Source organism: Ixodes scapularis, unplaced genomic scaffold, assembly GCF_016920785.2.
Source record: "Ixodes scapularis isolate PalLabHiFi unplaced genomic scaffold, ASM1692078v2 PGA_scaffold2__306_contigs__length_199485367, whole genome shotgun sequence".
NCBI lineage: Eukaryota > Metazoa > Arthropoda > Arachnida > Ixodida > Ixodidae > Ixodes > Ixodes scapularis.
In genome coordinates, this window is record NW_024609857.1 from 7,885,832 (window position 1) to 8,029,134 (window position 143,303).

General features: G+C 46.3%; 5 protein-coding genes across 15 annotated transcripts in view; 2 read left to right on the top strand and 3 right to left on the bottom strand.

The window, feature by feature from the left end:
- Positions 1 to 35: 35 nt before the first annotated feature.
- LOC8042165 (glycine-rich cell wall structural protein 1.8-like) lies at positions 36 to 1,668 on the bottom strand. Its single transcript, XM_002415284.4, has one exon. It carries the CDS (start codon positions 1,569 to 1,571, stop codon positions 36 to 38), a length of 1,536 nt encoding a protein of 511 aa, XP_002415329.4. The 5' UTR covers positions 1,572 to 1,668.
- A 13,002-nt stretch (positions 1,669 to 14,670) lies between these two features.
- LOC8042164 (tyrosyl-DNA phosphodiesterase 2) lies at positions 14,671 to 22,738 on the bottom strand. 2 transcript variants are annotated; one of them, XM_042291684.1, is made up of 5 exons: positions 22,459 to 22,738; positions 21,782 to 21,843; positions 21,511 to 21,696; positions 19,682 to 19,892; positions 14,671 to 17,150 (listed from the first exon to the last, which is right to left on the bottom strand). In XM_042291684.1, exons 1-5 carry the CDS (start codon positions 22,606 to 22,608, stop codon positions 16,803 to 16,805), a joined length of 957 nt encoding a protein of 318 aa, XP_042147618.1. In that variant the 5' UTR covers positions 22,609 to 22,738; the 3' UTR covers positions 14,671 to 16,802. The 2 variants fall into 2 exon arrangements, with proteins under 2 accessions (XP_042147618.1, XP_042147619.1); XM_042291685.1 differs by lacking the exon at positions 19,682 to 19,892 and having other exon boundaries at positions 15,860 to 17,150.
- A 233-nt stretch (positions 22,739 to 22,971) lies between these two features.
- On the top strand, positions 22,972 to 32,066 carry LOC8042163 (peroxiredoxin-4). The gene is made up of 6 exons (XM_029987270.4): positions 22,972 to 23,175; positions 25,635 to 25,752; positions 26,456 to 26,572; positions 26,711 to 26,833; positions 28,915 to 29,080; positions 31,767 to 32,066. Exons 1-6 carry the CDS (start codon positions 23,001 to 23,003, stop codon positions 31,821 to 31,823), a joined length of 756 nt encoding a protein of 251 aa, XP_029843130.3. The 5' UTR covers positions 22,972 to 23,000; the 3' UTR covers positions 31,824 to 32,066.
- Positions 32,067 to 37,616: 5,550 nt separating this feature from the next.
- On the bottom strand, positions 37,617 to 91,054 carry LOC8042168 (lysine-specific demethylase 5A). 9 transcript variants are annotated; one of them, XM_040499071.2, is made up of 35 exons: positions 90,796 to 91,054; positions 89,544 to 89,621; positions 89,170 to 89,229; positions 88,834 to 88,896; positions 87,162 to 87,338; positions 82,081 to 82,233; positions 80,943 to 81,033; positions 78,131 to 78,204; positions 77,093 to 77,251; positions 75,320 to 75,439; positions 74,560 to 74,715; positions 71,311 to 71,403; positions 71,072 to 71,160; positions 70,486 to 70,648; positions 68,428 to 68,547; positions 68,145 to 68,339; positions 67,344 to 67,458; positions 65,881 to 65,947; positions 65,632 to 65,756; positions 64,772 to 64,922; positions 64,176 to 64,293; positions 62,919 to 63,113; positions 61,885 to 62,045; positions 61,482 to 61,620; positions 58,120 to 58,299; positions 56,706 to 56,855; positions 55,352 to 55,523; positions 51,832 to 52,130; positions 48,770 to 48,986; positions 48,263 to 48,360; positions 48,023 to 48,140; positions 47,015 to 47,250; positions 46,059 to 46,133; positions 43,388 to 43,736; positions 37,617 to 39,796 (listed from the first exon to the last, which is right to left on the bottom strand). In XM_040499071.2, exons 1-35 carry the CDS (start codon positions 90,943 to 90,945, stop codon positions 39,456 to 39,458), a joined length of 5,247 nt encoding a protein of 1,748 aa, XP_040355005.2. In that variant the 5' UTR covers positions 90,946 to 91,054; the 3' UTR covers positions 37,617 to 39,455. The 9 variants fall into 9 exon arrangements, with proteins under 9 accessions (XP_040355005.2, XP_029843135.3, XP_029843134.3 ...); XM_029987275.4 differs by having other exon boundaries at positions 46,005 to 46,133; XM_029987274.4 differs by having other exon boundaries at positions 46,005 to 46,133; positions 77,093 to 77,254; positions 90,796 to 91,045.
- Positions 91,055 to 128,268: 37,214 nt separating this feature from the next.
- Positions 128,269 to 143,303, top strand: part of LOC8037438 (endosome/lysosome-associated apoptosis and autophagy regulator family member 2) — a 55,630-nt gene continuing 40,595 nt past the window's right edge. Inside the window, exon 1 of one of the 2 annotated variants that reach the window (XM_042291686.1) lies at positions 128,269 to 128,656. In XM_042291686.1, coding sequence (XP_042147620.1) covers positions 128,558 to 128,656 — 99 coding nt within the window. In that variant the 5' untranslated portion in view covers positions 128,269 to 128,557. The remainder of the gene's footprint in view (positions 128,657 to 143,303) is intronic. The other variant, XM_042291687.1, reaches the window with a different exon arrangement.

Here is a 143,303-nt window from a genome sequence, read left to right on the forward strand (position 1 = left end):
AGGGACTTCTTTCTTTCTAAAATGACAACCGCCCTCTACCGACGAAGATGATGCTGGAAGCCGCCCGCCATAGGAAAGCCTCCACCTGTAGCATAATGGTAGCCTGAAAGCGACGAACTCAGGGGAGACCCATGGAAGGGATGATGAGAACCCAGCAATCCTGAACCGTATGAAAACGCGCCATGAGACGACAGACCGTTTCCGTACCCGAAGTTACCGTGAGATAAGGAACCTCCGTACCCAAGGCCACCATGAGACAACGCGCCTCCGTACCCAAATCCGCCATGATGCAGAGCAGCGCCTCCGTACCCAAATCCGCCATTATGCAGAGCAGCGCCTCCGTACCCGAAGCCATTGTGCATTAATCCCCCCGAACCATAGAGACCGCCGGAACCATAAAGAAGATGGTCGTGATTCAGAAGTCCCCCTCCGTACCCCAAGCCGTGATGTACTAACCCTGATCCGTATCCTAGGTGGCCATGGTGCAGGCCACCTGATAGCAGCGGCCCGCCAATGTGCGATGGGAACGTGCCAGAGCCAAATGCTAAGTGATCATGTTCTAGGCCTCCATATCCAAACCCGCCGTACCCTCCGCCTAACCCAAGGCCGGAATTTAGGCCAAACGAACTTCCGTACAAGCCCTGCCCACCATGAAGGTTGTCCAAGTAGTGGATCGACGTGCAGTGTTTAAGCTTCCTTATCACGCTCTGCAGATGCGTTTCCGGATATTGAACCGCGACTCCGCCAAGTCCTGTGCCGTAGCCGAAGCCACCTTCATGCAGCATCGAGAGACCATGACCGCCTTGCTGCCACGGATAAGAAGATTGGATGTAGTTCGTGTGAAACGAAGGGCCTCCGGTGGCGTACGAGTGGGATTGCAAACCGCCACCGAAAAACCCAGGATGCAGCCCTCCACCATACATGCCGTTCAGACCATGACCGCTGTGGTACACAGAAGATATTGCAGCGTGGGCAGCCGACTCGTGGAGTAGTCGCTGGTGCGCCGTGTTGGCCGCTTCCTGGGCTCTTTGGGCGTAGGTCTGGTGTGACATCGCCTTGTGTAAAAGTTGCTTGTGGTAAAGGGATGCCTGAAGCTGAGCATTATGGGCCGCGTCCGCCTCGGCCAGGGCTTGCGATGCTAACTGGGTATGAACCTGCGCAGCGTTGGATAGGTGCTGGTGTTCCGCGGCAGCTTGGTGCAGGTTTCCGCTTGAGTAGGAGACATGATGAGTCAGCGAAGAGAGACCACCTGACAGAGGGCCTTGCATCAAGTCTCCGTATGCTCCACCGTGAAAGTTCCCGGTTGAATAGCCCGATATGTGGTGCCCCAAGCCGCCGAAGCCGCCGCCTCCCAGTAGCAGGTGACCCGTGGCCGTCATCGGGGCGTGGAAGCCGTTCATGCCGCCTAGGTATCCACCGTGCAGACCTCCGGAGCTGAAAGACGTGTGGTGGCCCAGAGGAGAGTGGAAGCCTGAGTAGCCGCCAAAGAGTCCGCTGCCGTGCAGGCCCCCCGTAGAAAAAGACGTTTGGTGGAGGCCTCCGCCGAAGAGGTTGGAAGAGGAGCCCAGCATGCTTGAAAGGTGGCCGGAGTGGCCGTGGTATCCCCCCGATGACAGGAACGGGGACGCGTGCACAGTACCCGTGTAACCTCCTGGCGAGAGAGCAGAAGACGAGGAGTATACTTTCTCGCTCTTTTTGGTCTTCACGTGGGTGATTTGGTGGCCCCCGCCGAAACCGCCACCATTTCCAGGGAAGAACAAACCTGCGCCGATCTGCCGGGCGCGTCTGGGGGCTCCCTGGGCTGCATGGCCGCTTAGCAGGAATCCGCACAGGAGAGGTGCGGCTAGAAACAGCGCCCGCAGCATTTTGAACGCAAGCTGAAAGAAAAAGCGTTCTGGTAGTTTATATGCTGCAAACGTCATTATGATGTGTAACATTTAAAACGATGCCACGTGTGTGCTTGTAAACAGACTCGGTAAACGATATATATAAAGGTAATTAAAACTCACAGCAGTGGGCCCGATTCGGAATAAACAACATGTTTACGTTTCATCCAGGGATGATTACATATGAAGCGCAGGCAGACGCCGTCAAACTTATCAACCCTTGCCAAGATGGACACCGTCAAAGTCACTGGCAGGAGGAGAAAGGGCAGGGCGTATCTTTCGGATGTCCTACATTCCAGCATATGCACTCGTTGCCTTGTAGCGTGCTATAGCTGCGCGTGCATGGCTGAAGCTCACGACATGTCGAAGCGTTATCGAGCTCGCGCTGGAGGCCGGACAACGGAAAGAATATCCTGTCGCTTTCATCCATCATCCTGCGTGTTCTTTGCCCAAGGGATTGCGAGCAAGGCACGTTCTATGCGCACGGACTCTCAACATGGAGCGTGCCAGATGCTCTTTGACGGAACGGTCTCTGAGGCGCGAAATTCTAGCTGATATAATCACTCCATTAAACAATACTATAGAAAATTTCTCCGCAGCGTTGTGACACGACAGTCGACAGAGCTCGAGGGCAATGCTCCAGATGCGGGAGCATCGGGGCAGCTGAGGGCATATACATTCCTGGGCTATGAGCTGGCGCCTACGTTCTTCACTGCGGTCTACAACAGATACGGCTCTAGTCTACATTAAAACCAACTGCACGAGTCTGAGCATTTTGACGCGGAGAAATAAAGAGACTCACTTTCAGAAGCGATTCAGGCCACGTCTGAAGACCGGAGATTGGCTTGCGCCTTTTAAAGCCACATGGTTCCCGCTCAATTTCGGCACGTCACGCTGTGGATGTTCATCCGGCACTGCGGTGGGCCGTCAAGCGTTTCGGCCGCTGATGTATGATGACCAGACCGATCACGGCAACCGACCCGCCAGACAGCTGTACCTGACACGACTGCTCTGCTTTGGCCAAGGCAATTAGCAGCCCCATTCTAAGGTAGCACGCAGGTACGCTACTGGCTTCTTGCAAGACGACAGCCTATTCCGAGACTGAACGTGGGAGGCGTGATGAACAGTTCACGAGAATATTTAATTAGGAACACGACAGTGACGGCGGAACGTACACTTGTAGAAAGTGCGAGGTTGTGAACTCTGGAAGCAACTGTTTGTCGTGGGAGTTGCAGTGACGGCCGAGTTCTCTCAGTGTCCAAGGGATGATTTCTAGGTGATGACGAGCAACATTTCTCACTCGCTTTGACATGTAGTATACTTCTAGACCAACGATCCAGACTACTTTATTTGACCGGAATAATTTGTACCCAGTAAAGAAATCGAGGAACACGCTCGCTATGTCGCGAGAGTCGAGCACGGGATGTATCCCGGAGCGCCACACCTCAAATTCCTTTGTTAAATTGTCGTTCGAAAAATTTCCGACAGAAGAAATCTGCAAGTACGAGACTCTTACATGTGGACGTCACGATACACACATCACTGGCCTCTACTTGGATTGCTTGACCACCATGTACCCCACCCACGGGCCCAGGCCACCAGTCAAGCTCAAAACATGCAAAATTAATGTCTCGCGCCAGCTCACTGCTGTATTAGCGAAGTGCGTGACAAAAAGCGTCGTTGTGGTTGACCTTTTGCGATTAACCAAACAAACACTCACTATGACGTCTTGCGTGTAATAAATTCCACGTTTAGTAATCGAGTTTAGAGCAATGTCAGACTGTCTACCTTGACGGTGATAACTCCACGTTTCCACCGTGCTTTTTACACACCTCCAAAATTGTCGCTGGAAATTGATAAGTCTTGTCGAGACGTACAAAGAGTGAAACCAAAAAAGGAGCCACCGAAACATCCAGTCGCCAATATCATAGACCAAGCAGTGAGTGGATGATCGTCCAGTTCTTCGCATAAAACTTGGTATCAGGGCAAGGCTGTTATTGTGTTTTAGAACCAAAATGAACTATCTATAACAAGTATAGTAAAAAAAAAAAAAAACTATTTGGAACACGAACACCGAAGTATGTCGAAAGAGGAAATACGGGAGAAATACGACGGTTGCAGCTTTTATTTGTTGCATGGTAAATAGTGTGAGCAAGGCGCGTGAATATCGACAAAAAGCATTAAAATTATGTGTCCCTTGGCCTGATGACTAATGCAAAACGGAAACACAAACGCTTCCCGACTTCAGCTTACCAAGTTTTGCGTTATTTTATTGTGCAATGTCCCAACATTGCTTATTTCATCTCCTTCTTTTAAATTTATCTTAGTAACTAGAACAGCTCGTCCGAATTCCTATTTCTGTGACATTTCTTCCTTCTTGCCTAACGGGCTGCATTCCACCAAACTAGGCGCAGTTTTGATTAATTGGAAAAACTTTTTTATGACCCCAGTATAATGTCCAATCCATTGAAGCTGTCCCATCGCGAGTGCGGCGGCTAGAAAAGTGCATACTATCTAATTCGCGTGGTGGTGCCAGTCAGTAGCACAGAACACTGTGTGGTGCTTCGCAGGTGAAAGGTCGGCGGGCCAACACTACCCAGAGGACGAGGATTCCACGTCAAAATGTCCAACGAGACGAAATGTCCAGTATTGGACATTGCGTCTCGATGGACACTTAGTCTCGGTGGACATTTTGACGTGATTTGACATTAAGTCTCATTAAAAATTTTGATTCGTTGGACATTTTGACCCGATTTGACATTTCGACTCGGTGGACGTTGTGAACCGATGGACATTTTATTCCGTTGAACGTCTTGTATCGTTGACCCAGATTCTGACACTGAATGGTGCTGAGACGGACGTCTTATATTCAGAATACTTCACGCGCCCCGGGTTTTCGCTGAAAAGGTAGTAATATGTGTCCACTTGCGGAAATCTGACTAACTTTTATTTTGGAAAGAACAAAATATTTTCTATCCACTAAAATGTAACCCTAGCGGTTGGCAGAACGGACGCTATTCATCTTCATGTATTCGCGGGCTCTGTTCGCTACCATTTCAGCACTGAAAATTCCCGAGCACTGCTTAAAATGAATCGGATTACGCTATGTTCTGAAAACTTGGGTTCCTCACTTCAGCCGCTGAGTTATATCCTGGTAGGGTTGAGGCTCACCGTAATATGAAGCTTATCTTTGCAATGCTTAAAACAGGATCTCCTTCTTTAAGACCCTGCAAATCAGGTAACACGTGAGGCAGTATAATTAAATGTAATGAACGACAGCAAATGCAATAATACATTTTGTAATTAGGATAACGCGATTGAAGCAAAGACAAAATAGCGCTAACTGAAACTTTGAATAACCATTTGGTTCATGACCAAAAGAAATGAAAATCTCAAAAAGACACGACGGAAAAAAAAAAAAAGTTTTGTTCTACTTATTGCACGCGCATTAGCCATCACCTTAGTGTTTTAGTCGGCCACCCCAAATCTTTACCCCGGAGAGGGCGAGTACATGCAGTGTGTACGAAGAAATCCAGCATGCTTCAGATTCGGCATCGCATACTTTGTTCGCTGCCAACCTACCTTCCTTCCCTCGATAAACGGACAGATGATTGCACCGTCACGCACTGCTAGCGACATTAGTCAGAAGGCCTGGGACAGGGGTCACAGCATTTTGTGCCCTCCCGCAGTTTTTCGCGCGTTGCCATTCATACCTTGCAAGAGCTCTCATAATAAGTATTATTAAAGTAAACAGCACACCATACTGCCTGTATACACCGTGGAACGAATTAAAAATGAAAAATGTTTACAAATCTCTGTAACGCGAATTTAGAGCGCAGCTCTTGAGGAGGAGAGGAGGGTACGGAGTGGAGGGCATTCCCCCCTTCCTCCTCCGTACCCTCTTTTCCTCCTCCTCCTGCTCCCAGTTTCCTCGCTAAATTTAGCTGAAAAAATGTCGCCACGCGACCTGAACACCCTATTCAGTTTCCCTGCTAAACTTGGTGGGGAAAATGACGTCGCATGACTTGGTATCACGTCACTTAAGAACAAATTCAGTTTCTCCGCTAGATTTAGAGGGGAAATTGACGTCAAGTGACCTCAACACCAATTCAATGCCCCACTAAATTTAGTGGAAAATTGAATTGGTGTTGAGGTCACGTCAATTTTCCCGCTAAATTTAGCGCGGTTACGCCGACGCCGACACCGACGCCGCAGAACACGGAAACGGGCGCCTAAGAGCTGCGCTCTGAAATGACACGTGGTTCAAGACAAGTCTTTATTCCACGTATGCAAAAATAGTATTGCCTTTTCAAGCGCCGTTAGTCAGCTCGATGGGAGACTGGGAGCGCACCAATGCTGGTAACTCTGTCGATGTAATTCCGGACATCAACGAACGTGGCAGACCGTGCGCAAACCAGGTCGAATATTGTCGCACCAAGCGCCTGTTTTGTGTTAAGCAAGGTCACTGCCCTTGGAACTTTTGTTTCAATGGTGAAATCCTTGGAACAAAATTGTGCCTCCACTGACCTTGGCCGACGAAAGAGAAAACGAAAGAATTTAGCGCCTTTTGTGTTAAACTGGGCGCCCTAAGGCACTACAGAGGGACTGGTCAGTCATTCAACCAGGATTGAGCACTTTGACGTGGCCATTTCGTCTCGTTGGATATTTTGTCTTGTTGGACATTTTGACCTGATTGGACATTTAGTGTCGATGGACGTTTTGACACGGATGTCACCTGGCCTACTGGACATTTTGACTCGATGGACATTTCAACTCGTTGGACAGTTTGTCCAGAAACCGAAGACAAGGCCTGCAGATGACGTCATTGTGAGTAGGTTCCTGACTCGGCCGCCGTAAGCGGCATCAAGCATTCGAGCGTAGCCGCTTCGTGGGTTCTGCTTTCCTGCAATGCGTTCGTGTCACGTGGGAAGCGCACTAAACGGAGCTAAAAATGCTCAAACGGACTTCGCATTATGCGAAATGATTCCAAATCGTAATATATTACACGAAGTGATATTCGATAATTTCACATGTGGATATTTATTACAATGTTATCTTACGATGTTATGGGGCACAATCTTTTAGGTTTGGTTGTGCAAAAGAGGGAAAGCTATTTGTAGAGATAAATTAACGGTAAAAGTTTATCTACAAATCAGACTCAAATTTTTAGAGTCAATGCCAGTAGATTATAAACGGTTATTAAATTTGATTTAAATCAAATAGATTGACCCGATGTTCGAGTTAAACACTTATCGACGCGCAAAATTATAGTTCAAAAATTGCATTTCCCTTTTTACTCAACACGTTTTGCTTTAAAAAAATTTACATTTGCGATAATTTTTTTTTTTCGTGTTGTGAAACATGACCTTTACACGGATATTGCAAGGACAATGGAAACTGTAATTACTGCCATGCTTCTTGTGAATTTTGTAAATTAATATTATGTGTTCTTTAAGAAAATGAAACACAAAAAGAAAATGACAATCATGTAGGTTCTTGCCTTCTTTCCTGGTCCACAATTTCACTCGCTCTCCATCTGCTGCCTCTCCTCCATACCTCCTAGATAACAAGGCGGTATAGAGCCGAATGAAATGGCGTCATCGGAGAAGGCCAACGCTGAGCACCGATTGGACACGACGATGGCGTCAACGTTCGGCTCAAACTTGATTCGAAGCCGAGCGCTAACGCAGCACTCGCTTCCAATCTGTGTCCAGCGTTTGCCGTCTCTGGTGACGCAAAAATGTAAGCACTACAGTCTTGTTTTCTAGATAGTGTTGCTCTCTTCCCCTTGCACGACCAAGGTTTGCTGGAGCTGAGTTCTGCTGGCATAAAATAAATGCTGAAGACTGGAAGCCTGTGCACGACTGTTGCCGTCCTCTTTGTCTTTTGCTTTTTCTCCTTAGAGAGAAACTGAAACGATTCTCTAATTGAGGAAAAACACTTACATCGTCTTTATTTGGCCTTCAGGATCACAACTATCGAGATTATTTTTTTAACTTGGTGCATGGAGACTGCAGAAAAACATTTTCAAAGTACCGCTGAAGCCCCTCCTTCCGGGAGCATTACGTCATAAAAGGAACTTTCGAAATCTCCGCTCTCGCGCATCTTCAGCGCCTATGCACGCGCACTCTTGCTATTTTCAGAGAGGTCAGAGGACATCATGACAGATGTCAGTTTCGGGGAATATACCTGGCAAGCTTGCAATTGCTCGCGCTGCTTACACGAGTGACACGCACTTCGCGGTCGAAAGATCTGGGTATGCCGTAACGACTGCCTGGAGGTTTTCCGTTTGGTTTCATCTTCGGGGAAACTACATACAACATTCCGATTCACGGAATATAAATACTCTAAAATTCACCTCTAACTCGTTTTTTTTTTCTTTTTTAATCTGTTCAGTTTTTAAAGTATGCAGTGGTAAAACTGACAAGTGGTGATTTGGAGCAGCTCTTTTAGCAGAGAACAACACATTTTGGAACAGAGATTTCCACTTTTGGAGAGGAATATTTTGAGCTTTTATGCCAGAAAATTGTAAGCAATCTCTTTGAAAGTTTGCCTGTGGAAATAGCTGCAGTTGTTGGAGTGTTGGGAGACTATTTAAAGTGTCATACCTAGAGGGGACCTGGCCACTACAGATATTTATCTATTTATTGAAGAATCATTCACCAGTAATTTTGCAGGTGTCTTAATTAACCTATTAGGAGTATCGATGGCGTCTTCCGTCTGTGTTTGACGTAAAAAGAGGTTTTCGGCTACTTTGTAACGTTTGTATCACGGTGACATAATTGTTGCCAATTCGACATCAAACGGACACTTTTGTTTTGAATGTGTCTTACGCTGCCCTCGCTCGTATTCAACCTGCTAAAGTTCTTAGTGCAAGCTAAGCGGAGCACGTAGCTACTCTAACCGATCACAAGTAGCGCTAGCTATTCATTGCGATCGATGTCAGCACGGCTCGCACGAAAACCGATAGATCTTCATTAGGCCTGTGCAAATAATGTATTTCGGGTTCGAGGCAAATTCAAGGTGAATAAGGGCTTTGGCCAAATATTTTATAATCAAATATTGAATAGTTGCTGCGCCTTTCTCCACGCCTTTCATTACTGTTACACCATGCTTAAAGGCAAATTCAGCTGAACTCGCAAAGGTTGTTCCCAAGCTTCTATTTGCCCATCTACGAGATCTGTTCAATTTTATCTACATAAATTTAGAGACTGTGACTTCACAAAGTCTAATATTTACATTGGGATGGCAAGTAAATGACCGATATGACATAAAATTAAACCTACAAAGGAGCCCAACCACACCTAATTGAGGGGATTCATAAATCTTCTAGCTATATGAAAGATAATATTCAATTCTGAATTAATAAAAAAAATATTAATGAACACAGGTTGTTAGAACACTGCTGGCTAACATATACCCTCGCATAATAGCCTCAGTCATATTTTGAGGATTTTACTGCATTGTAAATATCAACAATCAGAACGTTTCCTTTTATTTTTTTATTTTAGAGCGCAGCTAGGCGCCCGTTTCCGGCTTGAGCGGCGTCGCCGTCATCGTCGCCGTAACCGCGCGGTACATTATGGGCAAATTTACCGCTAAATTTAGCGGAAAATTTTCCTGCTAAATTTAGCGGGAAAATTTTCCCGCTAAATTTAGGAAAACAATTGACTTGCTAAATTTAGTGAAAAAAATTCCCCGCTAAATTTAGCGCAAAAATTTCACCGCTATATTTAGCGGAAAATTTTTGCCCACTAAATTTAGCGAAAAAATTTCTCCGCCAAATTTAGCGGAAAATATTCCCCGCCATATTGAGCCCAAAATATTCCTCGCCAAATTTAGCGGAAAAAATTCCTCAGCTAAGTTTAGCGGAAAACTCCTCCCCTAAATTTATCAAAAAAAATTCCCCACCAAATTTAGCAAAAATATTTCCCGCTAAAATTAGTGGAAAAAATTTCCCCACCAAATTTACCAGAAAATTTTCCCCCCCAAATTTAGCAGAAAAAATTCCCCGCTAAATTTAGCGAAAAAATTTCCCCGTTAAATTCAGCGGGAAAAAATTTTCTCGCTAAATTTAGCGGAAAATAGGGAGTTTTCGTAGATCGTTTTCGCCGTCCCGCAAGGCCCTCCGCAACCCGCTACGATAGCGGGAACTCCACAGTCAAGGCTATCGGCGCGCAGGCGCAGTAGCAACTTCTTCGCTGCGTAACGCTTAGCGGAGGGGGCAACGCGGTCTACGAAAACTCCCTAATATTCCTCGCTAAATTTAGCGGAAGTATCTCTCCGCTAAATTTAGCGGAAAAGTTTCCCCGCTAAATTTAGCGGGAAAAACTCTCTGCCAAATTTAGCTAACTTTTCCCCTAAATGGGAGGCGAGCACGAGAGGAGGGGCATAGCCTCCTCTCCGTACTTTCCCCTCCTCCTCCTCAAGAGCTGCGCTCTAATTCGGCGTTACAGGGAAATGTAAACGTCTTTCTTTTTTTTAATACATCAGGCGCGCGCGTGCACCATACCATATTAAAGGTGTTTTTCGCCTCAGTGCGCGGCTGCGCTGCGGCGAAGCAAATCGCAAGATCGCGGTGCCATCTCTGCGGGTAATGCTTCTCCGCAGTGCACTGGTGCTTCAGGTGAAGCGCACCCAAAAGGTTTAACCCGCCGCTATAATTTAGAGCGCAGCTCTTAGCGCCCGTCTCCGGCTTGAGCGGCGTCGCCGTGTGCGTAACCGCACGTTGCATTATGGTACGCTTCCCATAATGCCGTTGCACGTGACGTCACGAGGGCAAAATTGTTTTGTCAAATTTAGCAAAAACATTCCCCGCTAAACTTGCTAAACAAATCCGGTGAAAAAAAATGTTACGTGTGACGTGACGAGGGTAATATTTTACCGCTAAATAGTGGGAAAATTCTCCCGCTAAATTTAGCGGGAAAATTTTAACCTTGTGACGTTACACGTGACGCCACTTAACCCGGAAAACTTTTTTTGCTAAATTTAACACAAAAAATTCCTCACTATAGACCGTTCCATTAGGGCCATAGCAGAGAGGGAATTTGAAAAAAATGCCCTCCCCCTCTCACCTGTATGTCGTCTACTGCACCGAGTGGACTGTACCTAGCATCTGGCTGGCGTACAAACTGTTTAAAATCGCGTCATTTTGGAAATTTCAAGCGCAGATGCGCAGATTTTGGTATACCAGTTATCATGTAGTACTATGCTAAATAAAAGGACTAATAGGGTCCAATTGCGCTGTTACTGCGTGCAAATAAAAAAGGGAAAACTGTGTCAGATTGGGCGGTCTCTCCGGTGAAAACTAAATCTGGGTATACCTTTTTTACTATACAAAGTTCGTACTGGTGTAGGCCTTTAGCGACCATGAGTGGAAGTCTTAAATAATAAAAAAACGTGCCCTCCTGCCGCAATACACGCAGTAGTTCAGGCTAGTACTGCCGGCTGACTCAACTGCTACTTAAGTAACGGGAAAAAAAATACGCTAGTTGATCATTTACCGAAATAGAACAACAGAGAGCTATAGGCTGATTTTTGGAGTAGCCATAACTATTCTAAGGACGCGAACCACTTCACAACGGCAGCCACGAGCGAGAGTTCGATGTGTTCCGTAGAGCCCGCCGGTACAGCCCAAAGATGGAGAATGGCAACCTCCTGGTTTGTCGTCTGCTAGTGGAGTCGGGCGCGTGCCCTCTCTCGTTTTACCACGCAGAACCTGCGGAATTTCCCGGATGTATGGAGAGGGCGCTGCTGTCGAACAAAATGGTGCCACCCAGGCAGCGCTAAATGGAATGGTCTATATTTAGTGATAAAATATTACCCTCGTGACGTCACACGTGACCCTCCCCTCCTCCTCAAGAGCTGCGCTCTAATTCGGCATTACAGAGAATTGTAATCGCCCCATTTTTTTAAGTATGAATATGGCAGTACATTTTGAAGTGAATAACAATTAGCATATAATTTTAAACCACTATTCGACAATTCGAATATTCGTGCAGCCCAACTCTTCGCACATATAGCACTTAGGCATCTGAGAAAAATTGTACTTTCTTCATTTTCAGTTGCATTACCAAGAATGCCACGTGCCAGACACTTTCAATTTCCTTTTCGAGAACAGCTCGCTTTTAGCGCAGACATGGCACAAATTGTACACAAATACAGCCTCTGGAGCAGCGTGTAGCAGGTTATTCGTTCTGGCCCAGCTTGGTGCAAATGGCACAGCGGTTACACTACTAAGTATGTCAACATGCTCGTCAAAATATTTATACTGTTCTAAAGTGCTAATATTTTGAAGGAAAAATGTTGAATATTGAAGAATCTATTCGAATACGCTGTGCCATTTGATTCGCATTTAGACTTTCCCTAATAAGTTAGCAAAACATAAAGAATGTAGCAATGCATTTTGGTGAAAACATACAGCAATATAAACTTGGTAAGAGTGCAGTGGTCATTGGGTAGACTACCCCCGGATTGTTTGTGGGTTTTAAGGTGCTACAACTATGAGAGTCATTACGAGTTACATATCAATAGATAATTTTGAAATCAGAAAATGCAGTTAGAAATGCCACAACCCCATTTGTACAACTAGTATATGTTTGCTCTAGTAACATGTTGTGGTTTAGCTCGTACTTAGCCGTCAGGCCTTCGTGGCTGCAGCCAAAGTGGTGTCGAAAGCAATAAGGAGTGGCAAAAAAAAAAAAAGCCAAAGGGGAGGGGGAGTGCAGATGTATTGCACGGCTGAAATCCCCTTTGTGCATTTGTCCATGGTGAGAGACCACTCCTTAAAAACTTTGAGGGGCATGATAATGCACACTGGATACAGAAGCAACCAAAACTGCACAAAAGTTCATGGAGAAGCCACAAAGTTAAATTGCCCACCTACAGCCATTGGGAAAGGAATGAAATCCTCTTTCCTCCTCTCCATACGCCTCTTGACCGTTGGTATAAAGGGCTTAACCACAGGTCAATGAGAATGGCAGGGCGGTCTTTTATTTGCCTCGCTCCTGGCGCAAGCTTCCTACCTTCGATGACACTTTGGGCATTTTGCGAGCTTCGAAGCTGCCTACGTTTTTGTTACCAACGAAGGCTATTAAAGGGCAGCTGACCCAAACATTTCACGGTCCATAATAAGTGGCGCACAACCTTTCCACGAGCCAGCAGCTGCCGGTGTGCACAAATGCACGCAACGAAATGGACGTCATTGTCCTTCATTTACGCTTAAGATGAGAGTGAAATGAGTGGGCTCCAGGGAAAAGGAGAATAAAAACAGGCATTTCATCTCCACAGTGGGGTCTGGTGTAAAAGGAAGGCAACTAATTGGTCTAATAAGCACATAGCTTTCACTTCTGGAGATGAAAAGACTGTCGTCATTCTCCTTTTGCCCGGAGCCCATACATTTCGCTGTCATCTTAAGTGTGAATGAAGGACTATGGCGTCAATTCGTTTGCACGTACTCGCACACATCGGCGGCTGCTGGCTCGTGTAAAGATTGTGCACCACCTATTATGGATGCTGAAATGTTTGGTTTAATATCCCAATAAGGCAATGTCGTAATGCATGCAATGCAACAGTATGACCATGCCAACATAACCTAAACCAGAATTAAAAGCTCTCCAGAAATGTTTGCGAATTAGAATAATTTTTAATGGCAAAATACAAGAGATAATTGACTGTATCCAAAAATCCAACAGCCATACTTAGCTTGAGACTTGGTTATGCAACTGCTTCAACGATGAACACAGAACCTTTTCCTTGCTCCAAAAAGACGACTCGAATATACAAAACAAATATTATATGCACATGTTGAGGCCTTCTTTTACACCCCACTGCTTTCAGTCTCATGCTTTGGATGCCAGGCTGAGATACAAAGCTGTGTCCACTGCAGAAGGTCTATGTTTTGTGGCGACCTATTTTTAAATTATTTTGGAAGCTAAAGACATTGAAAAAGTTTTGAGTATGAAACCCTCACTACTTAAGCCCGAACCAAATAGGGCGTATTTGCGACGTATTTGCGGGCGTTTTGGCGGGCGTAATCCCGACGTACAGCGGGCGTCGTGACGAGCGCTTCCTCGGTCGGCGTAAATACGCGCGTATTCGGCGATCCGACCGAGACAGATCTCGGCGCATCGGCGTATTTCGGCGCGGCGTATCCGGAAGCGTACGGCGCGGTGCCGGCCAATCAGCTTCCGAGTAGAGAGCCGGAAGTTGCTCGAGAATCGGCTTGCCTAGCTATGCGGCCGGCTGCCTGGCTTGACTCGGCCGCCGAAATGGGAGCTCGCTTGTCGCGTTCGCCGATTTATCGGCGAACTGTACGAAATCGCTATATCTCTTTGGAACGAGCGATGAACGACTGAGACAGAAGAAAATACCATCGATGTTGCGGGCGATGTGAAAAGAATTACAAAAGGAAGGGTTTTGGGTTTTGAGCAGAGGTAGCGGCCGTCCTCCTGCCGGAAGTTTTTGGCAACTTGATTGTTGCAACGAACATTTATGAAACAGGTGTTAGCAAATCAGGCTTTGGTTGCTTATTAACATTGTCATTTCTGTCCCCTTGCGGAACGTAATAATATAGCAGCCGATCTGCATTTTGCCTCCTTTCATGAAAGGCGCAAGTCGGGCTACACTGAACCGAACGCCGAGGAGACGTTGACGAAAAGCGTCGTGTGTGGTTTGGCGACCCTTCCCCTCTTCCCTTCTGTGAGAAAAGCGCCCGCCAAATCCCGTGATTACGCCCGCTGATACGCGCGTAAATTCGTCGAGAATACGCCCTATGTGGGTCGGCCTTTAAATATAAAAGGTCTAGGACCAGCTTACTTCCAATAGCAGTATTTCATTTCCTAAAAACAGGGCAAAAATTGGCAGCTTGGCAAATTTGCAACACAATAAAGACCCACAAATACGGCATTGTGCCAAGTATCTTAACAGCTTTATACCCATCATTTTGCGCTTCACAGCTTTGTGCCACATCCCGAAGTTGTAAGTTAGTGTCTCCATTTAATTAGGGAATATATCCAAATTCACAGCAGCTGGCAACCAAAACATAAAATTGTGAAGGCAGAAGATATGGTCAAACTTAAGCCACCGATAATATACAATACCAGGATTACTAAGTATTACATATTAAAGACTCCTTGTAACTACGACCTTCGTTTCAGGAGAACATCAAAGAATATTTACAAACTGCCAGTAGTGAACAGAAGAGTGTGTCTCCCACATAGCAATATCTTCAATAAAAAAAAATAAAAAACTGCTCGAGCACCTTAAAACTTTATCTAGGCTCTGGCTAAAGAAAGCTATCCGGACATAATTTGCTTCACTGCAACTCCTACATTGCTTCTTTTTTAATAAATTTTCGGCAGGCTCATATTTTCTCACATGAAAGCATACAAAGGCACTTTGTTCGAAATAGTCCCATGACCGCAGACCTTTTCACCCCAACATTTTAAAGGCGACGCTCATATTACCGAATCGGATTCCCGTAAATACTGGCTTCCCGACCCTAAGGACACGACTCTGTTTTCGAGACGGAGAACCAATCCGGTTACTGAGACGAGAGTAGACATTTCAGGATCGATCCTGTCCTTGGCTACACTGACTATTCACTTAGTACCAGTTAAGAAACAGACACTGCTGAAGCTCACAACCTCAGCTGTGGCTGAAGCAGCACACGAGTCCCCAGTGGTCGCTGGGGAAACAGCCTTCGGGCCGGAGCCTCTCTTTCCCGGTCAGAAGAAAAGATGCCGGGACCAGGCCGGGAGGCTGGGAGGGCCTGACGTACACGCGGTCAAAGCGGCACTTTGGCTTCGCCTGTTCGCCTCCAAAGTCCAGGTTGTCATTGACGCTCATGTCCCAGGTGTGGCGAGTTGCAGGGCTGCTCCCACAGGCCTCCCACACGTCAAACATGCCGTCTGGAACGCCGCCGACAGAGGCAACCTGAAAGGCAGAGCGGACGACCTTTTTATGAGTGAACCACGCACTAAAAGGGGATTCCACCGGTAATTGCTTTGACCCTGGAAAAGTCAGTAATAATAATGAGAGAAATTAATATGAGGTTTTAAGGCCTTCAAACGCTGATGTCTTTCTGCACTGCAAAAAGCTTTAAAGGAATAAAAATACCATCACCGGCTAAGGCAAACCTTGATTTTCGTGTTTGATAGGGTGAAATTACCCGAACACTTAGGATTTCCGTTTATTTCCTATTCATTTTGTGCATCACTTTTTCTTTATTGGCACGAGAAAACTTTTGAAAATGTTAAAAACAATCACTTCCGATAGCTTTCACAAATGCTGCAAAGCCTTCGCTCTATTGAAAAGCAGTTCCAGGGCGACCTCACAGTTGACGCCAGCGTGTCCTCTCGTTGTAAGAGATCGCAACTCGGTCGTAAACAAACGCCAAGTGTCTGAACCAGCCTTTAGCGGATTATTGAGATAAGAGACCTATCCATCGCAACCTGAAGCAGAGTTTGGTCCAAAGAACAGGAGCTTGCAAACTAACAACATACTGTCATTCAATGTGCAAACCTTGAAGATTGCATTCAACCTGCGTTCATGACTCACCAAATCTGCATCCTATCTGCCATCCGAAAAAAATTTTTGGGTAATGTTTAGCCACATTTTCAAGAATTACAGATACCCACAGATAATCTATGGGACCGTGGAGATTCACCTACAATATTAGAGTGTGTTAAACGCGGCAGCCCCTGATGGGGATATGAAAACATTATTTGCAGTCTAGTTGGGATTGTAATAACAAACTAGAGCCACCAAATAATCTGGGTATGCGTCAACCCCTGGTCGGTATTTTAGGATCGTTGGCAAGCATCTGTTACCCCAGCCATTCTCCTATTGAAGTAACAGTTCATGGAAGTGAGGTGACTGTGGCACGGTTTAACTTGGCCAAATGAAAAGCACAGATCAACCTCCGAAGAATGAACATGCTAAAAGGTGCATAAGCAAACAAAATGAGAATATTTTGCCATAAAAAAGGTATGTATGGTACAAACACCTTGTGGCAACCCTTAGATAACGGGGAAAAACAAAAAAATGCAACGAAAGTCTTAGTTCAGAAACCTTCAAAAGCTGCACCCTTACCTCGGAGTCTCGGAGGTTGAGATCCCCGCCAAAAATGACGGTCCTGTCCGAGGGTTCCTTTATGCACCTCCGGAAGCATTTCCTCAGCTGAATGCTTCTTACCTGGGATGAGTATGCCATGCTCTCCAAATGAGTGTTCATTAACACCAGTGGAAAACCATTAAATGTCGCCTGAAAAAAAAAAAAGAGAAACACAAAGCTTTTGGTAAAAGATCAATGAAATGCCGAAAGCGGACTGCAAAAATTGACAGAGACAGGATACCACGTTAAACAGACTTTCAAATCTGGGGATTATGAAGCACATTAGACCTATCCCTTTTTGCGGACTGTTTCTCCCGCTCTGAAAACTATACCCCATGCCGCACAGGCACCATTTAGTATAAATTGTGTTAGAACAGATTTTTAGGAAAAGCATACTTCTTATGGCAGGAATGCCAAGCTATATGCACGACAATATCGAAAAGATGGCGTGATTTATAGCTCCTCCTTTACAGAGCCGACGCCAGTCGCCGAAAGGATAAGAATGGCAAACAGGTTATTCAGTTGTCCTGTTTCCAGTGTGAGGTAGTTTCCTTCCTTCGATAAAGGTGCCTTGTAAGCCCCAAACACACGTGCACTGTCAAAACACAACGAAAGGCAAAGAGTGCGTGCTGGAAACCGGTCATCCAAAGGGGACGCCCTCTCCTGTCAGTAGACGAATTTAGACGGCAGTGATTCTGGTAAAACTTTATGCAAAAGAATTTTCAGTAGCAGAATTTTATGATACTGAATACGCGTTTCCTTTCGGGCCAGCAAATTGGTCCCTGTCACCAACTTGCGAGCAATTGTTGGCTTATTTTATCAGTGTGTGAAGTTGTACACATGCTCGTCACGTGGCATGGCAATGTGACATCGGTCACAATGTCATGCACTAAATGTCACTGTTGTCGACGAGATGAGGCAATGAACCTGAGCTTCGCTACACTGCCAGATTGGTCCTCACGAGGAAAGGATGCATCTACTTTCGCAGCCATTCCTAATGTTCCCTCTGCCTATCGAGAAATCCTCACAAAGAAATACTAGAAAAACAAATAGGTGGTCGATGTGTTGAGCTGAAGGCAACCTATCCTAAAAAGGTATAAAACACTTTCAATGCTGCAAAGGGTCAACAAACCAAAAAAAACAGAAAAGGGAAATGGTCAGGATGGTTATCAGTGAAGCTACCATGCTGTAGTGAAGCCAGCAGCATGTATTCATGCTAAGAGAGCAACTAATGCACAGACACAATGGGACATAAGAATGCAAGAGCTAGAAAAAGTGCACAAGTGAGTGGGTGTTGGAGTTAGTGACAATGTGAGCAAGTGGTATGATGGAAACAAGGTGTTTGCTCATTCATCAATGTGCTCCTGTCATGCCATTCTTGCTTTTATAGAAGTCTATGTAAGTTTAGAAATTCAAAAGGCAACATTTATCATAGCTTATGAGTAAATAATAGAAGCACATTCATCACCAAGCTTGACCTCAGTTTAAGAACACAAATGCACATCAGTTTTTCTGAGTCTGAACCAGAAAGAATGGCACGACTTAAATATTATCCACATAAAACATAAGTGTGGGCCCCGCTGGAGGTCAGCACGGGTACAAGCCAGCCCACGAGCCAGGCACGGGCCTTGCCTTCAAGTCTACAAGGTGGGCCAAAGCAAACCAAGCCGGCCATTAATTTTTTTTTTTTTTCTTTTTTTAGCAGCAATGTTTTTGGACGTTTGTCGGGGGGATTACGGGAGGGACCACAGTGGAGGAGGTCCAAGTGCTGAAAGCATGTTTATGTTTGTACGGCTCAGTGTCTATGCACGGAATGCTCTCCCAGGCACCAGCACCGCGGCGTTAATTTTCGTTGTCTGCAGCGCCGTCATCGTACAGTCGCTTCTCCCCATCAACACGCACACATAGGCGCCAACACAATGCCCATCTCGCAGGCGTATACCATCTGTATGTACGAGTGCGTACATCTATCCACAATTCGGGTGAAAAAGTTCCCCTCAGCGGTGCTTTTCCTAAGCAATTTCTTACAAACCACAGCAAAAAACAGCAACTTTTTTTTTCTTTTGCGGCTCTACTCAGCGGGAGTGGGCCATTTAGAATGTTGTCAGTCGTTTAGCCAAACCCGTTGCGACATTTCCCTTTCTTTTTAACTTTGGCATGATTTTGTTTTTGCTTGCCATTTTGATTTTTCAGTCTTTCCAATATGTTTGCTCGCTCACCAAAAAAAAAAAAGATGGGACGATATTTTTTTTTTTTCTGACGAGCTGCATAGGCTTGCAGATTGGTCCAACTAATAATAGGAGCAAAAAAAAAAAGGAGATGCTTATTTTAGTGAATATAGGGTACCGTAGTCAACATGTGTAACTGTGGCAAGCGAGCTGCCATGCCGCGCAATTTGTGAGCTATTCGTACTGGGCAAAAATAAAGCGGGCTTCAGCAAGCCCGTGGAAATTAGCCTCCGGCCGGAAAGGGCCGGCTCTCTAAAATAGATAGAGGGCCACAGGTGGGCCCAGGGCCAAGAGACAGTGGGCCAGGCTGGGCTGGACTCTTTAATATCGGCCCGTGCAGACCTCTAGTCCCCGCATCCTAAAACCACAAGAGAAAAATCACCCCAACTCAAACTGCCTTTGGAAGTGCCATAGAAGCGGGACTTGGAAAACAACAAGAGATAGTCCATTCACCTCAACACAAACAATATGCCTGTCCATTTGCGTTGATGTAAAAGGAACAACGGAATGGCTGATGTATTTCACGGAGTTCTTGTTGATGAGTGTCACAGCAAAGTAGCCCTTGTCGTCGCCCGGAATGTATCTGTATCTGGAGAGATGCTTTTTCACTACTCCCACGATAGAAGGGACGACTTCTTGGAGGAACACTACATCGGGTTCCAGTCTGAAAATTAAAACAGAGCCAGTGTTCTAAGTTGGCTCTAAGCTGGACACTTGGCGAGAAAGTTGACGAGATTGCCAACTGGCACAATTGACCAGCGCCACGCTTGACCTTGGCGCTGGCCAATCGCAGTAGTCGGTGATCATGTCAACTTTCTTGTCGTTTGTCCAGCTTACAGTCTCTGAAGAAAAGACCACAGTAAATGATCAACTAAAGCCATGGTCACTCTACTAATACATCATACGAAAGATACTCTGCAGATACTGCCCGAGGCATGTTTCTTCGTTGTATTGTCATGTCTTGTCAATATGGATGCCTCCGTTCCCCAGAAGAATTGTCCATAGCACGAGTCACGTATAATAACGAAACGGGGCCGAAACACACATGTTAACAAGTGTAGCAACAGCAAGAGATACATGATTTATCTAGCTAAAAAAGGAGAAGACGTTGGTTTGTACCGACACTTTCGAGCCTACTTTTGCGACCAAAAAGCACAACACGTCCGCTAGTTTAAGTGCGCTTTCTTCCCGTCCTTTCTGCTCAAGGCAAGCGAGAACTGTTTCCAAGCCACGGCGAGCTGCACGTTGAGTTACGATTGGTCTCTCGGCTTCTTTATTATCTACTGTTGTCGGCGCAGAGTATTCTTCCAAGTTTCTTTTTTTCTCTCTTTTCTGCTCAACTGAATTTTTTTTTTTTTTCAGTTAAAAAGGAAGTTTTGTTTGTTTATGTTTGACATTTGCCATGTTCTCCGACCGCTTCCGCTTCTCACTTGACATTGTCTACTCTGCTTTCCAAGTGACCAAAGAAGCATCTGGCCTTGCATTTTATGCCAATGACAGGCTTATAATCTAAGGGGGCTTTTGCTGCGATCCTCTTTGAGGACAAGAATTCCCCCCTCCCATCATTGCCTTATCTAGAAATTAACTTTGTGGGTTCCGAGCTTCTCTCCCATTCCCCAAACAGTGAGGTGGGCTACAGTGAGGGGGCCTAGCTGCTTTAGGTTTCATTGTTCTTTGTTCGCTGTTGTAGGCCATACACCATCTGATGCAACAAGAGACTGCAAGCGGTAATGACCCATTTTACGCAAAAAGAGAAAAATTCAGCTTCTGGTGCGCGCCGCTTATCACAAGGCCGGCAACAAACATCCGGGTGCATGCTGCGACCTATTGGGTTCACTAATATCGAGGGGCGTCTTGGACCTTTTAGTGTTTAAACTTGGGTACTGGCATCCATAATAACCAGACAAAATTCCCGTATTTACGCAATTCGCCCTCGAAATAGCTGTCCGTAGTCAGGACTGCGGGTTTCCGCATTATTGGTGCGGAATTCCATGGCGAAAGATTGGTCGCCGATAATTTCGGCCATAATGCGAGGTGTCCATATTAACGAGACACGACTATACGACGGCGCTGTCATATTGGTCATACAAAAAACAATCTGCTGACATGTTCCAAGCATACGTATGTATTGAACAAAGAGGCTTCGAATATGCACGAAGCAAGTTCACAAATAATTCTTAGTCATCGTGCCTGCAGTAAACACTGTGTCTTTTCTATGATGTGTATGATTGGTGTGACTGCGGCATTAAAGATTAGTCTGGTGGACAAAACAGATGGATTACCCGTTGAGGGCGTTACAAATGGAGAGTGTGCGGGCTTGGATTTCTTTGTCGTTTAGACCATCGATGTTCCAGGACACAAGCTTCAAGGCAGTGACGCTGCCCGGATGAGCGCACCCCGCTTCCTTTGACGCGTCGCCGGCCACGTGACATTCGGCTAGTGACTTCAAGAGCGGTCTCTGCTGCATTCTGAAACAAAGGTTGGTTTCAAAACGCCAGCATAAAAGGGTCGATCGGTGGTGGATGGCTAGAAGGATGTTAGCGGAACGCGTACCTTGAATCGTACACCACCTTGAGCTTATTTGCGTCATTTTCTGTCAGTGGACGTGGTGCGGTCTGAAATTCAAACGCAGGTTTATGTGCAAACACCGAACGAATACAACTGCAAAGAATCACTCTTCTACGAGCGGTGCTGCCATAAGATCACCTGCTCTTTCTAGGGTAGGAATCACCCCAGTGTTGTCAGACATAACACCTTTGTGAATCGATAGAAAGAAAACGCACAAAGCTCAACATCAGCAAATTCGACTGTGAAAATGATACCCCACCTTCCTGTTTTCGGCTCCCCAGTTCATTTAATACACTCTCATAACGTTTTCATAAATCTGGCTAAACAAATTTGCGCAAACGAAAAAGTCCTCTGAACAAGATGATCAAAACAAGCCTTATGAACCGTGAACCGAAAGTTAGCCCAATTTTTCGTTGTCATTCGATTCGCTTTTCAAAGGTAGTGGTTTATCGTTTGGGAAACTACGATACGTGCTCCAACGTTATTTCTTGCGCACGCAGAAACCTTTATTGGCGCATGAAGAGGCATCGTCGCAACGTAACAAAGGCGCCATATTCAAAAAATGCGAACAAATTACTGTAACATTTCGCACGTTTTTGGAGAAGAATCAAGCTTTGGAAGTTAATCAGTCGAGTTACACAGTGACCACCCAGTCTAGTTACCCTGTGAAGTTCAACAATGCAGTCGTCGCTCGACTCGTCTGAAGAGCTCTCGCTGTCATCGCTGTCGAGCACCTCATACACTCTCGACGGCGGGGGCTCCCTCCTGTACGCCAAGACCTCGATGAGGTCAGGTGCGTTTTCTGAGCTCATGGTTTACCTATGATGAGAGATTACAACTTTGTGCCGCGTGAACGAGCTGGGAAAGTAGTAGTAACGGTCAGCTTGTGCGTGCACGAATACAAACTTGTACGGGCACGAGCAGTACAAGAAAGAAATCTGCTCGGCGTTGGATTGGATATAGTCAATGCACAATCCACGCTCAATTGGCTCCGTATTTCACTAATTTTGTATTTTCTAAACTCCTTAAATTCTAGCCAAAACTAAACAGCATTAAAAAATTAAAAAAATGAGATCGAGTAAATATTAAATAAAAAACCTTCTGTCTGTGTTGTGTTTTTTTCTTTTATTGGTTTGGTGTCCGGTATCTGGCGCCCTCCGGTGCCGTTTGTGCGCTTTGTGTTATTTGTCAAAGCGTTGCTGGTATGGCGTCCCTAAGGAGTGCGGCAGTCTGTTTTCTAGCGATTCTTTTCACTGTAATTAACTTATTTAGTACAGTCAGTTTGGAGGAAGCATGCCATTCGTTTGGGGGAGGTCAGGTCTACCCACAAGAATTTACGAAAGCTTCAGGGCACAACATTCACTGGAGCAAGGCTCAGAGTAAGCTATCGTGACGTGGACCGCCGGCGTCAACGTTTGAATTCGATGTCGTGGTGAAAAGTGTTTCTTTGCAAATGATACTGTGAAATTCCGTAGATTTTGGCGCTTCAGACCCGCGCGATTTGGCGAGGCTTTGTCGTAAATTGAGGGACCTTGCCAAAATTGGTTTTCATAACGTTTTGCCACATGTTCCAAGTTTATATCGCGCTGGGATGTGATTTCGCGCCGAGTTATCTTTTAAGAAACGTCGTGTCTAGAGTTAGCGAAGCGTTCGAGTACCGTCCGACGGTACTGCACGCGCGCATTGAAGCACCGTTCAAATTTAGAAGGTGCTAAACTCTGGTTACACTGTATTATGACGTGTGCTCCTTCAGCCGCTCGCCACCGATACGCGTTATCGTAAAGCGCGAGCGTGGCAAACGCCACAGGTGTGAGCAGCATGCTTTCCTGCCCATGCTTGCGCCTGGACCGTGCGTGCGTGCGGTCTTTGTGCATGCCGACGCGGCGGGTGCGACAGCCTATACAATAGCCAGAGCAACTTCAACAAACAAAAGCAGAAAACAATTTCTTCCACGTGTACGGAGAACAAAAATTATTAGCCAAACGTGTTAACATTGCGCCATCAGAGTGAGCTCTAAGTATTTTAGGAAATGATATCGGGAGTATAGGTTGTTTGCACATGACGTCAATCCTCCATTTTGTCGTTAGTGTGTCTTTTCAAACAAATAATTATTTATTTCAAAATACTGCGACCTCGGTGAGGTCATATCGCAGGAGTGGAAAGAAAACATACATATACATTCAAAAAGTCCAACGATTAAAGATGTACACACCGTACAAAACAAAATTTAGAAAACCGTGAAAAATGCAGTATAGTACAAAAACAATCACACACACTTCAATAGCAGACTCCAGGCACCATACCAGAACACCTACTGTATTTCTAATACAAACCTATCAAAATCGAGATAACGAACTGATCCATTTATGTTATTCCAGTTTTCTATCGTTCGAGGAAAAAACAAATATTTAAAACAGTGGAGGTGGGCTTTGTACGGTGCAAGATTTAAAGGATGGAAGCTTTGAGTGCGTGATTCAGTAACAAAACCAACATATTTTTCCCGATTAAGTGCACAGTTATTCACTATCTTGTGTAGGAGCTTAAGCCATTCTACAGCGCGTCTAGAATCAAGAGGCGTAAGTCCTATGTCAGTCATGGTAGATATAGTCCTATTTTGAAGGATTACATCACAACCAGTTGAGATGATGTCAGCGTGGTAAGACATAAGTAGGGCTCCATGTTTTCGAAGTTTATTTTTCGTGAAATTCGGAGGGTGTTTTTCGGAGTTTATTTTTTAGCGAAAATTCGGTGTTTATCTGAGTTTATTTTTCGTGAATCCCCAATTCTCTGAAATTTTGAGATTAATTTCACAGTGTTTCCTATTAAAAAATAATGAAAAATAACCGGATGCAAACGTATGCCAGATAAAAAAATAAAACGTGCTTGTATCAATAAAGATTTCTTCAGTTGAATTTGGCGTTATCATTGGCAATTCTAATTTGTCCCACGACAAAAGTCGCACACAAGTGTGGCTTCGATAAACGTTGATACCTTAAAATCAACAAACTGCCGGAGGTAGCCGCAAGGAAACTGGTAGTCATCCCATCAATCTATCCCACGGCTGTGCGAGGTGCAGTGGTTAAGGATGTAATAGAGAAGTTTCAAGTGCCTCTTTTCTCTATTTTATGCAATCTCTATGGTTCATAGCTTTTATGTTACCTCCAGAAACATACCCTCTCCTTTCTCTAAATCCCAAATCCCATGGCCCAAACTGAAAACCAAAAGAGTTACTTTTGTCGTGACACGAATGGTACGATGACCTGTTTCCCTGAACCAACCTTGACGAGACAAGCCGCAAGGCCCCTTTTGACAACGGTCCGAGGCTTGAAAGATAATTATGGTGTCATTTTCCCACGACCATTGATCCTGCGCTGCTCAAATTTTATAAAAAAAAAAAAAAAAAAAAAAAAAAATATTTTTTTTTGCTGGGGGGGGGGGGGGGGGGGGGGGGCGGTTATGGGCACATAACAATTCAGAGTTTGTCGGATAAATCCGAATTGAGAACAATTTTACCGGCGGGTGTTTTTCGGAGTTTTTCGGATTTGTCTGAAAACACGGAGCCCTAGACATAAGCTTCTGTGCTCTACACACATAAGGGGTCATGTACATTTTTGGAATGCTCGATTTTGGCACACGCCACTATACTAGAAAAAAGCTAACTTGGCACTAAACAAAATTATAGAGGAAGTAGGCATACTAATATCGGCTGCATTATGTTAGTAGTATGCTTTCTTTTGAATGCTTGGTTGGGTGGTTATCGTTGGACGGCACTTGAACAAGGGTTTGAAGTGCCGTCGGATGGTGACAAAACCCTGCATTGTCTTTCACTTGTTTTCAGTCTCTAAACCTGCTCCCGACTTCACGGGCACTGCCGTGGTGGATGGAGAGTTCAAAGAGTTCAAGCTATCTGATTTTAAAGGAAAATACCTGGTGTTTTTCTTCTATCCATTGGACTTGTGAGTGCATTCTATACTTGATTTAAATTAGTATTAACCAGATTCTACAAAGTAACTATGCTAGGTAAACGAGCCCATTAGATGCTCCGCCTTGAGCGCTGGCTTTCTATCTTTGGTAATGCTTTGTCACACGCACGACCCCGGTAAAAGGCAACGGCATCTACTGAGTTCTTAACCTGTCACCGACTATAGACGTTTGCAACTATGGCCTCCGGGCATCACCATGTTGCTGCTGGTCTCGGTAGATCGTCTGATAGTCAAGCATTGCTGAGGCGTATTCACGGCTTCAGCAATGCTTGACTATCATACAATCTACCCATACCAGCAGCAAGAGGGCAGCGCACAGAAGCCGTACTTGCAAACGTCTATAGGCTGTTGAAAGCTTAGCCATCTGCCCTGTTGATGAGTTCCCTCTTGTTCGGACAAATTTTCTATTGTCGGTGTCAGGTCAAGAACGAAGTGGGAGCTCCTCCCATCTCTTTCCACTTTGGTAGGGCGAACGCTGGAAAGGAGGCGACCTCTTCTCCACCATTCGCTCCGCTAAAGTGGAAAGAGGGGGGAGGAGCTTCCACTTCGTTCTTGACCTGTCCCCGACTATAGACAGGTCCTAACCAACACCCACCCTTGCCATTGACTGCCATATAGGAAACTGACAAGTTTTGAATGAGCACTGGAGGGTGATTAATTTCTTTGTCTCTTTCAGCACATTTGTTTGTCCAACTGAGATCATAGCCTTCAGCGACCGTGTGAAGGAGTTCAAGGCACTCAACGCTGAAGTGATTGCGTGCTCAGTCGATTCCCCATTTACGCACCTTGCATGGTATGTAGTAGCTCGTGGACATCACCATCTTGGGAAGACGAAGGCTTGCGAGCGATCAGCTCGGAGTAAAGCTGGTGGCTTGCCTCAGATTGGTGCGAACAGCATGGAGGTTGAATCGAGATTCCTTTCTGCTTCTAGGATTAACACCCCGAGGAAGCAAGGAGGTCTGGGTCCAATCAAGATCCCTCTGTTGTCTGACCTTACACACCAGATCTCAAAGGATTACGGTGTCTACCTCGAAGATTTGGGACATTCACTCAGGTAATTATAATTAACCCAGAACTTGCTTGAGGGTGGGAATCCCCGAGAAAAGTGTGAAGGAATTCCACGGAAACCGTTACGAAACGTGTAGCTCATTCTTTAGAGGGCAATCTGTACAAAAGAACACATAATTCAGTGATGGAAGTGCTGTGCCATAAACAAAAGTCTGTTCTATCTTGCGCCAAAATGCCAATTTTGCTAAGAATTGTGACAAACCTGCGCTAAAAAAGCTTAAGCCAAGCAAAAAAAATAAAAATATTTTATTATTGGCCGACTAATTTTGAGAGAAGTAGGGGGAAAGTAAAATTGTACAAATAACTATTTTGCAGCGTGTCAACTCACCTACTCACCGCATAGTAGTTTGTTTCGTCTTGCTTAGGTCAGAGCACTGTCTAAGGCTCTGACACATACAACCATGAACACACACACAAAAAGTGCAAGTCACGGGCCATTTGCTGTACTGAATTGATATAGTTGACAAAAGAACATTCACAGGAAGATGGACGGATGCCATGATGTCGCGCTTTGACGCTGTTTGGTTGGTTCCATTGGCTAGTAGCGTTGGCTGCACTTTGAATTAAGGTGAAACAAGGTTTAGAGACCGCTTGCCAACCGCGCTGGCCGCTTGATGCACTGGCGAGTTGATCCCCGACGTCGTCTAATTTCCAGACGGCGTCGTCGATGTCAGGAGCTAAACGTCGCAAGAAAACATTACAAAATAGTAGGATGGCGGCTACCCTCATAAGACAGAACCAGGGTCTTGTACTCCTGGTGAGACCATCAGTTATCATGTCTGCTGCATGCCTCCGCGCCACCTTTCACCAGTGCATGCGTGTCAAGCTTCACCGCTTTACACCAGAGTGCTAGGAGCAGCGACTGACATGGGTGAGCGCCTGGGTCAGTGCGGTAGGCTCGGAAGTTATGCTCAGAACTGTTTCAGGTCTACCTTCTTTAATGTCGATTTTAGGTTGATTTCTAAGTTTAAAAAGCTGCTACGAGAACAGAAAAACAAATAAAATGTGGGTCTGTCTTTGAGTAAATGAGGTATTCAAGGTAGTTCACGCACAAATGTCGATCGAAAGAGCAGCAAACTTTGACTTCACTCTGGTTCCAACGCCACTAAAGAGCACTGTCACTTTTAAATCACAAGTGTAGGTTTTGATAATATTTGTGTGTGGTTGTTTTTGCAGTTTGTAATATTAGTCTTGAGTTGGGAAGGTTCTTAAAACTAGTGTGTGTAAGGCGGGGGGGGGGGAGGGGGGGGGGGGGACGTTTCAGTTGATAGACATACCATAGCAGGTATGCTGGCTTTTGCAGTAATTTTACAGGAATTATATTTACAGGCTGAAAAAACTACCAGGTGTGAAATTGGGAGGAGAGAGATACTACTAGTTTCATTCAGGATTGATCTAGGGTAATACATCGTACAGAAAGTTTTTTGTTTTTTTTGGGTACCCATTGTAAACAAAACCTACTCTGATCCAAACTTTATTTCTAAAAATAAGGCTCTTTGTTCCTTTCGCACCCTATCTATTTTCATTAGAAAAAATAATAAGTAATATTGTCCAGTACCAAAGAGAAATCCTCAATCATTATCATAGATCAACTTATTTAGCGATACAATAACTTTTTCATTTTTGAGTGATGTGCTAAAAAATGTTGGCATCTGCTCCAAAAGCATCAGTGGCTGCTCTAAACCGGTATTTTGCCCACTACAGAACCTGCTACAAAAGGTCAAATGCTGCTTCATCACTGATGATTAAGAAGAAATAGTAATTAATTGAGAATAGAGAACTAAATCCTACGAGTCTCGACAGGATTTGAACCCACACAAACACTGAATGGGGACAAAGGCATCTAGCTTTGAGCCCACCTACTAATCATTCCAACCAGAGCGTGGTGCTCCGACGTATCATTGCAGCTGGTCAATTCGAGTAGAAACTAACGAATAGGTGACAATAGGCCAGCATCTTTATAAAAGTTATTGGCCATTACACGAGGGCCACCATCGCGCAAGCATATCGACGGCCGTTCGGCCCGCATTTGGATGGTCTCCTTAGTGTGAGCCTGGCGCATTTCAGGGGACTGTTCATCATCGACGACAAGGGCAAGCTGCGTCAGATCACCATGAACGACCTGCCCGTGGGCCGCTCAGTGGACGAGACCCTCCGCCTGGTCCAGGCATTCCAGTACACGGACAAGCACGGCGAAGTGTGTCCGGCCGGCTGGAAGCCAGGGGGCGACACGGTACGTCCATCCGCTTGTTTTTAATGTAGAATGTGTTTTATGGGTCATTTTTTATGAGAAAAGTATTGTGAACGAGCGTCATGAACGATCGACATGGACAAGCGTCATGAACAAGTGACATGCTGGGAGCATTGCACGACATTAGGGTTATATATAAAGCTTAATTATAAAGTTCACGCCCCAGCTGGGCTTCATCCTGGGTCGGTGCGGTGGCAAGCCACTTAGCTGCGTAGAACAGCTGCGTAGAAGGGATTGGGCTCCCGCAAAATGTTCCTGCAGGAGTGGTGCGAAGTCGCTGCAGGAGTGGTGCGAAGTCGTACTGTGTGTCTGCTCCCTCTTCGACGTCACATATCGCGCAAAAGTCATATAAGGTAGCACCCGTGCGACGCACTCATTTGCTCGGCATCACCCTGGCCAACATCTTGGTGCGCAGCGAAGAGAGTATAGCACAAACCACGCACACGGTGCAGTCTGCTCTAATGTCTCGACTGTCCACATTCTGCGCCTCCCGGTCTTTGTTGGCAGGATCGAGCGAGCGAGAATTTTTTTGAACTCTGTCTAGTCGCTTTTCCTGTGGAGGTGTAAGGGCCAGTTCACATGCTTGCATCTGCTTAGGATCGAGTTCTCGCAATCGCTTACGGCGAGAGAAACCGTTGTCGCCGTATATGAGGTGACCTTGGAACCAAATTTCGCTGGAGCAAAAGTTTTGCAAAATTAGCAAGGTCAGATGTACATGCTTCCTACGAGAAATGGTAATTTATAACGGAAGTTTTTCGAGCCAAACAAGAAAGAATATTGCGCAAAAAAAAAAAAGAAAATGTACGAAAACTGCGAGTCTTTCATGACTACCCGATAGGTGGCGCTGGTGCCTTCTTGTGTCTTAAGAGGTTTTAAGGCACACGGTCGTAAATGGTTGCAAATGTGTGAACCGGCCTCGAGTCTGCGCAGATCTGTTCTTTTTTATCCGATGCTTTATTGTTGTCCGCATAACTGACACGCTTGTTTATGCAGGGCTCTGGAGGCCCATTTGATTACGGTTAACTACCGAATTGCCGTTTTCCTGCATTCATGGACACAAAAATTTCTCCAATTCGTAAACTGATTTTTTGGCGTCCTTTTTCTGCCACATTAGGCGTGGCAAATGATCTCATTTATGCGGCATTGTCGCTCCGGACTGCCGTCGTGTGGGATTGGGGAAAAGAACCGAGCGGCCGTTTACAAAAGGGGTGTGCAGCGGCAAGGGAAGGTATATTCCCTTGCCGCTGCACACGTTATAAGACTTTGATAGTCGTAAAGATATTTGTCTGTTATAAAAAAGTATGCAGATACTCTTTCTACAGACTTTGATATGGATTGTGACTGGTGTCTGTTCTAACCAGTGAGACAGACAAAATGGGAATAGATACTGGAGATTTTTTTTTTCTTGAGCTGTACCAACGATTGTCATCACTCTGCACTTTGGGTCGCATGAGGCTTGCAATGTACCGAGTGCGATGACAGCTGTTCGCAAAACAAAACCGAACCAAAGCCGTGTAATGTCAGAAATGGTGATTGATGTTGAGCCTGCTATAATTGAACGGTGTACTTACAAACTCCCTCACATAGTCCTTTATATCCAAATGTATGTTATAACGGGATCTGTAGTAAGCGAAGTTTGCTCAGGGGCATAGATAGGAAGACCAATCAAACTTTACAAATTGACATGTTGCAACTGAACGTCTGTTGTAACCAGATCTGTTGTAACGAGGCTATACTGTATTACAAGTACTCCGACGGGTGAACTTTATCACGAGCAAAGCGCACAATTATATCAACTGCAGTATTTTCCTTAGTGTTGCCTGAAATTAATGCATTGTATAGGCTTTCATTGTGATACTAGCCTGAAAATGACTTCTTGCAAGGATGAGCATACCCAGCCCTGTGTGCACACTTTTTTCACTTTCTTTGAGTGTTGCGATTTGATTGATGGCAGACTTTGATCAGGGCACGTGTTGTGTAATTAAATCTTAAAAGTACTTTAATTAAGTAATTTAAAAAGTAACAGAGCTTCCTTTAGTCAATTAAAAAGGAAATTAGAGCAGGTACAGAACACACATTCATCACAGCTACTAACTAGAAAATAGTATTTGAAGACAGGGCCTCAGATCTCTTTCATACTGCTTTAAGTACAATCTTCTTTGAGTATTTCCCAACTCAGATAGGGATGCCATAATCCTACTGGTATGCATTTTTGCAACTGGCACCAACTAGCGTGCGGCTATTTATGCATGGCCAAATGAGGTGTGACGGAGGCCATGCATCTTTCAGTTAAAAGTTAGCTGCCAAACTCGTAATGGTGATTTATTGGGAAAAACACCGCAAAAGGGTATGTAGGACGAAGGATGAGGACCGGCAAGACCAGCGCTTGCTCTTGTCACCTCACTTCTCATCCTTCGTATCTTTTTGCACTGTTTTTCGCAATGAATTTGTCCCAATTAGTCCAACATTTCATTCTTTTTTCCTGCTAGTGGGCTGCAACGGCTCAGGGCAATTTTCTTTTTTCCCATGCATCTCTTTTTTCTATCTGTGGCAATTTTGTGTAATGATCTGTAAATAAAAAGGCAGAATTCTGATTAACTGCCTTTTTTTTACGGCACGGCAATGTATCGCGGCAAATTTCCTCACTCGTAGATGAAAAATTTTGCAGATCATCCCGAATCCAGAGGACAAGCTCAAGTACTTCAGCAAGGTGGACGAGCTCTAGTGTGTTGGTGCAAGTTTCTGAGCTGCTCTCCAGCGAACTCTGGATGTGTGGAGAAGAATCTGCAGTTCTGTTTATATTTCTGCTTCTTATGGGCTGTATTTGTGCTTTATGAATGTCTTTCTTGTTACTATCAAGGAAGCTGCCTAGTCTTTTCTTGCATTCAAGCAAGACTCAACTCGACAGCCGCGTACCTGCATTCCCTGTATGACAGTTTGGATGATATATTAAAAGTTTTTGAGCCAACTTCTCTTTTTTTATCTGTTAGAGTACCTCAATTCTTAACATACACAGTTAACATAGGCACAATGCGTTATGTGTCCTAGCCTCTTTGACATTTGGGATACTTTTACTGCTGATTCACACTGGAAGCGGATCCGCGTTCCCAAAGCGGTTGCGAACATGGTTGTATCAAGATCCAGTACAATTGCACGCGCACTCGAAGACATCAAGTGTGCGAGCAATTGTACTGGATCTTTATACAACCGCTTTGCGAACGCTGATCCGCTTCATGTGAATGGGCGGTTAGACACGCGTTTGTCTCCAACTTTTTAGTTTTAGTCACCTTGGACCACTTCGTGCGTATATTGGTCTCCAACGTTTTGGGGCTTTTAGTAGACTTGTTCAAAAGGCTCAGAACCATGGAATGCATTCTGTATTTAACTTTACACGTTTTTGTTACTGTTGAATTCTAAACAGCAAAACCTGCTTACAAATGCAGTTGGCACAATCGTAGTGCCCTGGCGCTCCGGCCCGCATGCCAGGAAGGAGCGTGCTCGGCCACAGCTCTCATGTTGGACGTTGCCGGAAGGGGGGGGTGGCAGCTGCGGCTGCTTTTCGTCGCCAAGGAGCACGATGGCGCCTGAGGCATCTATTTCGTCGGCGGCCGCAACCTTAGCAGTAGCGAAACGTGGCCGTCCACACGAGTACACCACAGACAAACTAATTGAGCGGAAGAACGACATTCATGCTTTCACATTCACAACTCGCAAGTGCTTAGGTGTCGAATTTTTTTTTTTCTGCAACACCAAGTCGTAGAGAAAAACAAGTGGACCTTCTGCTTATTGCTTACACTGAGCATTCATACTAAACAGCAAAAGTCAGAAAAGAGGCCTTTCAAGTAACCCTAAAGCTACAGAAAAAAAAAATGGCAGTGCCAAGTTTTTGGAAGTAACCTTCATATGTTCAATCTTCCATTTTTACCTAGGTGGTGTGGTTCTGTTCAGAACATGCTGCGTTGTCCCTGTATCCTCCACTGCAAACAGGTGTATAAGCAGGGTGGAGGCTATAATGACGGCTCTGTTCAATTTGCCCTTATCTATGCCCAATTTTTACATTAGCGGCTCGTCATCTGTGGAAGGAAATTCTTTTGATATACCACGGTGACAACCACATTAATTTTTTTGTGGAGGATAAAGTTCTTAGAAAAGATTCTTGTTTGCACCATTGTCGCCCAAAAATACAGTATGGCTTTCTTGATGCACTGCAGAGCTAGGCCCATCTGTAGACTTGTTCCATGCCAATTACCCACATGTTCAACATGGCCGGTGTCATTCCGAGCTCTCGTGCACGTGGCTGGTGTACGCTTTACCGCGACAAACATGTGCATACATGCCGTGTTGTCAGTTTCTAAATATAGGCCGTGAAAGTTATCAATAGTATATGCATTCACTATTGGATGTATGACGGGACACTATCATCATATTACATCAGGGTCTCAAACTTATTTAAGTATGGGGGCCAGATCGCCCACATCGGAAAGGTCCAGGGCCAACGTAAGAGGCCGAGGGGGGGGGGGGGGGGGGGGGGGGGGTAGTCTAAGGTTTTTAGAGAGGAGACTGCTTATGCTATGCTTTTTGTGACCTTGTAGTGACATCTTGAGATTTTATTTGTCTATATGACTACTTTGGGCCCTGACCTGATGCAATAACAATTAAAATGACACCGCGCCGCCAACATGTTGTCATTTTTAATAGAACAAGAGAGCAAGAAACATTGTCGTTCCCGTTGCTCAATTCACTCAGATTAACCAAGCTCAACGTGCATCTCGAAAACAAACAGTTAATTTGACAGTTCTTTGCTTTTCTGGCGATTTTTATGACAACACTCTGAACAAATACTTGTCTTTTAATGTCAATATTTTTCCAGCTCGGTATTCTCGCCGAGAATACCGAGCTGGTAGCTTTTATCTTAGGCAATTGCTCCTGCTGATCGAGAGTTTGCGGAATTGTTGTACATTACAAAGAACTGGGAAGCAAAAGATAGAGCGAAACAAAGGGTAAATAAACGCAGATAAGAATAAACTATGTGAATGCGTCAAAAGAGCAGAGCTACATTTCGAGCAAAAATGAATGGCGAGAAGAGACCACTATGGCGCACATTATTTCTAGCGCTCAAGACATGAACGGGGACTCGTAGCTGGTTGCTTGCAGGCCACGTCCCAGCAAGTCTCAGGCAGAGTGTTTGAAACCCCTGTATTGCACGGTCTCCAAAGAGGAAATGTTCGAAAATATGCTGCCAAAGGTTTTGTCTTTCGGCAGTTTCATTTGATCAAGTATGGTTCATTCCTCTGCATGCTTTCAATATGGTAGTGGTGGGAACTGCTTTTTAAGATGGTGGTGCTTAGCCTGGTATTGTTCCAAAGAAGTAGAACCAATAAGAAGAATATATGGGTAAGTAACAAGTTTTTTGTAGATGGTGGCAATCAAGCCAGCTTTGTCAATTCTAGTACTGTAGACCCTGGATTTATCTTCACTGGGCATGTAGAGAATAAAGTCTCTTCATGTTTTAAAAAGTAGCGCAAGGTGCGTTGGTGCAAGAGGCACGTGCAGCCCTTGGGAAGATCATGGCGGCACAGCAGAGCACTGAGCTAGGCGCCATGTTCTTCCCAGAAGTGGTGCACAGCATGTGTTTCGAGCATTTCCACAACTACAAATGGCACCACTTTTCCCAGGATAGAGGGGCTTTAGGAGAGAATAGAGTTCCTGTATAGGATCCCTATGGGAGCCAGAGTTGCACGTTCATCCCCATAGCGCCGTCTTTCCTGCATAGCATGTTGATCCTGCTCCTCGCGCGACTAAATTCGGCGAATAGCGGCAGCGCACTCAAAAGCAGGGGAACGTACTGTCGGGGCGCATGCAACGTCTACTTTCCTGCACAGCATTTGATCCGGATCCTCACGAGATCAGATTTCGGCGAATAGCGGCGCTGCGGCACGTGGAAAACAGACTCGCAACTTGGCTTTCCTCCGTCCCTCTATTTACATTTCCTCCTCCGCCTCCTTCCCCTCTCTTCGTTGAAATCTTCTCCCTTTCCTTCATACACCCGCCGCAGTAGCGGTAGACTGGCAACTATGGTCAGCGGGCAACATTGGTTGGCGAATTTGGGTACGCCAGACGGAGGAAAGCCCGCAACTTTGGCTCCCGTAGGGAGCCTGTACAGGAACTCTAAGGGAGAATGGCTTTTGCTGTCCTCTGGTGGCAAGCCGGAGTTTCAGCTTCTCCACAAAGACTGCCCGAGACCACAAAATGAAACTTTTGCAAGGTGTGGTCCTGATGACTTAGAATGGTGAATATTTTGTGGCATCAGCCAGATGTCCAAGCAGTTTATCCTACCTGATGACATAGCAGGCAGTTGGACATGTACAGTTCAAAGACTGTACAATGTTTCAGTCAAACCACATATGCCACTATGACTAACTTTTCAAAAGCGTTAAAAATGGTGTTTTTTGCTTCATAACTATTCACACAAAGCACTATGATACAACCAGTGGCATAGCAAGTGCGGGGGGGGGGGGGGGCGGCGGTCGGGGGGCCTAGGCCCTGGGTACCAGGCGTCCTAGTCACGTAGGGGGTGCCTCCTCTGGCAGTACCCCCCTCCTCTACTCCTCTACCTGTTGGTTGCAACCTCGAGGAGTGAAACGGGGGGGGGGGGGGGGGGGGGGGGGGGGGGGGGGCAATACGCAAGACACAAGGGTTCCAGGTGCCGGATGGCCTTGCTACACCACTGGATACAACAATAGTCTTGATTCAACTACAGACAGAGTCCTAATCCAATTTACCCAGTCTCAAGCTACAGGACCAAACAAGCTTCGCACTTTACGAGGGCCTTGCGTACCCATGCAATGGAAGTGTTGACATGCCCGCACTCAAGAGTGCAGTATGACGACACCTTGCAAACATTGCTACCTTTGAACCTCTGGTTACCTGCAGCCCTACCAGATGCACCAATAAGGCATATTTTCAAGAAAGTACCTATGCTACATCAAGTAATTGCATTTGAACAGCAAATTTACGGTTTAGAGACCCACCAGCACTGAGTGCGCCAGTGGCGTAGCCAGGAATCTTTTTAGGAGGGGGGGGGAGCATGTCACTTCCATGGCTACGCCACTGGAGTGACATGCTAAAACTGATCTAGTATAAACATGTCTATATATGAGCATGTTTTGCACTCAGAATTTTTATAATCGCAGTACTTGTAAAACAATCCTGTGGATATTTGGACAATGGTGCTGTACTGCCAAGTTCTTTCCAAACACTGCATTGTTAGCAGGGGTCCACTTAAATGACACTGGACAAGAAATTCTGATGTATAGTAGATACAAAGTGAAAACAAAGCAGTTTTCTTGCTTCAGCAGGGTTCGACTCCTTCAAAACACTATTGGTCACGAAACTTCTGCCAAAGCTTGGTACAGGGCCAAAAAGTGCCGCTAGGTGCACTACTGTCCTAAAGGGGGCATTTTCGTTTGGCCACTCGTGAGTCGCCCCAAACTCGTGACTACAAGTAGTTTTAGAAGAATAATTTCTTGCACACCGACATTTTGTTATGCCTGTAATTAATCACTGTATGCAGCAACACTGGTTATTCTTCATTAATCTCTAATGAGACAACTTAAAAGTAAGCTTCTTTCGTTTGCTTTCAAATAATGTCTTTGCAAGCAAAAAAAGAGCCAGTTAATTGAGCGTATGGGTTTGCAGTGCCTCTAACTAGACGGCACCAGTCGCGACACTAAATTTTGACAATGAGGGGTTTATAAAAAATAATTTTGAGAAAATAAAAATTGGACAATATTTTTGGCGGTTGCAAATATGCTAGATTGAGCAGTTTAATGAGAATACAGAAAGACAAAGACGCTTGCATTAATGAGAAGCGCTGTCGGTGCAATGACTAGTTTTTGCGATTTATTGGTGGCTCATTCAGAGGGGGTTTGAGATTCCAACACCTCCTGGTTACCCGACTCCCAGCAGTGCTGGTTAGACTGGCGGTTCCTAGCCTTGTCGACGCCGGCGCCGCACATGGTTACGCACCAAGTTCCAACGTAGCGTTACGGAGAAGCTTCGTGACCAGTAGCATATTCAAGGACTCTGGAAGAGTTTAGGATAAGCTTGGAACATGCTTCATCGTGCGAGCCCATCTGGCAGGAGCAAAAACTTGCGTGTGTGTACAAGAGGATTACTATACTTCGCAGCACACCTGTCCTTTCGAGCAAATGACTGTTTTAAAGACAAGTGCGCATACTTCTAGATCTCAAAATCTAGTTTGCCACCTCCAAGTGTGTTGTAATCAACTTTATAGCATCTGGGGAAAAAAAAAAAACTCTTATATACACACTTTCTTTTCTGCAGACCATTTCATAATAATGATTGTAGTCACTTAGTACTCTAGTAGTTAAAAATTTAGGACAGAAACTAGTAGTTTAAAATTTAAGACAAAAAATAGGAGTTTAAAATTTAGGACAAAGTGTCTGCATAGAATACTAGAGTATGCCTCGGACACAGAAATAATGTTACGAAAAAGTATTCATCGACCAGATGTATTCTCAACTGTTACAATTGCCTGGGCAATAGAATCTACAGGGAAACAAGTCAAGACAGCCCACACTCACGTTCAATTTCCATGTATTTACAAGCAATATCAATTTTATCGAATGTTTTTGGACAGAAGTATCATCTCGTCTATATGTCGTAGCGTGCCTGTTAAATAAACATCGGGAACACAGAATCTGGCTGCTCAAGTGTTTCTGCACGCTTGGCAGAATGAATCTCCTTGGATGGGGAGGGGGGTACATTCTAAATGCACGTGCTTCTACTAAATTATCACTCTCCAAGAAAGGTGGGGGTGCAAAATAATGTGCAACAATACTAATCACTATCTATAATCCAAGAGCCACACACTGCCTCAGAGAATGGGTGAGAAAGACGAGTAAATACCTCTCTAAACCTGGAAAATAACAATTAAAAAAAATAATTGCACAAAAGAGGAAGCACAAGAAAAAAACAGCACATTGTTCATACTCTTTTCACAGCCACAGGAAGAAGAAAAAAAAAAGTCTTACAATGTAAATAAATATGGGGTGGTAACCACCCGCTACGCCTGCCCGTACCCGAAATGCGCTACACAGTTGCGCGTGGACAAAGCTTTGACCTGTTTAACTGAAGTTGCAGACAGTGATTGTATGTAATGAAAATGTGAATGGTACGTCGGCGACAGGAAGCACAAATTTGCAAAGCACAGAGACGGATGAGACACAGAACAGTGTGTGCACCTTTTCGCCTTCATTCAGAGGTCAATGTTATCTTTGTTCTTTCCTCTCAAGAGAAACTCTTTGGGGAGGGAGGGAGAGAGAGAGGGAGGGGGGGGGGAGGGGGAAGGGGGGGGGTGGCACACAGACGAGCATTCCACCACACAACTAATGAAGACTCCCCAATACCAGCCTTCTACCCTCGTGCCGGGTGCGTTTCATTCTCAGCAGTGAACAGCAACGAAAGGGCCCGTTTCCGAGACTAGGAACGGGACAAGCACGGCGTGGGTGGACAGCCTAGCGGAGCCAATGCAATGTTACGACTCGAGAACCCAATGGCTTAAATAGAATACAGTGAGATGAGAGGGAGTGAGGTCTCGGACTACTTTACCAGAACTGCAAGGATTCCTTCGAACCGGAAATTCACGTCGACGGAAAGGGACGGGGAACACATGAAACGAGTCAAACTCGACCCTCATAGTTTTTTTAGGCTTTTCGTATAGTATCTTTATGTATATATAATATATACACGACCATCTCCCGGCTACGCACTTAGACACCGAGGGCAGCTTTTCTCCCCGCGTCGATGCCCAAGGTGGGAAAGGGCACAGTTGTCATAGCGAGGAGGCGTCCCGGCCGGGCCTAAAGGCTGCAGCCGCAAGGGCCTCGTGCATGCGTGCACGGAGAAAGGACACACCGAAAAACAGTACAGGAGGAAAGAGCCTTCAAACGAGTCACAAGAGAAGAGTACACGCACACATGCAGACGAGACAGCATTGTAAGGAAACGCGACGCACGACACCATCACCGCCAGTCCCTCGCAGTTCCAGAAAAAAAAAAAAAAAAGAAATGATTCTTTGATAAGAAGGGGGACAAAATGATATACAAAAATACCATAAAAAAACTGCACAAGCCATCCAACGCAGGCCGTCGTTCCCTCGGCTCGAAGAAAACGACACACTTTTTCCACGGTTCGAGCCAAAGCTCCGACGACGGAGACGATGATCCTACAAAAACCAAAACACTTTCCTTCCCTCCTTCGTTCTTCCGAGTCTCTGGCCTCCTCCTCTCTCAGGAAACAAACGAAAACCGTGGGTGGTGGCCTAAAAGTAAAGTCAGACGGCGGCTTCGACCAGCTGGCAGCAGCTTTCTTCGAGGACAACCGCCGTCTCCGCCGGGCACTCCGCAACTTCGTGGCCGACCGCGTCGTCCACTTCCTCGCACTGTGGCACCTCCTCGTCCTGGTGCTCTTCCTCCCCCTCCTGTTTGACCTTGAAGACGTCTTGAAGCGCAGTGCCGTCCTCCTCGGTGTCCGAGGCCTTGCCCTTGGCCGGGATGCACTGGGGGCAGTAGTAGTCCTCACTGTCCTTCACCTCGTTCATGCTCAGCCCGACACACAGCAGGTGGAACCACTGCTCGCAGCCACCGTCACACTGCACCCAGTTGACGGCTTCACCTAGAAGAGGAGGTGGCACGTTTCACTTTCCGCAGCCTCCCCCGCAGGCTGAGACAGAGCTGGTGCAAACCACTTTTCTTTATTAAAACCCACACCATAAACACAGGGTATTTATGCTCGTTAAGGTTTTTATTTGTATGTGACATACGAGAGCCCAGCTACCCAAAGCCCAATTTGCAGATCGAGATTCCGTCTTTTTTTTTTACTCCTGAAAACTGCCGATCGGAGAATAAAAAAATGATGCTGAAATTGCCGCTGTTGCTACGTTGATTATCGACGTAATGCCTTAGCAATACATGGCCTGCACTGATGTCCCATTGAATACTTTTGGCTACCATGAAAGAGAGAGGGGAAAGCTGCTTTTGTGTTAATCTTCTATAATCATCTGGGAGCAAAATAGCGATGTCTGGGCAAATCTTGGAGATGCAAAAGAGGGCCCTGGTAAGAGGGGAGCTCCTTCTTCCTCTCTGGTAGCTATAGGAGCGCTCTTTGGGTCACTGTATTGGCGCGGGGGTTACGACTCGGCGAAGGATGAAAATTCCAACCTCGCGACGGTCCGCATACTTTTGCATTCAAAGATCCAATCTTTCCTCCCGGGTATCGGAGGTTTCGCGCAAATGGTGTCGTCGCTACGCCTCGGTTTTACGTTGTCGCGTACGTCGCGCCACGGCCTTTCGATCCCCTCCTCTACCAATCCTGTGGCGCAACATTGGAAGTGTGCAAGAACTCTTTTCGTCTAGTAAGAGGGCAAGTGGACGTAACGGGCGATCGAACGGAGCGGAAGAGCACGACGGGACCTGCACCACGGCCTCACGAAACCGGTCTCATACAAACCACAACCGTCCAAACAAAAGGCGGCTGGGTGCACCAAAGCAATAAATGCCAACACTTTTTGAAAAATGTGAGCGTCGTAAACGTCCTTTTTGCAAAGCCCAATTCTCGTTCCATGCCTCACAAGGCGCCTTTCACGAGCATCGGTTAGCGAAAGTGAAAACAGTTCCACAGTCCCTCCAAAGCCCGAACTATGGCGCCTGGAATGCGTCTCAGACTGTTGTGTTTAGCGTTCGACCATACATCCAAAGTGGTACCGAAGTGACAACAAATGACCTAACAAAAGACAGAGTGTAGGCATGAAGCGTACAAGTTCTAAAAAAAAAAAAACTATACTCGGCGACAACTTTTCTTGGCAATGCAGTGGAAGGTACGTCCCCCGTCCCCTCTCCCATTCTGAGTGTACGCAGGCTCTCCTCCTCTCCCCGGAAATGGGGGAGGAGGAAAGCCTGCATACACTAGAAATAGGAGAGGGGACGGGGGACGTACCTTCCACTGCATTGCCAAGAAAAGTTGTCGCCAAGTACAGTAATGCGCGAGGCACAGTGAAAACTCCGAGGACAAATGCGAAAGCATAAATGTCGTTCTTCCTCTGCCTTAGTTTGTCTGCGGCGTACTGGCATGGACGGCCACGTTTCGCTACTGCCGAAGTTGCAGCCGCTGACGATATAGATGCCTCAGGCACCGCCATGTTCCTGGCACCGAGAGGAGCAGAAGCTGCTGCAGCCCCCCCCCCCCTCCTCCCCTCCCCACCCCTCCTGCCCCCTCCGGCAATGCCTGCCACAAGAGCGGCGACCAAGAGCGTGCTCTCGTGAAGCGGCCGCCAATGGCTGGCTATCTAGGAGCTGTTTTGCTCAGCCAATGGGAGAATGGGCACTTCTTTCACGTTTTTTTGTGGTTAAAGATGCCGCCGGCTCCGCTCCAGGGGATAGTTAAGGGGAGGCACGGCCTAGGAATCGTGATTTTTTCGAAAAAGTCACATTTTTGGAAAATAGGCTGACCAGCTTTTACAACTTATAAAGAATGCTGTCCAAAAATTTTATTCCTGTAAGTAAAGTATTTACTCCAAAATAAATTATTTTTGAAGTGCTGGCGGCCGCACGTGCGCGCCAACGACGCGGCCGATTACGAAAATGTGCCATTTTCAAAGCGCGCTCCCTCCGCGTTTCTTAGGACTAGCTTGGACAGGCCCCCCTTGTTGGAATGAGCGTCTCGCCCTCTTTCGTCCTGTTTGCAGCATTGTTCGCGATATCGTGCTCACAGACCGTAAAACCCCGTAGAAAACATAGCTGTGCACGCTCTTATTGGTCAAGCTGGCGAAACAAGAGCTCTGATTCGCTACGACGAGCCACGTCACGTGGCTCGTCCTAGCGAATCGGGAAGCTCTGTTGGAAATGGGCATACAGCCAGGGAGCTACCAAGCGTCATACGCAGAGAGGGCCACCAAGATGAAGGTTGCGAAGGCCCAAGTGAAAGCGCTTGAGTCCTCAAAGATGTCCCACAAAAAAAAGGAAGATGGAAGCTCTGGCCAAGGCACAGAGGGACCGTGCAGAGGAAGGAGTGACATATGCCCCTGGAGCATTTTAGATGAAATGGCAAGCCCCATCTAAACTAAGACAGTGTTCGAACTTTCAACCCCGTTTTTCTCAGCTTCATGTTTTCACCATTTTTTCACAGCTCTAAAACTATCGTTTGACGAGTTAAGCGCCCCCAACAGGGCCGTAACCAGGGGGGGGGGTTAGGGGGTTCTGACCCCCCCCCCGAAATTGTTTTCTGGGTACGGCCCTGGTCGGTGCACTTGCAGCCAGCCGATTTTAATCTCTACCTCTGCGCACGCGCAGTGGCGCCGGTCGGCTACCGGGTACCGAACCGGGACCGGTTCTCCGGTTTGCTGTAACTCTCCATTATATGCCACCAATGCACATGATTCATAGGCGAAAATAAGACAATAGACACTTTCAAAATGGTCGCCGTTGTTCCCGAAAACCCCCCCCCCCCCCCCCCCCCCCGAAATTTTTTTCTGGGTACGGCCCTGGCCCCCAAGTCTAATGTATGGCTTTTTTGGCATAAAATTTACTGGAGAACTCGGCTATGGGCTTACTTTTTGCAAATTGTTATTTCTTCACACAGAAATGTTGACGTTTGTGAAACAAGAAAAAAATTAAAAATTCATACCATTATTGAAAGTTCATTTTTACGAGAAATATGGCCTTAAAAATTATTTCAAGCCTACTACCGATTAGTTTAGTCATTCAGCGTTATATCCCAACAAAGAAATTGTGCCTTTTTATTCATATTTTGAAACAATAGTTTTTTTCCTTTGGCACTGTTACATGTACATTTTTTTTCAACGAATAAGGCTGCAACTTGTCAAAAAATAAACCTTTTCGGTTGAAAGTTGGTGTAGCCTCCCAAGTTTTGACGTTTAACATACCATAAAAATTTCATTGACCTGGCACAAATGCTTAAAAAGTAGACCCTCCAAGGGAGTGCCTCCCCTTAATGCTTTCACACTAAAAAGCTCAAGAGACTCTGAGTGTTGCCGTCGTCACGGTGTCCAGACTCCCGGCTGCCAAAGCTTCCATGGACCGTCAAACTGGAGCGCGACCTGCAGCAGGACAGGCATCTGCCACATCCACCACCGCTGTTGCGACACTGCTGGGATCGAGGGACCACTTTTTCGGACGCGGCGAACATACCAGACAAAGACGCGTTCCAGGCGCCGTACCACAACGCCCGCAGACGCAGTGTCGGACGTACCTTGGGGCTTGACGCAGTCCGGCGCCGAGCACAGGTCCTCGGACGCGGCGCCCCCGACTGCGTCGTCCTGCTCCTGCGTCTCGGCGCCGCCGCTGTGGGACGGCGCCACCCTGCGTCGCTTGACCACCCTCTCCGCTCCGGTCTGGGCGCCTCCCTCCTCCTTGGGGCGCACCTTCTTCGGGGGCCGCACTTTGCGCTCGGGCTCCCGCCGGCCCGGCTCCTTGGCCGGCCTCTTGCCCGCGGGCTTCGCCGTCTCAGGGCCCGAGGCTGATCCCGCGCCGGGCGACGGACTGCCGGCCTCCTCCTTCGAGGCCCTCTTTTGCAGCTTAGGCTTGGGCCGGGGCTGCGGCTGTTGGGGAGCGACAATGGTGAGCTGATAACTTCCCAAGTTTATGTTGCTTCAATAAACAGTCGGCTGAAAGTAGCGCTCTGTATTGTGCCCATTACTTTCTGTCCCTGTCTCGCAGCACTTATTGTTGAAAGGAACTATGCACCAACTAGCCCACCAGTCAGTACTGTCACTATTAACTTCTGAATGTTTTGTGGCGCCCCCTGCTTTTGTGGCTCGTAGAGAGCCAATAGACCATTCCGGAAATTAGTCTATAACGCTCTATGGTGATCCGACGTACGGCGAGTGAAGGGGTAGCCGTAAATAGAAGGAGAGGCTCATGTTTGTTTAGCATTTCGCAATTTCAGAACGTAAAGAAAGAGGGACAACAATGAAACAGGGTTTGTATCGGCTTTCTGATGTGTTAGATTCATTTTCTTTGTGGTTTGAACTTGCAGCGCTAGGAGAGGAAAAATCGAGACACCTCCAGGATGTACACTTAAACGGCCCCGCAATTCCGTGTGCCACGCAATGCATCGTGGGGTTAATGAGGTGCTTTGTATTATTTTCCGGAAAGCTCTATTAGAAAAGGGAACGCTCCCTGGTCATGAAAAGAAAAGCCACACATAAAGAAAAACACAACAAGCTTGGGAGTAACGAAATACTGGATGTGACGTACTGAAGCTTGTTGCACACTCCTGCTGGTGTACTTTTAATTGTAATCTTAGCCCACAATTATCGAGCAAACTAGAAGCAATGCCGCAGATATACCAAAAAGAAAGTTGCAAAATCTAAAATTGTTAGCGCAAAAATGACCAGAAATTGACCCATTAGAATTTCGGCAGAAAATATAACCTTAGTCTCGTACAAACGGTGGCGTATTTTGGCATTAGGGGGCCTTCTCCGGGAAACTTCACGCTGCTCTGCACTCTATGGGTTAGGCACTGCCGCATCACGTACAATGGGCGCGCTCCGACTTGTTGCGGGCAACTTTGGCGACATCAACGTCGCGGCTAAACGGTGGAAAGGGGGGAGTGTGGAACGCCACTTCTCCCTGCACTGTCGAGATGCAGGGCTATTACGTAAGCTCGTGCTGCACGCCGGATGACCGCTACATGTCGTGAGCATTTTTTGCCAAATCCCAGATATAGGTTATTTCATAAAATCATGAGCCATTCCACTCTGTGGAGGTGGATGACTAACAAAGCTGTTTAGCACACGACATAGACCTACCCCAAAGAGCTGAAGGAGTCTAGACAAGAGACAAACGCGACCGCACCGCCACCCCGGGAGAGCGAAAGGAAAGGAAACTGGACACGCAAGCGCTTGGGAGCAACGACGGAGAAAGGGCGGTGCAAGCATAGACATGGCCGACGCGGGTAGCACAGCGGCAAATCTTTGAGAAACCTTTATTGTCTACCTGAGAGTTTACTATCTTGAAAATGGTGCCTATTGATAACTAATCTACTGAACAGACGTATTGCTAAATTACCCAAGCATCAAGGAGAACGCAGGGAATGGTGTTCCACGCACCGCACGTGCCGGCGTCTGCAGCAGTAAATGTTCTAGAGCAAAAGCCTAACACAAATGGCATCTTACACGTGCGTTCGTCAACGCTTCATTTTGGTTTGGTTATTTACTTAGAATCTTTTATGCAAGGAAGGCGTGCGTGTGTGGCGCCGGCATGTGCAGCAGTAACTGTTCTAAAGCAAAACCCTAATACAAATGGCACCTTGCACGTGCGTTTGTCAACACTTTATTTTGGTTCTTTACTTCGCATCTTATACGGGGAAGGGTGCACGCCCGGCAGTGCGAGCATAGTTTTTAGTCATTGCACACGAAAAATCCACCAAACCCTAGCCATAAACAGCTTCGCTGTAAAATATCCCTGTTTGACCGTATAGTCACAAGCTGACAAACGCCACAAAAATGATTTTGTTAGAGAATCTACGCAGAAACGAGCTATGCAGTCTCTTTAATGCTGACATTTTCGACAAATTTTTACTTCTTTTTAAGGGGCGTCCATTACTTATACAATACCGAGGTATTTGCGTACAAATGTTGCTACAAAGGAGCGGACTAGTCCAAAAGATTGCGCCTTTTTTGGGGTGCATTTGCCACGCTCGGTCAAATGCCACACTACATATTTCCAACAGACATTACCAAAACAACACCCACGGAAAACGTTTTTGTCGAAGGCACCCAAAAGCGCGCGGAGGCCCGCAAATTAGTGTCGCATCGACAAGCGTTGTTAGCGCAATCCCAAACAAAAACTCTATGTTGGCGTACGTGGATTCGACGAAAAGACGTCGACCCCGGACGAGGTCGGTGCTCTGGTCTCACCCTGGCTCCCTCCGGCTGCTCGACCTTGCGCTTCTTGATCCTCTTCTCGGGCTTCTTCGCAAACTCCGCGTAGTCCTGGGAGCGAGAAAAAGAAGCATTGAACAAATCAAGCACCACAAGCCGGCAGTCGGTCGTCACAATGATGCCAATAAAAGGCGGGTGGACGCGAAAGTCACCGTCCTTGCGACGCCGCTTGTCGCAGTTGCCAGACAAGTCGTCTCTTTGCCTCGGTTGCGAGCGGCGCCACCGGACCTTTGTAGCGTGAGCTACACTGAAAGAGCCGTGCTGCGCAAGCGCGAGGGGCAGTGACGTCACACGGTGCACAGCTGGCGCGCCGGAGCCGCCGCTGCAGCGCGCTCTGCCGCCATCGCGCGCGCCTCGCCATTCTGCGCATTCCAGAGGAGTGACGTCATAGCCGCGACAGATGCACTGGCGCTGCCACGTGCCCAGCTGTGCGCCTCCGTTGTGCAGTAGCCAAGTCTGAAGCTGCACCGGAGCCGCTTGATAGCGCCTCTCATTTTGTGTGCGTAAGCTCACGCTACGTATATCCTAACATAGCCGAGCTAAGCCACCGCAATTTTTTTTTATATATGACTAGCGGTAGCCTGTTGCGGGCCCGGTTTCCCCACGCCTCTTGTTAAAGTCCTTCTCCGGATACGTTGCATCACGTAGACCTCGGCACTAGTGCCACGCGTGTTGTTTAGATGCAGCTTCGTCATTTACCTTAGTTTCATGTCTCAACGACGGCAAGAACACGTCGAGCCAGCATCCGTCGAAGTCGCAGCGGACGCACAGAGCCGAAAATGCATGCGCAAAGGTGCACCGTCTGGCTGGCGGCAACTCCGTCGCAATAGGGGGCATGTGTCAGTCATCTCGTCGATCGCGTCGCAACAATCGCCATGTCCAGAACATTGTACCTCTTACACCAGGACCGAGAGAAAGGGGGTGGGGCCCACCTCGAACTCCGGGAAGGCCTCGAAGGGAGAGAAAGGGTCGCCGGGGGGCTTGGTGGCCTGCAGGATGCGCCAGATGTGCTGGGTCTCGTCCAGGGACACCTCGAGCAGGTCCCCCTCCATCATCAGGGCCTCCAGCTGGGCCTTGGCCAGGTGCGACAGCTCCAGCACGGGTGACTCCACCTTGCGCGGCACCAGCGGAGACTTGCGGGCGTGCTTGCGCGGGGACGGGCTCGCCGCTGCACCCAGACAGACCAGATTGGGGCACATTTGGATGGCCTTCACGTGCTCGCATTCGCTCGGGGCCGAGCTCTTCGGATCATTCGTGACCCGAGAACACACATGCACAAGCCATCAGCTAACCCTGGAATTCCGTTTTGCTAGAGGAAAGGTTTTGCGCTATTTGCGATATTAAATGTACATACTATCTATGAGAAATTGTCGTTTGTAACACTATCAAAAGATTTACAAGCCAAGAATGAATGACGAGCGGAAAAAATAGGACCAAGGCGCATGCTCGTACAATGCTTGTTCAAGCTAAACTGGGAGGGGGAAGGCTGAAATATTTCTTCTGCCCCAGTGCAAAAAAATAGAGAGAGAGAATAGCAAGGTTGGAGGAAAGAGCAATCACACCCAACTAGTGGTAGTAAAATGGCCTCAATTTCAGGGGGAATAACTTAGCATAGTACTTGCGAACGAAGCACGGGAAAACCGTGGGTCACTGCACGTAGTTGTGTGTTCTGCTGGATACATAATTAAGCTAGAAACTATGCTGTGCTTCATATACACAATAAAACAGCACATCTGACTTCATGCAAATGATCTGGGCAAGAGTGCATGCTCGTTTTTTGCTACTAGTACACTTTTTTTTTCAAATGGAGTTACGTGCAACAAATTTAACCAGAACTCAAGTGCACGTATTGAAAACATTGCCTAAAAATTCTTTGCGCAAGTGGTTGCTAGTAATCTTTAGAGTCGCTTCCAAGATATGAATATGCAATCTGCTCATACCAGTGGTGTTCTTGGAGGCTGTGGAATAGGCATGCTCCATGCTATTGTAGCTGTCACAGGGAGGCTTTCCCTTTTCCTCCTCAAGCACAGGCTTGCTCTCGTCGACTCCCTCGCCAGACTGCAAACATAAGCATACTTTTATTTAGTAACTGTCGGTTGCCGACAGCATAGTGACAAGAGCTAGCATCATTGCAAGAGGGCCAAAGTGTGAAAATAGGAGCACTCGAAAGCAGAACAAACCAAGGACACTTCTTGTTCGGCCGCCACAGCGGGAATCACATCTTCAGGTATGCTGGCATTGCTGTCCAGCTCTGTAGGCCCACAGGAAGACTCGTCAACTGCATTCAAAATTTCAAGATTAAAAAAACTAAAAACCTGAGCAGAAGCTAGACAATGCAGGCATAAGACCTAAAATGTAAATACTACAGTCGATTTTGTTGGGCCTTCTTCAATACCTCCATACACAAGCCAACAGCTGAGGGAGATCAGAGAGTGAGCAGAGAGAATTTGCCATGGAATTCCAGCAGATTTTCAAAGTTTGGTGTTTTCTCTCCAGTTTTATTCCATAAAGCCATAATAAAATGACTGTCAATGCTAATATTGTTTGGCTATGTTGACCTTTACTTCACGAGTTATCTCATACACCTCAAGCATAATGACTATGTGATTTCCAGTTCCTGTTTTTACCGTAAACTAAAATGAGAGTCCTTCCCGCTTAGAGTACGGCCCGTGAAAACTGTGGCAAACCTTTGTCCTGAACCTTGAGACCACTGAATGCAGACTGAGCGACACTCTGCAGGTGAGGCTGAAGCTCTGGCTTGCTGGCCGCCCTCAGTAGTTCGGCACTGATGATCTTCTCAGTCTTCTCTCGAGCTGCCTGCTCCACCATCTTCTGGGACAAGACGGACAGCTTGGCCAGTGCTGCGGCCAGCTCCTCCGTAGCCAAAGCTTGTCTCGCACGGTCCTGAGTAACCATGTGGGAGAGAGCATGCTTATCCCATCTGCTTGTAACAACAAAACATGATGCTACATACAAGTCCAAGTAAATTCAGAGAGTTTACATGGAGGGCAAAGAACATGAAATCCACTGCTAAGTAACTAGTGTTGCGCGAATATTTGCCTCGAGATGAACTGCAATATTCGTATTCTTAGAAGATTTGATCACAGCAGGTTAGCCCTGTTGAGCGCGCTTCTTGCGGAGCACTGGTACACTGCGGAGAAGCGGCATCTGCAGGTGTTGCTTCGGCACAGTATACAGGTGCTCAGTAAGAAGCGCACTCAACAGAGTAATTTGTGGCGATCAACACTTGGAGAAGTATAGAAGCGTGCTTGGAAGAAAAGCACACTTGCAAACCAGGATGATGCACGCACGTGCCTGGTGTAATAAAAAAAAGAAACAAACTTCATGATGTTGATGTCTACTTTGCAGTAAAATTTTCAAAATTAAACTGTGGCTGTTATGCAAGAGTATATGTTAAGGCCCGTCCAAACAGGCTGCTTCAGAAATCATGAGGCAACACAACTCCGTCATGTGAAATGCAGCGGTCCGCTTCCCTCAGTTTCTTCCTTTTGTATTTTGTAGGGGGGAATCATTCTCTATGTCAAAGTTTGTGTCTGTCCTAGAGCATGCTCATCACGTGGGTCTGGACAGCCACACTCAAGCACTACAAGTAACTAATTCAGTTACTTCACTGTTCTCTCCCATTACTCCAAAAACCTTCTTAAAATTGCTCTTAACTCATTCATAAACTACTACGAATGTGCAAACGTTTTTTTTTTCCTATTAGCCCCGAGAAGTTCGCCTGGCGCCCCCTTACGGCGAACCGGGGTGACGTCACGGCGAGGAGAGAATTTTTCCCCGACTCGCCCCGCTCGCCCTGTGGAGGCTGTGACGACGCTAGCTGTCGGCGCGCTTGTTTCTATTTAATTTTTTTCGGCGTGTTTTTCGTAGGAAGTGTAAATTTTTATATATGCCTTTATTGAGGTATGGCCTGTAGCTACAGGCGAAACTTCAACGAACATTTTAAGCATGGCTGACAGGCCAGGCAACGCATGAACCACAGCTGGTATGTGAAAATAAAGAAATATGGCCACAATTGCAGGGGCATCACTACAGATTCACATCTCGCACAATAAACGCTGCTGATGGTCCGAATGGATTGGCAGGTTATGTATACTATTTTTTTTTTGTATCTCTGTCTTTGAACAAGATCGCCGAAGCAGAAAAGCTGCATGCTGCTCGAGCAACGTGCCAAATACAGTCTCGGCCATGGGGAGAGAATCACAAGTAAGACAGCCCAAGTGCAGGGGCAAAGTAAAAAAACAAACAAGGAACATTTATTCTATACATTGCTCGCACTTGACCTTTGCTGGATTCGGATAGTATTTCAATGGACTACACGGGTGGTATCTGTGGAATTGTTTATATCAATCCTCAAGTAATATATAACAAACGTAAGTTAAGGTGTCTAGCTCGTTATTAGTCCATTAAGCCCTAAAATTGAGATTTTACTTAAATCGAATTGTCCTGAAGCTAAAGTACAGAAGCTTTTCTCACGCAGACTGTCGCCCTTCACAGGTTCCACATTTTCTGCTACCAGTGCTGCATCTTTCACTGGACAGACGTTTGAATGCTTGCTTTTACTCCTGTTTTCCTCTTGTCAGAGAGTCCAGTTGCAGGGAGTTTGGAGGCTGAGAAAGCTTTTGGGGATCTGCGGCAGTGACTCTTATATGGAAATGACAATTCAGACTAAACGGTGTATTTTCCGAATACCAAAGGCTGGAATAAAGAATGTCAGGAAAAAGTATAAATATTCCAAATTACGGCACTATTGCTGTGCATATTTTGGGCAGTTTACTACATATCATAGAGGCAACTGGGAGAAATTCGGCCGTTTTTGCTGCTACCATACAAACTAATTTCCAGTAATTGTGAATCCTCTAAGAAATATGCCTGCATACGCGTATAAACTATATATTTAATTCAGGAAGAAGCTACATTTATGTAAAACAACCCTGTTCCATGAGTACTTCAAAGATCATCAGACGCAGGGCCTTTAAAACATCTGCAAACCAGCGCATGCAGAGTGGCAGCGCAGAGTCGGGGTCGCGAGCTAATTTGCCGACCACCGAAAGGCCCATAATATAAAGGCCTTCAGATGCCTTGAAGGCGGGATGTAATATCGTCCTAAATCATGAACATGCAAGGAACAGAATTCCAGCGTCTAAAACACTTGCGTCACCGCTTCACTGACCCCTCTCAAGATTGCCTTGCGTCGTGTGGACGGACGGGGAGGTTCATCGGCGTAATTGCCTCCGCCGATAGTTTTCGGGATTTGTAACCCAATTTTAAAGGTAAAAGGGACAAGCAGGCTTATAAAATGTACGGAAGCACGTTAATATCGGCCTAACTCAACGTCTTGTACACCGGGTAAACGAAGTCCGGCTCCTCGAAGAGCTTGCGGCACACAACGCCAAACCAGGAAACCGGTGCTGGGAAGCGACCCGATGCGAGATCGCGGAGCGGGGTACTCGCCCTGACGTCACGGTACACCTCACCCAATCAGGGCGCGGCGACCGCAGCGACGCTTGTGTTCGCTCTCGGGGCTAATAGGCTGCACTCGTAAATCGAAAACGGCACTGTGCAGGGAGCGCAGCTGGTGCAGGTAAATCGAACAAGCCCACCGTCACAGCAAGAACGGTGTCTCTTTCCAACGCCTGGTTTCCAGGACACGTTTATGGCTAGGGACGGCAACGCAATTCCCCAAAGAGGTTCCCGCAAGGAGCTGTACGGAAGGACGTCTCCCCACCTGCCAGGACATGGCCCTCTCGGTGAGGCACTGGAGGGCCTCCCCCTCGGGCAGCCGCACGGGTAGCTTCTGGAGGGAGACGAGCAGCGACAGGATCGTCTCCAGACGGGGACGCCGGGAACGCAGGCAGGCCGGGCACAGGAACTTGCTCTCGCGCTGGCCCAGGGACGACGTGCCCAGGCCGGCCGCAGTGGCCCCGGCGACCGCCGGGCTGGGGGAGGAAGCCGACGCCGGGCCGACCCCAACCGCGGGGCCGGGCTTGGGAGCGCCGCGGGACTTTGGGGTCGGCACACAGCTGGCTGCGGTGCCGGGAGGAAGGAATGCTCAGTGTTAGATGCGCCGCGGTGGGAGTATGAACGGCACTCGTGCCGTATGTTGCCCGCCGATTGTCAGGAGGTCTTTGGCCGCCGATTTGAGACCGGACTGGCTCGGGACGCAGAGAAACAGATCTTTTTCAAAACTTCTTTGGGCGACATAGGCAGTTGCCATTTCTTGGGCACAAAGCCTGCAACTGGATCTAAGTCCTTGTCGAACAGCGACGCAGAATTCGTTCTCTAACTCAATAAGAGCAGGGTTCCCGTCAAACTCTGACACGGCCCTCTCGTTCGACAGATTTCCTGCGTGCCCAAACAATGGCGGACTACGATAACTGGCGCCGTAACGACTACGGCAACATTTGTAGTTGGGCACGTTAGTAGATCGTGCATATAATATAAAATAGTGCAAAAAAGTCAGAGGACACCTAAGCATTTTTTACGAGTTGTGAATGCGAAAGCACGAATGTCATTCTTCTGCTCCTTTAGTTCGTCTGCGGCGTAGTGGCGTAGACGGTCACGTTTCCCCGGCAGACGACCGAGCGCGCGCTCTTGTGAAGTGGCCACGCCCCACTGAGCTCAAGTGTGCACCCTCCCTGGAGTTTGGCCGAGCAAGCTCTGCTGCCGGGCCCACACCGCTCTTACCGGTGGCTGGGCCGTTGCATGCGCTGTGCCGCCATGGAGAGATCTTTTCTGGCAACTTTTTTTTTTTGAACTACGTCGCCCAAGAGCCAATGGGAGTCTCGTTCCCTGATGACGCGTGCCAGCCAATGGGAGCATAATCCATCAAAAATCAGCTTCACTTTGCTCCATAGGAAAAGGGGATTTTAGGTGCCGTTTGGCCAACGGTTGCCATGGTTTCCAACCTGATGATGTCAGTTCGCTCCACGGGACAGTTAATGCTTTCACATTAATCAGCACAAGGACGGACAACTAGAAGGACACAGACACAGCACTGTGTCCTCCTTATCCATGTTTATTTGCACTGTTCTATATTATTTGTACTGTAGCGACTAGGGGGTTTGTACTTTTGAAAAGAGTCTATTAAGAGTAATGTTTTAGGTACGGAAAGTTCACCTCGGTCAAGCGGGGCAAAACTTTTCTTAGGTACTAACGTTCATGAGGAAAGTGCAAATAGGAATGTGCAAATATTCCTATACCATGCAAGCAATTCATGACACAAAAATAAAACAAACGTTAGCAATATTGTTCATCTTCTAAATTTTGAATATGAGAGCACTAGCATTACATGTGGAAAGCAGCTCGGCGTTTATATTTGGGACAACTACTCATAAATAATGGCACTGCCGCTCATTCCTGTCATAATACCATAAAATAAAAAAAAACACAAGGTCTCTTATGTTATCCCCAAGACGACTTGAAGGCAAAAGCTCAAGCGCAAATGCAACACAGACGCATGATTTACGGATGTGGCGGTACCTCTCTGCCCGTGGCGGAGGGGTACCGCGTCAGGCTACTGAACGGAAAATCGCTGGTTCAATGCTAGCCGAGGGGCAAGAGTGAAAAGTCTTTTTGGAGGAATATTGAAATTGCAGATGTCACGTAAATGTTTTGGCACCTTTCGTGTCACCGACGTGTTTTCGCTCAAGGACTGAATGATGAGATATACAAGGCTTTCGCCTTAATGAAGACAACCGTGGGAAACTGGGCAATGGGCGCCTGCTAGGTCGCAAATCGGAAATGCAGAACGAGCACACTGTCGGGTTTGCTTTTCCGACCGCTGAACTCGGAATGATAGTCGTCTGCCGAGCTGGTCGAGCACGCCCCAACGCATAAAAACCAAACATCGGCGTTATTTTTGCCAAGCTGCCCTACGACGCTCAACAAAGTTTTCGCATCAGCGGCACTCGGCACAAGGAGACGCGACCGTTCCTAGGCCTAAGCATCTTCACAATTTCACTGTCTGAAAACAGACCACAACATGTTTGTTGACATCAATATTGTGAAGGCACTCAGGATGATGATCATGATGAAATGGACATTCTCTAGGAGCGCCCTCACAATATATACTATGGACAAAACATCTCCGAGGGTTTTGTAATTCCTCAACTCAGGTTTTGGTAGCCATTTGCACCATGTGGTTACACTTTTGATCGCTTCCACATTTCCCATTATTCGCGTGCGCATGCTACCATGCTTGGTTTGATTTTTCTCATATTTTCGAACTTGCTTAAACTGTCCTTCAATGATATCTGAAACGTCTCAAAAAAGAGAGGCGGAGGAGGGAGGTGGCAGATGGGGGACTCGTTGTGACATGGGTGTACGCTTAACAATTTACAATAATTATTTTTCTTAAAAATTGCACAAACAATAACGCAACGTGATGTGAATGAACAGCGTCAGCCAAAACGACATTTCAATGATATTGCGTCGTGACTGACCGAAAATTACGGTAATGTTCTGTTGCACGGCGCCTCATGTAAACCACAACCGATCACACACAGAGTAGCAAGCACTAAACACAACCTCACAGACATGCTGCAGAAATTCCATGGTCGCACCAGCGTGTCCATTCTTCGTTGGGTAAACATTCTTTTCCATGTGCCACTTTACGTTCACACACGGCATGAACTTCTTGTCAAATGCATTCCATCCTACCACCCAGGGCGAGACCGTCCGCACCAAGATGGGGACGACGTCCTCTCTCATGGGTGTATTTATGCCGTTGAGCATCCGCTGCTTGCTCCGGCGTATGCCTCACCCACTCCATTCTTCCACGCAGAGGCTTACACCGCCGAGGGAATGGGCAACCGAAGGCAAGAGAGAAGGGGTGGCAAGGAGCTCGATCGTGTGACCCCCAGCGCAATTGTTATTGGCCAATTGCTGTGCACTTTAACCACAACTATTATCAACAAAAGGGCCAGGGTATCACTGCTGTACTCGCCCTTTCCCGGCGCCAGGGCCACCCGCAATAAACACCCGCACGCTCCGTTAGTTTTCGGCAACACGACACTTGCCCAGTACAAGCCCAATATAGCCGATTCCGAAAAAAATGTGTAGGACAAACCAGCATTGTAGCACAACATTTCTGCAATACGTACATGCCGAGCACTACATCTGTACACACCAACGTGTGGAAAGCTAAGGGAACCCAACCAAAGCCACACATATGTGCACACATGCAGATACAGACCGACAGACAAAGAGAGAGGGAGGGAGGGAGGGAAGGGGGGAAGAGCACGCACCGTGGAACCAGTCCTTGCAGAGCTCGCACTGCAGCATGTGGCCGCCAAAGAAGCGGTGGCAGGAGCAGTAGCGTGCCGAGCCGGTGTCCTCCAGGCGCTTCTGGATGTTGTGGGCTCTCAGCTGGCGCATGCTCTCCATCTCATGGGCACCAGATTCCTTGAAGGCCGCCACCTGACAAGGGGCCACACCACATGCTTTTACCCCTACATTCCTCACTTGGCAAGCACAAACAATGCAAGTGGAGTTTTTGTGCTGTACAACAGTTTCACTACACTATCTCTGGAAGGTAATTATAATAATTTAAAAAAAGGGCATTCATACAAACTATAGCACTCAACATCTTCAATTTCACAAGTCTGTCTGTCTTACTCGAGGTTTACAAGTGCGCTGAGCGGTTTCGTTTCGTCCATTTAAAAGGATATCGTCACCAGTGTCAGTTTGGCCTATTTACTAGCTCGCTAAAGCAGTGACCATTAGCTCCGGTGCTACAAACTTCACAAGCTTAGCTGAAGAAAGTAATATATCATAATATTCCGAAAAAAAACCCGTAAGATAACCCACTCCAATTTTTGACATGATTTGATATTTTTTTTAAAAACACCGAAAGATAGCTTACTTTTAGTAAATGCACTGCCATGGCCAACGGTGACTACGGCCAAAATGGGGTTAGTTAGCTACGGTGAAAGATGAGCAAACATTGCTGACTGGGAAGGACAATTGCCTATGCTATACTGCCCCTTAATGTGAAAACCAAGTTTGGCAAATCACAAAATACAAAAATAGCATTTGTTCAATATTTCTCAACTGCACGCCGAAAGTTAGCCCATTCCTCATTTTTACCCGGTTTGCTCTCGCTTTTAAATGGGCTCTTTCAGGATATTACAGTATTTGTTTCTTAACATAAGAATAACAAACCGTCGCCCACATAAGAATATAAGAGCTTTGCATCCAATTGCATCACATGACAAGTCATTAACACTGAGCCATGTACAGACAACTGGGCCTTCTACAAAGAGTGCAACAGTAGTTTACTAAGCTGGCTTCTTTCGCTACTTTTTAGAATTCATTATGCCAGCATCTTTTTTTTTCCTCCAAGAGAGCCAGGCAAGGGGATGCATTTCTGAAAGACCATGACCTCAGCTTTACGCACTCCTAACTACACAGTATAATGAACTGAGCACGTCACAGAGTTCAATGTATAGTCCAGTGCATATCTCTCTCTGCATTCCAAGGGTGATTTCTGGGCACTGTCTTAGTAGAAGCCCTTTCAGAACCTCACACTCCCCTAGTAGTGCAAGCCCACACACGAGGGCACAGCGCTCGAGGACAGCTTGGACAAAAGAGGCCACTCACAATGGTCGCGGCGTCTTTAGTGTCTTCGGTCTTCACCTCTGGAGAGTCCTCCTTGTCTCTTTCGGACAACGCGAGGCCGTCCCGCAGGCGCTTCTTCTTGCCGCGCGCCGTCACCTGGTAGATGCCAATGTCCTTGCGAGGCGAGAGCACCTGCGACCGTGAATAGCAAGACGAGTGCCAACGTGAGGGAGCATCAAACCGGGCCAGTGATGTCATCACAATCTAGCACAGCCAATAACACTGTCACAGAGTCTGAGAGCCTTTGAAACAATATTTCCAGTAGGGCAGTCCTGAACAGCTAGGTATTTCTCAATAGGTGGTTAACTTGAGACAAAAGAAGCCATTAATTTTCGGTTGCAAATATTTATTATTTTTATACACAGCTGGGTTTTTGCAGGTTGTGTTCATAAAAGAAAAATATAAGTAGGCATAACGAGAATCTCTTTGAACTTTAAAGCAATGTAATATGAGTGGGTGTTATAACGACCAAGTAGCAAACAGCCTAGAAATATCAGTTCCTTCTGCCATAATACCGAAGTGTTGTCATTTCGACGTGGCTATTGGCTAGTATTGCAGAGCCTCGTCAGAAGGAAATAGTACTTTGGAAAATAATCCAAATTATTCTCATCAATGAAGCTTCTAAAAATAAAAACTGCCCCAGCTTCATAGCAACGAGCTATTCACCATGCCTACATGGTGCATCGCAAATTATTAGGGACTCCGTTTGTTTCTCTGGACGTCTGCACCATCGACGTAGCCTGCACTGCCTCCAGTCAAACGTGGCCCTTAACTCAACAACTTGATGTAACGTCACCAGCCTACGCATCTAATGAGGCGACCACCCGAAATCTTGACCAAGGTTAATGCGCTCTCACGTGGGCCGACAAGGGCAGGCTCTCCGTCTGCCTCTCGGCAGTGTTGAAAGAAATATGTTACAAGCAACGACGTTAGTAGCGACGCATTACTGTTTTCAATAACATACTAATGTACACATTAGAATCCAAAACGACTAACAAGTAATTTTGTTACTACTTTACGCTATTGTCTACCAAACTACGTTACTCATTAGTTTTTACTAAAACTAGTCCCGTTTTTAGTCCCTTTTAATGAACAGACCACCACGACCACGCTACATTTTACGAATCTGATAAAAGAAGGATAAAAATATTGCCATATCGCTGTTTAAATGACATATTGCCGACAAAGTTCATGACTGCTGCTCATTGCTGCTAAATATACTGAAATCTCAAGTATTGCAGAAGTAGCGTTCGTTACTTCCATTTGCAGGACGGTAACAAATCTCGGTTAAGCATTAATTTTTTTACGAACCAACGTGCAACGCTATTTTGTTACTTATTTTTAGTAGTGGGCACTGCACTACTCTCGGGAGCAAGGGAGGGAGTGCGAGAGTCACCTCGAGCAGAGAGTAGGCAGAGTTCTTCTTGAGGAAGGTGCGCCCGGTGCGCTCCTTCCAGGACTTGGCGGCGGCCACCTGTGACTCCACCTGGGGCAGCTGGTCCAGCCGCACCGGGATTGGCCGGCCCTTGTTCACCAGGTTCTCCAGGGCCTCCAGGTACGGGTAGTTCTCGGAACCCTGCACGCACCACACCACCTCTTCACCCTCTCGTTTAGGGCGGCGTCGCGGTCGTCGGTTGACCCGGAATCTCTTTGTCACAATATGGGAAAGCTTTCCCTAGGGCAGCGGTCTCAAACTCATTCGAGTGTGGGGGCCAGATAGGCCACCCTAGAAAGGTCGAGGGCCAAAAAGGGGGGGGGGGGAGGGGGGGGGCAATTATTGGGACAACAAAAATAGACCAATAAGCAGCATTTGAGGTCATGTTGCAAATCACGCCGACCCTCCCAACGACCTATGAATTCCTACAGAAGGAACCTTGTGCTTTTTGTGAGCTCACCATTTTGCACCGCACTCTGATGTTATAAGATTTAAAATACCAACGCGCTGGGGAGTCTTCAATAGAACAATAGCATATTCACCCTCCTTGCCATGTGGCGTAGGCTCAACAGGCATAAAAAAATATATCTTCATACGGCCGTTTCTCCAATCCTGGCGACTTTTCTAGCGGTATTATACGAAAATGCTTGAACTGTAAAGGTACTGTGTGACAGCTAGAAGCTTGAGTTCTTAGCTTCATCTTCAGCAGTTGCTGCCGCTGAGTGAGAGTTTGTGTAGCCGATTGGGGTGCCTCCTTGAGCAAATATATGCAATTGTAGCAGGTTGCATTGCCGGTCCGGTTGATCTACATAAGAAAGGGCTGAGAAGCAGGTATTTAGACGAAGGAATACCGAGTTCAAAAGAAAAGAGCTCCTTTTCGAGCGGAAATGGATGGACGATATAAAGCTACTATTTATGGCCTTTGTTGCGCTCAAGGCTTGCATAAGAAAGGGGACTCGCAGCCGCAGGATGTCTGCGGGCCGCTTGTTTGAGACCTCTGCCCTAGGGCATAGGACAACCTCGAGGAACCTTTAAATGCCTCAAATGGCGGCCGAGGAACCCCTTCTGGTCTTGCCATTGGTCCAATAAAGCAATGCAGAAGCTCACAGACCATGTCAACAACAATGCACATACCGTATTTACTCACAGAATGAACGCACTTTTTTTTCCGAAAAATCGATGCAAAGTTGGGGGGGGGGGGGGGGGGGGGGCGTTCATTACGCAAAGTAAAATTTTTGCGTCCGTATTTACTCGCATAATGAGCATAATGAACCGACATTTTACCCTGAAAAATCGAAGTAACTTCTTATGCGCGCGGCGCCGGACCCGGTAACCTAACTAAGCTGTGCAAAAAAAAACAAAAAAACTCCTGTTTTCTTTTTCTCTTGGTTTCTTGGGTTTTTTTGTTTGTTTTTTTCTTGCCGCCTTCTGCAAGCTGTTTTGTTTGCTTAGGCATTGCTTAGGCGAGGGCTCTCCCCTTATCTTTATCTCCTTGCGCGCGACGCACGACCCCACGCGCGACGCACGACCCCACGACCCCCGTAACCTAACTGTGTTGTTCTTTTTTTTCTTTTTGCCGCCTTTCGCAAGCTGTTTCGTTTGCTTAGAGGGCTTCTCCGCTCCTGAAGCTCCTCTTTGTTTTTATTTTCTAATAATTCCTGGTTTCTTTTTTTTTCTGTTTGTCGTTTTTCCCAAGCTGTTTGCTTGGAGCGCTTCTCTTTCTCAGCACAGCGCAGTACCTGCGCTGTGCAAAAAAAAAAAAGAAAAAGAAGCTCCTTTTGTTTTTTTTCTTGCTTCCGTTGGATCTTTGCAAATTTTTTAACGCCCTTTGCAAGGCATTTTGTTCGCCCACGCTGCTCATGCATTCCCGACCTCGCTGCCCCAGGATAGAAAAGTGTGTTCATTTCGAGCGCGTGGGGGGGAGAGGTCAAAATTTTGAAGTCCGAGTTGTGGGTGCGTTTATTACGCGAGTGAAAAAAAGTCGAAATTTTGAGAGCCGAATTGGGGGGTGCGTTTATTATGCGAGTGCGTTCATTGTGCGAGTAAATACGGTACTAAGAAATAAGAAATGTTTGGCTCAATGTTATGCATCAATGAAGAGCTCAGACAGGCAGAAATGGTACCTTAACTGTAAAAACGCCTCACTTAGGAAAGGAATAGTTGAAGAAATTTAAACGTTTGGGGAACTCGTTAGGGTACTCTGGGGAACCCTTGAGGTCCTAGGAACCTAGTTTGGGAACTCATGCTTTAGGGCAGAGGTCTCGAAACCCTGGCCTCCAGAGGTCTTTCAACCAACCCGTGGCTGGTCGCAGTTCTTCCAATAAAGCTTGGACCACGGCCCGCTTCCTGCAGGCCCACTGCTACCGGTGCAAAAGGAACCAGCCGTAAAGAAACGGTGCCTCAACACGCAACCACAACGTAAAAAAAAGACCTATGTATTATAAGGCAGGTTCCTTTCTCAGGTTATTCACTGGACACTGTCCTCACCAGCATCGCCGTTCCTGAACCGGTGGCCTAGGGGCCGACTGAAGCACCGGGGAGGGGCACCGAAGACAGGGGGAGTCAACCAATTAATTCGCTCGGAGAACCCGACGGATAAACATGGGTTTGGAGAAGCCACCGCGGAGAAACTCGCTGGTCGCGTCTACTCTTTCGTAAAACCCCCCGATCACGTAGAAAAGACGAACGATTGGAAACACCGTCCACAGACATGAAGGACCGTATTATTCCGATATAAATAAAACGCCCCATAATGGGTGCCAAATTTGCACCAAAAAGGTACAAACTTTTTTTTATTATAAATTTTTTCTTATTTTTTGTTTACTTTTACTTTCACCCAGCGCAGCTTCTGCCGGCAAAACTCACTAAGGCCAAAATCGCCAAAGTTTCCTGACCAGTGAGCGGTGGGTGGCGTGCATCGCCGACTCAAGCGCTAACCAGAAGGACCTCCGAAGATCCCCCCAACGACGGTGCCAGGAACGCATCTCCGACCGGTGTGGTTGCCACAACCGAAAAAGTCGTCCCTCGACTTCCGCCCGACGACATCGTAAAAGTGTCGCACCTTCACCAGCCGCGATTCTGGCAGTGCCACGGCACCATAGGTGGACGTGGCAGTCCAGGAAAGCTGCGACAACGGCGAAACTCGCGTTTGCACTTTTTATTCACCGGGACCCTCTGGCGCCAATCGCCTCGGTCGCGACATCCAAAGGCGTGACACTCCGGCTTCTGCGACTTCGTACGTTTGTACGTACTTTCAACATACGGGTGCGTTTCGGACACTGTACCTAAGCGAGCCCCTTCCCAGACTAGCTTCCGTCTCCCACCTGCACGGCCTCGGCCTTGGCGGACCACTCGCTGGCCTTGCGCGTGGCCTCCTTGAGTGCAGCCAGGTTGGGCAGGAACACGGGGATCTCGCTGGCCTCCGCAATCAGGGCCTCCAGGGCGGGCAGAGAATGTCTGGGCCTGCACGAGGAAACACCGCCGCCTCAGAACCCGCTCACGGACCCATTAGAACCCTCTAAAAAAACTTATTTTCATTTCAGTGTTTTTTTTAACGTACATAACATTCAGTGTGCCGCTCATTTGTGAAGCTCGTCTGACGCTTGTTTGTGACCATTTCCTCACAGAAAACGTCACATAAAACATGTTTTGCGTTAAAATCTCGACCGTCAAAGGGTTAAGAGCGCGAGACCGCAGCGCAAGTCTGCCTGGCGAAGACGAACGCACTTGGCCTGCAGGCAGGTCTTGGCCTTCTCCTCCCAGCGCTCCCCGGACGTGAGCAGCTCCTGCAGCTCGGCCATGGCCCGCTCAGCCACCGGGTGTGGGGCCAGCCCGACGCCCGCGTCCAGCAGCTTGCGCAGCGTGTCCAGGGTCACCTCCGTCGGATCCTAGGAAAACGAGCAATCTTGGACCTTTTTCCGCTTTCGTCCGACAATATGAAATATTATTCAACGTACATTCATATACATGAAGCGAGCATCATTTGGCTTGGACGGGCCTGTTTTGCACCATGTATGTGAATGTACATTAAATATTATTATTACTATTACAATTATTATTAATTTATTATCCCCGCTGCTGCATTCTACTGCCCCGTTTCTGTGCCATTCGGAGCACGTCGACATGCACGGTTTGAAAACTTGAGAAGGTGGACTGGACTGTTCTCAGTTAGGATGAAGATTCTCAAACTTTTGGCAGGCAAAACTGATCACCGTGCCTCTATGAACTTTTGAAAATGAGGCAAATACAAGGCTTGCAAACCGTCTATTACACGGATTCAAATGGAGACACGACGCATATTACTGAGGGGTACAGGATTGCCCGAGCCAAAGGAAAGCAGTTAAGGCCGATTCGCGCATTTGCATTAGACTGTGCCGATGAGCACTGCAATCTCTCGTAACTGCTGGTGCCATCTATCGAGCAGACCCCGAACGTTTCCAAGCTGTTTAGCTAGAGCGAAGGCTCTGCGGTACTTTCGACGTCCAATCTACGCATCATTTGGGAGAAATAGTCGCTTATGATACTGTCATAATTATTTCGAGCCCAAGGTGAAAGAATTACGCGCAAGGAAATTAAAACAATATCTGCGGGTCAGAAGCGTTCCAGGGTTCCTCGATAGATGGCACTAGAGTTCGGTGCCCCGAAAATTTTGTCTAAATGGCGGGGCGTCTGCATTGATGAGGCACCGCGTCGAACGGACAAGAAATCTGGAGAGGCGGGAGCCAGGGTTGCGGAGACGGAAACCGGGCTGCGGGACCGACCTGGAGGGTGGCCTTGACCTCCTCGAGCCAGCGTGCTTGGTTCAGCTTGTGCTTGAGCTGGGGCACCTCCACCAGGTCCATGTCGAGAGCCACGCCGGCCTCCAGCAGCTTCTCCAGCTGCCGAGACTCCCCCATCTCCTCCCCGAGCAGCTCCTGGGCGCTCGTCTGGAAGTCCAGCACGCGGTCCACCAGGTCCTGGCGGAGGGTCAGAAGGTCGGAGCGCAAGAGGGGTGGGTCAGTGCGAGCGACTCGAGGTAGTTCGAACCATACAACAACATGGCTGGACTCCCGTACTATGATCACCGACGGGCTATGGTTTTGCCGCACCTTGGCTGTGCACGAGGCACCGAAGTGTCGTCGGAACTAAAACTCTCGCTCTGGAGGCGGGACGATCGAAAGACTTCCATTCTCATCTCTCCAGTGATTATGCCGAGGCAATAACCTTTCCCAAAGTGCATCCCGAAATCGTCTCGCTGAAGAGGAAAGCTGCAAAAGGGTGGCACTTGGGGAGTGTTTACAAAAGGACTCCCGTCTCCACTAGGCAAGTCCATGCTTTCAAATCTGGTTCGTGTTTCGTGCTTACTACTCGATCCATCTAAATTCGTGAACTAATTTTGCTCTGCACAAACAATTTGCTCCCCCCCTCCCACAAAAAGAAAACGCTACTCAAAATTTTTTTTCTTTCTTCCCATGGATTGAAGGGAAGCGAAACTTGTACTAAATTGCAGACTGTGCAAGGCAGGACATGCCGTGAACAGCAGATAAGACGACCCCTATTCTTTTACACAATTTGCTATTTTTTCAGAAACATTGAAAGATGGTACACTTTTAGTCGTAGCAGGGCCTTGGCCAATGGTGACCTTGGCAAAAACGGTGTCATTTAACCACGGTGGGAGCAAACATTACTGATTAGGAAGGATAGTCACCTTTGGTTCATTGACCCTTCCTGCAATCGCAAGTTTCCAGGGTCACAAAATCTAAAACTAGCTTTTCTTCAACTTTATTTTATGGCGCACCGAAATTCAGCTTAGCCCTTATTTTCATCCGATTTGCTATAAATTTTAGCTGGGCTAGCTCTCTGGATATTACGGTAGCCTCAAAAATAATGCGTTACACGCCAAAGCTAGTATTGCTGTTCTCAACAATTGGTGCTTTGCAGCAATCAATCATCTGCTGCAAAGTACTGGTCCCCTTTCAGATATAAAACAATCGCAAGGAAAAATGGGTTACACAAGCCCGCTGCTGACGAGAACTCACCTTGATGAGGACAGACTCGCGGATGACGCAGGGCAGCTTGCACAGCTGCTCGTAGAAGACCTGCAGCTCGTCCAGAGTGAGGCGCGACACATGCTTCGTGTCCTGCGACTGCCTGTTCCTGCCCCACAAAACCCCGAGAGGCCAACACCGCATTGAGAAAACATGTATGCACAGACACGGGGCGGAACACCCTGAGCACTATACTCGCAGTCAACTACTTTATGCTATGTTGTCGAGGTTAGCGCAGCTCCCGCAATGCTCCAACATTGTCAAAGAAACCAGTGAGAGCACACGCATTAAAGAATGAAGGTAACAGTCGGCATCTCTGAATGCTTTTTAAAAACTTTAGTAGTAAAGAGGGTCACTTTATGTAGTACTAATAAAGTCTGGGGTATGACTGTTTTCAACCTCTCCATCCTACAATCAAAAGCACAAGCTAGGTAGAATAATTTCCAATGGTGCTTTGCGAAAGGACTATCTTTTAAACAACATCTATTCTCTCTGTCTAGCTCCTTCTACGCATAAGCTAAACGTTTAAAACGGAGCCAGCCCACAGACCGAGTCTTTGGCCCTGCGAGCAGTCGAGCCCCGCCCACCTGGTGCGCACTTTCTTGCTCAGCAGCTGCTGGGCGATGCTGGAGGTCTTCTCCGACTCCTGGACCGCCACCTTGAGCGACTGGAGCAGCTCCGTCGGAGGAAACTTCTTCTCCTCCGCTTCCTCCACCAGCTCCTTCAGCTCGCCTAGTTCTGGAGGAACAGCAGACCAGGCAGCGGCTCACTCTCACGTTCCACAACAAGGACGTCCCCCTGTTCCTCGTGCTCTTCTTCCACCCAGCTCTCGGAGACACCCGCTTGTGTCTTCATAAAACCGTGATGTTTACGACAAGGCCTCTCACTCCTTGATGCTTACTGTCCCCCCCTAAAAGCCCGACTTATAGATAATTTATTGCATATGGGCATAAGAACAGGGATTTTCCCCTTCTTTGGTCACATGCTGATAAGCGAAAAAAGGGGGAGAGCTATTTTGACAGTCTCTTTATGCAACACAGTGTCCCCACAGGACAACTCACTAAGGCTTCTGCAAAACAAACAAAAATATTGAAAAAAAGAAAGATTGTAATTACTTTTTGGAACGTGAGGTAGATTGACAAATCGACGAGGCGTGCATGGGAGAGAGCAAATTAGTCCCACGCACGCTTTGCTAAGGCCGAAATTTATGTTTAGTTTATTTTTACTCCAAAAATTAGAAAACATGTTCAGCGACATTGCATTAGCATTTGTCGTCACTACTGAGAATTGCAACTTCCATTTATGACGTGCTGAGCATGTTTTGCCAAGTTCACGAAGAAAAAAAAACAAAACAAAAAAACCTGCATCACTGTTTTTGTGTATCCCTCGTCCTCCAATATTTAATTGGGCATAAAAGACTCTGCCCAACTCTGCAATCGCCACGCACCCAGCTTGTCGTCCTCTGTGGCTTCCAACGCTGCCTTCACCTTGATGGCCCAGTTGTCAAAAGACTCGGCTCTAACTTTTAGACGATGTAGCATGACTGGAAGTTCGTCCAGAGTGTAACGATACCTGCAGAGAGAGCGGAAGAAAGAGCCAGGTGCCTTCAGATTAGGGGGTTTCATATGGAGTGCCGAGAGGCGCCGAGATAACGGCTCGGTAACTGAACAACTCTTTCCAGCTTTCACGCACTCACCTCAAGCAGTGCTTGCTTGGAGGACATTCGCAGAGGTGTTCACGATGTGGAATGCAGACTAGCTTGCCTGTTGGGGAAATCATTGAGGCAAGTGAGGTCTGCACATCCATAGTATCCTAACTTCTCCTATATAAAAATATTATTCTTAATAAAGCAAAAAAAGAGCCTTAAAGTTCCCGAGCCCAAAGTGACTGCATGTAAAAGTGGTCTGAAGTCCTCCCTTTAATGCCCAGCGAATTTCCCTGTACAAGAATATTAGACGACTATAGCAGCAACCTCCTTTTACCTCCAGAGGTCAATAAAATTGAAAAAATGGCCCTTCCCTAAACACTCACACATATATACAGTCAAACCCGATTATATCGAACCGAATTAATTCAAACCATCCCTTGAATCATACTATTTCTGAACAGACTAGTAGTGCAATGGAAATACATAGCGAAAAATGTGGTTATATCGAACAACAATTGCAGCGTTGTCCAACAGATGGAACTGCCGAGAGTGCCGTTTTGCTCTGCAAGCTGGCTTTTTTAATGCAAAAGCATTAACTGTCCCACAGAGCGAGCAGACGTCATCAGCTTTGAAGCCGCGCCAAACAGCACCTTAAATCCTTTCTCCAAGTGAAGCCAGCTCCCAGCTATGAAACCATGCGAAAAGCCTAGCCAAACGGCACCTGGTTTCCTTGATCCGAAAGAAGCGGAGTAAAGCTTATGGATTTCAACTTCGATACCAATGGCTGGCGCACGTTGACGAGGTTTCCATTGGCCGCTGCGCGTCAGTTTCAACGACCGCCACCCCATGGCACTGCGTGCCCTTGACGCAGGGGCTCCACCGCTCCACGCCCAAGGTCAGCGCGCCGAGAACAGCGCGCACGCTCGATTGTTAATGCAAGTACGCCGCAGACGAAAGAAGGAAGAGGAAGAATAGTGTGCATGCTTTCGCATTAGAACTCATAAGAAGTGCTTAGGTATACCTCGAGCCTTTTTTCTTCCAAAGAACCGCATCGACTGCCCGGAAGGAAAAAAATTCTTTTGCGAAGGGAGCGGGGAGAGGGTGCACCGGCGAAACCTTGAAAAACGAAGAACTAAATAGCCGTGTGGCACGTCCCTCATGACGTACAGACGCTACTTTGAGAGTAAACAACTTTTCTAAATGCGGCGCGCTTGTTTGTTGTCAAATTCATTAAAACTTTTATATTGAATTACCCGCTACATCCAACAGGTAGACAGTTTTTTGCGAGTTTGACATAAACAGGTTTGACAGTAGTGAGGGTACTTGGAAGGTCATACTTCACTCATAAAAAAATTGCCCGTATTTATTATTAATTTTCTCAGAAAATATAACAAACTAATAGGCAAATGCAACTTATCTTCGTAGCCTTGTAACATACTACTACTTTCGGTGGTCAAAACCTCAACTGGCTGCAGTGTAGCCAAAAGGGTGTGAAGTCAGGTGCTGCTTACTGTTGTTGCAGGAACAGGTGACAGCAGAGAGAAAGCAGGTGGTCTTGCAGTAGTCACACTGTCGTTCATCGTCTGGCAACAGCTCAAATGCCTCCCGCTCTGCCTCGAAGATGCCCTGGAGTACCGGCCAAAGAGAAAAAAAGGTAATTCCTCAGGGAGCCTCAGATTTAACATATTATTATGAAAAGAATTAAAGAGATAATGTTTAATTCTTTTCCTAGAGAGCGACTTAAACCCAAATGATCCATCAATAAACTTTGTCGACATCACACTTCCCATGTTTCCATACATGCAACAGAAAATTCAAGACAAGGCAAGACAAACCAAGCTCAGTCTCGAAACCTTCTCTTCATTGTATTTTATCATATCTGGAGGTCAACGAACATATATTTCGGAAAAGTAACATATTCTGTCATACAGATTTCGTGTTTTTCATAACCCCCTACTTCCCTCAGCTCCCTTCCCTGGTTCTTGTTTGCCTGATCAGAAATAGTACACCTTGTCTTGATGAATATGAAGAATTATGACATACAGTTTATGTATGACCCCCTAAACATCTTTTTTTTTTTTTTTACAATGCGGTGTAAAATGTACCAATCTCTGTCAAAGTCAGAATGAAACTGAACTGTGTTTATATGCAGTAATTGAAGAAACATCAGATAGAAATTAAAATGCATCTCAATCCTCATCCATGACGGTTGTCCGCGTCGGTCGTTCCTGTCGATTGTGACAATTTTTTCATATAAAACGACTCGTAAAACACATTCCCTGCTTAAAAAAAAAGACAAAGGATTCACTGACCCATTCGAGAAGCTTCCTGCGCTGCTCCCTCTCCGTCTCCACCATCTTGAGCATATCCTGGTAAGTGGAAGCAGCCAGGCTTATGTCTAGACGGTCGGGGTCGGCCGCCATCTTGCAGACGAGCTCGTCGTGCGAGAACACGCAGAACCGCCGCAGCATGCTGTAGTGCGACACGCACACTCGGCCAATGGGGAGCTGTTGTTGGGCAAAGAGAGAGGCGGCAATGCCCGTAAGTGTTAACACTGCCGGCCTGTGCCAATGAGGTGAAGAGATGCAGGCTCACCCAGTCGGCCGGTGCAAAGTTGACAGCCTCTGCAAAGTTGTAGCCCTGATTGAAACCTGCATGGTAGGACCTGGGGAAGGTGACCACAAACTCCCCGGCACTTTGGTCTGTTCTATAAATCTGCAATAAAGATCGATGAAGGCCACAATTAAGTAAATGGACCGATACTAAGGCTCGCCGTCTTTTCATCGTGAGAGTTGCTTCAATTGTGCAACAAGCTGATCGAGACAATGCTAAAATGTGGCCTAGTAAAGTATGATGCTGGATTAGTTAACCCCTCAATGGTTTGTGACAAGCTCAGCTTGTCCCGAATGATCGTCTATTTTCTGGTCTAAGTACAAACCACGTGAAGCGATTTGGCGAGAGAAAGGACAAGCGACGGCGACCCACACGATGAGGCAGACCGCAAGCGACCAAGGCGATGAGCGACATTTTCTAGAAACACAAAAACCAAGCGACGTGAGAAGCGACAGCGAGAAATCTCTGTCGCTCACCGCAGACTCTCATCGCTGTCGCTAGTCTCGTCGCTCGCTAAATCGCTCACGTGCAGTTCAGCCTTTATGACGAGCTCACATTGTTCCACCTTTCTGGCACCATTTCCGTAGTTCATGATGAGGTTTGCTTGTCAAACATAGTTTTACAAGATGACCTTGTCAGCCATCAAACCAGATTAAACCATATTGGTACAAATTTTGCATAAAAAAATTTACCATCAAGGGGTTAATGCATTGTTAGGTACAAATAAAGCGTGAAAAAGATAAAGGCAAGCACCTGTCCTGCCTGCTCTTTTGTGCCTTTATTTGTACATAAATAGTAATCATAATTTGGGTTAAGGGGGAACACTGGTCTTGGAGCTTTTTTCTTATTTTATGACCAAACTCAATGAAACTGCACAAGCTTGTTCAGCTTTTTGTGCTGATTTCATATATCTGGTAATTTCTTCATTCAGTAGAATTTTCCTGAAGATAATTAAAACTTGCCTGCCTTTGTTTGGAGGAATGATAGGGAAAAAACTGCTCAACAAAATATCCTTTTTAACACATGGCCAGATACTATGAAGTGTAAAGAATACAATGTTGGAAGTACTTTTAAGATAAACCCATTATTAGTGATTTTACAACATATTGAAGTTCAGTGCTCAATGCATGGATAACAAGTAATAAAACAAAAAATAAAATAAAAAATTTTCTAGACTTGTAGTAAAAAATCTGCTCTCAACATTGTATGCTTCACACATTTAGCAACACATTTCAAGAAAGGTTATATTTCTGACTGCTGTAGATGCTGAGATATCCCTTCTGCAAATTTTCAACGAGTCCAAAAATTGTGTTATGTGAAAACAATGTTTTAGAGTCAACTTTAATGCACATTCTGGCACGCATAGACATTATAAAGGTATTTATAGCTCAAATATTCATCCACGAAATTAGAAGCTTGGTAGATTGAGAGGAACAATAGCCATCGCTGTTTTCAAAAGAATGCAGTTTTAGGAAGTTTTTGGCTCCAAAGACCCATGTCCCCCCTTAAGTGGTCAACTAGATTTCAGAACTGGAAGCACATTACTTGTGAAAATAAACTAATAGCTACAAAGAACAAATAGCATAACAATAGGAACTGAAATAGTTAGTCTGCATTTTTGGTTGAGGAATATGCTGGTCCTTTAAAGGCCTAAACAAGGGTCATCACCGAGTTGCAGTATCTAGCATCATTCAGTATTTCCTGAGTGACCTTTCAAAGTCATGACAGAGTACCAAGAACTCAACAACACCCAGGGTGTGTCAGTAAGGTTACAGACCACTCCTTGCAGTCTCTAAATGCACAGCCTATCATAAACAAGAGTTTCTTGCAGGAGTTGCAATGAGAAAAGGGCACAAAAACACTTTCGGTTCTTCATTCGTCCACAGGCTTGCAGCATTTAGGAGTTTAGAACCACAACCTTACATTTAAAAGGTCAATTCCAACAAACAAAAAAGATCAGTAGTAAAGCAGCAGTCTTATTTATGCAGAAGAAAAGGCAGGAGAGAGCAGAGTTGTTAGTCTCAGTGGGGGTGGCCTTACAGGCACTCCAGATGCCTGGAGGATGTTTGGATTCATGATTGTGACCAGCTGATGAAGCAGGTCGGGCTGCGCGTGGAACAGCTCGGGGGCTGCGCTGCGCATGGCCGCCTCAAAGACCTCTGCCTTGCCACCAGGCACACCGTACCATGTCTTGGGCTCACCCCTAGAGCAGGAGGCAAACAGACGGGACAGCCTGAGACACCTCCCAGAACTCCTAACAAAGTGAGAACCAAATGATCATAGTGCTTCAAATGCGGCCAAACAAGAATATTAATTGAACCAATAAAACTTCATTTCGGGCAAGGACGATACCCTGGCCTAGCTGGTGCAAGAGTTGTTTATTGGCTGTTTGTTGATTTATACTCTCCTATACGCTAGAGTAATAACAAATCACAATGTCAGAAATCTTCGAAAGAGTGCTCCCACAGTCATTCTGCACAACTATGTAAGAGAGAAGAGAATGGCATTTTCATGCGCTGAATGTACCATGACAATTTTCTCACTCCGACTTAAGACAATGTTTAGCATGAAATCTGGAACAGCAAAAGAGGCTACAAGGCATGGACGTGCATCCATCATCCCTTACCAGTGCAAATAATTGATGGAGTAGCTCCAGTGATCCTCGTTATGCCAGCAGAACGTGGCAAAACACATGCCGACATACATCCAAGGGATCTGCAAGCAAGACACACCATTCAGTCAGGCCTATCCTCTTAAAAGACATTTTCTGCACATGTGCCCCACACGGCGGTGCGAAGCGAACAAAGCAAAAAAGAAGTGAGTCGCTAAAACCGCCAGAGAAGCTGCAAAAGACTCGAGACGCACCTTCATGCCAGAGATGTCTGCATTTATGTGGCGCAGGACAGAGCCGTCGACAACTGGCAGGTTGTTCAGGTTCCAACCCGACTTCATGTAGTCCTGCGTCGACAGAACAAACGGGAGTTTGTGCATGTGCCAAATAAGAGATACCACCACCGTTACACAGTAACACTTTCTAACACAAAAACAGACACTCAAAGAGGCCTGTAAAAACCCTGCTAATTGTGCTGCTGCAGAGCCCCAAGGCACGGGCTCTCAAACCGGGTCCCCAAAAACTCCGAGGTCGCCCAACTCCCAAACTTTCTTGCTCGTCCCTAGGTAAAGTGTATTTCTAGTTTAAGCACTATTTCAGTAAATCTGAGCATTCCATGAATGGAAAACTACTGTAATATCCCAAGTCATTGCCCATCCCCGAGTCGCCACCCCACTTTCTGGGCGAATATAGATTTCCAAAAAAACACAGTGATCGCCCACCCCAACAAATACCCGAACGTAGACTCTGCGTTCCGCAAACATTCATCCCACTTGAATGACGTGGTTGCGGACCTTACGGTTGGAGGACGTCCATGACAAAGTAAAACAATGTAGGGAAAGACACTTCACTTTGTTTACACATTTCCTCCCCGATTTCCATGACCCCGAAGTCCGAGTACTTTTGTGCGAAAGGAAAACTATGGAGATAAAAATAGGGAAGCTTGTCTTCCTTACAAAAACGTTTGTTCGGACAAAACAAAATAGGAAAGACAGCGCAGGCAGAAACCCATTCAGGCGTCGCGAGTTCAGTGCATGCCCCGTATCCTGGAATGTAACCGGGGAGTGCAAGGCCAAAGATGTAAGGTCTAAGCTTGTCTTTACCGAAACAAGCTCACTGCGAATAGCCAGTCGTTCTTGAACGATACAACCTCGAATGGTAAGGTTGTGTGATGTTTGAGACAAAGCCAACAGGCAATTAAAGATTTACTGGAACGCCACACACATACGTTCGTAAAGCGTCCCATTTCGAGCTTTGTGTTTATGGTGCCGTCCACGCCACGCAGAAACGCCGCCTCAACCCACGTTGATAGCAAGCCGCACACAGACTCACACATGTAGTCGCAGACCGATTTTTCGGACGCCAATAATTCGGACTTGTTCAATATTTCAGACCTAAAGGAGGAAGAGTGACCTAGCCGATAAAACTAGTGCATATTCACGACCGATGTTTCGGACAGATCAAAGTCCGAAAGTTCGATTTTTTGGACAGAGCCGTCGCAAGCGGTCAGTGAGAAACGACACCGAGAAGCGGCAATTTCGGATTCTATGTTGGCTGCACAAAGATTTGCTTGGTTTGGCAGCGCTACTTACTACTAAATCCTACCGCTAGGGGCGCTGTACGGCTTTTTTTTTTTCTAGTTGCGCATCATTATCATCATCATTGTTGTTACCATTTTGCTTTGTTCATTTGCCATTGTAATTGCGGACTTGCGCCTCTCATCTTGATCTCGTCTTGGTGAATCGTGTTTTTTTACTAAGCTGTCTTGGACATCGCTGCCCCATCCGTTCTTCCGCCACCGCGATGTGTCGCTAAGAAGCGCAGAAAGTACTCGACCATAATGTTAGAAAAGAAGGCAGCGATTCTCAAGCTAATACACTTGAACCTCGATTTAACGAAGAGCCTTTTGAGCCGAAAATTTTGTTAAATCGCGAATTTCGTTGGACCAAGGTTTTTGTTTTAGAGCGCAGCTCTTAGGCGCCCGTTCCCGGCTTAAGCGGCGTCGGCGTCGGTGTAACCGCGAGTAACCCCCGTAACCCTCGTGAGAGTTACGAGGGTTAATCTCTCGAGGGTTACCCTCACGAGGGCTACGAGGGTTAGTTACCCTCAAAAGGGTTACCTTCACGAGGGTCACGAGGGTTACCCTCACGAGGGTTATGAGAGTTACCCTCACGAGGGTCACGAGAGTTACCCTCACGAGGGTCGCGAGAGTTGCCCTCACGAGGGTTACAAGGGTTACCCTCACGAGGGTCATGATGGTTACCCAGGTCACGTGACCCCCCAAGGTCACGTGACCTGGAGATGCCCCTGAGGTCACGTGACCCCCCGTTGACGTCATCGCCAATGATGACGTCATCAGTGACGTCACTGATGACGTCACCGGCATCCGGATAGTCATCGGCATCATCACTAATGACGTCATCAGTGACGTCACTGATAACGTCATCGGTACCCGCATCGTGATCGTCACTGATGACGTCATCAGTGACATCACTGATGACGTCATCGGCACCGTCACGTGACCCCCCCACGTCACCCAAGGTCACGTGACCCCCAAAGGCCACGTGACCCCCGACGTCACGCGACACCCCAAGGTCACGTGACTCCCACAAGGCCATGTGACCCCCCAAAGGCCACGTGACCCCCCCTGCCCCCTGAGGTCACTTGACCCACCCCCCCAGTACACTTCCCTCCTCCTCCTCAACAGCTGCGCTCTAATTCGGCATTACAGGGAGTTGTAGGCGGCTTTCATTTTTTTAGCATTGCAATTGGTCTTCTAGGCTCCCAAAACCCTCCAACTGCCTCACGTCTTGCAAGTGAACGTTTACAAATAAGATTCCACTACAGAATGTGGCGGTAATAGAAGAATGCAGTTCTTCAACCCTCATTTTGTACGGTTATGGGAACTGCGCCTAGCACCGTAGAGAGCGTGCAGTCGGGAAATCAACCACTAGCACTTCGGTAGCCATAATGCTGTCTTTCAACTTCAAAATCGTCAAAAGTGAACTCTGCAAAATTTCATACCGTATTTACACAAATGTAGGTCAACCCACGTACGAATAATCGGCATGTCCAAAATTTCGGTGCCCGAAAAATCGGTCGGCGACTGTATACACTCTCCCTGGTTTACACACAATTGTTTTCAGTCTTGTGTCAGAAGCAGCAGGGGTTCCTCTGCTGTAAACGAAGAGATAAGCCCTCCTCGAGACTGAAAACCCTTGCCCTAAAATATTTGCATCCGTGCACATGACATATGATGTTTAAGCCCTCTTAGTAAATACGCTTCTACTAATATCCATCCAGTTTTCTGCCTGCAACAACTGTGACCACAACGAAACTGTAATCATCATTGGGGCAGGGGGAAAAGCGGTTATGGAGGGCAAAAAGGATGAGGAGAAAAGCTGAAAGCAGGGCACACGACATCGCAATTGAATTGGTGTTTGCATGGACTCATGAGCAATAACAAGTTCTCTCCCTTTTCCCCGGTTTTCCTGGCGACCTACCTCGTCCCCAGGCATCAAGTCGGCGCTGTTCTTGGTCGGAAAACCCGAGCCGTGTTCCATTGAGTGCAGGTCTGCTCCGTACTCCACCGTGACGTCTTCGTCTACGGCAGACACAATCCTCCAGAACTCCTTTTCAACAGTTTCCGTCGAGATCATCTGAAACGGCAGCCAGACCCAGTCAACGGGCTCGTCTTTAGGGGCCCCGACCAACACCAAACGTGTCCTCGTAAGCTTATTAGGAACAACAACTCTCAGGGAACTAACGCAGTCTGCAGGTTCAGCTTTCAATAAATAATAAGATTTGTGAAGAGGCAAAACAAAGGTGTAACACACTTGGTGGGACTTCATCTCGAGTTAAAATTATTAGGATCAAAACTCAAGTAATATCGCAACTAGTTAATTTTATTAAGTGTTTCTGACCCTACAGTTCCATCTGAAATCACTAGAAATCTATATAGTTGCCTCCACGTTTTCCATAAAACAATCTTAACTACGAACATAAGTCAAGACAGAAACAGACAATATCTGAGAGCAGCAGAAACTAATGTGCCGCATTGATGGAGATGCACAAATGATGAAAACTCTTAGAGTCACATGGCTGCAAGAAAAACAATCTTCAGGCCCAGAAGCAACACCACCTAGGAGACACGGCCTGCGCATGGTGCCTCAAGCGGCAGACAGGTTGAAGCTCGGCCTTCTCTTCTAGGTGGTATCACCCAAACCCAGAGGAGAGAGAGTAAGTGGCAAAGCGGTCCCTCACATGCACGGGCATGTTGAAGTAGTTGGACTTGAAGCGGTCCGCCATCTCTCCGAAGTCCTGGAGTGTGTATTCGCGCACAGCCTGCTCAAAACCAAACGCTTCCTGGGGTTTCCGCACCTCCTGCAACGGACGTCCAGAAACGGGGCTATCAGAGCACCGGTTGCCGTCGAGGAAGCCCCGAAACATGTCCGGGAAAAGTACTAGTGAGGTAAATCCAAGAGCTCTGGCAAAGTGTACCCGCCCACGTAAACAAACTGCAACCGCCATGAAAAAAAAAAAAAAAAGTCTTGTGGAAATATTTTTTTATATTCATAAGACGTATGGCTCAGATGCACGAGTCTCAGAGTTGGGTCGGATGCAAGTCCCCAAACGAGAGATGAGATGCAGTAAGCATTTTCACAATTTTCTTAAGATTCAGCTTTTTTTCTTTTCTTTTTAAGAACACTTTTCCAGTACAAATCTTAGGAACCATAATCAAATTCCTCGAAAAGGTCATCACAATGGATACAAACACAGAGTACACATTACCGCTCGGAGCGAAACACGACTGCAACACAAATCGGACGAGGAACGATGAAGTGTACTATCTCCATCTGCATAAAGCGTTGTGCTAAGGCAAGCCATCGACGAAAAACGCCACTGACGTCGGAGTGCCAATTCCTAATGCCCGTGTCCCACTAGAATGACAGACAAAAACAAACGACAGCGACAAGCTCAAACCAGAGTCTTTCACGATTTGAGAGGCTTTGTAGAATAAAAGAGGCTATGCTCAAACCTCAGCATCATGCACGCGAGGGTATCTTTGGGAGGCTTGCAGTCGCTCGTGCTTACTTCACGAGCACCGAGCACCGAACGACTAAACGCCTGCCAAAGATACCATCGCGAGCATGCTGCAAGGGTTTGAGGCTTGTCGCTGTCTTTCGTTTGTCTGTCCTTCTAGTGGGGCACGGGCATAACACACCTGCAAATCAATCTAACTTTTCATGGTAATAGAGCGACTGCTGCAACTCACAGCCTAGCCAATGTGCAGCATTGCAGAAGGCGTAAGCAAACAGCCCGAGATGCACACCTGCTCACGAAAGCATTTTGGCCGCATACTGATGCCTGTGCCTACCCAACACCCCCTAGAAAACGAGGCAGCTGGGCCAGTTTTTATCATGTCCCCTACTGGGCCAGCATGGCACGCAGACTGCAGACAAGTGCTGCATCTGCGATCAGCTGTGACTCGCGTTCAATCAGCGAGAACCAGAGTCCCGGCCGAACGCCGACGCAGCACTTGTGTCCGGTTTGTGCCCCATGTTGGTTCCCGGTAGGCTACGTAACAAATGACACCACCTAGCTCGATCGTGCCGACAAAGACTGACTGGGGAGCACAGAATCTCATGGAATGAGACGGGCACGTGCCACGTGCATGCGACGGCACAAGGTCACACGACCGTGATGCCACATGCCATCACAATGTCACGTGACGTCACGGTGCGGCAGAACGTCAGGGCACCATGGTGACGGCGCAATGACGTCACAGTGTCAGATGATGTCACGGTGATGTCATAATGACATCAACATGTCACGTGACGTCGAGGTTTTATGTGACACTTGTCTCGTAGCAGAATTCGGCAGACAAAACACTTTCTGCATCAAAATCCAGCACTGCTGCCTCGTTTTGGGGGGCGGGGGAGGGTTGGCCCGTCCCCAGACTGCCTTTGGCTTCCGAGGAGGAAGGAAGCCTCCAAGCACCAAGCACCCTGACCCCAGCGATTGGGGTTCACTCACGGCAGCGACGCAGCGGGGACACCTCCAGTCCCCCCGGGGTATCTCCTGGAGCGGGGGCAGCAGGCAGAAGGTGTGGTAGCTGTCGTCGCAGCCGTCGCACAGCAGCATGCTCTCCTCGTCGTCCCCCCGCCCGCACGTGTGGCACACCATCTGCTCAATCTGCTTCGCAGCAGGGAGCAAGCGGCGCAAAAGAAAGAGCGCAGGTGCGCTAAGAACCCGCGCCCGTCTCGCACCCCCGTGCCACGCCTTTCCACGAGGGAGCGGCGCTCCTATTGTCGCCGACTGGACAAGAGTGGCGGCCGCGTCCGGCTTTTCCTTCCATAAACCTTCGGCGTTTCGTGAACCTTGAGGAGGCGCATGCAGAAGGGCACGGCAGAAGGCAACGGGCGCGAGCTGGAAGCTAGACAGTCGAAAGAGATAATCCGCCGTTCTCATTCTGTCGGCGACTATAGGGCACGAGCCATTAACCGAGGCAAGGAGGTTCTGGCCTTCTCCCGATAAAGCCAGACTCATAGAGACCAACACAGTCCAGAATGTATTTGCCTTTCCTCTCTTACACTCTGTCTCGCTGTTACGAAGAGCGAGTAAGGTGAACTCTTTTGTGGCACTAAGGTGACAAAGCAGCCAGTTAATCGCACCCCGCCAAGTTGACCGTGATTCGAGCTATATGTACCGAAGCCAATGCAACTCCGTCTTAAGTAGCGAGGGCCATTGCACTGCAGGAAAGAGTGAGCCTGGCGTAAGCTTTAGTCTCTGAACAGTATAAAAGGCTGTCTTGAAATGTGAATACCGAAGATGCAGACCAGACGCAGTGTATTATGTATTGCCCACAGACTAGACAAACTGGTGTCTTAGTCACATTCCCAATACGGAGTTCAAACAGGAGCACATGATGCCCACAAGAACGTTGTTGCCCATCTCACCATGTATGAAACATAATTCTGCTCCACATTTGTAACAAATCATGCCTTCTAACTGGAATAACACAGCAAAAGTTGCCTAGCTGGAAACTGAAGAGCTAACCAGTGAAGGACTTACGGGTTTTGGTTTCCGTTCCTCCTTTGTCTCGCAGCAGTCGTCTTTTAGGTCATCACAACAATATCCCGGAGATCCTAGAAAACCGGAAAGTTTCAGATTAGGGAATCTTTTTTGATTGGCTTCTCAGTTGCCTTATTTTTTGTATAGAAGTGTCAGCTAGGACATACAGTATAGACCACTTAAAACGTAACCGCTTATAGTGCAGGACCGGGTATAACGCGGCTTTTTTAAACCACAAGTTTGCCTCCCATAGAACTCCATGTTATTAAATACCGCTTAAAATGCAGGCGCGCGAAGGGAAATACCGGTTATAGTGCGGTTTCTGGAACAGCCCGCCGACCGATCCCACCGACCGGCGAATACGCTTCCCTGTGCGACACTAGACAACGGCGCTAGCCGCAAGCGGCACTTGCGGGGCAAGGAGGTTGCTTGAAGAAGCGGGGAGAAGCGAAGGAAGAGGCTTCCGTTGCTATAGCGACGGAGGGACACACGCACGTGTCGTTCACATGCGTGCGTCCCTCCGCTGCGTTGGAAAGGTTGGAAACAACCGGAACGACAGACCAATCGCAGGTCGAGGAGACGTGTTCGCGCACGTTGCATGCCGGTCGCGTGCTGGCTGCTTCTATCCACAAACAAGGCGTCGGTTGTGATCGCCGTCGTAGACACCACCAACTCTACTGTAGACAGCGTGGTGGAAGCTCATCGTTCCGCGTAAAAGCGCTATCCTTGACTGTGAATTTTCGTTGTGTGTCGCTATGATAACCCAGCATGTACTAGAAGGGAAGATCCACCTACTCGTGCGGCGATGTCGTGGCGGCACTCTCACGACGGCAGAAACGCCCGTGTCGTTGTGTTTATTTCGACTACGGAGGTGCTTTCTAAGCATTTGTGTTTTCGAACATCGTCCGGATTTCTTATTTGGAGCATTTCATGCCTGCGCTCAAGTTGGAGGTATTACTGGCGCGTACCGTATAAAGGATGAGAATTTTCACGCGTTTTCATCACCAGAGAAAAGTGATTAGGGTTAGCAATCCTGAACGCTCGCAACGTCCGTCCGCAACTTGCGACGCCGTTAAAAGGCTGTGCCAGGCAAAAGTCACTCATTTCTTTCAAAATGTGTGACACACTTGAGAGAGAAGTGTACTAGTCTGGTAAAATAAAGACTTTCCTCAAACTAAGCTTTATTTTTCATCTAATATAAAATAAATTGTTTTACAAAGGTAAGTTGTCTCATGGCATGTATTTTGGCCTGAAAAATTGATGTTTTGGTTATAGCACGGTACCGCTTATAGTGCGGATTTTCGCGACTCCCGCGACATACGTTATATGCGGTCTATACTGTACTAGTGATGCAAAACTATCGGTAAATAGACTATCGATACTGTCGTTAATTTTTCCAAAACTATCGATAGTGCCGCAGAACTATCAATAGTCGACAATCGATAGTACTATCGATAGTTTTTCGATAGTTGACTATCGTACTACCATCGATAGTACTAGCAATAATTTTTTGATAGTCGACTATTGATAGTAATATCGATAGCTTTTACTGTTGATAGTCAAATTTCTGGCAACTATTGATTCTATCGATAGTACTATTGATAGTTTTGCACCACTATGACAAGTCCTTGGGCTAGTTGGTGTCCCATTTGAAAAAGAATAAAGCGAGAAAAAGAGAAGAGGGGTTGACGCAAACTACTAGTGTCGCAAACCTATTGATAGTAAACCGTCGACAGTACTATCGATAGGTTTACGATAGTCTACTATCGATTGTTTTCCGATAACCGATCATTTTCCAATACTCGACTATCGATAGTACTATCCATAGCTTTTCGATAGCTGACTATCGATAGTACTATCGATAGTTTTTCGATAGTCGACTATCGATAGTTTTTTTGTTTTTTTTTTACTATCGATAGTCAGATTTCTGGCAACTATCGATACTTTCGATAGTTTTGCATTACTAGGACATACACACAAACAAAAAGGATAGAAAGGAACAAACAACACTGCTGACTAACAGCTAGCTTATAATTCCTCTTCTTCCGTCTTTAACCCCTAGTACTTCCTCTTCACATATCTTTCACACAAACCACATTATTGAAAACAAGTTAAAAGTCAAAGGTAATCCACCCGCACATTCACCACAGTTCACGGAGAGCTGAAGCACCGCAGATATGGTTTCTCCGTGTCTTGGAGTGCAATCGAAGTGTTGCAAACACACTCTTCTGCTTTTTGTTTTATCGCCAATACCTCAAATGTCTCGCATGCATACGGATTCTTGTTTCGTGCAGGCACGTATATGTTGTTAAGCGCTGGGTTGCATTTACACGCATGGCAATGAGCTCATAAATGCCCTGCTGCTATGGTCTTCACAGATGCCGAGTGTTCTCATGTTCCATTGTAAATGCACCGGCCCGTCTAACCGATATAGCATTCCCCGCAGGATAAGGAAATGTGATATATAACCCATTTCTTGCACATGGCATATTGTTTTCTATAGTTTGAGTTGCATGTTTTCTTTTGAGTAGTTGTTTGGTCGACTTTGCGGCAAATAGACGGTGCATTTGTCCCCCTCTATCCTTTGTGTTTGTGTTTATGTTCTAGCTGACACTTATATCTCACATGTACCAACTAGCTCACCTTCAGACTAACTTTTGGTAAATGGTAAAAAAAACAATGAAATTATATATATATGTATTTTTTCTGGTTCCACTTTCAGCAAGCTTTGTCACATGTAGAGTGAATATTTTGGTGGTGTGTGTGCCAGATGAATGCTTCACAATGTACAATGAGTAAAAAAATGACCTACCTTTCGGACAGTATCCCGGCATCTTGGGACCTGCGCCATAGAACTGCAACTTTCTCAGTTCACTATTTGTGGAGTAGTCGACGTCGTCAGGCTAAAAGAAAAAGAAAGAAGGCATTGCAATTCACTTTTCTGCAGTTCTGTTAATTGAACTTTATACAAACCACCACCAAGTCCAAATCTGCCCTGCCCACACAGAGGTAAAGGTGTTGTGACAGGCTCTTTCCAAGTAAAATCTAACCAACTCAACTAAGTAGAATCTTTAGGTCAGCATCCCGAGAGAACTCGGAAAAACTACTATTGTACCCAAATGATGCTAAAGATTTTCTAAACTGTCAGGAATAACAGTGACACTTAGGGGCAACATGCAAAAGTGGTAAAGTCGACTACACTCAGTTTCACCTTACGATAAACCGAAGCAGACACTACGAGCCATCGGAGCCAATCCACAGCTCCGAGCGCGTCATGCGGCGGTCACGTGGCACATGTGGAGCACCGGAGTGCCCAGGTTTGCTTTTAACTTCCGCTGCAGTCTGCCGCAAGGTGAAACCTGGTATAGACTCGTTTCTTATAGCTCCACTCTAACCATTCCAAATTCTGCTTGTAGAACATTTTTTTGCCAGCCAGTTCTTCCAGAGATTCATCTCCCCGAAAGCCAGCAAAAACATTTCCTTTTGGTGAGCGCATGCGTAGGGCAGGATCACCTACGCAAGTACCGTCCTGCAACTTGCACCGCTAGTGCACAGGGCCCCTTCTCGCACCTTTTGCTACCGCCTTCTCCACCTTCCACCCCAATGTCTCTTCTGCAGGAAACACCTATTCCTTATTACAAAAATGAAAGAGAGGCACGGAAGACAGTAGAGACGTGCCATCTGCGTCGTCTCCTATGTCCCTCTTTCGTTTTTGCTATTTAGTCCCCAACACGCTCAACCAAATCTAATCCTCATTTGCTCATTCTCTGCCATTGCGTCATCCGAGAGACACAGAACCGCTCCGCCATCCTAAGGACACCCAGTTCTGTCTCAAAGCAGCTCGTCGCAACCCCTCGTCGCAACCCACGCCACCACCGCGGCAGCTCTACCGGCGCTTCGCGCACCCGACTGAAGGCGACGCCGAAGAGGGGCCATGGCACTTGACTCACAGAGGGTGCGTCCTCTGCCAGTTCCTTGCCGTGGCGCTTGGACCGCCGTGCCGAACGGTCGGGTGGCGGCTTGATGGCCTGACGAGACGGGATTCCGTGTGGCACGTAATCCCGGTCCTTCTTGTCGCAGTCCTCGGAGTCCTCTGACAGATTCTGAACGCGGCGTGGCCGGTCGTGCGTGGGAGGGGAGAGCGTACATCCCGGTTCGTGCGAAGTCCCGTCGAGACGGAGGGGAGTTAGGGAAGGACGGAGAGGAGCAGGGAAGCAAAGGAAAGGGAAAGAAAAAGAAAGAAAATGTTAGAAAATGTTCGAGGAGTGTTTCTTCTTTACACAAACGTCACTGACTGTATGGTGGCCGGACCTGCCGTAGTTAATGGCTCCTTTGTTAGAAGAGGAAAGGAGTCGGCAAAAAGAATGAATGCCTAGAGAAGGAGTACATTTACCGAGATATTTTTAAAATAAATGAATCCCAAACTGTAAACCATAACATACACTGCAGGTATGAGTCGAGGCAGTCCAAGTTGCATTGGTCCTACGTGCATAAACTTGCTGCCCCCAACTTCTATGCTTACCGTGATGAAATATTTAAAACTGTAGCAAATATCAACAAAGGAATATTATGCAACACACATAGTAAACTACAAAACATACCACACTTCAGTAATGCCACTCTAATATTTTCATCACAAAAAATTTAAAAACAAAAAAGGAGTTAGGTTAAACACACCAGATAACAACTTGTGTAAAAAATATTAATAATAAAAAAAATTCTATCACTGACAAGACAGAAAAATAACCTATATTTTGTTTCAGCTTGGCTCCGACATAGCCAAAGCAATGGGTTGCCGGGGCCAAAGAAACGCCGGTGCTAGGTCACGCGCCTTCGCCTGCACTTTGTGGCGGACAGTTTCGTCTGCTACACGATTTAAAAAATTGTTTTGCATCATGGAATGAAACCCCTGTTGGATGCGGTGGCTGCAGGGTCGTAGCACTGAGGCAGCTTGGCAGAGGAAGGCCGCACGGGGCTGGAACACGGAAGTTGGCAACGTTCGGTGCCCAGACTCTCCCTCTCTGCCGCGGTGCCCGAGCCGTCCAGAGCCCACGAAAAAGGCGGGTTGAGCTCCGAGCTCTTTGGGTCGACAGCCGTAAGGACGAAGTATAGAACTGAATTCGAACAAAGCAGCACGCTCTCTCCGCAAAGCACATAACAGCAACAAAAGCAAACAGCGTCCCTCCAGTTGCACTGGAGTACTACAGTGAAACCCGTTTAGACCGAACCCACGTACTGCGAATTATTGTCGATATTGAACTCACAAAACTTTTAAATAAAAATGCATGTAAAAAGTACTTTCTATAACGAACAACATATTGGCTATATCAAACTTTTCCCCCCCGGAAAGGCTTCCTAAAACGTACAAACAATTGTCTTCTAGCCTGTCCCTTCCCTCAAAAAAGAAGTAGAAAAAAGAAGAAAATTCCAAAAGCTCAACTTGCAAACAAAATTGAGTGAAGAAAAGCGATTCAGAAGGGGAGAAAGCTAAAAAATACACCCTGCACGCATGCACCCAAAAAAGAAATCCATCCCAAAGCGTTTGCCCACGAAGAGAAGAGACTCAGAAGAGGAGGTAAGCTAAAAAAACGCTGCACGCATGCAAAAACAACAACAAAAAAACTTTACAACGCGTTGTTACAAGGCGCAAGTGAAGATATGAGAAAGAAAGAGAAGCTCTCGACCTTAGAACGAACGCATCGTGGAAGTTCGTTGTAAATGGTTTTTGCTATACCGAACTGATTGTAGTGTTTCCTGCTGTTCGTTATAAACGGGTTTGACTGTACGTGTTTTCTCGCTGCTCCACTGACACCACATGATTTCACCTCCGATTGCCACTTCGACACCCGATTTTGATTCGTTTTTCATCAGAGAGCGTTCCTTGTTGTCAGCAGATCAACTTTTCGTCGATTTCCCAACGCATGTCAGCTGTGATGTTCGTTGAACTTTGCAGTACAACACGACCTGAGACTCCCGACAAAGTCTAGAGGACACTTCCATCATAATTTCTGGCGCCCGATACCCAAGCGATGCCCTTCTTCTTGCGTCATGGGTAAAAATGAGGAAACGGGACTCAGTATATGGTCATACTGCTAGCGTTGCGGCTCTAAAGTCTCAGTTAAACCTAACTTCATTAGCTCCCCGCCGTAAAGGCTGCGTCTCTGCCTATTTCACAAAATATTCCACCATCCTCCGGACATTAGTTTGATGCTTTTACAACCTCCTCCCCGATCCTCTCGTAGATTAACGAACTCTAACCGTGTGCAGCGCATCTCTGGATCCACTAACGCATTTAATAACTCATTTTTTTCCCTAGCGATTTCAGAATGGAAAGTACTACTTGAGTGCATCGCCTAAATAATATGCCCGGACACTTTCCATTCCCCCTTGGTTTTGCATTTTTAAGGGGAATAATGACTGCCTGTTTGCTCTCTATTTTTGGTTCCCTGGTGGATTATTATTGAGTGTGTGTTTGTTGATGAAATAGTTGTTCTTTCATAGTTTGTTGCTGTTTCATTGTTTCTTTCATTGACTGATATGTGATTGATCCCCCCCCCCCCCCCCCCCCCCCTTATGTAATGTCCCCAAAAGAGGACCTTTAAGGGTAAATGAATGAATGAATGAATCATTCTGAAGCAACTTGAAGCGGAGAGCGTCGATCTTGAAGCGCATGATTCGGCTATTAAAACCACAAAATTACAAACAAACGAAAAAAGAAGTATAGTAGGAGGATCAGTGTTGCCAGCAGGTAATTGTTATTCGTCGAAGCATACTGTAAACGATTAAATTTTTGTGAGGACCTCATTTTCGCGAATCTCTCGAATCGCGTACAATTCGCGAAAAATATGTCCCACAAACAATTCGCTACATCCCGCAAACAATTCGTGAACGCTACGGAAGCTACACTCGATTCGCGAAAATTAGAACCCGCGAATAATTTTAAATTTCCAGCTTCGGCCCGATTTGCGAAAATTTGAGCTCGCGAAAAGTAAATCGTTTACAGTATTCATTACCATATTATTAAGAATGTGGAATGTCATTTATTTTATTCGTTTATTTTTTTTAATAATTAGTACTTACAAAACATTACTGGAAAATTGTGCAATTTTTGCACACAAACAAAAAATTTCTCAAATTTTACTTTTGCGGACTTTTGTGACTTGTATTAACGCTTTTTTTTTTTTTTTTCAGGTTGTGAATTGTTTTTTAGCGTTTGGATGCACTAAGAGCGAAGCTGAAACGTATAGAACAAGTTATATTCAGTTACAATTCCATCTTTTACTCTTTGGTTCTCTATTCCTCACGAAGCTTTTTTTTTTCAGATGGGCTTTTAATAACACAGAATAACATACAAAATAAAACTGACATTTCTTGCAATGTACAAAACGTCAATAACACAACTTCCTCGAAAGAAACCAGAGCTTTCAACAGTTTGCAGTGATAGAAAGAAAAATGGGCCTCTCTACTCAACTTATGCTTTTCTTAACTTTAAATGATTGCTGTTCAAATTTTTTAATTTTAAGACTTAGAAACACAAAAACATTATCTCTAAGTTAAAGGAAATGAAATAATCTTAATTTGCTCGTTGCACCAATTCATTATTTTAGCCTCAAACTTTAGAAAATGCCAGGCATGACGATAAGGCTACAAGTAGCTGACCAATTCAGTCACAAAACAGCTGGCATATTTAAAGTACAGCTCAGAATGCTACAATCTGGTATACCATGTCAATCTCACCATCTAGCTCACCTAAAACTTCACGACGCCACTCAGGTGGATGAAAAACATTTCCTCCCATCTTTATACCCTGCCTCACAACTTATGTGCAGCAACATGGAAGCCGTGGCTACAAAAACCCATCTCTATGTCGTCCTCATAAACATATTGTTTTACTGAAAAAACCTACTTTAATAAGCCCGTTCTCTCCGTTGTGCTTCACTACAGATGTTTTGAGGGCAGCTGTGCATAGGTGCAGGCATAACAGACATTTACTTTTTGTTTCCTTCTATTCCATTGGCTTCACCTCACAACACTGTTGTCGTACAACAGGTTATTGGCCTGTAGAGACGCTAGAGTAATTTTGCCTTAGAACAGGATTTGTGTGGGTTTGCCATTGCCCACTACAGTGGCTAGGTATCTGGGCAAGGCAAGAGGTCAGTTATGGCAAGTCAAAGCTGGCGTTCGCTGAAGTCGTCTACACTGAACGAACCATTTGTGATGGCTATGGCTGCACGCTTGCTGCAAAGCCCCCTTTCAACTGATTAAGACGAGCCAAATAAATATGATGGAAATCGGATTAAGTATATTTGATTTTTATATTATTGTAGCACAGAAGCTGATATTCATATTCTTGAGCAAATACGGAAGAATGCTAAAAAGCATAATACCAAACAAAACAACAAAAAAAAGTTAAAAAATCCATTGTAATAAAGCTGCTATAAACAAACTAACGCCATCCCAGTAGAAGTTCTTCCAGTCACTGAAAGGCCTCCCTAATCAAGCTAGTACAAAACCATGACCAGAGTCCCAGTTCACAATCACTTAGAAAAAGGCCTTCCCGATGCCACCTGTTCACACCTACCAGAGGATTAATACCCCATGCTGAAAATCAAGACCTTTCAGTGTTTGTGTCGTTTTTTGCCTGCAGTCTCGGTGTTAATGTCATATTGAATCGAAACCAGCTCATTTGCTCCCTTACATTCATTTCATATGCTATCAGTTGTTCCAGATAAAAAATTAAGCCACATTCCCATTTAATTCAAGAAAATAAGAGTTCACAAAGAGAAGATCTCTGTCTGCTACAGGGCACTGAGTAAGTGGTTCTCACAATAAGATTTTTCAAATCCAACTCGACACCCGTTCTCACCAAGCCACTTTTCATCCCAATCTAGAATACCGAGGGAAAAAGCAGCTTGGAAGAAAGCAAACGCATTCAATATTTTTTTGTAAGTAACAGAAGAAATTCAGCCACCTGGAAATGACGTCAGCTAACACAAACAAGCCATAAAGAGGAGAGAAAACGGGGACTCACGATTTCGCCTAGGCTGGCACCACTCTGAAACACGTCGTAGGGATAGAGGATGCGCTCATAGTGCTGCCTCAGGAGGGATCCCACGGTGCGCATCGGAGCGTATCCCATCCGTGCCGCCACCTTGGTCCACTTCTTGTCCCGGCACACTTGCTCCATTCCTCCTTCATCGTGCACAAACTGCCAAGACACATAAAAAGAGGCAGGGGCGTTACGGTTAGTTCGCAGACTTCCCGGTGTCGATTTGTGACAAAACTCAAACTCATCTCGTCGTTTACAAATCTGGATGAGAATTTTACTGGTAGCACCTCGGCTAAAACGTTTCAAAATGTCCTTTCGCAGGTTCACATTTTCACTGCTTCATACTCATTTTTTACTTAATGCCATCCCAGTGAAGTGACAATGTATGACCACAAATGCATCCCTTAGAGTCTTTGGGTTCCAGCGCGTATATAACATGCAGCTCTTCTAACCACTTTGTTTTCTGCATATTTTTTTTTGTTGGCTTGCAAGTAAGTTGTATCAAATATGCCTCAGCTGTTTGGAACTGTACTCGAGTTAGTTGCTGCATTCCATTTACTTGTGCCATCTGAACTCCGTGCACACTGCCATATTATATTTATGATTGCAGCCTATCTAAAAACACGACCGGAAGTACAATTCCCTGCACCGCACGGCGGGTGCAGGTAAATCGAATGAGCACAGTGTGTTCAAAGAAGATTAATTTGTGTGTTGTGTGATCGTTACTATCAAGCGAATTAATATAATAGATATGAATAGGCGGGCTCATGAATTTATACATTTCGTATAACAGGAGAACAATGCGTGGTCCGAGGTTTCCATATAATGTCGTGAATGACGACTGACCCGTGCTGCCATGTTACATCTTACATGTTCTAGTAAGCTGTGTTATCTTCCAAATATGTATAAAGAATGACATATTTACAATTAACATTTAGTTACTTTGAAGAAAGCTGTGAATATTAACCTTAATACTTTTTATGAGCAGAGATTTCAAAGTTGCGTAGACACTTTTGTTTCATCTAAACTTTAAATATATTTTTCATCCTAAACAATTTTTTTGATTCTGTTTGTGAGACATTGTAAACAAATAAATGTTAGGCTAGCATAAGACAAAGGAGGAACGAGGGACGGCGTATAATTTCTTTCAGACTATATGTACAGTCGTTTCTTCATAAAAAAACATATAAATTAATTCACTGCCCCTGGCACCCAAAGCATAAAGCTAGGAAAGGAGGCTATGAGAAATTGATCTGCAATATTCCTGCGAATTGCAAATGTGAATTTGTTGTGACAATTGTTTGCACAAAATATATATCGCATAGGTCAGGGGCATAACTGAACCCAGCAAGCATTGCTCCATTGCTTCAGCACTTGAAGCTTTTTATCAGAAAACTTGCAAGAATAGGTATTGATCAAACCTGTGTAGTGTAATGGCTGCATGCTTATGAGAAAATAGATAGGTGGGTGAAATATGTGAAAATTTTAATTATCAGCGGGTGCTAAGCAAGTTGCATTTTAGATTAGACTAATTTTGCAATATTGGTTGCTGGGGGTGCGCTTTTAGGCATTGTGAAAACTAGATTGCTATGCTTTCCCTGCAAAGCAAAAAAAAATTATGATACCTTGCATAATAAAAAGGAATGATACAAACCCGATATAGATTGTAGAGATCAAGGGCTTTCTTCTCGATGTTTGGTATCTTCAATCTTGAACCCTATGCAAGAAAACAATTTGTGAGATGGCTATCACAAAGCACAATGCACTTTTGTGCTTATTAGCGTATCACGTGCAACAACTAAAAAATCTCAAAAGAAATAACAAACAGAACAGAGTGCACAGCGTGGAGAGCATAGATAGGGTAGTACATAAGCAACCAGTGGTAATTCAGAATATGCGGTAAGGAACAATTGTGCCAAAGCAGTATTGCGCAGGTAGGCAAGAAATAACATACTTTTTCTTCTGGCTTGTTCTTGGGCTCGAAGCTTACCTGAAGATCCCAGAACTTTGCTATTTGATCCAGGAAGTTCAGTTTTATGCGAGTTGTAGCCTACAAAAGGAATAGAGAGAGATTTACTGTGCTGAAGTATCGAGTAACAATTAAAAAAGGAGCATTGGGAGTTAGAATTAAACAATTAAAGAATGAAAACGAATGACAACTTTTTGGAATTGCATAATGTATAATCACTTCATGCAATACATGGAAGAGAACATGCATGAGCTGGCCTACTTCATCATTGTAGCGGAAGTGAGCTAGAAAACATGTCCTTGCTAACACTAAAAAGGCCAAAGGCACACACTGCATGCAACAGATTGAACACAGCTTGTGGCCAAACATCCAAAAGTGGCAGAAATGGGACTCACTTCAAGCTCATTTAGACGCTGTACCCTTGGAGTGAACTTGAAATTTTCGACATCTACAGCAAAGGGGGGCTGCCAGTCCTAAGAAACAATAACAAAAAAAAAGTAAGGGAAACTCCCTCGAGCACATATCACTTCAGACCTACACAACTCTTACAAAATCGATTTTCACGGTTTCCGGGTACAATTTCCGCCGCACAACGCGCAGAATAGCCGCCTCGTCCTTTATTTGGTCGGCCGATGAATTTTTACTCGTGAGAGTGCGTCGAACGCGATGCAGGGCCATTATTAATTATATAAGTAAATCACCATAAAAATATCGAGGCAGTGTTCCATTTCGAACACGAAAGGAAGCCTCGATTTTTAGCGGCACTTCCGATGCTTTCCCGAGGAGATACGGCGAGAAAAATAAAAAGCAGCAGTCAAAGGTGACTCGGGGGGGCCCAGCCCCCCTGCGCTTCCCTATGACGGCTTCTCTGATGAAGAGAGGGGGACGGCATACGGGGTCGCTCGACGTAGTACGTTGACGCCATTTTATGAGTCGGACATTTTGAAACGTTCGTCCCCAAGAAAAAAAAAAATTAAAAAAACCAAAACCCTAGTTTTTATCTGCAGCTTTCGATTTCCTCGCTTTTTCTATCGCCCTCGTAAGTTTTTTTGTTTGAAGCTGTCCGTACACTAAACGAGGCGGACGACTCAGAACACGTCCAATTTTGTTTCATTCGCTTTTCGAACACCAAACGAAATTTCCAGCGTGCTCAGTTGACAAAACAAAGTCGGCTAATCCACTGATAATCCGTTCCTCGCATTCACGCAAGCATCACGAACCAGGACCCCAAAGCCTGACGGCCCCCAACGCAGCGTGCGTTCCTCACAGCTACACCTGGGATGGACGACAGGCTGGGGAGGTGACTCGAATGTCCATTTCAAGGCGCAGTGTCATTCGTGTCCGGGTGGAACACAGCACAGAGCACCGCTTTCAAACTCGAAATTCCAAGCTCCCGAACAGGGCGGGCTCACCGACTTTGACAACACAGCCTGAACTCGAACACACCCTGGGAGATTTAAATCCCCCATATGAAAACAAAAGACGCCATCTTCGTGTTTGAAGTGCGTTTCGCACGGGAAGCTTTTTTCTCATTTTGGGCCGCCGCAACATGCTTTTTCTTTCCCCCAACGGGGCTTCGGTGGTGTTGGTAAGCGAGGACCGAATGTCGCGGTGGAATGTGTAACATAAGAATGGCAGGGTACTAACCGGGGGTGGCCTTATTTTGCAAATCCCAGTCTGTTCCGCGACGGGTCGAATTTTCGCAATGTATGCCATGGGATCTTTAAACTCTTCGGCTGTCGGCTCAAAGACCGGAGCCTCCGGCGGCGGCACGAATTCAGCTTCGGCGTTAGTCATGGCGAGCTGCCTTACGAACGTATATTTCGAGATATTTTCACTCCGCTACGAGACATGTCCACGTCTGTCCATTTTCTTCGCATGCACGGGCGAGAGTCCGGGTGCTCTCTTCCGCACTCCGCGTCAGAAAATAGATCCTCGTCGGGTCCTCTTTTGTTTTTACACGGAAGAAGCGTTAAGAGACGGAAAACGTCGAATATACGACGTTGAAATTAGTAATAATAAGGACGCGTACGTCCATACATTTCTAATTGTGGGGCCATTCGCGTCGCGGAAGCTTCTAAGCGTCGGCGTAGGAATACAACCGGAACTTTATATCTTTTGTTGGTGCTGCCGTGCCGCCGCGCTGCGCCTGGCTGGCTTGGGTTCGCTCAAAAAAGAGCGATCACGCACATTCTTTTTTTCTGTTTTGTTTTTTACTCAGGGGCGACTTAGGTAGTGGACGCATTCTGGGATGTTGTATGAGTTCATCGATGGTTTTCCTCCGTTGTTTTACGTGTTCGTACGTCAGCTCCCTCCGGTCGTGATCGCGGTCCCTCTTTTCGAATACGTTATGTTGATATTTCGAACGAACTACGTTCTAGGCAGGGCTGTCCGCGACGCTCGTAGGTTGTGTGCGTTTGACATTTCATTTTGATTTTGTGACGCTTTGAACCCCACAGCTTACGCCTTTGTCACGTCGAGCGATGTTTCCACTGGCAAAGTGTGAACTCGTTCGAGGTCTCCTTTCACGGAAACGAAGCGACGTAACGCAGATGCGTAAAAGCGTGTTGACTCGCCCTGCATCTCGCGCAATATTCACGCGTTACGGTGTTCAACGAACCCGCTATGAAGTCTAGTTTTGAGCATTTCGATCATGGTGTCGTTGTGTCAGGTCGCAAAGAGCGGAGACGCATGTCTACTCAACTTGCTGATCCTAATCGCGCGACTCTTCCGTTTATTTAGAGCAAATTTTAGTTACGTGTTTTTGTAAAACACGAGACGGCATGTTCACAATAAATTCACCCGAACGAAGAGCTGAACAACTCACGTTTGGATCAGGAATCCTCAAACTTCTCTGCTGCCGCGGACAGTCGTAAGAATAAAAACACCCAACCGACACCTCCAGGCGCGCGTTCTTGTCGTCTGGACCACAGTTGTCTGGACGGTCTTCTGGACGAAAACCGTGTTTTGTTTTGTTTTTTCCTTCCTTTTCCACACGCAAAACGAAAAAAAGAAAAGAAACAAAGTTGGGTGCAGCCTTACACCAATAAATTGTCGGCGGCAAGTGCGCGTCAAAGAGACAATTCGGAAGGCGGGGAAGCGCGGGACAAAACGTTTATGGCCTCGAGGGAGCTACAGTTTGTAACCATGTTGCCCCTCGGCTCGCAGCCCGTTCCCCCCGCCTCTGTTGACTTCAAAAAAAAAAAAAAAAAAAGAACACCACAACCGAAGTCGCATTGTTAAATGGTGAGCAATGATTGGACGTCTGATGGCCGCAGAGCACCATGAGCACGTGGTGTTGTTGCAGGACCGTGCCCGCGGATAGTGTCTACGAATCAGTCAATCAATCAATCCTTTATTTCACATCAGAAACAGATGTAGGCTGCAGGGGCAAAAAGTCAAAAGTTTGACTTGACAAGGCCTCTGCAGCCTTACAATTGGCACACTGGCACACGGCGACATACTACACATCAAGTAATAACATTCAGTTTTCAGCTTTTAACATTAGGAAGTGGATTCGACGAACTAAAGTAACATTTCCTGCTCTAGGAGAAAACAATTTTCTTTGTTCTTTATCCACCAATGCGACGGCAATTCGGAAGAGTTCAATGTTTGCCTACCTGGCCTACCAGAATATACAGAGAGAGAAAGATAGCGACCAAGAGAGGTGGGTAAAACAACTTCATAAAACGGAGCAAGCATTCTAAAATGAAACGTAAAATATAGATTGCTAGATGGTCTAGACATGACGATGGTTATGTGTTGATAAAACAAGTATTGTCAGGGAGCCAAGGAACTGAAAAAAACGATAGAATTAGGAGAGCGTGTTGGTTAAACATGTTGGTACGCGAACGCAAAAGGAGACAAGGGACACACAAAAACACGTCAGACAAGGACAGAAGTCCTCTAACCTCGTGTTTTTAAAATCACAAACCCCAAAAAATTAAAAAAAAAAAAAAAAAAAACGTGGGATGTTACGTGGACGTCCCAACCGCCTCAGCCCTCACACCGAAAATACGCCACTGGTACAACATTCATGGAATGTTTATAAGTTCGGGGTCTCCTGTTCAGTAAAAGGTGAATGTCAGCTGCAGAAATACGTTTTTAGAATTCGTTGAAGACCAGAGGGCTTCGCGCATGCCCTTTTTGCAAGTGAGCACAAAGGTTCAATCCTCTTTCGTAAGAGGAACAATTCGTGATGAGACCTAACGGTGGGCCTTGGCTGCTTTACCAGCGCTGTAGTCTCCCCGTATACCACAATGGCTTAGAACGCATTGAATTTGGCCATCGTATTCGGATGTTGGTGGTGCTATTCAGCTCTTCCTATCAAAGAAGCAGAGTAAGCATATCTCTTTCTAATGGAAGCGATTGGTAAGCGCACTTGGAATCTGTAAACAGCGTACCAAGAATTCATAAAACTAAACTGGTTAAAAAAAAAAAAAAAACTCTTTTTTGGGTACAATTTGCTAGCCACACTATTTAACGAGATAATTCCGTCAAAATTGACTATATAACTTTTCAATTTGCGAAAATAAACACGTGGTTTCAATTAGAAATTTGCAGAGCGTGAACGAAGAGTCCCTCAATTAGCGAAAAAAACACGGATTCTCTTCTTATCAGTCCCGTTTTCACATCGTGGGCCTTGCGCCTGCTGCACGAGTGGGAACTTGAGCGCAACCCTGCGCTTCCCCTCCAGGTGTTCCGAGTCGTCCTAAACTTCGAGAGTTTTAGCATACGGCGTGTGTTGCGTTGCGCATGTGAGCCAACGCAAGCGCTGTGCGTTTGCGTTGAGTGCTCCACGCTGCGCATGCTCGTCGTCGCCATGCGCCAATCCAAGACGCAGTTTGGTCTCTGCGGTGCACGCGCGCAGTGTGGAACACGCAACGCTGACGCAAAGGCGCAGTGCTTAGGTGTGCTCGTATGCACAATTCTAAAACTCATTATTGACTGATTTAGTTTTTTTTTTATTGAAGCTCAGCAAATTACTAATTGGAGTTCTATGTCGATTTTCACTAATTAAAAGTATAAGGAGTAAATTCTGTGTAATCATTTTGCTAATTAGTTTGTTTTTTGTATCTTTTTGCGTTTTTTGACGTTTGTCGTGGCTGGCAATTCGTTCCCGAAAATAGTTCCTTTTTTTAATCATCCTATTCTTAGGAATGTTTGAAAGTATTCACAGCAGCATCCTTACCTCCATGGAGCTAGCTCAGCTGTGTTGAATATGCACGATTGATTAAGCTACGAGCCATTCGCATTGCCTTCCCACGGAGAGCGACCGTGCTTTCTCGCACTCGTGTGTTCGGACTCTCGGGATGTTGAAGAAACGGGAGTCCGCAAGCTTGCTCTCCTCTTTTCTTTTTTCTTCGACTGCGGCTTGGCGCGGCAGCCGAGCATCACGCACTGTAACCATGTAACGACACGATACTAGCGTTGCACATTCCGGTGTCACGGTCACTGAAAGCAGAGAAAGATTCCCGGCGTAGTGCGGCTGGTCCTGGTGCGGTTGCGTGGGAGCGGCTGTCTGCTGTCGAGGACCCCGAGATGGCGATGTACCCAGAATGCACCGCGCGCAACCCGCACATAAGCCACAGGTCAATTCTCCCTATGGGTCACGTGACATCAATTTTCCTGCCAAATTTAGCGGGGAAACTGAATTCGTGTAAAGATCACGCGAAATCAATTCGCCCGATAAATTTGGCGGAAAATGCACGGACGGACGGACAAAATTTGGGGGAGGGAGGGGGGGGTAGCGTTAAAAAGCAGTTCGTGCTTTAAAAAAGCTCGAGGTACACCCAAGCACTTCTTATGAGTTGTGAATGCGGAAGCATGCGAGCCGCTCGTCCGCTCCCGTTGTCGTCTGCTCCGTACTTTTCGGCGCTTACCTTGAAGATGAATGATGATGAATGAATACGGCTGAGCCCTTTGGATCGGGCGGTAGCTTACGCCACCTAGCCATTTTGTTTTATCATTTAAGCTTAGAATATTTAAATGTGAAATCTATATTCACTCCGCAGTGCAAAGAAAGTGAGGCTATGAAACCCCCTTGCCATCAGTGATTAAGAAAATACCTAGTTTTCTCTCGATTTCTGCCACCATTCACTTAATCTTTGCTTGGTAATCTCTACAGTCTTGAAATCCACTCTCCCTTCGCTGTCTCTAAAACCCAATGACTTTATTAAATCTATGTTGTCTTCGATAGGCATAGGGTGAAGCCCTTTACAGTAGAGTATCAAGTGCTCAGCCGTCTCGTCCTCCTCTCCACAAGCAGTGCACACTGTATCAATTTCCTGGTACTTCACTCTGTATGTTCTGGTTCGCAGAACACCCGTTCTTGCCTCAAACAGCAATGAGCTTCCCCTAGAATTGTCATAAATGCTTTCTTTGGCAAAATCCTTGGTGATGGACACGCAGCGCCATGGGGTGAGCGGTCGTGGAAACTGACGAGCGCAGCGGCCAATGGAAGCCCCGTCGACGCGCGCCAGCCAATGGAACCTTTGGGATCGGGGAAACTAGGTGCCGTCTTCGCGCTTCAAACTGATGACGTCAGCTCGCTCCATGGGACCAGTTGTTGCCTTCGCATTAAAAAAAAGGGTGCAAAGCCGGAGTGCCGCTTTTGCATAGTTCCGTGTCACGAAATGTAAAATTCGAGACATATATCCAAGGTTGGAGGCATGCGGACATCATTAACTTTGAGCCGATAGATCAGTGTGTCTTCAATAAATAAGTAAATTTCGTAAAACATGGTACAGTTTTTCTGCATGGGACCAACAATTGTGTTGGACATGTGAAAAATATCCGTCACTGAAAGAGTTCAAAGTTATGTTCAATGCAACATCACCATATTTTACGATTGATAAGGGTGTGTTATGTCGAAATAAGTGTGCTGAATGTTTGTAATCATAAGTCCCTGGAACAGCGTTTTTACACCCATTAATCGATTAATGCGCTACTCGACTAACCGGTCAAGAGTGGACATTTCTATGCCTTTGTCAAACTCAGTATCAATAATCTAATCACTCGCGCTACTTCTCTCTGCTCTTCCGGGTCGCTGGCTGCCTAGCACTGCACGACTAGGTCGGGCCAAACGTCAACAAGTTGGTTTGTTTACGCCCAAGTTGGTGCCGAAAGAAGGACCGAGAAAAGAAGCCGCAGAAGGGTGGAAAGAGAAAGCGAACGGAAGGTTAGACGTGTTTGTCTTGCCGCGGCGTGTTGTAGTTGTTCAGCTGCTTGTCAACCTGGTTATTGTTTGTAGAGTACACAACGCGGGTGCTTCCTTGCAAAATAAAGCCAAAAAGAGCTCGCAAGTAAATTTCTAATGCTTTTTTTTTATGAAAGTTCCGCAATTAATCGTGTTCCACTGGGACCACCGCACCAATGTATGCCTCACTGAAAGTTTGACATCCTGAAGATGGGCTGTTTCTACCGTTTCTGCCGAGATATCGCGGACGGGTGTGTGACGTCACGGGAGAAGCGTTGCCGAGATCGATTCTGGTGACCCAATATTTGCCATTCCACCAAGAACTAAAACAAAAAAACGTTGTCGTGTTTTGTATTAAAAAAAAAAAAAGTTGACCTCGGGGGGCATAGGAGAGAGGAATCATGACCCTGGTGGCTGCTCCACCGCCTTTTATTTTCGACAGTTTAAAGGCGCTCATTGACAAGTGCACCGCCTCTGCAATTAGAAACATTACGCATGTTGCTTTGTTCTCGTCCATGTTTTGCGTAATGCATAATATATCTGAGTTTACGAAATGTATATCTGAGTAAAAAGCATCGGTAGAGGCAAGAATTATTTGAAATCGTCACTATACAACAACCTCGCTAAAGCGGGTGTGAGTGCGGTGAACAGCGTTCAAAAAGTGTGTTCGCGTCACATCAGCCTTTAACACACCCTATTTACGCCCTTTAAACATGGAGGTTGTTCAATGTAACATCCCCATATTTTACATTTCATAAGGGTGTATGAGTCAAAATAAGTGCGCTGAAATGGTGTAGTCGTGGGTGTACGTCTTTGGAACAGCGTTTTTACACGCTAAGGGAGTAAAATATTATAAACTCTATGGTTTGTGTAGCTGGAGGAATCAAACACAAGAATATTGTCCCTGGGAACTAATGTCAAGCCTGTATTTACTGTTATATAGTATCATAAGTGTAAGAAACAATTAGTGAAGTATTAATTATTTCGGGTGATTTTAATGTTCTGTAAGGTTTCGTTTTATATCTCGTGATCTTTAATTGCTTAAATAGTAGTTAGCAGCTGGCACAATGACTTACTAGGAAGTGTATACTTTTATTTCTCTCTATCCTCCCATGTAAGTCTACCATCTGCTAGGTCATGGCGTTTGATTGTACGTCCAACAAACCAGTAAATGAACAATATTTCTCTATTAAAACATGCCGTGCCTGCAACGCTGAGGTCAATGCGTAACGAATCCCCGCAACTATGTTCCCCCAAAGTACAATTTTACATTGTGGCATCTCACCGGTAGCCTTGCCCCTGCTCCACGAGTTGTAATATTAGCGCTCTACCGTGGCTCCTATGTGCTCCAAATGATTGTAACATGGACTCATTATGTGTTTTTTTGATGCTGCTCAGGACTCATTATGTGTTTTTTTGATGCTGCTCAGCAAGTTTCTCATTGGAACCATACTTGACGGTGACAGCGCAGGGAAAACCAATCTTACACCAGACACTCAGGAAGGACAAGCACACGCGCTGAACTTACAACTCTTATGTATTCGACTGCTTCATTTTTCTCTTCAACGTCTGGGTTGACTTTTCAGAACGTGATAAGTAGAAGAAGTAGCACGAAGTACAAGGAAAATTCTAAAGACAAGGCAAAATAACAGCAAAAGAAAAGAAAAATAAAGAAACGGAAAAAATATATAAACGAAAAACTGTTACAAATCGTCCCTCTCGATCGCTATCACCGTCAAGTACGATTCACCAACTCGCCCAAGCATCCATCCTATCATGGAACCATATGTTTATTTTCACAAATTAAAAAAAAGTTGATTAACATCTTTATAGTTAGCCGACTTATTATGACAATTAGCCCTCTTTATTGTGTCCCTCTGCCTGTATAACTCACCCGCACAAAACATATTTGTGTAGCCTTCACGGCTTTTTCAAACAAATCTGTAAAGCCTGAAAAAAAAAAAAACACATAAAAAAACACCCTACATATTTTAATTTAGCAGTGATTTAACAATTCTATCAGCTTTTACATTAGTCTGAGTAACTGATTAGTTATTCGGTTATTGGTTAACGATTAAGTGGTTAAATTTCTTAACCTGCGCTCTGTTCCTAGTTTTTATGTCCCTCAAAGTTCTTCGAAGGTGAACATAAGTTGCGACGTGAGCATCTTCAAAGAAACACGAAGACAATGTGGCAAAAGTGGTACGGGCCTTCCAGTTACTCTTTTCTTTTAGGCGTAACAATAGGGAGTTTTAGTAGACCGTATTTCCCCCTCCGCTAACCCTCCGCTACAAAGAAACCACCACTGCGCCTGCGTGCCGATGGCCTTGGCTGTAGAGTTCCTATAGTAGCGGAAGGGCTTAGCGGAGGGGGAGACCCGGTCTACTAAAACTCGCTAATAGGGAGTTTTGTTATGTCGCTCCGATAACTCTGACAGCGATACCCTACACTACTCCGGCGCCTTTGCGCATGCATCGTATCGTTATTGGAGATGTCGGAGCGATTTACTAGAGAGTTTTAGTAGATCGTTTCATACCTCCGATAACAACAGAGAGTTTTAGGAAACCGTGTTAACACATCCGATACGGTATACGGTGGGCCCTCCGGTATACGAACTGCGCATGCGTTACAACATAAGACTCGCGCATGCGCAGTTCGTACCGGACGGCTCATCGTACCGTATCGGATGCGCAAAAACGGTTCCCTAGAACTCTGTAATAGGAAGTTTTCGTAGATCGTTTTCGCCGTCCCGCAAGGGCCCTCCGCAACCCGCTACGATAGCGGGAACTCCACAGTCAAGGCTATCGGCGCGCAGGCGCAGTAGCAACTTTTTCGTTGCGGAACGCTTAGCGGAGGCGGCAGCGCGGTTTACGACAACTCCCTAATATTCCATGCCAATACGATGCACGCGCAAAGGCGTTGGCGGAGTATATGGCATCGTTATCAGTGTTACCGAAACGATTCACTAAAACTCCCTACCAGAACGCCCTAACGGCCGCTAGACTTTGCAGTCAGGCAAATGAAATAAGATACTCGTTATGTTCTTAACAAAACAACAAACAAAACGAGGCTTTTTTTCTTTTTTCCTCTTACTTAATTTCAAATTTTTTTGCGGGGCTTTATGGTAGGTTTCTCCATGCCGGCGAAAAACTCACTGGGATCGGCTTCTCAGCAGTACAACACGGTACACCCTACACCACAAGGGGTCTTTTTTAGTTTGTTCCAGGACGAAGACCTTGTTGTCTAAACTGAACCCTAGAAGTTGCTAAACTAACCCCCTTGAGGTAGTGAACACGGCAGCACCCTTCAGATGGCAGGCTCAAAAACGAAAAATCGCCCGACTTTTAATATAATGGAGGTGCGATAGCACTTGATGGGGTTTATGTTAACGAGCAGCATTTGGTATCGGAATAACATGCGGTGTAACTCTTGCGAAGGAATTGGGAATCCATATAAAGAACCTCTCCTCCTATTTATCCATGTACTTCTTTGGGAGCACTGCATAATTTTCTGTGAAATAACGCCACGTATCACCGGATTCGGCGGGAGTTGGTACCACGAGGACGCCACAGTATGTGGTGCCCCAGTAGACTTCCGCTGGTGTATTTATTCTATCTTCAGGAACGCACAGCGATCGGGCAGGAAGATTTTCTTTCAGAGAAGTAACAGGAATGTGTTTTTAAGAACGTGTGCGCATTGTAACCGGAAGCTCGCAGGGGTCCGCCGATAGGGGGCGGTAGCGAACTTGTTTGCAAACAAACATCGGTGAATACAATATGACCGTGAAATTTCTCCGCGTCTCCTGGATTATTAAACTAATACGCAGTTCCTACCCTCCACGCAAAAGGAGGGAAGGAAGAGGGAACTGTTGGCGCCATAAAGTTATGGTTGGCGCATGGTCTCAGGGATTTTTGGCGCGCAAAGCTCTTCTCCGGCCCCTTCAAACGCTCGGCTGCCCGTCCAAAGCACGGGATCAAAAGTAGCGTGTAGCACAGCTTCTCAGAGCTCCACAAGGTGGGGCGAGTTTAGGGCCACACCCAGAGTTCCTGTACAGGCTCCCTACGGAAGCCAGAGTTGCGCGATCATCTCCATAGCGCCGTCTTTCCTGCACGGCATGTTGATCCCGCTCGTCACGTGACTGAATTCGACGAATATCGGCGCCGCGCGTCGGAGGCCCGCGGTGCGCTCAAAAGCAGGGGAACTTACGCCGGGGCGCGTGCAGCGTCTACTTTCCTGCACGGCATTTGATCCGGCTCCTCACGTGATCGGATCTCGGGGAATAGCGGCGCGGCAATACGTGGAAAACAGACGCGCAACTCTGGCTCCCGTAGGGAGCCTATACAGGAACTCTAGCCACGCCTAGAGTGGAAAAAAAGAATGTGGGTACACATTTTTTTGCGGGGTACCTTTTGTTAACTTATTTTGAATTAAAAAATTGTATGATGTATCTTTGTACTTTACGCAATATTTCAAGCAAATATTCTTCATTTTAAGATAAATAGTGTATTTGCGTCACTTGTACGCCTTTCATTGCCCCTTGGTGTATGGCTTGGTGGTTGCAGAGCTCTTTTCATTTTCATTCTAGCGCTATATTCATGAACAGTTTTCGGTTTCATATTTTTGAAGTTGAGCCTTGCTATGTGATATCTTCGCTGAATGAACCTGGGTTCAGACATTCAAGTTCAAGTAGCATTACTAAAGTCTTAAACGAAAAAAAAGATCACGCTGTTCTTGCTTGTTTAGGTATGCTGATCGCTGAAAAGCTTTAAATTAAGCTTCCAAAATTACAACTGTTGTTTCCCACCTCGGTGCCTCCTGTGACGAAAACAAACGGAATACCCTGACAATGATCCGAGAAGAACGCCGGTTTGAAGCCGTAGTTACTGACTGAGTCAATTATGTCACCTAAGACGTAGACTCTATCTAGTCGTGCATGAGAGATCCCTTGGAAATGAGTATAGCGTATAGGTTCGTTCTTCCTTTAGGCAGCATCAACAAGGTTATGGTCTTGAAGCATACTTTGAACAAAAGCAGAACTTTTGTCGTACCTACTTTGTAATACCGATCAGTTTTCTGTGCTGCAAACACAATTAAAATCTTCCATTTTGACTACGTTCTTTTTTGTATTAACGAGCGGTGTTAAAATTTCAAAGAAAGATACCCTTGCTTTCGGAGTATTTGGAACACAAAGGCAAATGAAGCACCAATCTATTTGCCTAAAGCTAAGGTCACAAGAGATAAGCTGCCCTTCCGGGTAAATAAAAATGGAAACTGATAACACATCAAACTACTTACGAAGAAAAAAAAAAAAAAAAAAAGCACCCGGCGGATATGGTTCAAAAGCGTGCAGCGGGATGCTATACAAACACCAAAACATCACTCATACAGCGATATCTCAAACAGACTACCGAATTTTTCAAAAAAGAAAAAAAAAGGAGGCGCATTTGACAGAAATGTTTACGTCATGTTTTTCCGAGTAGGAGAGGGAACGGCCTCGCGTCTTCTCCGCCTCGCCGTCTTGAGGGGGCGAAGCGAAGGGGAAACGAGATATCTTAACGTAACGCGCCTCGTCGGCCTCGTTCAATATCGACCTTTTTTTTCCGAAAATGCGGCCGTCCATTCGAGATATCGCCTTACGAGTAGTGTTGCAGGGATTATAGCGTCCCCTACATCTCCTGCGTTGGTTTCCTGAAATCGAAATTTCGGTTCTAATCATCATCATCATCATTTATTTTCCTTGAGGGCCCCAGGGGGCATTATACAAGGGAGTGAACACAATAAAAACATCAACAAAAATAGTTAATAAACATCACGCTGTAACCTATACTTGTATTTCAGAAAGAAAGAGGTTAACGGCTGCAGCAAACTTGTTAGTGTCAGTCATGTTTACAATGAGGTCAGGTAATGAGTTCCAATCGTCAATAGCAGATGGTAAAGTCGACATTTTATAAGAGACAGATGACGAAGTAATTGAGCGCAGTTTACATGAGTGGTCAAAAACTAATACTTCCTCAATAATTTCATCTGAAGTTACCTTTCTCTCCTGTGTTGCCACGACGTCAACGTTTTTCTGTTTGAAGAGACGTAAGAGCTGATATAGTTCACTTTTAGACCCTAAACCCTTGCATTTATGGTTATAAATTGTAAAGAAAGGGCGGAAGACATCGGTTTTAGGGCCTACTCAAGCCTCCACTTTGGCTGTCCTCGTTCACCTCGAAACTCGCCGGTGGCTTGGAAGTTGGAGTAAGGCTTGTGTCGGGTTTCGACCCGTTTGCGGTCTTTCTTCGCACGTGCTGAGGGAAGCTCCTGGGCAGAGAAGCTGTTGGTCGAGCAGGCCATATCAGCCGTCTCTGTCGATGCCTTCGACGCTACCAGGACCGGTTCGTTGACTTTGAACTCTTCACCCCCCTCGGCTTGTTCTTTTTCAACCGTCTCGACATCTTCCCCCACGAGAGTTGACTCTGATAAAGTGGACGAAGCGTCGTCCTCATATTGTAGTGATGTTGACTCGGAGAGGCCTCCAAGGTCGTCTTTGCTTTCACCGGTTCTTAGCGTTACGGTGGGAGGTTCTGTTTAGCATACTTCGTGTCTGCATACTCAGACACGCTTGCACGGCTTGGGAACTAGCGGGGGTTCCAATCTTGAAGGCCAAGCTTAAGGCCACGGTCCCACTGAATGTGGCAGTTTAGGTACGTTTTGGCAGGCCATTACTCATCTTCTTTTGAATACTGTTTTGTGGGATGGATGTTGTTCGAAGGGCATTGCATTCCTCTTTCATTTGCCAATATGTATGTATTGGTTTATATCGTTCATGCGCATTTGTAGCGTTGGGAATATGATTCACTTGCTCCGCTAGTTCATATTCATAAACGATCTATTAAAAATAACACGGTTTCAATAGAGCAGTTTTGCTAAGATGATGTCGGAGCACAGTGTAACGATGTACTTTTTAGGTATTTGCACTACTTTGTTTTGTTCATCTCCCCAAATATTGCCCTAAAATTGTAATTTAATAAGTGTTTAATGCCATGCGCTAGGGAAATGAAATTAGCTACAGATCTCGTGCTCATAATTGGTAATACGCAGATAAAGATTTAAGGTTGTGTAAAAATTTTTTGTCTAGATATTCTATGTAAAACGCAGCACTTTCTTGTGCCTAGAGTCACGGTGCTTCAAATGCCGCTGAGGAAATAGTTAAACTATGATAAAATATTTTGTAACATTTAGAACTACAATGGTTGCTCAAGAACTGGAAGATGGCTTTTTTTTCATTTTCAAAGCAATAAGGCTTCAGGAGCCCTTCAATCTTACTTGTTTTTGACGCATTTCTTTTATGGACATCGAACATATTTATTGGCATCTAATAGAATTTATAGTATGGAATGGAAATACATTGCGATGTATTAGATTTTCTTATCGAAATTTTCACAATCATCTTGCTTTGGTTTCTTGATAGGTGTAGAGTTTAGCTAATTAAAAAAATATATAAAAACTGGGTGTTTTGTGGCGCTACCTGCCGGATGGCAGACAAAACTGCTGATTTCTAATGTTCAGGAAATCGTCGAGGGCGGCGTTGGCGTCTTTATCATCATAAATGTCCGTGTCTTTTTACCTTCAAATTTACAAAATATATTGGAAGATTTACCATCGACAAATTAATGGTTTAAGTACTGGGTCAGGTTAATAAATCTAAGATAAATAATTACACACGCGTAGTGTGACATAATGTGTTCATTATTCGATATGATTGAAATCAATAAAAAATAAAGAAGAAAAGGAAAAGCGTACACCCGAGTCAACGTTGACCCGAGTCACCCGAGTTCACTTCATGCCTAGAGCCACTAAATGAGCTGCGCTTAGAGTATCGGCACTTCGTTCCCCAAAATTGTTTTGGGCGTCGCCATTTTGGTTCTTGTGTAGAGCAGACGCAACTGCCGATCGTCATGATTCAAAAGTGCGACTTATTCAGCATTAGATCCGGTGCTAGGAAGCTGATGTAATATTGCTATGCTCTGTCGCGGGCTGTTTAAACATTTGCGGAGGACGGAAAAGCGTTTCCTGTGATTTCAGATAAAGCTTCATATAACTGGCAACTATGATTTTAAGCCACAATCTGGCCAAGTGTCGTTACTCTGAAGCGTAGCTTACTTAATGACACTATTCATGCCCTTGTTCAAGGAGCTTGTAATACCTGGAGGAGCCATGACGTAAGCCTGTGGGTTCCACAAGCCACTACCTTTTGACGCCTGCCTTTTCCTCGTTGTTCCCGCTAGTGCCACTAAATTAGCTACGCTCTAGCTCCCGCGAACCTCCTTTTCCCTGAGTGAAACTGAAACTAAATAATATTACACCATTATTAAGCTTATTTAGAGATAACCAACTCCACATAATGAGAGGACGAAGCTGCCGGGTAGGAGAAACGCGGGTTTTATGTGCGGCCGTTCTAACCGTCTCAGAAGAAAAAACGTGCAGCCTTGCGCCGCAGTGGTTTCAAAAAGACTATCCAAAGAAATGAGGCCGCGCGCTGCGTTCTTTGTGACTGTGCGTCTAATTTATATACAGGTATATTTGAAGATCGACGATGGCTGTCGATCGTCTTGAGGTAATCTAAAGTAATAACATTATATAAATAATAAAACTAACGAAGGACTGAACGACTCAATTGTTCAATTCTTGGATTTTAATATGGCGGTAGCCTATTGTACTTACTATTGATGAAGAGCAATTTGAGGTAGCGGGGTAATGGTTAGATGATGAGGCTTCATAAGGACGACGACATTAGTAGGAGTCGAACCACAATGTGCAGTGCCAGACTTGTTTCAAGTATCGTGTTCCCAAAGATTTTTCTTCACCCGCCGCAACAGAATAGGGTAGAATCAATGAGGATGCCGCTTTACAACTGTACGTGGAACAGGAAAACTGCACTGTGCAAAAGTACGGCTAATTCGTTAATATGAAGCACGGATTTCTAGCAGCATCCCCTGATGGACTGCTTGGAACAAATGGCCTCGTTGAGGTAAAGTGCCCCTGTTACAAAAGATTCTTGAAGCTATACTGAAACCGCAAAAGAGTATGAGGCAAAAAAAGAAAAACAAATAAGGAAAAGGAGCCTGGCGCGAAAGGTATAAGTGACCACCATAGCTTCACTACCAAATACAAGGGCGGGGGGGGGGGGGGGGGGGGGGGAGTGTTGAGATACGGGAAAAGGGGGTAAATGTCCATGCGTACTATTATTCACCCTAATAGGGGAAAAGACTCCCCTATTCAAGGGCAGTTACACAATACACAAAGAGAGTTTTTGTGATTTCGTTATATCTACACTCAAGGGCATTGATATCCAAAGTATTCAGAGGGAGGACACCTTCTGGTCAACCAACGTGGAGCCTTTTCTACTCAAGTTTTACATGGAAGGCCGGACTTCCGCTGAAATTCCTCACGCAGACCACTTGTCCGATCGAATAGATTGATATTACTCCCTACTTAGGAATCTCTCGATCTTCGTTCGTAGGCCATCATGAGATCTTCGTCCGCCGAACATTGCTTCGGCAGGTTTTTCCCGTGGACGATGAGACCGTCCCGTGATGTCGGAACAAGAACCTGGCGATTCTTCATTGAACTGCTTCTTCCGTAAGCTTCAAGAGAGCTTTTTTCGTTTCGCACACCATCTGTTCTGCTTGCCCGTTAGCTTCAGGATGGTATGGTGCACTTGTGGTGCCTGATGCCGTTTTTGCTTTTTTTTTTTAACTTTTTTATTTTGTTTTAAACAAGATTTGGCGCGTTATCGGGGAAAAGTATTTTCGGTAGGACAAAAAGAGCAAAAAAGAGAGCGTAGAACGTCAATGACGCGTTTAAACGTCGAGGCATGCATCGTGTAAACTTCCAACCACTTAGAGTACGCATCGACCATGACTCCGCAGATGCGGATACGTTTCGCCACCCACCGACTGAATAGTGGACCGTTTTCAGTTACCGTTCATGATGGCGCTGGGCTTGAGGAAGATTTCGAGTCTTTCCACAAAGTTAGCCAAGGTGCCAACACCTTTGTTGAAAGCGGTAAGTGTTTGAAACGTTGACAACGTCGGTAGCGACGTGCTGTGCTTGACACTGGACGCTTGCCATTCGCTGAGAAGAAACTTGCTTGTTTGTCTGCCACGAGTCGTCCAATATCAGGTCTAGAGTTCCTGTATAGGCCATATACCTTGTATAGGCTCCCTACGGGAGCCAGAGTTGCGCGTCTGTTTTCCACGTGCCGCCGCGCCGCTATTCGTCGAGATCCGATCACGTGAGGAGCCGGATGAAGTGCCGTGCAGGAAAGTAGACGTTGCACGCGCCCCGCCGTACGTACCCCTGCTTTTTTTTCCGTTAAATTTAGCGGGTAAATTTTTCCGCTAGATTTTGCGGGGAAATTTTTCCCGCTAGATTTAGCGGTGAATTTTTATCTGCTAGATTTATCGGGGAAACTTTTCCCGCTAGATTTAGCAGGGAAATTTACCCATAATGCACCGCGCGGTTACGCCGACGGCGACGGCGACGCCGTCAAGGCACAGCCGTCAAGAAGCGTCTGCTGTGAGTAGATTGGTTGTGAGAAACCGGTCAAAAAGCGTCTGCTATGACTAGGAAGTGTGTGAGAAACAATCTGCTTTCACGAATATATGCTTATACAAAACACGCGTGATGCATAGCCACGCTCTCACCTTTCTACCTTCACGACAGTGCACAGAACTTGCTTGATGAATTAAAAATGCCTCCGTGAGATCACAATTAATATAACCAGTCCTTAAGTGTAACACCGCATATCTATTTTGCAACGATGAATGGCTCTTTGACCATGAGTAGAAATATCTCTCAGCGAATATATATTAAATTAGGATATGTTAATAGCTTTATTGGTTGAGAAAATATTGAGAAACAAGAGCTCGAGGTTCGTGCTCGTCAAAAGCCAAAGTACCACATTTGTCAAAAAAAAAAAAAAAAAAACCGCAAACAAGGTGTTTTTGAAGCTAACGTTTAACATATAGATGATTACCGGATTTGACCATCAACACAACCAGTGATTTAGTCAATCATCTGTGCAACGTTATCAAAGGAGGAGGGTGGAGATAGATAAATAAAATTTAAGTGGAAGAGGAAAACGGAGAATTCAGGAGTGAGTCTGTGATTCAGTGAAATACTTCATTTGTAGGACAACTCTAGCATGGCAAGCATTTATAAAAGCAGTGCTGTACACGTTCCTAAAAAAAAGGAACGGAAGCTCGTTCCTCGTTCCTTTTGATTTTTGGAACGCGTTCCCGTTACAAGTTCCATTTCTGAAAAAGGAACTCGTTCCCGTTACAGTTAAAAAAATGGAACGTATCGTTACATATACGTTACATTTGTATTTTTTGCTAATTACCCTATTTAGTTAAATCAAGCAGAGCTTTTTTTTATTTTTTATCTATCCCATTAATAGTCAACATACGAGTTTGTAAGTCGTGATGGGAGGGTACCAGGAGTAGAATACACGCAGAAGTAGGGTTTCATTTGTTGATATATTCATGTTAAAAATCTCAGCTATTAACCATGTCCATTTTTGTAGTGGACAATGCAGACGAGCCAAATGTACTTTTACCCAAGATTGCACGAGCGTTTTACAACAACCTCACACGATTCAATTTAACAGAGTCCCGTGTTAGAACTTAACAACAGTTGCTTCTCGATGTTGCTGTAAGCAAGACGAGCAAGTGAAGGAGAGGGTAGGGCTTTTGGAAAGTCAGTCTTGAAAGCTACAAATACTTCGTTGTGAAGGTTGGATTTGTTCAGTTTGAAGGTAGGGGACAAGAAAAAGAATAAAGTTTTTTTTTTTTTTTTTTTTGTGTGTATCTTTTAAGTGAATAATGTTCAAGATACAAGGGTGAGTCCAATATCTGGCAATCTGTGATCTTGTTGTAATAGTAGGTCTCGTTATTGAAGATCAAAAATGGCTGTAGTCGGGAATCAGATTTCTAGGTGTATGAGAACTCGTGGAACCAAAGAAAGTAGCTGAGTTTGAAACAACCCTCTTTCTTTGTCTTTTTCTACGACTAAAAGTTTTGCTTTTTGTACCGCAGTTTCGGGCACTCAAAAAAGTATCAATGCCCACCAGCTCTCCTGCACCCGAAACTGTTAGCAAGCGAGGACAACACAGAATAATCTATAAGATTAGCAGCCAAAAAGTTAAAGAGATCCTGCACGTCGTAAAGATATTGTTTCTGTACTTTCATACTTTCCCTGCGAGAAATAAAATGAAATTTACCCCACTGGACGAAAAAAGGAACGCCGTTACTTCTTCCGTTCCAGTAAAAATGTAACGCGTTCCCGTTCCAGTTCCAGTGATGCAAAATGGAACGGCGGCGTTCCTTCGTTCCTCCTAAAAGGAACGCGTTCCAGGAACACCGTTCCTTGGAACGCCGTTCCGTACAACACTGTATAAAAGTTACGTACTCGAACTCCAGCCCCGCAAAACGCTGCGAACAACTTGTTAGGTGGAGCATAAATCACCTGTAGACTAACCAGTGATTTTGTACGAATGAACAGCATAAACATTGAGCAAAGTGCGGCCTCTGAAGGCATTATCACATTTCTTGAGTTACAACCACGTGAAGAAAACCGTCTTCTGATCAAAGGTATATTTCGTGTCACGTGTTGTATGCAGTTCTAATAATAAAAGGAAAAGTGCTAAAGTGTATCCGTACAAATGGCACGCATGCGCAAACACTCGCAAAACTGTTAAAAAAAAAAAAAAAACTTGGTAAAGTTACGAACTCGTGTTCTTGGCTTTTTACACTGCACTAAACCATTATAGAATATGCGTTGTCTCCCATTCCAGTAATTTCCAACTCGTGACAAGTTTCACACCTAATAAAGAAGTCGCGACGTAAAGCATTTTGAGGAAGATTATTGTAAGAACATTGGCAGGAACTGGCACAAAATGTCTGATGAAAATTGGTGAGAGTTGATGTCTGTTAAAGGAGCGGTGCAACGATATTCAATTGGAATGTTTTTGACTTTACACGAGCTTACTGGCACTAGTGGGACGCAAGGATATTCGCACGCAACGCCACTGGCCGAGAAACTCCTTTGTTGCGGTGTAATTTTAAGGACAAAAACGATATTTGCATACAATCTCTACAAAAACGATATTTGCATACAATCTCTCCTTTGCAAAATTTGATGACGTAACGTGCGGATCGCAGTACACTCCAGGGACAATATTTGAATGCGGTTCATAGATTGGACCCGACCATTGCGTGGGCACTCGATTTGGGCTCGTGATAATTACTAGCTCGAGAAGCATTCGGGTAGTGTCCTGTGTCCAATCGCTGCAACGACGACAATAGCCGAGCCATAACAATGTCTGGAACTCAGCTTGTGTCCTGTGCTTTGCCAACCCCAGCGCGTGGCTATATATGATCAACATTGGCTGCATTTACATGGATGCGACCGTAGCGCATCGAGTCGAGATTTCACGATTTTGATTGGTAGCAGTTGGGTAGAAGAGGAAGAAGTAAGAAGACAGGCTGCGTGTGATTGGTCCCTGCTCGATTCGATGCGCTACGATCGCATTCATGTAAACGTAGCCATTGGCGGCATATAATCGGCTCCAGATCACGCGGCCGCTTGTTCTGGCTGCGAGTTGAGGGGGTGAACGCTGCTCGTTTTTCTTTAATTTTTTTCTGGGACTTGCATTGCGTAGGGTTAAAAAAGAACGCGTGTTTCATATACCATTAACGTCAGGGATCCGTTCTAAGCGGTATTTGTGCAAAGTACAAAAATTGTTGCATCGCCCCTTTAAACCCAAGGGAGCTTACAGTCAGTTGGGCTGGTTTTAAATGATCGCGACAGGCGAACGCGTATGAAAAATCGTTCATAAAATGCATTACAGGATTCATAACTTCACCCCAGTTGAAGTACTGATCACACGTTGTGCTTCCTAATCTCAGGTAGAATAATTGACTATACAATATGTTCATCAGACCTGGTACATATTTTCGCTATGCCATTTGGGAAGGTGTTTTTCTTGCCATTCTGACGCCCTTAGGTTCACCAGCGAATTCCATGACTTCTTGGTAAGTCGAAGAATGGTTGCCCTCTTCGAGTGCCAGCGGACAACGGTAGAACTTATTAATCATCGGCAAAATAGACTCCTTCCAATTCGTCTTGAGAAATGCATACTTCCAAATCGCCTGAGCGCACGTCCCAACCACGGGTGTGTTCAGTAAACGTCCCTCGGGATGAGCGATGTCCAAGAGCTTATAAGCGAACGGGGCCACTGCCAAAAACGTATCCCCAGCTACCCTGCGGTTCTTCAACAAGTTCACACTCGGCTGGCCCTTCATCTTGAGCTGGCGATGGATAGCGTACTCGAACAGCTTCATGTTCACGTAGCCGACGCCGAAGTTATGGGTGACGTAGGGAATTTCTAGGTCACCAACCGCAGCATCGGACGGCACAAAGAGTCGCATGCCTTTCAGCGTCGCCTTGATGTCGGTCAGGTCGCTGCTCTTTAATGCATTAGCGTTAGCGATTATAGAGATGATGGTGTCACGGGCGCTGGGAAAAATGTCTCGTGCTTGGCGGTCCCTCACCGGGCACGTGGAGACCTGCTCGAAGAGTGAGGTCCACAGATTTGGAAAGGAAGCCAGGTACTTCTCGCACAAATAGGTCAACCTGCTGGCATCGAAGTGTATCTCTTCCTGGACGATTGTTTTATTAGCAAGCGCGACTGTATGCAACGCGGCACTGGCGATGGATGCAATTCTGTTCGTGGGATCCATACCGGTCTCGAAAATCCGTTTCAGGTCTTGCTTGGAAGAGTAACACACGGCGCTGACTCCGCTGAAGTTACTCTTCTCGTACTTTTCCATAAGGGTATTCCAAGCCCCCATCTCGGGCAAGATGTCGAGGAGCACGGACCTCTTACACTCACACCTAAAACTCGAACTTCGCATGATGCCTCGCCATTGAAACCGCAACAGCTGGATCTTACTGACGTTAGTACCAAGGGCGCTGTTAAACGCCTTCAAAAACACGTCTGTGCATTTGATACAGTTGTTGGCGAGGTGGTAAGCGGAAATTGGATTGTCGGATACGTCTATCTGAGTGCCTCTCGCACATCTCGGTGTCGCCGGGGCTTCCTGGATTTCAATAGAAATAACTGAGGGCGTCTTTAGCTAGATCGATAAGAGGGCCATCTATCCTAGGAATTCTGCCGCGCTTGCGTCTTTGCCGATCATGCTTGCCTTCAGAATCGCGTATGTGAGTCTATACGTGAAGAGACTGGTATGCGGTATAGTACGCTTTCATGACTGGTAAAGCTGGCGTAGGACGTGACCGGCCCAGGCTCCCTGGCGATTCTGACTTTCTTTAAGCGTTTCTTTGATTCCTAGCCGAGACCAACGGAGACCTCTGCTCAGCCTGGCGTCGTTGGAGCAAATGTGGACCCGGAAACCAACGCAGGGGTCTTGGATGGCGTCGATGGGAAGTGCGCTTAGCACGTCGAGGCAGCAGAAGGACTCGTTGCGGTGATGCTGTTCCCTGTGTGCTGTGATGACACGACGCATGTGCGCCATGAACGCCCACATGATAAAGGCGCTGCTCGCAGTCAGTAAGACGAAGACGATCAGCTTCTTGAAGAAAACAGGCGTGAGGCACATCTCGGTCCATTTCTTCGACCCTTCTCGAGCGCACCCCAAGGAAATAGTTACATGTTCTAAAGCTTCGGACACCTTCTTTCCTTTTTTGGCACGTGCAGACGTGCATAGCCCGATTGGAAAGATGAATGCTGACGTATGTACCCTTTATAACGTGCGGTAGGTTGCGTCCCTTTGACTACACACACAAAAAAAGAAATGAAAGGTATGATTCCTGCCCTCGCCCTTCTAAGTTAGTTTTCTTCCTCTCTGCACTTTTGTAATGCTCGAGTCCATAGGTTGCACTGACGTAATTTGGTCCTCCTTTCTGGTGGCCGAACTTCCTCAAGCGTAGCCTTTACTGTGCATATTCTACGAGCAGTACACGAGCGTTGCGAGCGAGCGGAAACGAGTGAGCACAGCTTCATTATACTTCGTTTCATTTTATCTGCGCTCGAAGCCAGCTAGGAGCGCGAGACCAGCGCTTTTTGCGTTTCTGCCCAGCTCGCGCGCTCGAGCAAAGCCTGAAGGCACGGAGCTTTCGTGCTTGCGCTTCCAGCTTTGCCTTCGCTCGCACATCAGGTGAAACAAAGTATAACAGCAGGTTTTGGCCACCAGAAAGGAGGAAGGATATGACGTCACGTGCAACCCATGTATACTTCGTCTCACCTTAGCATAAACTATTGTTGATCGCGCATGCTAAAAGAGCGAGCTAGTTGCTTTGAATGAAGCCGGCAGCTGCACGAGCGCTAGTGCAGCGCGTGCTACAGCCGCGCTGCACTGTAGCACGGCTGTAGTTGTAAGCGTGAATTTTATCAGGGGACTTTAGAAGAGCCTAAAGCCCCACAACAATGAATGGCGCCACTTTTCCCAGGATAGAGGGGCTTTAGGAGAGCCACGTGACGGGCGCCCCGCTGCGGCGAGACGCCGAAACACACTTCTCCCGAGCGATGGAATGTTCGCTCGTGCTCCTCGCGTTACAGCGTCTTTTCTCGTCGGGTTTGAAAACCATGTTGCGGGTTCTCGCCGCTGCAAAAGCTGTGCTCTGACCTCCAGACTCCCCGAAAAATGCTTTGTGCTACGAGATCCTCGCGGTCGCGAGACCAGCAGAGAAACGATATGTAGCGCAGACAATACTGTGTGGACGGCTGTGGTACGCGGCCAGGGTGGGTGTTCCACCGGCAGCCTTTGTAATGAGAGTGCAGCGCCAGCTGAACTCCTTTTTTTTGGAGTGACAAACAGGTGAAGGTAGCCGAGCCGGTTATAAGTTTGGCTAGAGCCAAGGGAGGGTGGGGGTTCCCCTGCGTCAGCACCCTCGCGGGGGTGTTGGGGATAAAAACGTTGCTGGCGATTGTGGAGGAGGAGAAGAATCCGGCGCGCCCTTTGGCGTTGTATTTTCTGGGGCCGCAGAGGCGCGAGATTGTGCCAAATGTTTCTGGGAACCTGCTCCCGTCGGCTGAGCAGCCTTCCCCCTTTTTTAAAAGAATGTTAGCCTTATGGAGACAGTTGAAGTTGCAGGACCCCGAACTCGACGTCTGGGCAAGCCCTGCTGTACGGGTGATGGAGGAGCTGGTGATTGCGCGGGTCCCGCCTCATAAACGCAGAGGGATGGAAGGGTTTCCCTGGAATAGTATGACAGCACCGAGGATACCGAGCCATGTACAGGAATTCCAGTGGAAAAAAGGGTGGGAGGTGCTTCCGACAAAGGATAAGGTCCGAAGGTGGGGGAAGGATGTGAACGCGTTGTGCCCTAATTGTGAGCAGATAGAGAACTGTCAACACGCTTTTGCCGAGTGTGTCGTGACGCGCACATTTTGGAGGGCGGTGGATCGTGGTTTTCGAGGGTTGAAAATTTTGTGGCATCGGGAGCGGGTTTCATGCCCGACAGGGAACTTCGCACAACTGTTGGTGGCAGCCGGGGATTATGCCGTGTGGAAAAATAGGAGCCAGGCGGTGGCGGTAGGAAGAAGACAACGAGCCTTGTGGCCTATTCTGGTAGGTTGCGAGCCGAGTTAAGAAGCCATCTGGAGCAAGAATTGTTTTCTTTGGGAGAGGAGATGTTTTTAAGAAGATGGCCATGCCAATTTGTAGACGTGATGAGCGGCCACGTGGCGCTTAAGTTCCCACCCTTAGACTTTGTATAAAATTTGGGTTTTGAGGGTGGGAAGGCTTTGTTTGGTATTCGGAGTGTGATCTGCTGGTGACAGGACAGTGATTGGGTAAAAATTGTGAGCTTTGAGACCGGGACCGGGAGGTATGATGCCCGGACCGTGATGTGTTGACAACGAGGGGGCGTTGTGATGTGGATCGTGCATCGCAGTAGAAGCAACGCCCCCCCCCCTCCCCCCCCCCCTCTTTTACGGTTGTATTAGAGGTATGTGGTACGCCAAATGGTGGCACCGGCTGTTGAGAGTTTACCTGCATGCCCTTCTGTGTGGACAAAGGCCGAACTGAAGTGATGGGGAAGTGTTTGTGAAGTATGTGGCTTATATGGCGCTACTTTCCCAGATCCAGTGACTTTAGTATAGACCAACATGCTGTTCACAAACAAGCCCGCGTTTTCCCACACTAGGTGTGGGCACAGCGCGTTTGCAGAAACCGAATCCGAGTGAAGCGTCTACGCATGCGCAGTGCCGTCGACAGTGTCACCGCAGCTGCGTGACGTCGTGACGTAGGGGGCCCCGTCTTGGTCTATAAGGAGGCTATGCTCAAACACATGCGGCACGCTCGCGATGGTGTTTAGTCGTTCGGTGTTCGCGAACGAGTGATTGCAAGCCTGCCAAAGACACCCTCACGTGCGTGATGCTCGTGTTTGAGCATAGCCTCCTTTATTCTACAAAGCCTGTCAAATCGCGAAAGACTCTGGTTTAAGGCTTGTCGCTGTCGTTTGTTTCTGTTTGTCGCTCTGGTGGGACTCGGGCATAACCATCATTAGGGAGTGTGGAAAAGTGGCCGAAGTATGTGATGATAATATTAGATTGGTTGACTGATTATTTGTGTCCGGGACACCCCTTATACTTCGTCTCACCCTAGGATGGACTAAAGGTAAAAGCTACGGGCCACCAGATCCAATCACAAGCCACTTAGAAATTGCGTGGTATTTCGCTTCGATGCACGTGTTGGTGCCTCCGTCTAGGATCATTAATGAGTATGGGTGGACAGTGGTTCGAATTGAATAGCATTGAGTGACTCATCAATTTTACTTCGCAAAGAAAGCCACGACATACAGGCTCTTTGCAGTGTCGAAGCTATAGAAATGATGCAGCGCCCATTTATGGCGGCCTGTGGTTTTGACCTTTAGTCCATCGCAGGATGAGACAAAGTATAGTGGTTCTATCATTGTTTTCTTCGCGAATTGCTGACACGTGTAAGAGCCATAAATAGTCCAAGAATGACGTTGCTTTTAGAAAAGGAAGGTGCCAAAAGGTTGATTTAGAAGAGCAAGCAAAGCGCAGAAACTAAACATATCTATGGCAAAAAAAAAAAAAAAAAGAGCCTTGACGCTTCCACGTACGTACACTGCGTGACACCGTTAGCGCGAGCACGACTCCGGCGCTTTTGAGTATTTTACTTCGAAAGGGAATTCAAACTTTTCCATTTTGGTTAGTGCTCCAACTGAGCACTTTCCGCTGCTATAGTAATTTTGGTGAAAGTCCTTCAATACTGAAAAAAAAAAAAAATACCGGCAATGACTTGTTCAAGTTAACAGTGTCACGGAGTGTCCACCTGCCATAAGGAAAACATGCATGGTTCATAGTTTTGTAATAACTAGAACAACATCCGCTTCTTAACTTTCGTAGAAGACAACGGAGTGTCTGAATAGTGTACGCTCTTGCGCCTACAGATAAGGTGAACGCCCTGCAATCCATGAAATGCTATGCTTGAATACTTAGAATCGCGTGCGAACGCGTAGCTTGAGTACAGAAACCATAATGTCACACTACCCCAGCTGACCCGCTAGCACACTTCCATCGATCTCTAGCTGATCCGCTTGCACTCCAAAACGAGCTCAAGGGGAGCTTCACTGATCGAATAAAAAAATACGACTACGGCGGAGCGTTGCAACAGTGCAACCGCCCCTGCTTGACGGCACTAGAACGGCTAAAAGAAAGCACTGCCAAGGCTGGGCACGTATAAATGCATTCTTAAGGACCATAGTCTCCTCTATAGACGCTTTCAGGCAGCTGTGCATAGATGCCGCCATAACCGACCTTCAGTTTTTGTTTCCTCTTATTCCGTTCGCTCCACTTCATCGTTACCACAGCAGGACAGGTTATTGCATTTTAAGTGTTACTCTGTCCTTCTCCCCAGCATAGACCCTTTTGGAGACACGTCAACGCCCGCCTCAGTGGCTCCGCATCTCGGTAAGACAAGAGAAGGTCGACTATGGCGGCTCTGTCTGGCGCGTGCTAAAAGCGTCTATACTCACAAAGCCTGGCGATTCGATGACTGAACCATAGAGTGCCCGGCCGCAGATTTGGAGCTCGAGGATCTGGTAGCACAGAGCAATTCTCGGGGAAGCTGGACGTCAGCGCACAGCTTTTGCAGCGGCGAGGACCCGAAACATGGTTCTCCCTCCCGGAAGCCATGGTTGACGCACCGCTAACACTACCCTCTCCCTCCCCCCTCTACGTAGCGCTCACAAACAATTTCTTTGTACCCACTCACTGTGACTGTAAAAGAGAGGTAAGAAGAAGGAATGTACTGTAAAAGGGTGGATTGCTGGGCTGTCGATGGTTGTTGAAACTTGTCATTTTTATGGTGAGTTTTGTGCACGCCACTTCGCAGTATTTTCATATCGACCGTAAGAAGGCGTAATTTTTGAAGGGGTCTTTCAGAGACCTACACCGCCAAGAAACAATTTCTTTGGAACGGATATTGAAATTTACATATTAATTCTAATTAAGAGGTTTAGAAGTTCTCGCAGTGAAAATATGAGCATGAAAAGGCACGTAATAAATCTCCAAAATGCGAACTTGCGCGGAAAATAACTGGTTAAGGGGAGCATGTTGTAATGATGAAAAGTTAAAATGCAAAGAATAAGAATACGGAGGCCGTTCGCAGACAACCATATTCTTTCAGAGTGCGGTTGTCTGTGAACGTCTTCCGTGCTTTTCTTATTTATATTTAAGTGGAAAATAACTTTGGACCTTTTTCCCAGGGGCGCAATAGTAACTAAAAATGTGCTTTCCCATCTATGCATAGTTTAAAGTTAAACAACTAACAAAAAATGTTATTAAAAAGCTCTCAAACCATATGCAAAAAACCCTAATCGGAAGCTGCCTAATCTGAATATGTTTCATATTCGAATGGCGCTTTAAGTTTGTAAAAATATTGTAGGTTCAGTGGTTTCTTTTTTTTTTTTTCTCTCCTCGGGAGCTTTGAGAAAATTTGGTCCGATTGTGTTGTACGATGCTTGCCTGCCTGCCATAATTTTAGTTAGCGGTAGAAGGTTAGGGAAATAATGTACCCTAGATTTTTTATTTTTATTTGATACGAGTAAACTACTTAACAAAAAAGAATTCTCGACAAACAACGATTTTTAGTGCTCCAGCTTGAATAGAGTAGTTTCAATCAACTGATTACCCCTTTAAACTTTTTTTAAGGGTAACGCCTTTGGCAATGAACAGTGTTTTATCACTCGAAACGATCGACGGAGAAAGAGGAAAAGATTCTGCGTTAATCATTGACTGTAATTCGCAAATGGTCTTCTTCGTGCTCGAGGAGTCCATTAAGGTCTCCGCACCTCGTAATGTCACGTCGTCCCCGCACGCGACCCTGGGATCGACTGAGCATGCGCTCCTGCTCCATACGTGTTTCTGTGCCCAAGATTTCTTGAACTTTGTTTCACAACTCTAGCGTTGTAGGCGTTACCAATAAAAAAAAAAAAAAAACGAAGTACATTACTCATTACTTGTGAGTAAATGTAACGCGTTACCAACCTACGTTACCTCAAAGTAGAAGGACCGCGTTAGTGTTGCCTATATGAAACTATCGCACGTTAAATTTAGCGTTACTTTATATTTATGAATTAAAACGTTTTACTGTTTTGACGTTACGGGAATGCATAAGCGCCATATTTTCAGGGACAATTTTGAAGGTATATGGGATGAGTGCAGGAATTCATGATATAAAAATAAATTACTAATTAAATAAAGTGTAATTTTTTTAAAGTTTTTGGAGGAAGTTGTAACGAGTAACATAACTACGTGACCCGTTACACGAAATAAGTAACCTATGTACGTTATCCGTTACTGTTTTGACAATGTAACGGGTATGGGTTGTAACGCGCTACCATAACACTGTTCAATTCCCGAAGCAGCTCCCTCACGATCAGCACTAACAGGGGTAATAACAGTTTTAAATCTGCCATTAAATTATAAATACATTTATCGGAAGAAAGAAATACAGCGATGAGCATTAGTCTCTGGGTACGTAAAATTTTCGTTCTCTCGATGACAAGGCAATTAATGCAAAGGTTCGAGAGAGCAGGACAATAATAAGGATAATTATGTGTGGAAATAAAGGGGAAGAAAGAACAAACACAAATCTCCAAACACGAATATGTGACTGGTGCGCGACTGAAAAAATTCGCCTGGTCCGGGTATCGAACAAGGGACCTCTTCATTTCCAGTCTACCTCCTGGTTAGCTCTACCAACTGAGCTAACCAGGAGGTAGACGTCAGTAGAACAAGCGGGTTTCAACCGCTACATCGTTTTCTTATCAATTTTAGGTGAAAAAAAAAATGAAAGACGTTTACAACACCCAGTAACGCCGAATTAGAGCGCAACTCTTGAGGAGGAGGGAAGGGTACAGAGTGTAAGGTATACCCCTCCTCCCTCCTCCTCCTCCTCCTCCCCTCCTCCCTCCTCTTCCTCCTCCTCCTAGTCGTCCTCCTTCCCTCCTCCTCCTTTTCCTTTACCTCCTCCTCCTCCCCTCATCCTCCAAGCTCCTCCCCTCTTCTCCTCCCTCCTCTCCTCCTCCTCCTTCCGCCCCCTTTCCTTCTCCTGCCCCTCCTCCTCCCTCCTTCTATCTCCTCCCCTCCCCCTCCTTCTCTCCTCCTCCCTCCTTCTATCTCCTCCCCTCCCCCTCCTTCTCTCCTCCTCCCTCCTTCTATCTCCTCCCCTCCGCCATCCTCTTCCTCCCTCTCCCCCATCTTCCTCCCCCCTCCCCCTCGCCTCGTCCCTCCTCCCTCTCCCCGCGCGTCGCAGCATGGGAAATGTCCCATAACGCACCGCGCGGAACCCTCGTAACGTCATACGTGACGTCATGAGTGACGTCACGAGGGTCTTGCGTGGTGCATTATGGGACATTTCCCAGAATGCATCGCGCGGTTGCGCCGACAGCGACGCCGCTCAAGCCGGAAACGGGCGCCTAAGAGCTACGCTCTAAAACAAAACAATCAATGCAGTTATCCAATAAATTAAGCAAAGCATCAAAATCTGAAGCGAGTACTTAGCGAACGCAGCAAGCACTTTCCCAGGCAGCACAGAACGTCGGGACGTTTCATGAGTTGTGCAGACGTCACTACAACGTCAGAATAGTGACCTCCCATAATTGACGAGACACGACGTCGACACGACACCCACATGATGACCTCTAGGAAACCTCTAAAAGAAATATGTTAACGTCTACAAAATTAACCGGATATCAATGTTCATACAGCACGCGCCAAGGGCACGGACGCTGAAAAAGGCAGCGGATTCCTGACATTGGCTATAAAATGTTGGACTTTTCTCTCCCTGGTTGACTATATTGCGTTCGACAGAATTCGGGATCGAATGCTGATCTTTAATTTCAAAATAATACGTGACTTGGGTTTGCATTTATTAAGAAAAAAAAATAAAGACTCGGTAGCTGGTTGCTGTGTCTGCGGGTTTGAACCTTGACCGCGCTGTAGTACTGCTAAGGCTTATTGCGGAGAGGGCTCTGTGCAACTCCGCACGACTCGTGCGGCTCGTGCGAGCTCCGGTGCCGTGCGTGTGAGCGCGAGGAAAGGAGATATAAAAATAAAAAGAAAGAGGAAGTTCTGCATAAAATCTAGGAGGTCGACGTGTCTTTCCTGAGCTCAGCGACCATTTTCTCTTGACGACCACAACGAATCGTGACAGTGTCCAAAATGTTAGTGGTGTTACCACGTCAGTTTTAAGTGCCTCATATCATCGATCCCATCACCGTGAGCGTTTGTAAAAGGTTGTTTTTCCTCAGTGCTTAGGTGTTCGCGGGAATGATAACTTTCCGGGGGCTAATTTGCTGTATTCAAGAAAAGAAGTTAAATTAAAAGTAAAAAAAAAATTAAAGACATTTATAAACCTCTGTACCGCGAATTTAGAGCGCAGCTCTTGAGGAGGAGGAGGAGGAGGGGTGGGTACGGAGGGAAGGTATGCCCCTCTTCCTCCTCCGTACCCTTTCCTTCTCCTCAGCTCCTCGTCCTCCCTTCCTCCTCCTTCTCCACTCCTCCTCCCCTCTTCTTCCTCATTTCCTGCTATTCCTCACCCCTCCTCCTCCTCTCCCATCCTCCTCTCTCCTCCTTCCCTACTCCTCCTCCTTTCTTCCTTCTCCTCCCTCCTCCTCCTCCTCCATACCTTCCCCTCCTCCTCGGCCCGTGCTGTCAATTTTCCCGGTAAATCCAGCGGAGAAACTGAATTTGTTCATAAGTGACTGGACACCAAGTCATGTGACATCATTTTCCCCGCTAAATTTAGAGGGGAAACTTAATTGGCGTTGACGTCCTGTGAAGTCAATTTCCCGCTAAATCTAGTGGGGAATTGAATCAGCGTTGAGGTCACGTGACGTCGATTTTCCTCTACATCTAGCGGAAAAACTGAATCTGTTCATAGGTGGCATGACACCAAGTCATATGACGTCAAGTCAAGTCATAGCGGGGAAACTGAACATACCCTCCCCTCCTCCTCCTCAAGAGCTGCGCTCTAATTCGGCATTACAGAGAACTGTGTAAACGTCTTTCATGTTTTTTTGAAGAAATGATTAATTTTTGGTGGCATAACAAATATTAGGCCAACAAAACAGATCTGGGCGACGTTTCGCCCATAATGTCATCTCCTTCCAGACCAGAACCCCCCTTTCCAGGAGTGACCCATATATCCACTCCTACTGTCAGAATTAAAAAAAGAAAAAAAACAGTATACCTTCCTGAATTTGCATCGCAGCTCTTAGGTGCCCGTTTCCGGCTTGAGCGGCGTCGCCGTCGGCGTAACCGCGCGGTGCATTATGGGACTCGTGACGTCATCAGTGACGATGCCGATGTCAATGACGTCATCAGTGACGTCACTGATGACGCCATCAATTCCGATGCCGACGACGTCATCGGTGACGATAACGTCACCAGTGACGATGGCGTCATTACGATGACGTCACCAATAATGATGATGTCATCACGATGACGTCACTGATGACAATGAGGATGACGTCATCGTCATCGTTCCGTGATCTCACAGGGTTCACGTGACCCCGGCGACGTCACGTGACCCCCGTGAGGTCACGTGACCCTTGTGAGGCGACGGCGACGCCCGATCGGAGGGAGGAGTCCCAGACAGAATGAGGAGGTGAGGAGGAGGGAGGAGGGGTATACCTAACCCTCAGAACCCTTCCCTCCTCCGCCTCAAAATTTGCGCTCTAATTCGGCTTTACAGGGAGTGCTAAATGGCTTTCGTTTTTTATTAGTATTAATAATTATGCTATAAAGTTTCCGGGGAATATTATGATTTTTTGTCGGTTGTTCGCCCAAAATAACTTTTTTCTTTTTTTAAAGATAACTTGATAGTGAGAGGGGGGCCAAGGGTGGGAGGTCCCAGAATGATTCTTCTACATCGATCGCTCGTGCACTGCTCCTCAGCAAGATAATACATCTCAAGGAATCATTATGTGTCCATTACTAAAACGTTTACTGACTGACTGACCCTCGGGGATGTTTTCAATTTCACGTCCCTCTCGACCACCGGGCACACGAGCAATGCGCACGTTGCGACACGAATGTGTTTAACTAAGTATTTCTTCAGGCGTGCCTTAAAGGGCACTGCAGAGAGATATCAAGCAATCTCAGTCTGATAAATCTACATTGGAATGCCTCGTGCTCACCAGGCATGTAACAGCGCAATTTTACATGGGATAGTTTTTTTTTTTTTTTTCCTTTTCTATCTATGGAGGTAGATCCCGGATGCTTTTAATGATGTGCTGGATGTCTCTTTTGAAGCGCGGAGGGGATACCGAACACGCGCTATTATCTAATTTGAGGATCTGAGGTAAGTTAGCGGGTAGAGCAAAAATAGAAATGGCCACTCGACATAATATCTGGTAAAGCCGATGTTGTCCTATTTCTGGCCTCATTGTTTTCAATCACGTTAGTTTTATAGGATAATAAGCAATATTACTACAGTCAATGGGAGGACGAAACAGCAGGAAGCAGTTTCAGTTGTTCCGCCCCGAGCGGGAGCCTTCTGTAAACTTTTGGCGTCTCTTGACCTTCGAGCGTGCAGACGCAGGCAAATCATGACGGAAGGCAACAAGCGCGCGGAGCAGGACGCCGCGCATCTGAAAGAGTCGCCCTGCCGTTCTCATCCTTTCAGTGACTATGGCTGAGGCGTCCCAGGGAAGTACTATGGAAGGAATATTAATGCTGGGTAACAGACTTGCGACTGCTTACGACCGGGGAGGCTAAAAGCCGGTTTTAAGAGAGTTGCGACGGCTTACTGCTGTGCAGACGGTCCTAAGCAGTAACCAGAGTTGCGTCGGGGTGCGTGGATAGCAGATGGGCGCCATAAGTAGAAGACAAAAGTTATCTCTTTTTGAAACTTTTTCTTCAAGTACATTAGTTCTTTGAAATTTTGATGCGATGCTTTCACCAGGCCTCGGGCACCTCTGTGGTAAATCGTGGCGCGATACTTTACCAAAGCGATTTGCGGTCACTTAAAAGGTTCCTCCGAATTCGGCACGCGGTACACAAAACCCTTTTGGGAGAGCGAGGCCAAAAGCCGTGGCACTACAAGTTCTTAAAGTCACGCGTTAATAGTGACTTTGGTTTTATCTCACCCGATTTGTAGACGTTGCATGCACGTTCAAAGTGCCTTCAAAAACATTTGAAAACTCTATCCCTACCTGATGGGCAGCTGCAGACTTGGAAAAGTTATGTGTTCCTCCTCCAGTAGTAAAAATATGCAGATAAACGAATCGTATCTGATAAAATAAAAATTAATGTTAAAAAAAAGAGCCGAAATCCGAGTCTTCTCATCACCGGCAGGCCCATGCCAACCACTATACCACAAAGTTTTTTTTTTGTTTTTTTTTATCGTTGTGCCTTTTGGGAGATGGCGCCACAATCCCATTCATCGCTAACTCGGTCGTTTGCCAACACGTCCCCTGTTGACTTTGCCACGTTTGTTGGTTTCAGTGTTTGCAGGAAACGAAAAACTACGCCTTGAAATTTCCCAAGGTAAAACCCACCACCCTAATGCACCTTCGGTAAAAGTTTTTAGCTTTCTACTTGCAGGCGCCAATTTTTCCGGCTCATTTTACAGCGTACCTATACTATTACAGTACCGATTATTTTCATCGTCTTTTTGTGGTCTCTAAAAAGGAAATAGTCGAAATATGCAGATGAGCGAACCGCACTCATCAAATGGGAATGCAGGTTAGCATATACCTCACTGGTTGCGAGAAAACCCGGAGTTGGAACCCCAGCTCTGCCAAATATTGTATTAAGGCGGCTTTCTAACCTTCGCTCTCCATTCGGCTAGCACACGGTTCTTTCATCTGCATATTTCGACCATTTCTTCCTTAGAGGCGACGAAAAGACGACGGAAATGGCCAGTGATAAATTTATCCTCTGAGGTGTACACGCCGCTCGCTTTTAATGCGCAAAAACATTACCCCCCCCCCCCCTCCCCATTCCTACTGCCACCCCTAATACACACAATTTCTTATTGTTCTTGTTTTAATGTGGTGATGCAGCAAATTTTGTACTTTCAGTAAATACAACTTAGGATTATTCCTTGAAATTCGTAACCTAAAAAACACGCTTTATTTTTTTATTTTTTCTGCACGGAATGGCAATCTCGGAAGAAAAAAAAAGAATCGAGAAAAACAAGCAGCGTTTACCCCTTCTAAATATTGTCACCACAGGGATCACCAAGCTTGATGACAAAACTCTGGGGGTCGCGTTGTTGACAACGCCAACAATGTGATCTCCACATCTTCATTAAGTTTTGCGAAGGAGAGACCGAAAGAGAAACGTCGGCTTATATTCTTGCAATCACGCGGCGACAAAGTAGCTTCTTGGTCAGTGGCGTGGCATTCAAATATACTTGGATCCCACTAGTGCGAGTAAGCTCGTGTAAAGTCAGAAATATTCCTACCCATTATCGTAGCTCGGCCCCTTCAAACGACATTTTTTCTGTGAATACCCGCACCGCGCTAACCTGGCTGACCGCATTGCCGCTTTGCAGTGGAGAAGAGAAGTTACAAAGAAGTATTTTACAGTCGGAGACAGGTAAAGAGCAAAGTGGAAGCACCTCCCACCTTTTTCCACTTTAGCAGAGCGAACGCTGGAAGGGAGGTTTCCTCCTCTCCAATGTTCGCTCCGCTAAGGTGGAAAGAGCTGGGAGGAACTTCAAATTTATTTTTAACCTTTCACCGACTTTAGTTTTATTTTCATAAATCATTCATATAACGTGCCTTTGGAGCGAAACATTACCTTGCCTTGGAGGCGCTGATAAGTTCAACGAATTTTACAAGGAAGCCTAGAAATAACTTACGCACGCTTAACGTGTTTTAAAACAACTGAGAATCATTGTTGTGCGAACGCCGAGCCCCCGAGTAAAAAGTGACCAACAAATGCTGTAAAAAAAAAATAATGACGTCTTGATAGTTCAATTGTTCATTCGTTCAATGATTCACTGCCGTGCTGCCAGGTTCGTCCAAGGGTTAAACGAACGTAGGAACGCGAACAAAATAAATACCGGAAGAGCACCGGGGAGAAGCGATAGTGGTCGAAGCGATTTTGTTCACAAAACACATATGAGTAATGCCTTCTACAAGCATCCGGCGTGTTTGCACGCACTAGTTCGTTAATGATGGAGGGACAAATTTAAAGATATGTCATACCCATAGCTTGCTGTTTTGTCGCTCACCATAAAGTCAATGCCGGAAGTCAGATCCAAACATCTGCTACCACTCAAGCGTGCAAAATTGGACCCTTCAAGTACGAATGCTCTAGCCCTAATAAAGTCACTGGATGGAGGGAAAGAGGTACCCGTATGGGCGTCATTTGGTCCATGAAATTTTCAGTTTCTTCTCGGCCTTTCCAGATTCTTGGTGAGCCGATTCAAATTCGCGATGACAGGTTTCTTCATAAAGACACTCCTTGTATACCGAGATTTTGTTGTCCACATACCAGCAAAGCAATCGCACATTTTCGCATCACCACCACATGCGATGTCGGTGCTTGGCGGCATTGGAAAATACCTTTTCTCTCTTGAAACAGGCAAGTGAACAATAAAATTATAAAAAGATTCGTTGATAAGCACGATGGATAATTTAATTGCATACACATTGACACTGATGTTGCGTGTGATGGCGGCACGAAGATGTACGGCATCACACGCGGCGTCGGTGCTTGGGGACATTGAAAAATAATTTTACTGTCTTGAAACACGCAAGAAGAGCAACATAATTGTAAGAGATCTAGGAATAAGCATGAGTGATACGTTTATTGCATGCACAGCGCCAAAGACACTAATATTCGCCGAGGAACGCTTTCAGTACGACGATGCTCCACGGAAATCTTGGAACGACTGGTTCAGAACGACCCTTTCGAATCTTCGAAGATTTGAATGGACCGAAATGGCGATTGCCATCGAAACTGAGACTGATCAGCCAATCATACTGTGAGTAATTGGTCGTCTGTGCGTCAGTACCTTTTTTTGCCCCGCTGGCAGGTAGTGAAGGTAATGGCACTACTTTCCCAGCGATTCAGTGACTTTAGATTTACCCGCACCTCCTGCGCGGAAGGTGCACGCTGGTGTAAGTAAATCGAACTAGCGTATTTAAGGTGTAAACAATAGACAGTTTTAGTGTACCGTACGCTATAGCTTTGCGTACGCAAGGAAATTGCGGGTCGTGAGTGCGCATGCTCAGAACGCAGTAGAAGGACTAGCGTATTGCGTACGCATGCAACGCTGGGGATGTTGCGTTGCGGTCTAGCGGGCCTTGCGGGAAGCTCTCGAGAGATCTCGGGCCCAACGAGAGCTCCAGTTTCAAGATGGCGGTTACCTTGACTGGTGCAGCAAGGGCGTCGTGGTGTTCTCTACGTTCTGTGTTACACGAACGGTGAAATAACGTGGTGTTCAGCGCGGCACTTCTTTCTGGGACGTACCGCGGTCGAATCAGATCGCCGTGCAGCTGAAAGAGTGCACAGTGAAAGTGCTCACAACGCTGCGATCTACAGGGTGTCACAAAAGAAAATTTACACGGTCTTTTTTATTTCAGAAATAAACTAGGCATCGCCGAACGCTCATTCTCCGCCCAAAGGTAGCGCTAGAGGTCACAACCAGATGCCAAAGTTTCAGCCCGATCCGATAACTTAATCAAAAGTTACAACTGATTTTCTGAAAATTTCAATGGGAAAATGGCGGCTGACGGAGCTTTCAAACACATGGGGCTCTATGGCACCAGAAACCGAAAACGGGCAAAAATGGGCTCCATTTTGCCATTGAAATTTTCAGAAAATCACTTATAACTTTTGATTAAGTCATCGGATCGGGCTGAAACTTTGGCATCCGGTTGTGACCTCTAGGGCTACCTTTGGGCGGAGAATGAGCGTTCGGCGGTGCCTAGTTTATTTTTTAGGTAAAAAAGACCGTGTAAATTTTCTTTTGTGACACCCTGTACTTGACGCTAGGCCTGTAGGGAGTATTCACTGGCGGCCATAGCCGTGTGCGCAAATGCTGAGCGCGTGCGGATGACAAGCTTCCACAGTTCTTTTGTAACGTGCATTCCGCACCGTCAAGGTTGCCGGTCTTAGCAGCCTATTAATGTGAGCTCGTTCCGAGCATGCGCTCTCAATAGCACCCTCAAATATGGCGTCCAGTGAATGCCCCCTATTCGCTCAGTTCATCGTCGACGAACGAACGACTCTGCAAGAAATCGCCGAAGTTCTCGCTATGCGACTTCAGTAGGTCATGGATTTCATTCCGCGATAGCATTGATGAAAGGTGGCATTTCCACGGGACTAGTGACGGAGGCTCCGTGATCGAATTTGGCTACGCACTCGTACTCGTAGCCCCTGTACCCCGCAGAAAGCGCGCTGGACGAGGCAGCTGCGGCTTGGTTTGACTTTGAATAAAATGATTGGACACGTTTTCATTTCCGATATTCATTTTCAGGAGCATTGTGGCACTATAAGCACGCGGAATTCTGCGACTCTGGCAAATGTAACCAAGATCATGCGAGGTGTTTACTCGGAAACGTACCGCACGACTAAAATCGGTCCGAGCGGGTCGTTTTTAGCGTACGCTATACTATTGCGTATTGCGTACGTAAGAGCCAGCAACGCTATACTAAAACTGTCTAATGAAATATGTTCGAAAGTATTCGTCTCATCGACCCTTCTGCGTTAACCCTACACCAGAGGAAACGACATTGATCATTCTTTGCAGTCAACACCGACAAGTGTAGCCTTCTTTTCATTAAATCACTGGCATGCATATTCCCCCCACTGTTTAATAATGTAACACGTGACGAAAAGAAAAAAGAAAAAGAGATGGTGCTGAATTTTTTAGCTTTTGTGTACATACGATAATTACTTCCGCCGAAAATTGCGTCTGTCGTCAGCCCGCCCCATTTCTTTTTGCGTCTTATTTTGTATATTTATTATTTTTCAATCTTACCTATTAATATTTCCTCACTTTGCCCGTTTCAATTAAAAAATAACGGACTAAAACGCCCAACAAACCCTAGAAAAAAAAGGGGAAAAAAAAAGACGATGACTGAACGGTGGCGACGATAACGAAAAAGATAAAGAAAGGATTATTTCTTTTTTCTCACGTTTATAGCCAGTTTATCGCGCACCGCACGTCTCTACCTAAGCCTCCTGCCAGCTGACAAACACGAAGCCATCGGACGTCTGCAACCCGGCAGCGAGCAACGGCGGCGAAGCTCCGAGATCGAAACAAGGGCGAGAGTGACCGAAGCGCCGCCGCTAGTCTTCCCGGCACAGCTGTCGTGTTGATCGCTCACGCGCCTTCTACGCATGCGCCGCCGGTTTCTACCGCTCCTCCGCACAGCGCTGCTGTAGCGCTGGTCGGCATCCGTCTGCGATCTATGCCGGTCTGGGCGCTGATCCAACGAGACGCCGAGCCGCTCTAACGGTACCCGTGCCGTCGCCGACGGCTTCCGATTCTTCGAAGCATGTCCTGCGGTTGATCGGATCGTCGCCGTTCTGTTTGTGTTGTTTCTGCCGGGACGGCGGGTGTTTTCGTCTCGTCGACTGACCACGGGCAGTAGCAAAGCCGCCGCCGACGACGACCGAGGAAGACCACATTGAACACCATGCAGCGAAATGTGCGGACGCTCGTTTCGTGCGGGGGACTGCTTCTCCTCGCGGCTTTGAAATTCTGCGGGGGAGACGACCTGCCGGCGTGCCAACCTGTGAGTGCTGCTTTTCTCCCCACGCTTTAACGCTGTGCGTTGGATCTTTCGTCGTCCCCGCGTTAAAGAACGACTTCTGCTGTTGTAGGGGTTTCTTTGGCGAGCGGTGCCGACGAATTTTATCACTCGGGTGGCTCCTGCTACGTTGCACAACGCGACAGCCAGCGTTCAATGGCTTGCCGGGACAGCAGCGTCGAGACTCAAACGCACTAATATCTCGCGTTGCGTTCGCGATGGCATGCGAGGCTCGTACTGCCAAACGCTCCCATCGTAACGCGGTGTTTCTCTGCCCCAAACGTTTCGCACAGATGCGCATTTTGGTGCGGCGGTGAGTACCTCTAGGCCTAACCGCGCCCCGTTGATCCAACGCGCTTGCGCCCGGCTGGAATAGGTACAACGTGGCGTTTTAGGGCAACGCAGATCTCCGCTCGTTTGGCTCAGCTCACGGCGAAAACGTGACTGCGAATGGACAGTGTCATTCAACTTTTTTTGGGATTGACGTTGGCGTTGATCAAACGGCGAGTCTTCCACGAGGGCAAGCGTAGCGAGTGTTTGGTGTCCCAGATGGTGCGCGCAGGGCAAGTTCCGGGCCGGGCTGGGAGGAACTCCGATCGCTTTCCGTGCAGATGTGGCGGTTGCTTCGCATTTTGTCTCGGTGACTCGTAAATATAGTGCGCGAGTCGGGACACAGCTGGCCCTGCACCTGTACGCTCTAAAGCGAGCGAGTTCGCCGGGGCGAGGATGTCCGTGTCCACGGCGCGTTCTAGCGAAATGGAAGTAGGCGTGTAAATAGCGGAACAACTGGTGCAAGTGTGGCGTAGCATAATGCCTGCAAGCTTTATGGCGTACATATAAACGCTCATCGCGAGCTTGAGTGAGAGTTGACCGAGTCTATGGCATAGTCAGGCATTTTTGAGCATATTAAAGGGAAGCGTATGTACACTTTATAGTTGCCGGTAATCTCTTTGCTGTAACAAAAAGACGGGGCCATCGAACCCCGCTCTTTCATGAAAGCAACATAAAAGCGAGAAAATGTTTTGGTACCGCTTTTGTTCTTTTTTTATTACTCGAGTTTGATATCAGCTTTTGCATTGTGTGCTCCTACAGCAGCGCAGTCTCTCGGATTTTTAGTTAGTGCGTAGAACGACACACTGTGTGACAGTATGGAAGCCAAAAAAACGCTGGTAAACGGCTTCAGTTTGCGGCAAAGAATGTCATCAAAAGCCCCCTTCTTGTGCAAAAAAAAAAAAAAAAAAACAACATATGCACGGATTTTATTACGTCATCCGAAAGACACACCTTGTTTTCTTGTTTTATTCTGTTCGTTTGATCTTATCCCGGTAGCGCGACATTAAGGTTTTGCAAGACCCCTCAACATAAGAATGGTAATTTGTGGGGCTGACTACCAAGTCCAACAGACGCCTTTCAAACGTCGGAGCCACCTAGTAGCCGTCACGGAAGCTCCATAGTTTATGCCTGGATGGTGGTGATGTGGCGCCAAAAGTGCATACATTACCCACCTTCAACTTCGCGAGTTCAGGCTACGTACGTGGACCGATCCACAATCTCCTAGAGGTCCTACTTTTTTTTTTTTTTTTTTTTGACGTGGAGAAAGGACAGGGTGAATAGAGGGACTTTCAGAAGCGGTCAATGGCTTTCTCGCAACGTCTCTCGTTATAAGCTCGATAAAATAGGGAAAACAATTTCGAGTGAAAAACATAGCAACCAAAACACGATGTCATTCATTATCATCCATTCCTTCTGTGAAGTGAGATTGTGATGGATTTTCTCACGCGTGAGAAGCTGATCTTGACGATCTTACTGTTTGGCACGCTTCAAGGATTTCCAGGCTCGTTCTCGTTCCGATCCCTACGTGACATTTCCTTGACCGAGACGCGGAAGATAATCTAAACGGCACACGTTCAAAAAGACGCACAACTACCGCCTCTACTATAACGTCGTGTACTCGTGTTCGAGTACACGTACTCGAAACTTCTCGTTTGTTTTAGTAGAAAGGCTCTGTTTCCGCAACGTCAATTTTACTTCTCTCCCTGACTGCGAACAATAAATTGCTATCGGGTGTCTAAACTCTGTTTTTTTATTACCGGTGAGAAGCTCGCTAGGGGCGCTTCTGTTTTCTTCACCACGGCTGGACTGGATTCGCGCGCTTCTTTTTCATACGGCCTTTTCCGTCACAGGAGAGAGCATCTGTATCTTTCTGCATGGGGGCGCTGGCACCCAACTTTTCTTAAAGCCCCTTTATGTTTTAAAAGTAGCTCAATGTGCGTCGATGCACGAGACACGGGCAACGTGCAGCCCTTGGGAAGATCATGGCGGCACAGCGCAGCACTGAGCTAGGTTTCAGACGCCATGAATTTCCCAGAAGTGGCGCGCGGGACGCATCTCAGAGCATTGCCACAACAATGAATGGCGCCAAGTTTCCCAAGATAGAGGGGCTTTAACTATTCTCGCTGTTCCACCCTGCTAACCCTGCTGCTTAAAGGGGTCTGTTTCTCGTGGCCCAATATGGTGCATTTTTGTGTCTCGAATCGCACGTCAACATCACGGAATACTTCTGGCGTATCTTTCCACCAGCTGCCCAGCGAAGAATGCCTAAGCACTACGTGAAAAAAGAAAATACAAAAAAAGATACAGAGAAAGAACCTTCTTGTCTGAAGATGGGCTATGCCGGGAACTGTTAGTATATTAGTAGGGATATGAAGGTAAAAAAAAAGTGCCAGAGGAAAGGGGGTCCTATATTCCGTTATTAAAGCATTTAGCAGATTAGTGCATTAATGGCAATCAAATGAATAGACGAGAGAATGCTCAAACCCTGCGATTTTTGTGCCATGGTATTACCTGGGGGAGACTCAGCATTCAGGTCTTCCAGCGGCGCTGTAATTATGTTTTTTTCTAATGATTCTCAGAGATCATACTCAAAAATAACGTTTCACCGAGAAACTAGCATCACCTCACGCGCATGTCGCTTTTCCAGCACAACGTAAAGAGTTGGACATATGCAGGCTCCGCGATAGTTTACAGACAATTGACGCGTTCGCTCCTTTTCAGTCGGCTTGTCCAGTTTGCTTTGGCCGGAGTTTCTACTCGTGGACATTTTTCTGTGGCATTTTCAAAGAGGGGAAGAGAGCACGCGCGCACAACTTTGGTCAGCGCTCAACCAAATACTTGACGAGGATCAATGCATCCTACTCCGCTCATTTGCGTTAGACGGCGCGCCTAATGCACCAATTTTTCCCCTCGCAATTTGACGTCTCGCCGCGCCGTAAAAAAAAACAAAAACAACAACAACATATTTTTGCTTTAAACTTGTTTAGGGAACAAGCTACAACAGATATCGGGCAAACACTGGCATCGACCGAACGACCTGTGGCGCGACTTCCTCGGAAATAGGTGGCGCCTCCCACAACTCACAATTACAATGCGAAAAAGCTCAAGGTTGCTGGTCTTCCAGTCATCCAAACTGCGCCAAACCCCTTTATAAAGTATTTGGCTCAAGCATGCGCTTCCGTACCTTTGATTGCAGTCGCTCTGGTGCAGTACCCGGCCACCCAGTGGCGCTTAGAGCCTACTATGCCAGTGCAGCTTGGAAAGCATAGGTGTTATGATGCCTCCCTCTGTACAGGACGTAAGACATCGAGCGTGTATCCAGTCCGGAAGTGTCCTTACTAGGGGTAGTGCACGTGCTACCCACTCGGCTATGTTTTAATTTTCGTAGTACATAGACGCTTGGCACTGCACGTGCTTGCACCTGCAGGTGAACTTGAAGTATCCTCACACTGGGCTCTAAAAAAATTCGACCGGGGGCCCTGTTTTGCGTTTTTTGGACTCCCACCCCTACCGAAAAATCCGTTATAACTTTTCGCTATCCAGATTATGGAACTGGAAATTTACCTGGATTCTATCTGGACTCTAACTGGATTTTAGGTTTTCATAAATTATTCCTTTGTCTGCAATCTGGATTTCGGGTTTCCAGAAACAAATTTCCGGTTCCATAATCCGGATAGTGAATAGTTATACCGGATTTTTCGGTAGGGATGGCGACCAGGGAGAAGGAAGTGACGTCAACAACGCACTAAACGCAGATTGAATGTTGATTGGTGAGAGTCGCCGAGGACGAATTTCCGCAGAAGAAAACAAAGCTCACTTTTTCTTTGTTTTCTTCTGCGGAAATTCGTGATCAGCGACTCTCACTAATCAACATCTAATCTGCGTTTGCTGCGTTGTTGACGTCACTTCTTTCTCCGTAGTCGCCGTGGGGGTCCAAAAAGCGCTGCATAAGGCCCCCAGGCGGCGATACTCAAACTTCTCGCCGCGAATAAGTGCAAACGGGGACTACATAAGCGCGGGTGTGCTGCCCTTTGTGACGCTTGCACCGCACGCGCGTGCACGTCTGGTAGACTCAGAGCGGGGGTCACGTGCACGTTCAGCACAACAATTTTTTTTGCTTGAATGAGCTTTCAATGGACGCCATATTTGAGGGCGATGTTTAGAGCGCATGCTCGGAACGAGCTCACGTTAATAGGCTGCTAAGGCCGTCAATCTTGGTGGTGCGGAATGCACGTGGCGAAAGAACTGTGGAAGCACGCCATCAGCATGCGCTGAGCAGTCGCGCACACAGCTATGGCCGCCAGTGAATACTCTTTATAAAAAAACTATTGAGAGAGTTTGGTAAATAGGAGAAACGAGGGCGCGGTCAGAGCAGAGCCTGCCGAAAGTGTCCAACCGAAAGCCGCGAAGGATCCCCCGGTGGCGGTGGTGGAAATAACAAGTAATTGGAGAGTGTTTAATTCATTTTAGTGTCGAAGGTTATGACTCTCGGTAATAGACAACCTGGCGCACGTGAGGCGGTAAAAATGAGGAAGTTAAGCACTCTTATACCCCTGTCAGACGGTAAAGTAAATGTCATTTTGATCGAATGTCATTCACCGCTCGGCGAATCAGCTCGTGATGCTGGTTCTGCACGTGGCGCGTGCACGCGCAGCGTGGCGTATTAAACACGCGGATTGGCCGAGCTACAATGTAATTTTGATTAAATGTAATTTAACGTGCCCGTCTGACAGGGGTATTAATTGTTCGGAACATCTTACTTAAGGCAATATAAGAGAAATTGCGGTCAAGGCTGGGGGAAAGGGGGGGGGGGACAAGTTTATGAGGCGCTATCTATTCCGTGCCATGCCGCTCGAGCAATAGACCGCTCTCACTGCCAGTTTTATTACGCCACCACTACCGCCATGTGCCGTCATGCATCGTGGAAACCGTAGCTCTTCTGCACGCGCGACAACCTCGCCGAGGGTCTGCGCGAGCAGAGCGCGAGGCGGCGAGAGCTGTCTCGTGAACTGGAGCCCGTCTCCTATGAACTACAGTTATGGCGGCGCCACGCATGCGAGGAGTGAGATCGGTGCACTGGCGACCTTCGTCGCGTGTTTTCGAACCCACATTCACAACTTCGTTTATCGGCCGCCAGGTGCCGTGAGTGTCTGATTCACCTGAGAAGGCTAGCGAGCGAACCTGTCGCCACAGCTTCCTTTTCTAGGCGCTAGGTGGCGTAGATATCGCGGGAGTTGCCAGGGGTGCTTAAACTTGTTGGTCTCAAAGGAACGGGTCTGCCTCATATGACATTTGAAAAAGTCACTTTTGTTACATTTAAGCACCATAAAGTAACCCATACATTGTAAACAATACGGGGATATACTACTGCGCGTTTAGTTCTTGTAGCATCAATGCACGACTCAGACATGCCAAAATGATGTTGAAACTGGGAAAACGCTTTACTTACGAGCAACGATGATCGAGAGGGTTCTCAGGAAAAGGACACTTTGGGGAACCCCTGGGTTTCTGGGAACCCAGTTTGAGAACCCGTGGCTTTGGCAATGTTTTATTAATGTGAAAGCATTAACTGTCTCATCGAGCGAGCCGACGTCATCAGATTTGGAACCATGCCAAACGGCTCTTAAATCCTTCTCCAAGTCAAGCCAGCTCCCATCCGCCGGTTAGCCACGGCACCTTTTACACCGCTTCGGTCCCGTTGGCTAGCGCCCGTCGACCAAGCTCAAGTTCGCCGGACACGCAGCACCATTAGGTGGCCGGTCGTTGAAACTGACGCTGGGCGTCGGTTTCAACGACCGCCCGCCTCATGGCACTACGTTTCCGTCAGCGCCAGTCAGCGCGCCAACACGCGTACAGCCAGAATTATGTACATGCTTTCGCATTCACAACTCATAAAAAGTGCCTAGGTGTACCTCGATCTCTTTCCAAAGACGTTGTTTATTTTAGCGCAAGCCGACGGCATTGGCTCGGAGCACCGTGGCTTGGAGAAGAGCTGTCATACGACGGTTGCTCGGAAAACGGCCAACGCACGTTTTGAGCATGCGTACAAGTGCCCGTCGAAGAAATTCGTTCACCTGCCGATTGGTGCGGTTTCATTGCCAAAAATGGAAAAAAAGGAAAAAAGCTCCATTGCACGCATTGCAATCACTAGCAGATGTATAGCGATAGCGGAAATAGACCTGCTGCGAACATGTGTGGACAAACGCGCACTTGCCACACGACGTGTGGGTACTGCGCGTGCGCAGGAATGAGATTTGCGTCTGCGCAAGCAACGCCCCCGCAGCGGCATGAAGTCAGGGTCGCATGTTGGTCTACAAGTTTGTATTTGTACTGGGAATGAAGTTGGAAAGAACTCGTCAAATAACCCGTCGTTCTCTCTTTCCCAAAGCGGGGCCAAAGGTTGAGGGAGGCACGGTGAAGACGTGAACTTAATTTTTATTTTGTCTCTTAGAACTCCTAATTTTTCTCTATTAGACCTTTAGTTCTGACTCTAAGAACCCTTATAACATGTGCACGTGTTCGGAAGGCTAAGCCATAAGTCATAAGATGAGCACGTGCGAAGTCGGGGTTCTATTTTAAGCGAGGAGGAGGAAAAACACTTTGATAAACACAAATGGTAATAAAATAACACAATATAGTACGATAGAAATCAGCGCATCACGATAGGAACGAGGCAAGTATGGGTGAGAATGCCAGGTCGTCCCTTTAGAACGCCCGGCCGTGCTTCGGCAACGCGCGCGCGCGCTTGAAGCTCAAAAACGTCGTCATCGAAGGGGAAGCTCGCACTGCGGGACAACTGAAACTGCCGTTGTTGCCCTGTTAGCGACTATTGTTATTTGCCTTCTTAGTACAAGCTGCCAGTGAGCACAGCGCAAGCAATTGGAAAGGAAAAGGAACCCGATGAATTTCGAAAATGTTGGAACCATCGCTGAAGTCGAGTCGGTTCACGCGGGCCTTCATTTTTGGGTGAAAACGCTCAGCGGCGCATGTCCACGATCCGTTCCCGTCGCCGTCGGTGCATTCCAGCGTCGAAAGCCGATGTCCGAGGACTGGAAAAAAAAAAAAAAAAAGGAAAGGAACCGATTATCGATTTGCGTTTGACCGGCGGACAATCGCAATCAATTGTCGTCTGCATCCTCCCGCCATTCGCGCTCGAGGGGTCGAGAGTACAGGCACGAAGTGGGGCATCGTCGCGGTGGCCATCGCCGACTTGAGGAGAGAATGAATGGCCGGCGCCAAGGACAATAAAACGATATTCCGGACGCGCGGAATGGCGTCGTAAAAGGGAAAAAAAAGGGGGAAGGGAGTGAATCAAATTAAGAGGTACTTCTGCGAGCTTATTAATGCGCGGCACGCGCAAGCGGTTGACCCTTTTATGAAATAATTGCTCGTAAGAAAGATGGTCGCGTGAGCTCATTAATTGTTTTTTTTTTACCTATACGTATTGCTTGTATGATCGAGGTTCAACTTGCGTGTGTAGGTTACCTTCATATTCTAGTTCCCTTTGTTAGGATGATGACAACTCTGTCGTTTTACTGTCTGGTCATTTCACTGTGCGAGTGTTCTTTTTCTATGTCATTGTAAGGTGTATCTGCTCCAGAGTCTCTTTGCGCGGGTTGGAAGCTTTGGTTATATTGATGTCGCTTTTATCGCCCGAAGTTAATTAATAAGTTTAGCTTCAACGGACGTTCACGGTTCTCGACGAAGCAAAGGAAAGTTTCCACCAGTGTTGCAAAATGACACCCACCCATTATATTGCAAATTCATTCCGGGAAATTAGAGTTTCCAATAATAGCATTCCTCTCAAGACCCGGGATTGGAGGAACCGGCCCGTTCCCACTTTCCCGTAGTGACTGAACCGTTCCATTATTTTAATTCAAAAACGTAAAAAAAATGACTCTCGATACCTATCTTGTGTTCCCGGCAAAATTACCATAAACCTGACGTTATTGAGCGTATAGAAAACTGCAAAAACATGCAATAAAACGCGTTCACAAAGCACGATTAAACTGAGCTGTGGTGGCACGCTTGGTGAAACTTTGTGGCACAGCATACACCAATCGCTCGATCAAACGTAAAAAAAAAACTCGCAACAGACGGAACAAATTGAAATGAAATGCTTCTTTGGAAACGGCGCGTATCCTCTGTTTGTAAAACTAGGCTATTTCAAAAGCACCTTGGCCGTGCGCTAGCGTTGCACCAATAGGCGGTAAGGCTTAACTGAAGATCGACGTAACTCGCATAAGAACCGAGCCCATTCCATTCCCCCTTTATTCTGGGCAAAATGTACCTAACTCTGTTCCCATTCCATTCCTCCCAACGCTGCAGCCGTTCTATTCCCCATTCCATTCCGGTGTCGCGGAAGTTTGAAATGATTCCAGAATCATTCCAACTCTGGAGTGGTAACTCCCTAACACTGGTCTCCTCCCTAAAGGCTGGACTCCATCGGGCGAATATGCTGCGAAAATTCGACGAATCTTGCTCGGCTGCTTTTGCTCTGCGTGTGGCATTAGGAGAAGCTGCTACGTCGGGCGGAAAGTGAGCGTGCCGTCGGGCGAAGTTTATCAATTATTCGTCGAATTCGCTCCATGGAGTTCAGCCTTAAGGCAAAAAATATCAAAGCAGCCTATCCTGCCGGTAAAGTTTGATAATATTTTATGGAATTTCAACGTGAGTGTTCTTCGTTTAACAATTATCAGATCTTTAAATTATTTTGCGCGGCGTCCAAGCTCGAAAAATAAGCTGGTGTGCTTTCTGTATTTCGCAGGGCTCGCTGGAGCTTGTTCAAAAACGAATGGCTTTATCGGTAGCGTAGCCATCTTTGCCAGCCCGGCTTCCTATTAGATAACGCGGTCAAATTCGAGTATGCTGTGTTTCTTTAGGGGATAAACAAATATTCCAGTCGCGACCTTTTTCGGGGGGGGACACTTAATGAGATGAAACGTTGGCGAGATGAGATCAAATCAGAGGGGCATCGCTTCCATCCCGATCAAACGTGACACGACGATGCTCGCAACGATTGATTAGTTTCCCAGTTGCTGACATTTTATGGGACGTGATATCGGATGATCCAATCGCGACATTTGCCGCTATTTTTCTTCCGTTTGATCGAGGAATGAGCCATTGTCAGCGCGCAATAGGGCGACTCTTCCCTTCGACGAGGAAAATAGCATTCGGGAATTGCGTCTGGTAGTAGAAGCTCAGGACGTAATACGGGACTTGGAGAGCACACGGGCCGGGCGATATTTGCTCCTGGGACCACAGCTGGCCGGACCTTTGTGCGCGAAAGATGGACGCGCGAAGTTGCCTACGCGAACGACAGCTGCTGCAGCTGCACACCGATAAGCTGGCCGTTGATCTTTTGGCGAGGAAGCCGGCGATGCAGTTCCCCTTAGAATATGTGTCGTGGGTTCTTCGAACCCGGAATTTTTTTATTTTTAATAACTGAGAAAGTTTTATTTGTGTTATACGTATCCACTGTCTTTTAACATGAAATAACAGAAATTTTAAGGGCACCGAACTAGTACTAGACAAAAACAACAACAAAATCTACTTGCAGTCACGGCAAATACGCTTTTTGGTCGATTTTGTTAGCAGACGGTATTTTGTAGTCCTCGCGCTGGTGGGAGAAGGTCTCGTACATATTTTAATTTATTATATTTATTCATCCTCTCACAGTCTTACGTTTACACTCCTTGATTGGTGATTGGCTCTTTGGTGTTCTTATCAGCTAATCTCGTAATATCATTGGCTGAGGAGCGATAATAAGATGCACAAAACTCACCACGCCCTGGGGGTTTTAAGCTGTCGTCAGTGGCTATAGCCCTCTTGGAGCTGTTACAGGAGTCTAAAAGTACACCCGAAATATAAAACAAAAACTAGACACTTTCCGACGCTCCGCATGATCAGAAAAGTAATCAACGACCAAAATGAAACACACACACGCACACACACAAACAAACAAACAAACGCGCGCGCACGCACACACAGACAGACACACAACAGCTGCAGTAACGCAAGACCAAGCTCACCATGCAAACGTTGTTATAAATAACACGCGTAATATGCGGATCACCTGCAAGCCTGGAGATGCGAGCGTAAAATCTCGAGTTTTACAGGACGGACGCCAGCTGACTTAACCCATATAAAGATAATCACGGGAGTAGCTAACGTTTAATGTACAGTTGGTATAACGCTTTTAAGAGACGTCTGCGTTGCCAGTGTCTACTATTTCTCGGGGGCAGGGTGCTCCATTTTGATATTGTTCCGGGGAAGAATGAATACTCGCATAAGGACCATCGTTCGCTTTTTTAAAGTTATGTCTGGCTCCAGTGGTTGCTTCCAAGAGAGACAGAACTGGACCGTTCATGGAACTCCGTCGCGACATTTTGCGATTAAAGCCCTCAAATCGGTTTTTGAAAAAAGCACTGCCCGTTTTGGTAAGGTTCAGTATAGTACGTACCCGCGCGATGTGGAAGTATTACCGTGTGATGCACGTTAAGTATTCAAGATTAGAAGCCATAATGCACTCTCTGAATTGCCCATTGAATTTGACTGGGTTTAGGGGATCTCCGCTGGATCCCTAGATCAGGGAAGCTATGTTCGCAAATGTTTCGTTTCTCCTGAAAAGAAACGGAAGTGAGGATGTCGCGTCTGATTAGTTAGAGGCTCAAATGACGGAAGAGGGAACTTTCGTCATTTGAGCCTCTAACCAATCAGACGCGATATGGTCACTTCCGTCACTTGCGTTTCCTTTTTAGGAGAAACGAAACATTTGTCGAACATAATGTAGAAAACACGAGACTGTGGTAAAAGCAGGGAAATGGTTTCGGAGAAGAAAGACAGGGGAAAAGAACGTCTTTTCCCCTGTCTTTCTTCTCCGACACCGTTTCCCTGCTTTTACCACAGTCTCGGGTTTTCTACATTATGATCAACATCCACCAGCTCGCCTGCGCACTCACAGTTTTTTCATTTGTCGAACATAGCCCCCCAGCTATATCTCAAGGGGACAAGGACAGTCCGACCTCTCGCTGTATAAATATTCGCGCCGGGGCTCTGATATAGACACATGGCGAAAAAATGTCGGCGAGGAATCCGGCGGCCGTGATTGGCCGGCGCAAAGGTCAAGCGCTGCGCCTGCCAATCACGGCTGCCGGATATTCCTTTCCGACTTTTTCGACAAATGTACAGGTTAGAGCACCTGCTTAAACTTTATGCGTTTTAGGGAAGCGCCTGATTACGTCACAAGTTGTCGCGATCCTTTTCACGCACATATGATACCGAGACTAGGAAAAAAAAAACAAAAAAAAAAACAAAAAAACAGACAATCACGCTTTAGTGTGTGGTTGTCCGGTTTTTGTTTTCCTATGTCTTGAGTTTATTATAAAGTTACTCAACCAGGTTGCCTGTGCTTTTTTTCTTTATTTCATCGTTTTCACACGCTTTTTAAGCCTTGTTTTCTTTACTGTCTCTTTTAGTAAAAACAAAAACAAAAACACTTTTGGTATGAAATTTTTGACGAAACAAGTTCATTTCTCATTACTGGGGGCAGTTTTATGATTAAGTCTTCACCATTGTGTTTTATGCAAAATATAAAAAATATCGGCTCTGAATCATACCCACTCTGTAAATCCAAGGCTTACATACGTTTATTATTATGAATATATATTTTTTAATCAATTTTTTGTCGCCTTTGTTGCGCGCTGGTAGATGTTTGTGGTGTAAAGAAGCTGTGTTCTGTTGCCATAAAAGTGTTGGGTTCAACTTTAAACAACATTTAAAAAAAAAGTAACTTAAAAAAAAAGGTGTCACGAGTTGTAGTATGCAAGCTTTCTCTTGTTGTGGGAACAACCACAGCCATCCTTTTTTTTGCACGCGTGACCCTTTAAACCATTCCAGAATTTGGGATATTTTGTTTTTCTCGAGTCACTTCGTGAATTAAGAAAGCGAACAAAGCTCAAGAGCGGATGTGCAGAGCTTTCGTAAAGTGCGCGGGCGGAACGGGTTCTACCTGTCAGTGCAGTCCTGTGATGTAAAACGACAGCATTCGGCAGTTATGGGTGTTGCGGTTAAAGGCGAAACTCCTCTTCGTTTTACGTTTAGTGGAGCACAGGAAATGCAGCAAGCGCGAAGTAAAAGGTGCGGAACAATGATTGAGCTTGCTAGCTCGTACGCCCTTTATTCAAGTTTACTGGCACTATACTCTGTTTCACCTTATGTTCTACCGCAGCGAATGCTAGAAGCGCGAGCTCATAGCGTTGCCAGCTGCCCTTGGTGCACGAGAGCTTGTGCCGCCGAGGTGTGTCATAGGGCAAGGAGCTCGCGCTTGTAGCCTTTCCTGCGGTACAACACAAGGTGATACAGAGTATAGTGGGACCCACGCATACTGACACACAACGCCGCTGACCAGGAAGCTTCTTTGTCACCGCGCCATTTCAAGGATGAAAGCAGATGTTTTCTTTCAGTCTTTCCTTCACAAAAATTGATCCCGAAGTTATGCGGATCACTTTGTCGGCGTTGTCAACAATACGATCCTAATTTTGTCATGAAGCTTTGCGGTCTCCACGGTGACAATATTTAAACGCGTCTCGTGTGGTGAACACGAGCACATGGGCTCGTGACAATCGATGCCTCGACATGCATTCAGGAAGTGGCTCGTGCACAAGCGAACCGGTGACGAAAATAGCCGAATCTTAACAATGGTAGGGAATTCAGCGCGTGCCCTAGCTGCGCTTTGCCAAGCCCAGCACGTGGCTATGATGAGTATTGGCGGCATATAATCGGCTACAGATCACGTGGCCGCTTGTTCTGGCTGCTCGTTTTTATCAAAATTTTTTCTGCAACTGCCATTACGTGAAAAAAGAAGAATTGACGCGTGTCTTATGTGTTATGAATGTGAAAAAAAAAAAAAAAATTAAGTGGAATTTTCTGAAAGTACATGAGCATCGCCCCTTTAGGAGGTCGTATCTTTTGCATTATTTGTGTTTGATGTCGTCCAGATGGTTGTTCTGCATCTGCTTTCTGGACAGGAAAAAAATCACTGAACAAACGCACGTGTTCACGTTATTAAATCTGGAACTCGAGACAAATAGTAGACGGGACGTTACCCGAAGAATTACTATATAATGTATGCACCGATGGATATATGTTTTGGCAGGAGAGTAGAAAGTCGAGGACTACGCACGTTTATTGTTTACTGTGCTTACACGTTAATTTTTACCTCAAAATGCGTCGACGATGAGACGAAACAAACGGAATTGACCTGGAATGTTTCCAATGTCCAATTACGAGTCGTATTTTTGCACGGTTTATGGAAACGTCTCTTGTGTGCCAGTTCGTTGTTTGATGTCCCTAAATATCAACAATAATCACTGGTGACGAATAAATACTGACTGCACTCCCTTTCACCTTACGATGAACCGCACACAGGACTCCACAAACCTCCAAAGCCAATCCAATGCAGTGTCACGTCGTGACTAACAAAAGAAACGCTACAAATTGCGGGACGCGCAGTCACGTGGTTCACGTTCAGCGCTAGATTGGCTGTAATGGCTCGTAGAGTTTGCTGCGGACCATTTTAAAGCTAAATGGAGTATAGTGCAATCTTTGAAGGTTCACCTTTGCCATGTTGGGGGGAGGTAAAGTTAATTTTAAGATGAAAACAAAAAGTGTAAATTTTGTATTAAGTACGTAGCAAACACACCCATGGGCAGGACCACGTACGATCCGAAAGAAGGAAACACTAAAGAGAAACGAAAACGGCAACAAGCGCACCAAAAGAAAGTTTTTCCTTTAGGTTATCCTGAACTGAACACATGACTATACTTCTACGTCCGAGCTCGTGGAGATCCAACAATTGGAACCGACTTGTTGAAAAAAAGAAGAAAAGAAAGAAATTGCGTGCACAGAAACTTACGTTCTTTATTCTTTTCACGTTTTATTGGTGGCAGTCTGGGACCCGATTGGCTCCAGTCAAAATGTTTATTTCTCATCCGTTTTTTTTCCCCTTTGATAATCAGCCAGGGTCTACTACTTGCTTTCGAAGACTGCACGTCCGCAATTCAACCTGACCACTCTCCCAGGTAGACGCGGTCACGTGGGTTTTTTCCCGTTCACACTCTTTACAATCGTACTTGTGATCCGTACACTTTCCACTCCTCCCTAAGCTTACAGTGCGGTGGCAGCTACTCGCTCGCCGGACCAACCAACCGCCTTCCTTTCATCACCTGACCCCTCTCTGTGCTCGTGGGTAAGGGCAGGAGCGTGATCACGTGGTGTAAAGATAGACGTACGACTGGTT

Coding starts and splice junctions, on each gene's coding strand:
- LOC8042163 (XM_029987270.4), top strand. CDS start 23,001: ATGGCGTCCCTAAGGAGTGCGGCAGTCTGTTTTCTAGCGATTCTTTTC. Junction 25,753..26,455: donor TTCTTCTATCCATTGGACTT/GTGAGTGCATTC, acceptor TGTCTCTTTCAG/CACATTTGTTTGTCCAACTG. Junction 26,834..28,914: donor GATTTGGGACATTCACTCAG/GTAATTATAATT, acceptor GGCGCATTTCAG/GGGACTGTTCATCATCGACG.
- LOC8042164 (XM_042291684.1), bottom strand. CDS start 22,608: ATGAGCTCAGAAAACGCACCTGACCTCATCGAGGTCTTGGCGTACAGG. Junction 21,844..22,458: donor GCATTGTTGAACTTCACAGG/GTAACTAGACTG, acceptor TTTGAATTTCAG/ACCGCACCACGTCCACTGAC. Junction 17,151..19,681: donor GGCATATTGTTTGTGTTGAG/GTGAATGGACTA, acceptor TTTTTTTTTCAG/GCGACATTTAATGGTTTTCC.
- LOC8042165 (XM_002415284.4), bottom strand. CDS start 1,571: ATGCTGGGCTCCTCTTCCAACCTCTTCGGCGGAGGCCTCCACCAAACG.
- LOC8042168 (XM_029987271.4), bottom strand. CDS start 90,945: ATGACTAACGCCGAAGCTGAATTCGTGCCGCCGCCGGAGGCTCCGGTC. Junction 77,255..78,130: donor AGGAACGGAAACCAAAACCC/GTAAGTCCTTCA, acceptor CCTGCTGCGAAG/CAGATTGAGCAGATGGTGTG. Junction 68,548..70,485: donor TCCAGGCATCTGGAGTGCCT/GTAAGGCCACCC, acceptor TCTTTATTGCAG/ATTTATAGAACAGACCAAAG.